The sequence below is a fragment of the Artibeus jamaicensis genome, unplaced genomic scaffold (genome assembly GCF_021234435.1).
Source record: "Artibeus jamaicensis isolate MK-2021 breed Jamaican fruit bat unplaced genomic scaffold, CSHL_Jam_final contig_452, whole genome shotgun sequence".
NCBI classification, from domain to species: domain Eukaryota; kingdom Metazoa; phylum Chordata; class Mammalia; order Chiroptera; family Phyllostomidae; genus Artibeus; species Artibeus jamaicensis.
In genome coordinates, this window is record NW_026521837.1 from 18,660,573 (window position 1) to 18,772,367 (window position 111,795).

General features: G+C 39.2%; 1 protein-coding gene and 1 long non-coding RNA gene across 4 annotated transcripts; one reads left to right on the top strand and one right to left on the bottom strand.

Moving 5' to 3' along the window:
• Positions 1–16,900: 16,900 nt before the first annotated feature.
• SLC39A8 (solute carrier family 39 member 8) lies at positions 16,901–86,812 on the bottom strand. 2 transcript variants are annotated; one of them, XM_037156884.2, is made up of 9 exons: positions 86,590–86,812; positions 85,913–86,387; positions 62,523–62,685; positions 54,833–55,002; positions 51,498–51,620; positions 50,864–51,031; positions 21,433–21,640; positions 21,089–21,273; positions 16,901–19,095 (listed from the first exon to the last, which is right to left on the bottom strand). In XM_037156884.2, exons 2-9 carry the CDS (start codon positions 86,129–86,131, stop codon positions 18,946–18,948), a joined length of 1,386 nt encoding a protein of 461 aa, XP_037012779.1. In that variant the 5' UTR covers positions 86,132–86,387; positions 86,590–86,812; the 3' UTR covers positions 16,901–18,945. The 2 variants fall into 2 exon arrangements, with proteins under 2 accessions (XP_037012779.1, XP_037012778.1); XM_037156883.2 differs by having other exon boundaries at positions 86,545–86,812.
• On the top strand, positions 86,691–97,183 carry LOC119057926 (uncharacterized). 2 transcript variants are annotated; one of them, XR_008391837.1, is made up of 4 exons: positions 86,691–86,760; positions 87,197–87,342; positions 89,169–89,227; positions 95,515–97,183. It is a non-coding gene; the product is annotated as an uncharacterized LOC119057926 (long non-coding RNA). The 2 variants fall into 2 exon arrangements; XR_008391838.1 differs by lacking the exons at positions 86,691–86,760; positions 87,197–87,342 and adding an exon at positions 88,482–88,572.
• Positions 97,184–111,795: the final 14,612 nt, after the last annotated feature.

Consider the following 111,795-nt stretch of genomic DNA (forward strand, 5'->3'; position numbering starts at 1 on the left):
TTTTGGAGATTAAATCTTTGTCTGAGGTATCACTGGCAAATATGTTTTCCCATATACTTGGTTCTCTTTTTATTTTAATACTGTTTTCTTTAGTCACACAGAAGCTTTTTATTTTGATGAGATCCCATTTGTTTATTCTTTCCTTTATATTCCTTTATATCAGTAAAAATGCTGCTGCGTGAAATATCTGAGATTTTCTTGCTGATGTTCTCCTCTAGGACTTTAATGGTGTCACGGCTTATATTTAAGTCTTTTATCCACCTTGAATTTATTTTGGTGTATGGTGAAGTTGGTGCTTGAGTTTCATTTTTTTGCATGTAGCTGTCCAGTTCTCCCAACACCATTTGTTGAAGAGGCTATCTTTACTTTATTTTATGTTACTGCCCCCTTTGTCGTTTATTCTTAATTTTTTTTAAATTTTATTTACTTATCTTTAGAGGGGAAGGGAAGGAGAGAGGGAGAGAAATATCAATGTATGGTTGCCTCTCATGTGTCCCCTGCTGGGAACTGGCCTGCAACCCAGGCATGTGCCCTGACTGGGAATTGAACCACAATACTCTGGTTTGCAGGCCCACGCTCAATCCACTGAGCTACGCCAGCCAGGGCCTATTCTTAAATCTTAAAAGATATTTTCTTGCATATGTAAAAAATAACTTTGATAAGCAAATTGATAACGTGAAAAAGCAGAATACATGTACTGAGAAGTGAGAAAAATTTTTAACAAATAAAAAAAGAAATCTTTTTTTACCAGAATCAATAACATTAACTTTATAAAAACAACTTTAACGAACACTATGACTTGCCCATCCACTAGTCATTCACTCTCTTTCGTGCCAATTGAAAAAATTGTGTCCATCTTGTTTCAAGAAGCTACTGTCACAGGAGAGGCAGAATTCTCCAGACCCTTAGGATGACTCATGATTGACATAAAAGCCAATCATAGTAATTCCACCCCATTTGCAGCAGGTGGTCTAGTTTAGGTGAACGAACCTGAAAGGAAGTCAGCAAAGAGCTCCGGAAAACGGAGTATAGGAAAAGAGTACGTTTTCCTGTAGGAAAGAAAGTTATATGACAATATGATTTTTGGAAACTCTGTATCCATCTTGTCCTCCAAAATAAATTTCTTCTGTTCCCTCTGACGACAGGCACAAAATAAGACAACAAAGTCTCTGGAATCAGGCACTAATTGTTCTTAACACAAAAATCACTTTAAAAGAACTGCCAGAAGACAAACTGGATCACTTTGACACTCAGCTAGAAAAAGGTCAAGAAAAAACTACTCAGGCAAATTTATAACTCCAAACAGGGATTTTTTGAAAATTGGTAAAGAAAATGTTCATATTAGTGGGAAAGGAACAAAGATAAAAATTGGAAAGTTGTTTTTAAGTCTTAATTTTAAAAACATTGTCTTTCAAAAGCATTTCTTCTTAACACTATTTTATAATAAAATAAATGCACTGAATTTTAAAAATTCTCTGCTTAAACAAGAGAACTCAGGTAGTGAACCATGATCTACGGCAAAACCAGCAGAAGGGGTGGCCCTCTGCTGCAAATGGCACCCCGCCATGCTTAGTCCTGCTTCTTGGGAATTAAAACTTCGGCTCAAAATATTATGAAAAGGCAGAAACTATCAGAGGGGTATTACCCCGCTGGTCTGAACCAGTAACACTGTAGCCTTTTAAAATATGAATTAACCTAAATTTTATAGAGAAAGAAAATCCACTCTTTCCACGGCCCCTCTCCCTTTCATTTCCAAGGTCACTATGATTGGGTCTGTGTAGGTGACTGGTGGAAGAGTTATATTCCTTATGATTTGTGGAGGATTCTAAGTCATATAAAGTATAAAATACTTAGCATCCATCTAGGAAAATCTAGGCTCTGTGAAAACAGAGAACGGGTCTGTCCTGCTAAATTCTGTGTCTTCATTGGCTAGAGAGCTCAATAAATATTTGTTAAGTGAATGGGAACTCAAAATAAGAGTCACCACCATATACTCTACCCTCTACCCTCCACCTAAGCCCCAGTTACTATGCTTAAATATTAATTATCCTTTACTATACAACCTGCTTTTTTCCTACTCCAGAATGATTCAGTTAATAATGTCTATTAAATTCCCAATTCAATACCTAGATGTGTACTTACAATCACTTTTAATTTAATAGGGTGATTATTTAACTCCTGTTTCTCTTGTGATATCTTTACATGATGTTACCTGTGTATCTGTGACCTGGTATCATTTCACAGGTAAAACTGCATTCAGTAAACAGCATTATGCTTATTCACAATTTCTAAAAAAGGTAAATTTGCCCATCCCCTTATTTTCAAAGAGCTGGGAACAAAAGATGTGACCTAACAGGTCAGAAAAAAAAAATTGATCGTGTTCATGGAGCTCGGTAACCCAGTAATCATGCAAATCACAGACCTTTGCTGGCAGGACTCATTATCTTAAGGAACAATTTAGCAGAAAAGAAGAGTTTATCTTGCTCAGGGAATGAGACATGCCAGAGTTTATCAAACATAATTCTGTAGCAGACAGAAAAAAATCATGAAGTCTGAATCCAGGTGACATTTCTGGTAGCCACATTATTAAGTAAACACTTAAGATCTTAACCTGAATAAGTTAACACACACACACACCCTGCCTAATACTATCCCTATTCGCTGTTGAGAGAACTTGGTACCGATAAGCCGTGTAGTGAGGAAGTAAGAGGAAGTTTATCAATCACCAGTTGACAATTACATTTCTTGCACTGCTTCTAAAATGCCCTCAGAGAGGGGGGAAAGAAACTCTCAGAGTCAGATTGTCCCCTGGAACAAAGTAATTTACCTTAAAAATATGGAAGATCTTTCTTTGCCTTGGAGAAAAATATTTTTGGGCTAGGTGATAGACTTACAGTCAGCTAGAGTACCCATTCCTTGCAGTAGCCCAGGGTAAGGGCTTAGGCCTTTCTGAGTTTTCACAGAAGCTCCTTGGGCCAGTAGAAAGGACAGGCAGGTGGGAGTTCCCAGAATCAGCAGTAAAGGGACAAGAAATGGCTTCATTTTCTACATGGCAACTTAGTGTTTTTCATGTAATTATACCTAATAACCTTGTTTTCACCTTCTTAAAATCACCCACTAATACTACAGAGCAACATTAGAAATGTAAATTACCATGAAGAAAGTAAGAGAGTTGGTATGGAGTACAAATTCTAGAATCAGTCACTTCTAAGTGTAAATATCAGCACCTCCCCCCATTTCTAGCTGCATCGACCAGTGAAGCTACTGAATTTCTCCAAGCCTCAGGGTCTCCATTATATTAGAGGAGAGAAGCACGCCTATTTCACAGCATTTATTTAAAGATTGCATAAGATTATGTATGTAAAGCACTTTCCAAAGTGCCTGTGGTTGCTCAGCAGTCAAGAAATTGTACTCAGTGCCATGCTGCTGCTGTTGATAATAATGATCTACGTTCAGTCCCACATATGAGCACTGGTAACATTTCATTTTTGTATTTATTGATTTTAGGTGGGTGAGGAGAGAGAGAGAGAGACTCAGTTTGTTGTTTTACATATTCATGCGTTTGTTGGTTTTCTTTTACACCTTGCCCAGGGTCAAACCCACAACCTGGGCACACGGTGACTATACTCTGACCCACAGAGCTACCCGGCCAGGACCGAGCTCTACTGCCCGTTTAGCCTATAGTCTTTCATTTTGATTTCCATGCATTTGCTTCACATTTTTTATACAATACAGGATTATCATTCTGTGTGCATAATGTCTGTAGCTGGCTTTTTAAAGTAAATATTTCCATGTCAATAAAGTTCCACAATATAATTGCAATGGCTATATAATAATCTCTTTTCATCTCCATAATAATTTATTACACTGATCCCCTTATTGCTAAGCATTTGGGAGATGGTCCTAAATTTTCACTATAATTTAAAATGCTGTGATGAATTTCCTCGCACATAAATATTTCAATATAATCCATGTGGGGTTAAATTTCTAAAAACAAAATCCCTGGGTCAAACAAAGTGAATACGTGCTTTTCTAGGGCTTTGACGCATTTTGACAAATTCTCTTCTGTAAGAGGCACCCACTGAGAATATGTGAGATTCTCTTTTTCTGAAACTATCCACAACACTAGGACTTGTAATTCCACTTTCAAACAAAAAAACATTGCCAATATAATAGCAGTGAGAAAGTGTTAGATTTCTGTCACTGTAAAATAAAAGCATTTTAAAGCCCTGGCTGGTGTTAGCTCAGTGGATTGAGCACGGGCCTGTGAAGCAAAGGGTCACTGGTTCGATTCCCAGTCAGGGCACATGCCTGGGTTGCAGGCCAGATCCCAGTAGGGGACACGTGAGAGGCAACCACACATTGATGTTTCTCTCCCACTCTTTCTCCTTCCAGTCCCCTCTCTCTAAAAACAAACAAATAAAATATTTTTAAAAAATAAAAAATAAAAGCATTTTAAATACGAATTGAAATCTCCTAGTTGCTGTCTTACAGTTGCAGTTTATTCTAGAAAAGGAGCTGACAAACTACGGCCCCAGACCAAATCTCCCTTACTGTCTATTTTGGCACACCTTATAAACTAAAACTTATTTCTACAGATGAACATGGCAACTGATTTGTTGATAGAGTGCTAACTTCAACTCTAATTAAGCAAAATGCATTTTTTATTGTTTAATCCTTACACAAGGATATATTTATTGATTTCGGAGAGGAAGGGGGTTGAGGGGAGAGAGAGAGAGAGGAATTGATGTGAAAAACATCGATTGGTTGCCTCTCACACTCACTCCCACAGGGGACAGAACTCACAACCCAGGCATGTGCCTGACCGGGAATCGTAACCCCAACCCTTTGGTGCACAGGACGGTGCTCCAACCAACTGAGCCACACCAGCCAGGACTTCAACCATTTTTACTGCCTCTTATTTCATATCTAGGTTCAAAATGAGATTTCACATAAATAATTTCCCAGTAAGTGAAAAAAATATCTGAAAACTGCTTCCTGATAGAAAACAGGGCTTCCCTCAAGAAAGAGGCTTCTTTTGCACACCTTCTTCCAGTGACTGTTGACAGTAGGCAGCTAGTTCTTGAAAGCCCGCAGGCCCCCTGCTTTCAAATCAAACTGGCCCACTTTCTAAAAGGTTATAACTCTAATCCATGAACACGGCCAACATAAATGAAGCTAAACTGATATTTGTAGCTTTTTATTTTGGGGGGAATGAAGCTAATCTTGATGCACACAAACTAGTTCACCCTTGACACTGTCGAGCCACTATTTCCCCAGAAAGAGAAGCACGAGAGAATTTAAAAGGAACAAATAAGCATAGAACAGAAAATGTAAACCTAACTTTCCTTCACTTTTCTGAACCACTTATTTAGGTGGTGAGTAAACTTAACACTGAAGCTATTACTTCACTTTATGGCAAAATGTAAAGAAATGGCTAGGAGTGGAAAAATACACACAGGAATAAAATCTGGGTGGCTTTTCCATTATCTGTGACTTTCTTGATGACTGTGCACTTCCACGAGGTTGAACGTAAGTAACTCTTCTCTCTTCCTGAAGGTCATTTAGGTACATGCTGAGACAGTCTAATGTGTATACCTCTTCTGTCCTCGGGTTCAGTTTGGCAGAGAAATCCTTTCAAATAAGCAAGAAAGAAAATAGCCTGATTTTCACAGGATATAGGCTACTAAAAATCAACAGCAAAATAACATATCAATTCTACAACCAGAACAATGGACACTAGAATTAAAATTTCTATAAACAGATTATATCAAAGTCATTTTTATTCTGGTATCAGGTAAGCCAAGTCAAGGAGAATATAATCAATAGAATTATCAAAGAGTAGCAGTAACCATGGCAATAATATTTAATGTTTGGGTGCTTTCTGTGTAGCAGGCCATGATCAGGTCGTGAGAATCAAATTCAACTGACTTTCAATAGTACCAACAAACATTCGTGTATGTTGACCAGGCCCTGTTCTAATTCTATTATGTGTATTAACTTCTTCAAGGCAATGGCACCAATGAGGTAGTCACCGTTATTACCACCCTGCTATAGATGCGGGTCGGCAGGTTTGCCCTTCTAACAGAGCTGGTACACACTGGACCCGGAATTTGAGCCTGGGCCTCTTGGTCCCAGAGCCATCCATGACCGTGCTCATCCATGACATTCTCCTGCCTCTCAAACTCACCTGATGATGGAATATGAGAAGATTATAGTAGCATGAGCTGTAGTCCCAGCTGAGGCTAGAAATATTGAATAGACAGTTTTTTTTAAGGGGAGGATTACAAACTACAGAGAATGAAAAAGGAGGTAACTACTACAAAGGGTGCATTTAATCCCTATTGTCTTCAACACTTTAAAAACAACAACCGGTATGTTAGACTGTTTGACAGAAGAAGGCAATGGTCCTCCAATCTCGCCCAGGTGAAAGTGATACCACGAGAAGGTCAAGCACGTAGGGACCAAGCAAGCGCCAATGTGAACACAGCAGTGGCACCGGTGCAGGGATAAGTGGTCGTTGTTACAGGAATCCCAAAAATGGAATGAAAGTAGCCACCATTTCCTGGGGTGCAAAATTAAGTACAAATTGTAGTCACAAAATAGTCACAGGGATGTAAAGTAGACAGCAGGGAATAATGTCAATAATATTTAATAACTATGAATGGTGCCAGACGGGAACTGGAAATATTGGGGGGAACACTTTGCAAAGTATATGATTGTCTAACCACTATGCTCTACACCTGAAACTAATACAAAGTAATACTAAATGTAAACTGTAATGGAAAAAATAAAATTAAAAAGGATTTCCCTTTATCCCACTGTCCCCCCAAAAGTAGTTACCATTTCCAAAAGTGTATTCTAGGTGATGCTAATAAGAATTATCCAGATATGAAAAAAATGATGTATGGTTTGGTAATAGGAAGAGAAGCTGTCTCAAAAGAGTTACACAGTTTTCTTTACCCCAGGACTTCCTGAATCCTGGCACAAGGCCTGTCGAAAAAGTATTCAGCCATGTACTATGAAAAATAGACACATTTATTGAAGAAGACACACGATACAAGAAACATTGTACACAGGACAATGATGCCTCAGTCCCCTTCAAAGTAGGCACCTGGAGACCTCACACAGTTCTCCCAATCACCATCAGCTGCCCCACTGTATTTTCCTGAATCTCTCCAATGATCTGAAATCTCATCCCTTTCAAAGGTAACTTTAGTTTTGGGAAAAGCCAGAAGTCACAGGGCGGCAAATCTGGGCTGTAGGGAGGCTGAGACACCTGGGTAATTTGATGCTTTGCCAAAAAACTCTGCATGAGATTAATGCATGACCAGGCGCGATGTCCTGATGAAGCTTCCGATCACCAGCTGCCCATAGCTGCGGCCTTCTAAATCACCCAAATAGTTTCTGCTGAGGCACGCTCAAGCTTTAATGCAAACTTTAGTGCAGATTCATTTCTTTACTTGCTCAGTCATTTTGAATGCAAAGGCCACACCGTACACACATTTACTCAGTGGTGTCTACCTCCGCCACTGACTGGTACAGTGAGGTCATCATTGTTCACACATGTGCACTCCAGTCCACTCTCCTTGGCTCCCAGGTTACATTGAATTCACACAAACTGTTCTTGAAACATTAACACTGGTTGGACTTTTTCCAGACAGACCTTATATACTAAAGTGAATTTCCATGAAACAACTATCATACACAGCATTTTCTAAACTCTTTTGAACACAGCATTTTTTTCTTAGAAAAGAATCAAACATTTTGTAGATCACTCATTTTCCATGAAATGCAGTTTGATTGAACTAATCAACCTTTACTTTTTTCTCTGTGGTAAAAACTGTCAGAGTGCATTGCTGGGGAAGTATTTGTGCTGTGTGTCTCAGGTGCTTCCATCCACGTACACTTACACATAATACAGTATTATAAATCAGCAAAAGCAGGCTGCCCGATCAGGTCAAAGTTGTATCAAATGCCTACGCCTCACAATCGCTGGTGAAGGGAATGGAATTGCTCAGCTCTGGAGGCGAAATGCCCCAGAGAATGCAATTGCAACCTAGACCGACAGACAAGGGGAAGGAACACAGCAAGTTATTATGCATCGGTTAGTACACACCCCTAAATTTTTCAGTCCTCTAAGTAGGGAGTCTGTTAAGTTTTCTCCTTGTTTCTAGTTGTATTTGTTAGCTTTGGGGGGATAAATGTTCACTGAAGAAAATTGAAAGAATTTTTTTAAAAATTGAATGATTTGAATCCCACCAACCGCAATTTCTTCTTCTTAAACACTAATATAAACATGTTTATTGAAGAAAATTGAAAATAAGTTGATATTTTACACACAACCAATTCAAAACGATTCATAACCCCACAAACTGTGATGCCCTTATTAACTAATGCATTAAAAGACATATCTCCCAACCGTATATTCTAGAAGCAAAAGTTGGAATTACAGAGCGCATACTTCTGAGTAGCTTTTTCCAGTTAATATTAATTTAATGTTTTATACTTTATTTATCTTTGTCGTATTAATAGTAATCATATTGTCCAGAACACCTCCCCTCAGATATGTTTACACTCTACAGTGTAAATAATACCAGTGTTAATGATACCAAAAGAAACATTCTGGTGATGCCAATGTATCATTTGTTATTAACTGCAGAAGTGTTCCATCTCAAGTTAAGTCAGAGTGAAGTTCTTGGTTGCAGCATGGGAAGGAGAAAAGGTCTGGTCAGAAAGGTATTAAAAAATGTTCACTAAAACCAGAGTCAAATAGTCAGATGCTACCTCCTCGGTGCAGAATTGCTTGACTGGCTGTCACTTCACCCTCAGGAGCTTTCTTCCACTTGTGCCCAATAAACTACCTGTCTGTGCACCTGCCTGTCTGCCTGACTGAGTGACTGCCGGTGTCCTCTATCGTAAAAGCTTGATTAGTGGTGTCGTGGGTTTTACATGCCTGGGTCCCCTTGAGCTTCCGGAGGGCAGACGGGAGCTCTCACTGGCTTTTGTATCCTCTGGGCCAGGCTTCAGTAGACATCAAATATATGTTTTTATTGACTTAATTAATGATTTAATTCACAGGAGAACAAGATTTTTTCTCATTTGCGCAAGAATGCCCTGCAAAGGCTTATCTTATTTTTTAAAATAGGCAGAGTTCGAATTGGTAATTCTTAAAGCATCACTGGGAAGAAAGTGAAATGTGATTATTCCAACACGAACCTGAATATTATGCTTAAGCATTAGTGAGGTATGTGCCTAAAAAAGCCAGGTGTCTTTAGAAATCAAGTAACTTGACAACCAGATGATAGTTGCTAAGAGACTGCATTTTTCAGTGAACATGTGGTATATGAAGTGTGGTCTAGAGTCATGCCCCACATAAAGCATCCTCCTTGGAGTGATCTGAAAAGTCGGATTCTGTGTGGTTTGTCAAGGCAGATCAGTCTCGTCCTTCACTATCCTGCTCCTGCTGTTAAAACCATGGGTCTATACATAGAATATTAATCTCCACACCATCATCTGTGTGGGCAAGTTGTTTAAACTTCAGACTGAGGCCCCGTTAGCTCCAAAGCATTTCAGTGGTGTTCAGTGCCACCCTCTCCTTAAGTCACCACTGAGAAACAGCCACCGTTTACAATGTACTGACAGAGCTAAACAAAAAAATTAAATATCTGCAGTGTTTCTGTACTCCCAAGGGAAAGAAAAATAGAGATTATCTGCAAGTTTTGAAAGACTAGTGTTCACCACAGTGGAACATACTGGAGATTTGGCTATACTCTGCCCAAAATAGGAAATTGATCCCAAACATTGCCAATGGGAAATCCAAAAAAATGCTAACTTCAAAAGCTACAAATTTTGTTTCAGATACATACGTCAGTATTTACCTGCTGTATTGGTGAGAAAGTTTGTTGCAAGTAACAGAAACTCAAATCAAATGCTCTAAATTTTGATCACTGGATTTGAATTTCTAAGTTGAAAGAAGAAAGGACTTCCAGAGACATTAGAATAACTTGGATAACTCATAAAACTGAAGGGATTTCAGGAAAATCAGAAGCATCCCAAAGATGTCAGAAACTAGCACCTCTGACAACTGGATACGTCCCCCTCCACCCTAGTGTTCAACCAGACCCTCTACTGCTCCCTGAACATCAGCCCCACTTCCTGTGTTTCTACTCGTGCCTCCGGTGTGACCACCAGCAGCTCTGAGTCACCTCCGAAAGACCAAAGCCCTGGCTCCTCCCCTGCCAGGTGGGAAGTTCCGTGGGAAGATCAGGATTGGACCAGCCTGGGTGGCTCGGACAAGCCGTGGTTACGGGCCCTCGTGAACCACTGGAGGTGGGAGCAGCCCGTTTCTAAGAGGAAGACTGAAGCTGTTACAAAAAGAAGGCAGACGTCAAGATGAGCAGGAAAAACCAGTGGAAGTCCATCCTCCAACCCCACTGGCAATTATTTTAATATCACTTTCGTCAGTTTGTCACTGCAAAGCGGCAGGGCCACCTAATCCCATTTTACACAACATCACCTCTATTATTCGCTATTCTAAAATGTTTTAACTTTTTTCACCTTAAAACACCAAGGGACTGCTATGACAGTGCCATCGATTTTTCTCACACGTGTTCTATAAAATGTTTACACAAAATTCCGAGGTTGAGTTTTTACGAATTAAAAGAATGCATTGTGTTGAAAGACAGGAAGCAAAGGTGGAGGAAAGAGAAAGATGCCTATGATGCACCTTCCCAACAGTTGCTAAGATGTCTAACATCACTGCTTCCCAGCTTATAACAATGCCTGGTTCAATCAAGAACAACATTAAGACTAATGAATATTAAAATTTTTTTAAAAACATAGGAAAAGCATTGTTTGTTCACAGGTGTCTACTGCAAATAGGTAGAGGTTCACACTCTGTGGTTACAAGCGGCAGTCCCTGCTTTCGTCCCTCAGATATGCCTCATAAGAATTCATAGTGCAGCCCTGGCTGGTGTAGCTCAGTGGATTGAGCGTGAGCCTGCGAACCAGAGGATCTCAGTTCGATTCCCAGTCAGGGCACATGCCTGGGTTGCAGGCAAATTCCCAGCAGGAGACAAATGAGAGGCAACCATACACTGATATCTCTCTCCCTCTCTCCTTCCCTTCCCCTCTAAAGATAAATAAATAAAATCTTAAAAAAATAAAAAAGAACTCATAGTACATTTTAAATAAAGGAATATGATGCAACTACATGGAAAATTTTTCATAAGGCACAACTGTTTATTCAGCATCATTTGCAGAAGTAAATTCACTCTTCTCCATCCAGAAATGTGTCTTTATTTTTAAAGTGTGACATTTAAGGAAGTGTTGCCTCACAGATACTTGAAATTTTTTATCTGTTCATAAGATCATTATCAGCCAGAAGTATAATAAGGACACTTCATGGCTAGTCTCTCCAAACTTTCTAGATAATCTTCTTTGTTTGAATTGTTACTCATATGAATCAGTCTAACTCAGATTTTGAACTTTTTTCATCTCATTTCACACATACACTAATTACTAAAATTCTGTGGAATATCAAGAATATATTTTTGTTTTTCTGACAAAAAATAGGTATAATTTTGATTCATTCACACTGGATGGCTATTGTTGTGTTGGCTGTTGTCATTTCTTTATTTGACAATCTAAGGGAAAAGAGGTCCATGCCCCTGACTACGTAGTCAGGTATTGTATGTTTTAAAAATTCTTGCTCCATACCAGTTGAAAAATTCCTGTTCTAACTCAATTGCATCCTTTGAGATTGCAATTGAGATTGCACCACCCATTGTCGTGTTTCTCAGACACACCCCCACATCAAGTGGCCCAGGACTGTAATGACAAACATGCAAGTGAGACTTAGGGAAAACAAGGGCTAGCAGCAGCAGAACTGTCACCACCCCTAGACCAAGGGGTCAGAGAGAGTGACTGCCGAAAGCAGAGGGAGAATCCACAGACCCATGCTAGGCTAGTCTTGTTAGATGAGCTGGTTAGTTAAAGAAATTGAGAGGAAGCGTTAACAAAAATCAGCAGAAACTAGACAGCATCATTGTGGGTCTTTATCTAATAATAAAATGATTAGGATTAGCTGTGTCTTTATTTTCACTTTCTACTTCATTTTTCTAATAATTCCTCTGCCTTCTATTTACTAAAGTTCCAACACATGACAGATTGGAAATGCCCTTTCCCACAGGTAACAAAAGATGCTCTGCCTGGAAGAGGCTTCCTGGAGAGGAGCTGCCCATTGCTTGTGCAACAGAGGCCGCGCGGGCCCCCAGTGGGGAGACAGCCCAGTCCAGGACACTGACACCCCAACCTCACTCTCCTACCTCCTCCAGTCTCCTGGTGAAGTTTTCCACTGGCTAAATCCTTTGCTGTCCATATGGGTCAGTCCCTGGGATAAAAAGCAGGAAACAGATGGGGGGACAGTGGGTCCCCTTTCTGTACAATTGAAAAACTCGCGTCCCCAACGTAGCAAGGGCACAAAGTCCCATCATCGCAAGTCATTTTGGTCATACTCCCTGTGCCACGAATCACAGCATTGCCTCTGAGCTCCAGATTTGCCCTTCGGCACATGCTCTGCCCTGACGAGCAGAACGCTTTTAAGCATCTCTCTTGCACCGAGAGCTGCTTGCTGAGCTTTCTCAGCAGAGGGCCCGGAGGGACCCTGCGGAAGGAAGGGGCCCTCCACCTGCTGTTGGCCCTGGGTCAGCAGTGTTGGGGGAGGGACTACGGTCACACGTGGCCCCAACCATACACACACAGCATGTGGCCCCTTGGCAAGCTCTTAGCTTCTCAGCTGCAGCCTGGCCTGGTGGTAAAAATAGAACCCATTTCACAGGGTTGTCGTGAGTCCCGATTTTAAAGTGCATATGGACTCAGCACATTGCCGTGCAGTTCTTACATGGTGAACCCAAGACGACTTGGGTTTTCTTGCTCACACACTTGGGGCATGGAGCTGGGGGAAACTTGGGCTGGCACAATGACTGTCTGGCACAGACTCTGAGGGGACGTAAAGTCCTACAATCACCTTAAGACATAGTCACAGGTCAATTATTGCAAGTATCCAGTCCAATATATTGATCAGTACTTCAGTCTTTATACAAACATGAGACTTCTCTCTTACTGCCCCTGCTTGTTAGCTGTGGCTTCAGGCCCCACCAGGGTTAAGGACTTGGATGTAGGAAGTAGAAGGAGGCAGAGAAAAGCTCTCACTTGACTGGTAGAGTCAAAATATGGCTTCAAAACCTTTCTCTTCATCAGGGAATATAAATGTTTAATCATTCGATGTTGTACACCGAAAACTAATATAGTATTGTATGTAATCACTCTATGTTGCACAGCTGAAACTAGTATAATATTGTATGTCAACTGTAATGGGAAATAAATTAATTTTTTAAAACCTAATCCTTTTTCTTATCAACACTGTTAGGATTCTCCAGAGGGGTTCCTCTCCAATGGTGTATTCCAGTTCTCCCGCCCGGCTCCATCCTTAGTTCCAGAAGTCCACTCAGTACTGACCTTCTCTGTCCTCAAAATGGCACCCCTCTTACATAAGATTTGAAAATGTTCCAGACCAGATCTCTCACACCCCAAGTGGCTCCCACTAGGCCAAAAGAATATTGATGTACCCTTTGTCCCAACAAACTCTAGGACTGAAGGTCAAGCCAAACACAGCAACAGGTTTCTTCACTTGACCTCCAAAGCCACTTGCCAGTGCCTTCTCAGCCTGTTCTCTGGGAGGCGGCCAGACCCCAGCCCACCACATCCGCCCCGACAGTGAGGTCCTGCTGCACACTCTTGGACCCGCAGGTGGAGCTCACCACAAAATGGAAATGAGACGGGTTTTAAAAACTCCCTCAGCTTTTTGAGGGAGGGAAGCAGTTCTGATTTGAATTCTTCCTGAGAGACTATCAGCTATAATTTATCATGTTATGTCTTTATTTTTCTTCCCCACGACCCTTAATTGGACCATCCCTTAGGTGACCTCATGCATGGTGATAAATTAGCCTCATGTTGCCTTGCTGGGGTTTTCCCACAGACTGGGCCTTGCCATTGTGAGGGTAACTCACAGTCACTGAAGTAGAAACGCAACTGTTACATGCAGGTCACAAACCCCACCCATTACAACCTGTCTTTTCAATCTCGCTGTGTCTGGCCAATCTAAATGATGTTGAGATATGATGTCACCAGTGGTCACCATTTTATTATATACAAAAATCAGATAATAACATTTCTGATCCAACTATGCTTATGCCAAATAGCTATAATGACCCATTTTGGGAGGGGGGAATAAATAATTTTTTAATTTATTTTTGCCAATTTCTGCTGACAGTTTCATAGTCCTGGACATGAGCCTGGTAATCAGAAGAGTTTTAAACAGAAAGATAAAAGTCCATAGAAAAGGAGGTTTGGGTTTGAATGTTTTTTTTGTTTTGTTCTGTTTTTCAGTTTTCTTAAAATTTGGGTTTGGATTTTTTTGTTGTTCTGTTTTTTGGTTTTCTTAAAATTCAGACAGAGAAAGTACAAGGATAAGTATAACCTGTATGCACTATTCTGTTGGTAAGACTGATCACGTACATCAATATAAAATGGTCAAGGTGATACACAATTAGTTTGAAAACGAGTTATGAGAATCCCTGGAAGCAGCAGCTCCCCAAACCGGCTGAGTCCGAGCTGTCAGTGAGCGGGACCTGTCATACATGAGATGGCCACCAGGCTACACAAGGTCCATTCTTTGCTTCTTGGTACCAGAACCCTGATATTACTGGAGCACTGTAGCCAAATAAAAGCATTTCCTGGCTTCTCGTGCAAGTTAGTATGGCCATGTAGCTAATTCTGGCTGGTGAATATAACTAGAATACTGTCTATTACTTCTGAGAAAGCTTCTGTAGGAGTGATGAAGAGGTGGTTGTGAATTTTGGGGTTCTCTATCCCATCCCCCTTCCTGCCATATATAATTTGGACTGTAAGGCCAGATGCCTTCAGCAAACATCTTAGAACACGAAATAATCTTAAAGTCAGAAGCCCTAGATGACAGTTCACAGGAGCCTGGGTCCCACTGACCATTAAACTGCCAGGCCAGCCCTGCACAGCTTCTACCACTCCCCTTCCATGGGAAGGAAAGTAAACCTGACACGCTTAAGCGCCTGTTATTACGCACCGTCACATCCTAAACACAGCGATGCTGGCATTTTCTGGGCCTGCCCAGACTCCAACAGGTTATTTTAATTTTCACACAACTCTAACAACCTCAACAACGCCCCCTGGTTGCCAGTGACTGTGCGTGTCATTGGGAAATGTTAACACTGGGGGAAATGCCTATTGTAGAATGAACAGAACAGGTATTTAGAGTTTGGGGTTTATCGCGCCACTTCAGCTTCCCTGAAGTTTTACTAGTAAGATCACTGATTATGAGACACAGAGAAGTTGGGAATTCCCGGTAGAGAAAGTTAAAGGGCCAGGAGAGGAAGCTTTGTGCATACTTGGCACAGAGAGGAAGCCAAGGGCAGTGCAATCTAATACAGGTGTTGCCACCCACAGCAGGGGGAAGACAAAGTGTCAGGTGAGTGTCTGTGAGACGGTAGCTATAGCAACATCAGTGTGAGGGAACCTATTTATTATAGAGTTAAGAACCTCTTGTAGTGTAATGGACCTTAACTGAACAAAGCACCTAGAAATCATGGAAGCCTACTAATAAAAAAATCAAAAGCCCCAAAGGAAGACACCTATGTTAATTACCTGGTAAACTCATAGTGCTGTTTTGGTTGTCTCAATTAATTACTTTTTTAAAAAATTAAGCTCCTAGTTAAAGAAATCTCCTTAGATATCGTAGATTGGAAACACCCAATTCAGTAAGGCTTTACTAAGCATCTACAGGTCAGGATAAAGACTGTTCGGGAACCGTCGTGCCAGTGAACTCTCCTGCTGGCCACACTGAGCAACTGCTGTAGAAACGAACACAGCAGCGTTAGACTCACAAACTGAGCGAACACAAACTGTCCTGACTTAACTAGCAATGAACTAGTGTTGCAGCCACACATCCACACTTGAATAAATTATACTGGTAAAGGAAAGAAAAGAGTATTCTTATAAAAGGAACCAGAATAAATATTCGAGTTACAATAAGGATGTGGTTCTGGAAGCTTCTGATGAGTTATTATCAATATTAGATATTTCTATCAAATAAAACGAAATACTAGATAGCCTATAGACATCACTTAAGGTAGACTGAATCTTTTGTACTTCTGCATTCTCCCCCTGTATTAGAATGACACACCATGCCTTGGCCACATGGCTTTGCACACCTCCCATTGCAGCATCCCAGTGTGGAAGCACCCCAGTCTGAAGACGAGCCACCCAGCAAAAGCCTGGGTTCGATCAGCTGAAGTCCAATCAACAGACGTATGAATGTGAGAATAACCTGGTGTGAGCCTCTGATTCTTCAGGTAGGAATAAGGGTCTTCTAAGTTCTGAACGCTTATATTCCCCCTAATTCATATGTTGAAATCCTAACCCCAAAGATGATGGAACTAGGTAGAGGCTTTGGGAAGTACAAAGGTCATGAGTATGGAGCCCTCGTGAATAGGATCAGTGCCCTTACAAAAGAGGCTCCAGAGACCTCCCTTCCCCTCCCACCATGTGAGGACAAAGCAAAAAGGCGCCGTCTATGAACCAGAAAACAGGCTCTCACGGGACACCAACTCTGCTGGAGCCTTGGTCTTGAACACCCACCCTCCAGAGCTGTGTGAAGTGAATGTCTACTGTTTATAAGCTCCTCAGCTTAAACTATTTTGTTATAGCAGCCTGAACAGACTCAGACAGAATCCAATACACCACTCAAAAAGTGCAAGCTATTATTAGGCATTTTTAAAAGTTTAATAATGATGAAATAAAAGTATATAACCCAATATATAATGCCTTAGAATCATTTTGGGGTTTTGTCATAGCATATTTAAAGTCTAAAAGATAGAGAATGTTCAATTGGTACAATAAAGGCTTCAGTATAAGACATGTTGACTGGTAGAGTTATACTTTGCCAAATAGTTATCTAGGATAATATAAGTGTAATCATGGCTTGCCACGTCCATTTCCATTTCCAATCACGCAACCATAGTCTCCAATATGCAGCAATTTTCTCTTTCGTTTCTGAGCCTTGGTGCCGTATTGCCTGTGTTCAACTCACAGCTGAAGAGGGCGGCCGGAAGGCGGCCGGGGCGGGAGAAAGCGACCCGGAGCCCAAACACTGCATGTGCGCGGCGATCTGTGCCAATGAGAGTTTGTCCGAATGTCGTGTTGTGAGCAGTTTCCTAACCCAGGTATACCGTCTGTGCTTCAAAAAGGCGGAGGTTATTTCTTAAAATTGTATAAACAGATGACATGATACAAATAGATCATGTGCTTACTGGTTTGAATGAACAATTATTAGTCTTTATAGTTTTTATTTGCTGAATATCCTTGAAAGAAACACATCACCAATTTCTTATTTATCTCTCTCTCCCATAATAGCAAGTATATGGAAGTCACTCAAGACACATACTTAAAATCAATAATGAATGACACAATCTGTGGTTTCAAAGGTATTTACTATTTGGTCAAACAATAATTTTTTAATTGTCAGTCATAAAATGAAATGCACATTCATATACATGTTAAATATTCATCAGATCTGCATTATGGCTACATGACACCATTTTATACTCTGTGGAAAATGTAATTCCTGAGATCATTATTGGCTTTTACAAATCCTTTTATTCACTGTCAAATCATCTTTCCTTAAGTGATTTGGGAGTGTGAATTGAGGTTCGGATGCTCAATCTCAGACCAACTTTCTATATCAGTTAAATGAGAAAATAGGCTCTATCTTTTATAAAAGGTAGAAAAATAACCATGGGGTGCAGATTTTTTCCCTAAAGTGTACTGCACAGAGAAAGTGCAGACCGAACACCAAAGAAGTCTTTTCTTAATGACTCTCAATTCCCTAAGGAATGGATGTTTTCCAGGCAACGGGTCCTTGATATGTGGCAGTCCAGCTGTTGTTCTGCATTTATTTAAAATATCCCTTGCCTAATAACTGTGTTCATCTTTAAAAGAAGATTATGTAAAATTACATTCAATTTCTTTCTACAAACCAACAGAGTGTTCAGCTTTGCCAAGCAAACGCGGTGTACACGGAACCTGAGTTCTCAGTCACCGGCCATGCATCCCGACCTGCCCTTTGCCTGATGTGCCCACAGCCTGCATCCTGAAAAGCAAGTCCCGCCTTTTGTGAAATCTGTAGAGTTTACACTTAGAGATAGAGTATCAAATAAAGAATAACCATACGAGGCCTAGTAAAGCTTGAATGATTTCATACTTTGTATTGAATGGTTTTCAAAACAATCCTATAAACACCTAAATAAAATATAAAAGGACAAAAGCTGTCAGCACTTTCTTTCTTGGGTTCAGTAAGGCCTTGGAATCATTTGTATCTGTGTTGGATACATTTGGATTCTCTTCTGCATCTTGATGTCCTTGCTCATGAAAGGACTGGAACAAATTAATTAAAAGAAAACCACTCTGAAACCACTTGAACTTCTGATCCTACCATAGAGGTTTGAAAGCTTATGAAACCTAGCTTGTATTTTTTTCTGGGTTTTGAGGTCTAAGTGATTACAGACTGCATGCTTCTTGCTTTGTGGTGATTTTCTAATATGTACAATATATGAAAAAGTGGATATTTACCGAAGATCTTGTATACAAGTCTTTTCAGACTGGAACTGATAACCTTTTGAAACATTTTTAATAACAAATATTGGACAGTTTCACAGATCTGAAAGTAATAACAAGTCTCCTCAACTTACAGTCAAAAAAATTATCTTTTACCTAAACAGGATCAGCTTAAAATCCTTTTGGAGATGTTTTTATTTATTAAATGCCTTCACTAACAACCCCTTCCATTTCCTGTTAATCCAATTCAATTTCTCCTGCATACAAAGTGATGAGCAGAATGGCTGTAAATCCAGTTAACATGCCGACATTCTGAATCATGAAGAAGGTGAAATCGATTTTTCTTCCAGTTACCTTTTCTCTCAGCATATCGTTCATCTCTGGAAACTAGAAGGAAGACACATTGTCAGATAACTGTTGCCACCTTGTGGTAAAGCATAAAATAGTCATCTGCAGATTTCTGTGGGGGTGGAGGATGGTCCTTTATGTCAGATGTTTAAATGTTTTAGCACAGAAAGCACAATAGTAATAAGCCTTGTTAAACATCAACAAGAATGAAAGTATTGAAATAATGTTCCCCAAGTGAGCTAATCAACCAGTGGAATGGAATTTGCTTCATTTTATTCTCTCGTTTCCTCTCTCCTCTCTCTCTGTCCCCCTCCCACACCATTCTTTCAGGGTCTCAAATGCATCCCAGCCTCTTTCCTTCCTCAAATCTTCAAACTCACCAAAATTTCCATCTGAACTCTTCTGCCTCCAATGTTTCAATGAGCTAAATCCTTCAGGTCTCAACTTAAATCATATTTTCTTAGAGAGGCTTCTCTGAGTCCCTTCTAACTTACATTAGATTCCCTTACTTTCATCTCTCATCATATACATTGCTTTACTTTTATTTCACATATTTTTATTTGTAATTACTAATCATGTGTGTGACTTTGCTTGTGTGTTGAATGTTAAGTTCCCCTTTTTGTAAACAGGAGGCCTCCCCAGAACGAGGAGCCTGTACCTCTTCTGTCACTGTGTTTCCCCCAGTTTCCTGACCATGTCCAGGCCTGGTACAGAAATGTCTATTCACGGTATGTGAATAAATAATTTTTTAGCAATCACTATACATGTAATTTCTGTTCTTTTCAATGCGCGTCCTTTTGCTTGCTCTACCCCTCACCAAATTACAAGGTTTTTAAATAAATTATGCACTGCTCTAGGATTGAACACTATAACAATCTCATTATAGTGAAAGCAATTAAAACCCCAAGTTCTGTATGGAAGATCTACCCTTTCTCAGCAGGTAATTTCTACTGAATGGGCTCCATGCGGAGATCTGTAAATGACATTTCAAAAAGCATAATCCAAAACACCAGCTACGGCTGCAATGGTGCATTGTACAACGCCAACCTCCAAATGCCTCCACAGTCAGCCATGTGCCCGATGTAAGAAAATTGTTACAAGGATAAAATGGGTGAAACCACCCCGAGAAGAGTGGAACTGCTGCAAGTATACACAGCGTCATTTATCAGTATTATTTCTGCAAACTAAACACTCTAATAGATTCTGTTCTCATGTCAGAGAAAGAAGGGGTGACCGAGCACAGAGTAGGAGGCATTAATTCTGTGAAGAAAAATACAAATGCAGTGGTGGTTCTAAGCGTCAGCACCACACAATGAACACAGAGAGTCATCATCTGTCGCTAAGAATGCAGATGGAGGAAATTAAAGTATTAAAATATGTCTCTAATACATATTCAGTGCCAAATGCGAAGGAAATATTCTTTGATTTGTATACACTTAGCACTTCCTCATGTTCTAAAAAGCTGTGAATGACTCATTTGAAAATGCACAGAATCAATTGTATTCTGCCTCTCACACACACACGCGTATAAATACATAGACATAAATCGAGATGCAAATATAAACTGACCCAAGTACATATTATCCAATTTTAATCTGCCAGTTTTAGTTTAACCCCAAAATGTTATCACTGTTTAGAACTTTGGAACAACAAAATTCTACTTGCAAAACAAGTTATTCCTCTCCCAACGCAATGTCCTCTCAAAAAAAAGCAGGAAAAACTCCCGAGGGATTTACTGTAATAGAATACAAGTTTCATCCACCACAGGACAAAAAAATCTTGGGACAATATCTCTACTTCAGCAAAAATAATTTACTTCCTCTTCTATCAATAAGATCATAGATTACAGAATCAACAAGAATCCCTCTCAAACTGCTATTAGTACAGAGTACTCGAAAAGAGTTATCTGTTAAACCAGAAATGTTTTAAATGACAACAAAAACAACCTCCATTTGCCCTTAGTCAAATTGTAACCAAGATGTTTATTTAAAAGTTTTAAACTAAAACAAGATAAAATTTTTAAATTTCTTACCATATCTGCCAGAGAAATATAGAGAAACATGCCTCCAGCAAGTGCAAATATAATATTTGGAGCAAAATTGTTGCCCACCAAAATGCCGAAAGCTAGCCCAACGTAGCAGGAACACGCGGACAGGAAGTTGAATAACAAGGCTTGTCGAGTGCTCATTCCTGCATTGAGTAGGATCACGAAGTCCCCTAGAAGAAGGAGAAAATATCAGATAAAGAGGCTTTTCCATTTTTGGCTAGGGTGAAAGAAAATCAATGTCTGACAAGGGTTTCTTTGCTCCAATGCCATCAGCAGAACCCCACCGGAAGCAAGAAAGTTGACTTTGCAACGTGAGCAGAGCCCCTTACCCAGCTCGTGCGGAAACTCCTCGCACAGGATTGCTATGGAAGTGCTGAGTCCCTGGAGAAGAGACAAGGTGCAGGAAGCCCCAATCGCCAGGCCGTCGATGAAATTGTGGAGGGCGTCACTGAGCGTTATCATCCAGGCAATTGTCCCTATTTCTGACAGCTTGGGCCCCTTCAGACAAGTACATGAGCTTGACTCCGTTTTTTCATGCTGCAAAATGGCAGAAAATGAATCAGCAGAATAACCAACATTTCTTGAAAGTCTAAGATACACAGAGAAGCGAATATGTAATGTATATGCCTTGAGGAAGACAGACAACTGGTTGTAACAGAAAGTCACAATGGATGGGAACCCCTAGCCCTGTGTAATGGAGAAAAGAAAATTTATGGTAGGAAAAAAGGAAATGAATAGACGGACAGGCCTTGAACAAGCTACTCAAAAGACATTTTATTTCACTTTCCCCTTAAAACAATCCTTTGATTTGTATGAACAAATTCCTACTACTGCCTTACTGAAATGTAGCAGATATTACCCTATGAATTTGATTTATTCACATACATTAAAATAAAAAACCTTTTTCAAAGACTAGGTTTAAAGTCTTTTCCACATTACAATTTAAATGTGAAACGTGCATTCAAAGCACAGGGACATCAAAGAGCATTTCTCTAGTCCTTCCTGTGCCACCATGTGACTGTGAGCAAGGGAGTGGCCCTCAGTTGCTTCTGCAATAAAATGAGGAGAATGTATTAAATGATTCATTTATTTTTCCATGACTTACTAAGTTTCCACAGTCTTCCAGGTGCCACGCTGGGTGTGTCGACTATAACAACATACTCCCTACCCCCTATAATTTCAATATTTCATGAAGCATGATCGAAACAGACTTGCCTTTACCATAACACGTCTTTCTGTTTTGAAACAATAATAAAAATATAAAATCTTACAGGGACCCTTTGTAAGAATGTAAATTTTCATGAAGTTTACACAATCGTATAAAAAATCAAATGTCAAATATTAACTAAAGTGTTTTCCAGAAACTGAAAAAAAAAGATAATAAAATGCAAATACGTTTTTAAGTAGGGAAGCAATTTGCTATTAAGGAGAAAATATTTTATTCCTAAGTCCCCTCCCCTCAATGCTGCCTCAGCAGCTAATCAACGTGTTTATTGAGCATCGGCAATTTGCGTAACAGTGTGCTCAACGCTGCAGGAAATGCACGGAAGCAGAAAACACGGCCTCTATCTTCAAGAAGTATATTTACCTTGGAGAAGCAAGATGTAAAGTACATGACTGACTTTTTTTAAGTGCACATGAGATATCCGGCTGAGAGGGACTTCCTTCCGAGCAATCATCTGAGAGATTTTACATTTACTCCAACATCACTTCATTAGTGAAAACACTTTGGGGGCTGTTCTGTCAGAATTGACTTTAGAGCTTGCAATACATCCTTTCACTGTTTCATTAGTGGAACATCTTCATCTTGGGTGATTTTTGTTTGTAGGCATAGCCAAAGTCATTTGGAGCCAATAAATTCTGAAACTTTTATGGAAGGAGGGAGAACTGTTCGTGCTAGTGATAGTAGAGGTAGTGGTAGTCGTCATAATAGCAGGAGAAATAGTCACAGCAAAGCCATATGGCTTTATTCCGTGCCTGGCACTGTTCTGAGCACTTAGATATTTAATGCCTTTAGAAAGACTCCATGGGTGAAGCATAACCGTTATCACCATTGTATAGTTGGGGAACTAAAGCACAGAAGTGGTAGTCAACTTCTCCAGGGATACAAAGGGAGGAGTGGGGTGGGTGTTGCTGTCGTTGTTGTAACTATTTCACTCCTCCAAAGGTATAGCAGACAGTGGACAGGCGCTTCTCATTTGTAACAAGGTCTGGACGCAGTTCACAAGGAGAACACCCCCTTCTCTCCAAAAATTGTTCTTAAACACTTGAAGCAATGTGGGACTGTGTTTTAATCTTGTTTTATTCTAAAAGACAAATCTCACCAGCATAAAAAAATTCCATCTGGTCTTAAAATGTGGTCTTTTTACTTTATAATGTTAAAGGGTGAATTAAACTTAATTTCTTAAGGCAAATTAAAAATGTTTTAAGTTTACTTGAGCAAAAATTAATTCAAATATGGTGGTGTCAAACAGGAAGTGGTTACAGCACTTCTCCAACAGGGGTTCAGGGAAAGAATTTTATAGTGAAGAGGCAAAGCAAAGTGATCATTGACGGGGTATCACCTACAGCCTAGCTGGCTGTTTGTGACTGTTGGCCCCTGGGTTTTAATTTTGTACCCTTCAGGCATTTACAGGCTTAGATTTGGTTTTGCTTCCACAGACCACCATAGCATTAGAGACACCTCAGTCTACTGACTTTCTTGTTTAATTAATTTAACCATTAATATATCTTGAATACACCAAAATATGAAAGATTATGGTTGAGCACATAGCTTGGAATAAATGCTCCAGAGCAGGAAGCAATTACTGCCAAAGGAGAAACAGAGACAGTCATGAGAAAAACCATAGACAAAGAGATCTTGGCTTTGCAAAATCTTACTGCCAAGATACACTTAATAAGACCAGTCATTTTCATCTTCCAAACTTAGTTTACCTGATCACATATTTTGCAATTTTTTATTTTATTATTTATTTTATTTTTCAATTACAATTTATAATTTCTTTATTTACTTGTGATGGTTTAGCCTTGATAACCTTAATGATATTTTATAGTATATACAAATTCTGTATCCAAATTCCTTTAATTCTGAAAAAGAAATCAACATATCAGGCATGATCACCTTACCTCTAAGACCAGATACTATTGACTGGATTTACTATGCTTCCTTTTAGCTCTATAAGCCTAGGTCTCAAATATATAGAACTGTTGGGTTGGGTTGGCTAACAGTTATACATTTTTAATAGCTTTGAAAGAAACAAAATATGCAAATGTTCACAGAAAGTTATTTTTTAAATTTGCTTGAAAGTAAGTTACTGAGCAGAGAGAACACTAAATTCAATTCCTTCTAGTTAAGTTAGTATTTTTCTCTTCCCCCTGCGGCTATTTTGTTTGTTTGTTTGCTGTTGTTATTGTTTGCTTGCTTGCTTCTCTGTTTAATATGCACATTAAATGTAAGCCTATGCATAACCTCAGCCATGACGAGGCAATTCAATTTAGCAAAAAGACCAAGGGCCCAATACCCAGAGCTGAATTCTAGCTTGGCTCTGGCAAGGATTATTGTGTAATCATCAACAAAGCTGTGAACATCTCTCATCTTAGTTATTAATGAAAATGAAAATCTAAGAGATCTACAGAATAATCAGGATGGGGAAAGAGAGAATACATCATGGACCATAGTTATAAGAGTAGAGCAGAGACTAAGCAGACTAGTAACATAAGAATGGAAGAAGCAAAAAGTAAAAGAAAATGTACTAAGAAATCAAAATGAGGAAAGCAAGCGGGCTTATTGCAAAACAGTTTACATTTAAGTAAGGAAGGGGAAGATCAAAAAAAAGAAGAGGGCATGGGGGGAAGGGGAGGAAGAGGAGCACATGGAGAAAGAGGAGTGGCGTGAGGTGGGAAGAGGAGAAAGAGAAAGGAAAGGGGGAGAACGATTAAAAGGATAAAGAAAGGAGAATAAGAAGAAGGAAGAGAAGAATGAGAGGAGGCAATGAGGAGGGGGAGGGAGATAAGGAAAGAATAAAAAGATGTGGCTATCCTTCGGTAAAATCTGGATCATATAAATATGGCTTCCGCCTACACTAAAATAGCATGCAGAGTAGTAGAGATGATGAGTATCTACATATTTCCACATGTAAAGATGTCCCAAACATAGCGGTGAGGTAAAAAAATTATAAAACAGCATGTCTGTTGGGCACTTTTGGTAAAAACAATTATTATAACTCCACAATGGTCTAAGTGAAAATATATTTAGGATGATAATATAAAAATACTAAGTACAGTTATCCCTGGGAGATAGAACTAGATAATCCCTATTTGTATGTTGTTTTTTAAATCTGGAATGGGTTTTCTGGATTTTTTTGCATGTACATAATATTTTAACACTCAGAAAACAAAACATTAAAGCCACGGGATGAGAATCAGCAAGAGGGAAAAATGAATTTGTGACGACTCAGCAGTTATCATTGCCAACCAACGAGGTAAAGCTACAGAGGCAGACTGCCTGTAGGTTTGATCTGGATTGAGAAGATGGTATATTGTCCCACTAAAATGAAACTATTTGTTGGGTTAATGGCTGCAAAGATCAGCATGAGGACAGTCAGGCTTCATTCTGCACTGGAGGAGGCAAGATGAACCACGATTCATAAAAATACTTTTATGGTTTGTTTAATGTTTGTTATATGTTCTATCAGTAAGAAGGTAAAATCAAACAACCAGTGCAGGGAAATATTAAATTCCATATTTCGTGCTGAAAGAATTTTACAAATAAAGAGGCTGCAAATAAAGATGGGTGGGTTTTAAGGGAAGGAACACTGAATGCAAGATAGCTTAATGATTAAAGGGTACGTATGTGCTTTGGTATCAAATGAGTATAAGTTTGAGTATTGGCTCTGCTACTTAAGATCTCTGTTTTTCAGAAAGTTGCTTGGGTCCTAGCGAATACACTTAGACAAGAAAAGGAAACAAAAGGTATATACACATTGGGAAGAAAGAAACATAACTGCCCATGTTGGCAGATGAGAATCTATACAGAAAATCCAAAAGAATTGACCAAAAAGAGATCCTGGAACAAATAAGCAATTATAGAAAGGTGGTAGCATACAAAATATACAAAAGTCCATTGCTTTCTTACATACCAGCAAAAAACAAGTGGATTTGAAAATACCATTTGTATTAGCTCCCCCAAAGAAAAAATACTTAAGTATAAATTTTTTTAAATATGTACAAGATCTATATATAGCAAAACACAAAACTATGAAGAAAGACATTAAAGAAAAACTAAGTAATGGAGAGAGATTCTATACATAAGGATCAGAAGACTCAATATCATCAACATGTCTGGTCTTCCCAATATGATCTATAATTCAATACAATCCAAATCAAAATTCTATCAAGTTATTTTATGGATGTTTTGTGATTCCGAAGTGTATACAGAAAGGCAAATAAATCTAGAGTAACCAACACAACATTAAGGAAAAGGAACAAAGTTGGAGAACTGACTCTACGGGGTGTCGACCTATCCACCTACAGTAATCAAGACAACGTGGTATTGATGAAAAAATAGACAATAGATCAATGGAACAATAGAGAGCCCAGAAATAGACATATAAATATGCTTAACTGATCTTTGATGAAGTAACAAAGGTAATACACTGGAGAAAAGATAGTCTTTTCAAGAATCGGTGCAGGAACAAGTGGACATCTGTTCACTTGCACACATACACATGCATGATCTAGATGCAGATGGCATAGCCTTCACAAATATGAACTCAGAATGGGTCATAACCTAAATGTGACACAAAACTATGCAACTCCTGGAATATAGCACAGGAGAAATCCTAGATGACCTTGGGCAGGGAGATAACTTTTTAAATACAACACCAAAGGCACAATCCATGAAAGAAATCATTGATAACATGGACTTAATTAAAATTAAAAACTTCTGCTTTCTAAAATACAATGGCAACAGAATAAGAAGACAAGCCACAGACTGGGAAAATATATTTGTGAACAGCACATATGGTAAAGGACTGTTAAAATATACTGAGAACTCATAAGCTAAACAATAAGAAAACAAACAACATGATTAAAAAGTGGGCCAAAGACATTAACAGACATCCCACCAAAGAAGATATACAGATAGCAAATAAGCATATGAAAATAAGCTCCACATTATATGTCATCAGGAAAATTCAAACTAAAACCACAGTGCGATAACAGTGTATACCTACTAGGATGGCCAAAATCGGGCACAATGTCATCATCAAGTAGTGGAGAGGATGTGGAGCAACAGGAACACTCATTCATTGATGGTGGGAATGCAAAATGATACAGCCACTTTGGAAGACAGTTTGGCAGTTTCTTACAAATCTAAATGTATTCTGACCATATGATTTAGTAATTTCTCTCTTTGGTACTTAGCCAAAGAAGCTGAAAACGTTTATGCAAACATGTTTACAGCAGCTTTATTCCTAATTTCCAAAACTTGGAAGCAACCAAGCTTCAGTAGGTGAATGGCTAAATAAATTATGGTATATCCACAAAATGGAATGTTATTAACACACCTCCCTCCAAAAAAAGAGCTATCAAGCCATGAAAACACATGAAGGAACTTTAAATGCATATTACTAAGTGAAAAAAAAGCCAATCTGAAAGGTTACATACTGTGTGACTCCAACTATAGGACATTCTCAAAAAAGGCAACACTTTGGAGACAGTAAAAAGACCAGTGGTTGCCAGGGATGGGGAGAGAGAGGAATAAACAGGTGGCACAAGAGAATTGTTAGGGTAGTGAATTTACTCCATATCAGCGATTTTTTAGCCTTTTTCATCTCACAGCGCACATAAACTAATTACTAAAACTCTGAGGCTCACCAAAAAATACATTTTTTGCTGAGCCAACAAAAAATAGGTATAATTTTGATTCGTTCACACCAAACAACTACCATTGTATTTACTGTTAGCATTCTTTAATTGGACAGTCCAAGGGAAAAGGAGGTCAGTGTCCCTGACTAAATATCAGGTATTGCATGTGTCAAAAATTCCTGTGGCAAGCCAGTTGAAAATCGCCTCTCTGTATGGCATGACAATGACTTATACATATTGTTACAAATTTGTCCAAACCATAGACTTTATCACACCAAGAGTAGACTCCAAACTATGGACTTGGGTCAGTCGTGATGTGCCATTGTAGGTTTATCTATTGTATCAGATTCACTGACCTGCTGGAAGATGTGGATAACAGAGGAGTCTATACATGTGTGAGGGCAGGAGTTACATGGGGAATCTTTCTTCTCCATTATGTTGTGAACTTAAAACTGCTCTTTAAAAAAATAAAGCTCTCTTAAAAAAAAAAGTTACATGGAAGCTGATTTCAGATTTCTTATGTGTAGAATGGTGAAAATAATACTACCAACTTCATAGAATTGTTATGATGATTAAATGGAATGTTTATAAACCACTAAGTGCTTCATGAATGATAATTACTGTATTGCACAGAACATTTTACCTAGTAAAGATGAATACAGCATTAGCATAAGAAAAACAAAACTGCCTGAGAGAAAAGTGTGCAAAACAAAATATTTCTCATGTATAATCCTTGAATATATTCAGGAGCATACTGATTAAGTCTATTGGTGGGGAAAAAAGAGAAAATTAAATCTACAGCAAAAAAGAAGAGCTTTAGGAAAGCAAGAGGGTACAAACACTTGTTATAAAGAAAAAGAAGAAATTTTTTAACAAGGATTCTTGAGATTGGGCATAAATGTAATCTTAAAGATGCTATTGACTTTCAACTACTGAAGTTCAAGGTATGTGAAAGAGTCATGAGATTAATTAGTCAGAAAGTAAAAGTATGAAATCTGAGTTAATAAGTTGATATGAATCAGATAGTTGACTGGGTATAGGAGGAAAGAAACTTAAAGATGTAAAGTAATATCCTCAGTACTTCAGAATTTACAAAGCACTTTGAAATGTTAGTGTCTTCATTTTTTTTGACCTTTACAACACCCTCATGAGTAAAACAGAACAAGATACTGATATTCTAATTTGAAAGATGAGGAAGACAACAATCCAAGAATATAAATGACTTGCTCAAAGTCACAAAGAAGGTGTTGAGATTAGGCTACTCAATTATTAACTGAGCACCTATTATATAACAGTCAGGAACTGTGCAAAGAACTGATGATAGAAATACAAATAAAAGAATCTCTATCTTGTTGAAATTCACAGTCCGGAAAGGAACATCCAGGATTCACACCTCAGGTTTATGAGAAATAGCTTTCATCTGCCCTTCCAGCATGACTCCCCACCCTCTCGCCCTGTCCTCTGTCCTGAGTCGGTCCTGAATGGGCCACCACTATAAGCTTTTTGGTTTCCATTTGAGATTGACCACTGAGGAGCCCTACAGGAAGTTCAGGGATGCAAAGGAGGGAGAAATCATGGTATGTATTTTTCTGAAATCCCTTTGTGGTGTCTCCTCAGGCTGTCCATGACATTCAATTGCAGTCCACGGCTCTCCTCAAGAAAAGTCCCTTCCCACGTTCCAGCTCCCTCCCTTCCAGCCTTTGGATCAAGGGGTGCTCACCACTCTACCATTACCGGTCCCTGGTATATGCACCATCCCTGTGCTTCTCTCACACCCCACTCACACCTATAAATAAACCTTCCTGACATTATTCTAATTTGAGTGTCCCATCTGTTTCCTATTAAGATGCTAACAGATATAATCATTGGTGCTGGAAATAGCCATAAGAAACAGATCCCCAAAAAATGATGTTTAATTGGGCTTTTCATATATTTTAAGTATAGGGAAACAAGAAATGAGATTACTCCTAGGTGGGCTGCATTTTTCAGTGAAATCCCGAATAGAAAAGGGATCTGCCGGGTCTAGGCTACATTGGGAGCTTTCCTGTGTCTTGGTCTTTATGACCCAGCAGACCCATGGGGACCGGAAGCATCTATGGCAGAGAGAGATGCTGAAAGGAGCCTTCTGGCAAGCCCCATCAGAGAACCACAGTATAGATCTCTAGGCTGTCAGGATAAAATCATGTTCTCATTTGCCATTAACTTATTTTTCTTAAAAGCAGTTCCTCACTTGTTTCTGGAAACTAGTACAGACTTATCCTGTGTCCATGTGGCAGTAGTGGCTATGAGATCATGCTCAGCATGGATTGGACGTTACCTGACTGAGCTATGTTACCATAGATCAGTTATTCACATCAGCATTCCATTATTCAACTGTATGTTCGGGATGAGGCCCACTCCGGTCTTGAAGACACAAACAGCAACGGCAGGTGTTTTCAGGCCCTCATGGTATCTAAACCTAATGCTTTATCTCCTTTCCCACAAAACAGCAAGGCTTCCTGGATGGACCCATGGAACTGAAATAACTGCCTTTCATTTTTGGTTTGGGAGCACATCATTTTACTGTCTTGAAAAAATAATTTAGGAGAAATCTGAGGGGTTTTCAAAAATATGCTATGATTTTGTCCATGGAATTTAAAGCATATACTGTTCAGTATTTACAGTTATCTCAGTGGCCTATTTACATCGCTCGAAAAGCCTGCCTACTCTCGCTCCAGATGAGGACAGCATTAATGTTCTTATACCTTTGAGAAGCGAGGTGTCATTTCTTATGAAAAGCCTTTATAATGTACTTTCCAGCCCACACAACTCTCATTGTTACAGAGCAGTCTTAAAGGGAGTCAGGAGGCACCAGAAAAGCGGTTATTTTTTTAAGGTTTGTAGGCATTTTTTGCTGGGCTCCTGGGAAGTAGTGTTCCACAAACAGAAGGACGCCCACATTGCTCGGCATGCAGGCTCCCAGGATGGTTCGGATGAGGAAGCAGGGGTAGGGTGGGTGCGGCAGAGGGACGGCGGACCCCATGCAATGCCTGCCTGTTGCGTACTCACCATTTGACATGAATTATGTCAAAAGAACTGCAATATAGAAGATCCCACCCAATGTACGACAGATAATGGGGTAACTCACGCTGCCAGGGTTCAGAGAGTGCTCTCTGATTGGCAGAGAAAACCTATAAATGCAAGCCTCCTGGGACAAGAAGCTTAGAAAAAATGGTCAAAGGCAGGAATGACAGAGAGATGGCAAGGGGGATGAGAGAAAGTGCTAACTGCAGCCACAGTGACAGAACAAGCAGTTAGGACCATGGCACCATGTTAAGGAATAGGCAACCTGTCTGTAGAGAAGAAAATGAACAACAGAGAGTTAGAAATAAAAAAGTCTTCTCTGTGAGAGGGCAACCAGAACCCTCATCTATATTTCAATAACTGAGAAAAGGAGAGGGCATCTCTACTCTGTATGTGAAGCATGAGGGGTGGAAACTATAGGGTATAAGGGCACCAGGACCTCATTGCCTCCTAAAGATGTCACTGTGACACTCTGGCAATTTGATGACCAGTTTAAGAAAAGTTCTATAGTAGGGAACTGGGTATCAGAGATACAGGATACTCTTGTCAACCACAGAATAGAAATAATGATACCAGGAGTATAACTCCTTAGCTGTACAAATCATTTAATCTTCACAACAACCCTATGTGGTTATTATCCTCATTTTACAGATGATAAACTGAGGTAGAAAGAGGTTTCAGTAACTTGTACACCCTCTAGAAAGGAGCAGAAACAGGGTTGAAACCTCTCTGCCAAACGAACTACACCTGTGACCCCTGGAGGACATGGGATTTAATCTTCCTTCTTCACTCCTCTTCGCCCAATATCTAGCACGTTCAGAGTACTTTATATAATCCATTGTTTACAGACCACATCATGGATAGAACAATACTATTGTGTTCTTGACTACCCCTTTCTGAGTTTGTTACATCAAAAAAAATGTAATTTTAGAACGAGAGACTTGAGATTATTGATACTACTTAAATATTAGAACACAATTAATACTAACTTTGAAGAATGACTTCCATCTAGAATTTTCTCCAGTGTCATTTAATACCGGCATCCATTGTGCCTGTGCCCAACCTATGTGACCTTCTTTCCTAAAACCCAGCGAACTCTCTCCCATCCTACAGACTTTGCACAGGCTCTTTCCTCAGCCCTGACCTTCTTCTCCCTGATCTGTGCATGGATACCTGCTTCTCACAGTTCAGATTTTAAGCTTAAATGTGTCCCTGACCTCCCAAATTAAAGTAACCACCCAGACATCATCCCATCCTATTTTAATTCCCTGCATAGCATTTGTAACCCTATGATGTTGAACTGTGTGTCCCACTGGAATGAAAAAAGTGCCAGAGAGCAGAATTGTCTTTTGTCTAATTCACCACAACATCCCCAGGTTATAGAACAGGATACCTGACAAGTGAATGAATGATAAAATGAATAACTGAATGCCATCCTCCTGCCTATTAATATAGCTTCACCGATTTGACCTACAGACCCAGATGTCATTCAGAACATGAAATGTTACCCCAGAAAGAAGGCACAATTTAAGATTGTCATTACTGTCATTTAGCTATACAAGTTGCATGGCTCTGAAATTTTTATCAATGTCACAAAAATTACAAAGAATTCAGAGATAATATGAACTATTTTTGCAAAAGTGACACTTTCCCAGTAAAGAATTTTTGTGATTTTACTTTCCAAATACAAAACAACCTTTAGATTTGGGTGTTTGTCTTGCAGCCTAAAATACTATTAATGATGAGCTCTCACTTCAGTTTTTCCAATATGTATTTTATAACCTAGTAATAAAATAAAAGTAGATGAACTAGAAAGCATCAGACCAGAGATCTGCATGGTTTATTGAACCTTCAAAGGTAATCTGTATTGGTGCCTTCTCAGCTATTGATTTTTTTCTTTAATCTGCCTTCACTGTGTTGCTATAAAGGCTTAATATAGTTATGTTCAATAAGCAACTTGATATCCCTGAGTAGAAATTCAATAAAATGAAGTTTGTTCTTTTTTTTACTTTTAATGCTTTTACACCTGATAACATAAATAAAAAGCAATAATATCCCATCACTTTAGAAATAATTGGGCTCACATATTGGGCTCTTGCCATTCTGGTAAGAATTCAAAACTGACAATACACCCAAATAAATTGGGCCACTGATAAGCAGGATAAACAAAGTTAAAGACAGGAGAAAGTCACCACCTTATTAAAATAAGTGAGGAATCATTAACTTAATTACACTGAGACTCTTAGAAAGAAGCTGAAATCTCTACCTAATAAGCAGGCATAGAGTAAAATGAAATTTCACCAGCCAATCAATGATAGGACTCGAACCTGATGGTACAATTGTCAACAGTGAGCACTTAATTTGGCTTTCAAATCCTCCTTTGACTACTTTTTTATTCACTAAGATTATCAGTGAAGTGTGACTAGCTATAAAAGTGATATATGTGGTCTGGACATTTGCCTCAGACATGAAACTAAATAGATATGAATATAAAGACAGGTGCATAGCTGTAGGTAAGTGTGTTTGTGTTACGATCTGCTAAAACTCTACTATACAGTACAGCAGTGTCAAACTCAAAAGGCATTTTGGCAAGACCACGCTTCACTCACAAGGTGTTTTAACTTTGTGATCTTTCTAATTTAGGATCCTTATTCTGAAATATATAAAATAAACAGAACATGTAATAATAGAATATAGTATAAATTCTTTCTGCCTTTGCAAGGGCTTCTTCTGGGGACATAAAATTCATTTTAGAATAAAATACCTCATGCTTTGGCCAATTCTCCATCATGCAATACACTGAGTAAAAATCACTCACCAGCTCTTGAACCCGTATTCCCAAACTGCAGGATGTAGCATGTAAAAAAATATAGCACCACATAAATATTTCCAAATGAGAAAATGACATCAATTTTTTAAAGTATATTTTGGCAAGTCAATATTTATGGCATGGACATCCTTTATAGTGCAACCTTTAAAAAACTTTGAAAAAACTGACGTGAAACACACACCAACCATAGAACATGTATTTAAATTCCTCCATTGCTCATGCTGTTTGCAACTGAGCTTTCTACGCAACAAAATTAAGCAACTCCTTCTGATATCCAGAAACAATTTGCTTGAACCTCTCAATTTTTTTCCTCATTCATCAAAGAAAAATGTGTTGGCATTTATTCTCAGTCTTTTTTTAAACCGACCAGCATGCACAGCACAGTAGCTTAGCAATTCTTCATTATACTAATGGGGGGAGGGGGAGTTAACTTGACATCAAACCTAATTGACTAAAAATCTCACTAATTCTTCTAAATAGGGATAAGTCCTGCTTGATTAGTGACAGTAATTTAGTACAGAACATGTTTGAGAAATATACTTCTATTGCTTTTCAGAACTCACACTAACAAAGGGCTCCCACAGACAGCTCAAGGAACAGTGGAGATCCTTAAGAAAACCTGCCACATTCCATAGATTAGATTAATGTAGCATATCACTTTATAATAGCAACTCGGTGTTTCTTTAGATAACTTCAAAACTTTAGGTGCATCTTGCCTATAATTTGCTTCAAAAGCAAATTTTATAGATGCTGCCCAGATACTCTGCAGCCCAGCCTATAAGCAAAATATAATAAATTGTCATTTATCAGCTATGATTGATTAGTCGAGTCAAAATTAACAAAGTTCCACTATGCAAGCAATCCTCAACTCAGTACAAATTATATTTCAGAAGTTCATTTGTAAGATAATTGCTAGAAATCAGAACTGATTAGAGCAATGTTGCCATTAGGAAGTGAGCATCATGTCTGCGAAAGGAAAGTGGGTTTGGGACTCAAGACCCCAGGAGGGGATCTCATCGTAGCTTTGCCATTTACTCTCTGTGTGAACTTGAGTGAGTTACTTGACTTAATGGAGTCTTAATTTACTTACTGTGAATAGATTTAATACCTATCTCTTAGGGTTTTGTGGGAATTAACCATAATAACAGCTGTAAGGCACCTACTACAGTGCTCCATACTCTTACCCAGGGCATTTCTTTTCTTTTTTTTTTTCTCAAGTATCTCTCTATATCAGAGAACATTAGCTGGGGGATTATAGAGGTGCTTCAGTGGGTTCATGAATCCCCTTAAATTGTATGCACTAATTGTTTTTTTGTCTATTCTGTTGCAAAATCCAATGAGCTTCATCAAACAGCCTCCTAAGGGAAGTGATGAAGAACCAGTTTTCTGTAGAGAAATGTTCCAACATTTTTCAAAACTGTAAAAGGACAAGTGTTTAAAAATAAATAATAATTGGAGGATCCAGAGACACATGAAAAGATTCTCAGTATCTCTAGCTATCAGAGAGATGCAAATTAAAACCACAGTGAGTTACCATTTTACACCGGTCAGAATGGCCATCATAAATAAAGCAACAAACAACAAATGTTGGAGAGGTTGTGGGGAAAAGGAGACCCTAGTTCACTATTAGTGGGATTGCAGACTGGTAAAACCATTATGGAAAACAGCATGGAATTTTCTCAGAAAAATAAAAATCGACCTGCCTTTTGACCCAGCAATTCCACTGCTAGGAGTATATCCTAAGAACCCCGAAACACCAATCCAAAAGAACTTATGCACCCCAATGTTCATAGCAGCACAATTTACAATAGCTAAGAGTTGGAAGCAACCTAGGTGCCCATCAGTAAATGAATGGATCAAAAAACTATGGTACATTTACGCAATGGAATTCTATGCAGCAGAGAGAAAGAAGGAGATCCTACCCTTTGCAACAACATGGATGAAACTGGAAAGCATTATGCTGAATGAAATAAGCCAGGCAATGAAAGACAAATACCATATGATCTCACCTTTAACAGGAACCTAAACAACAAAACAAACAAGCAAGCAAAATATAACCAAAGACACTGAAATAGAGAACAGGCTAACAGTGACCACAGGGGAGAGGGGAGGGAATTTCAGGGGGAAAAAAGGAAGGATTCACAGGAAAAGTATAAAGGACACATGGACAAAAACTAAGGTGGGGAGGATGAGAGGGAAGTGGGGAGCACTGGGGGGATGGGCTGAGATGGGAGTAAAAGACAAAAAAACTGTACTTGAACAATAATTAAATAAAAATATATAGAACAATTTAAAAAATAAAATAAAAAATAATTGGCCTACATGCAGCCACCTGGTGGACTCCTTCAGTAAGCCCCCACAGGTGTGCATGTGGTCCCTTCAGGGTCACAGGGTCACAGAATGAGAAGTTGTTCCATCTATAAGCCACGCACTGTGGAGGCTTTCTGTCCCCTTTGCCAGCCAGAATCTAACTGTATGTTCACACCCCTGTTTGCTACTTGCCATCCTCCTTACCTAAACTCTGGAAGGTGGTCTATTGTTCGCAACTCCAGCAGGCCACTCCAGGCCTTGCTGAGGGGGTCAGGCAGAAGGCTGGCTATTGGGGGCTCTGGCTTCCAGGATGAGATGGCAGTCAAGCTGAGGCTGCAAGGTCACCATGCATTCTGGGCTGCCTGTGACCCAGGGTGGAAAATGCAAAATACCTCATTTGTCCTGCAATGGTCCTCCAGGCCCTCTGAGAAAGCTTAACATCGTGTTCTCTTTGGAGGAGAAATACTCACGGTGATAGCATTGTTTATTACAGAGCCTGGACTAAATGCTGTATTTAGAACTGAAGTGATGAATGAATAACTGGTACATCTGTTGGCTACTGAGCTTCCACACGTATCCCTCTATGAACATTCAAACTCCCTTACAACAAACAAAACAACTCTGTATTTCTAACTGTTAAGACACGTCTCTCCTTATAAGTGAGGATCATACAGCGTATTAATTACTCCTCGAATTCAGCCACAATCTCACTGAATATTCCGTGACCTAATGACATTATAATGTTAACTTCCAGTAACATGTATGTTAAATAATTTGAAAATGGTGGTAGGAAATAAGAAAATGATGGTTCTGTACAAATAAACATATGTATATTACAAAAAATAAATAAATAAAAATAATAATTGGAAGTATCCTCTGCACCCAGGTTACTGTTCATCCAATCTCCCTCACTAGCAATCTTTCAAGGTGGCTACAAGCATCACCTTCTCAGAAGAGCATCTGTGTCCACTTCGCCCGCATCTCTTCCAATCCCAGCACCTGCCACATCTTTCTCAACCCAGGAAAGTGTGTACAACTCTGCTACAACTGCTCTTCAACTACGCTGGGTTTACATGCCTGCAAGTATCTCTAAGGAATACCAAGTACATGGTAGAAGCCTGTCAAATAGATAAGAATTCTTTTCCTTCACAAAAATGTATTTATGTTTGGATTTCATTCAAAGTGGCCATGTGAGTTAATGAGAAGCATACAAATCAGGAAGCAACTTAGCTTTGCTTTTTAAAAAAAACTTTGAGTGGGTTGATCTAAGTTCAATAAATCCCCACCTCCCACTTTTCTCATCTGTGAAACGGAGATAATCACACTTCCAATCAAGGTTGTACATTAATAATATCAAAGAGTAATGAGTATATTCCCTGCACATGATAGGTCTACCACCATCACTATTGTTGCTATTAACTATTCAGAAGTGATAGTTAATAAAAATCTGACATACTTAGTAATGGGTTCCCACACTGGGCACTGGTTCAGAGACCAGAGAAAAGAAAATCTGCGCAGAGACAGCCTTCCAGGACATATAGCACAAAATGATGTTTCTGGAGCTTCTTACACAGGAGCAGGCTACTTTCACATGTGACTGCCTGGGCCGCTGAACCCTCGGAGGTTTGCAGGCAGGCCATTCTCTCTGTCTGCAGCAGTGTGGGACTCTGCCCAGATGGACTGCCGCTCTCTGGGCTTCACAGCTGTGCACAGCAGTCCCCAAACTCAGGGGCTCCAGGCTGCACAGGGCAGCATCTCCACCCCTCAGAGGATGGGCACAGTCTCGGGGCTGAGAACGGCTCCTTTCTAGGAAGCTGATCTTTTATTCTCATTTGTCTTACCAAGGAGGGTCCACCTTGATAAGGACTACGCACTGGAAGTCCATGGGGTTTCTTCTATTCAAAACAGAGCACCACCCCATTTCACCCCATCCCCTGACCATTTTCTTCTGCTTTTCCTTTCTAATGCTCCTAAAAATGGCATCGCCTAGTGCATGGGATGTTGTCCCCTCAAATCTCTTCTAATGACCCTTGACACCAGTTCATTTGTTCTGAAGGGAAAGCAAATCATTATCTAAATTCAATCCAACTGCCTTCCTAACCTTTATTCAAACTTGCCATTTGGTTGGTTCTCCTCAGACTGCCATGAAAGCCCTTGTTCTCCTCCTCTATTTTCTGCCAGCCTTTCATTGATATAACTCTTGGCTATAAATTGCTTCTGTGCTGAAATAAGAATCTATTGACTGAATAGTCAAAATATCTCCCACCATATCCTCATAGAAACCACACTGCACAAGATGCCTTCCTCCTTCCAGTCGATACGTGCTTATAAACCTGACACATAGTCCCACAGCTTGGTAGTGAGTACTCTACTTTTTCATGAGGTGCTCAATATGCTGCCATTGAAATAAAGACTTTGTGGCTTTGCCTCCAAAGACAGTGTTGTACTATGACTTTCACTCAATCCCCATTACTCCTCAGAAATGCAGTGATGTTTGGTAGCGTGGTAAGGGTAATATTAATATTCAATACCTTTTGTATACCTATGCTTATTCATTACTTTTGAAAGATTTTACTTAATCCTAGTAATAATTCTAACTGCTAGAGAGTTTTGCCTATTTACAAATACAGAAAATGAGTTTTGGAAACTGAAGTAACCTGATCAGTTGTCACTGTCAGAATTTAAGTAAGACCTATGACTAATTAGTAAGACCTATGACTCAAGTTCTTCTAACAAAGCAAGTTGCTCTAATTTTCCTGTTACTAATCTATTAACACACCTAATGAATAACACTACGGTTCAGAAATGATGCAATATTTGTGAGAAAATATACTTACACGTGTATTTAGTTTTTTTCCCTGCTTTAAGATTCCCAATTCCAAAAATAGAAAAATTGTGTATAGATTATCCATACTTGGTAATAGTACAGAAAAAGAACAAATTCTAATAAAATTTAACATTGTGAAAAACAGTAAGTTCTGAATAATGAAAGAGCTTTCTAAATGATGCCTAATTAAGGCATCATTTTTTAAAAAATGAAAATGGAAGCAAGCAACCTATTGAACTTAGTAGCATTCCCATCAAAGTCAGAAATAAGACAAAACCTCAGCTGTCACTACTTCTAGTCAACATTATCTTCTAAGTCCTTGTCAATGTAATGAGACAAGCAAAATAAGAATTACAACAACTGGAAAAGAATTAAAAATGTGCTTATTTGCTCTTTGATATCTGTATAGAAAATCAAAAAGACTAAGAAAAAAATAGAAGGAATAATAGGAGAAAGCATCAATACTGCAGGAAACAAAATCAATATTCTAAAATCTGTATACTCTTATAATATCAGTAATAACTATTTAGAAAATATTGTATGAAAGATAAATACCATTTGGGATACCTGCAAAGCTACAAACTAATTAGGAGTAAACCCCACAGAACAGTTTAAAGATAGTTATATGGAAAATTACAAAACAAAGGAAATCTGAAATATTATAAGGATGTCAGCTGTCCCTCAAATGATCTGCAAGTTTGATTCAATGTCAATAAAAAATCTAAATGATACTGATAGGGAAGAATAAAGATAATTTTCAATTTATAAAAGTGAGAATCCTTGTCTTAGAAGCTCAGTGCTTAGTAAAAATGAGAATAATGAATATAGTATTGTTCAGAGCAACACTTTTTGTGGTGCAGGGCAAGAGGAAAACAGAAAGCCCAGTTCAGACACTCGGATGCATAGAAACTTGATATACGGCAGACAGACAATGATCTACCTAATAAGAGAAGCTAGGGTAACTGATTATCTACACACACACACACATGAAAAGCCTTGATCTTTTCCTTATACACAAAAATAATTCCAGGTGGGAAATTAAACTTTAAATTTTATTTAAGAAAAGGAAGAATATCTACTTTAGGAAAGTTTTCTTTTCTTAACCGTGAGAGAGTAGGAAGCCTGAAGAAACATATTCATATATTGACTACATTAAAAGTAAAGCTTTAAAAAACCATCATAAATTAAGTGAAAAGAGAAGTCACCAACTCCAAAAATATATTTTACTCCACTTAATAATTAAATATTAGGATCTAGAATATAGGAGAAACTCCTGAAAATGACAATCACTCTCCTTGACCAAACTCCATTCAGGCTCCTCTGAGCTTTCTTCTCAACCACATCTCAGCCTCGTGTGTCTGCTTCTGCCCTTTCCTGGTCCACTATAGCAAGAATCCCGCTAAGGCGATTTAGTGAGAATCTCCTCACCCTTGATATCTGATCAACCTGGCCTGCCTTCAGCAATCATCTTATTAAGTTAATTTAGCAAGAATCCCTCCTACCCTTGATGTATCCCTCCTCTTAGTAATTTTCTACCAGCTGACCTCCTCATTCTGTTTATTAGCTATAAATCCTCAAAAGTCCTTGCCGTGTTCTGAGTTGAGTCCCATCTATGTTCCCCATCAAGTCAATCCATGCTGTAATAGCCTTGACAAATCTTGTCTTCCTCGTCATGTTAATAAGTGTCAAAACAATAGTTCCTTAATACAAATCAATTTTTAAAGACAAACAATTAAAACATGTGAAATAGATGAACAGGAAACACAAAAGTAAACTCCTGACAATTAAGTATATAAAGAGATGCTAAAGAATGCTAGTATTCAGTAACATACAGAGTCAAATCACAAGAAGACACTATTTCAAACATTAAATTGACAATACACTGTGGAAAGTCTGAAGTTTTCAAGTATTGTCAAATAGGTAGGGGGAAATGTGAATTCTCTCCTGCTGGTGAGGAAGGTGCGAGTAAACATAACAGGTGGATCGAATTTTGTTGTTACTCAGTAAAACTGCATATGTGCAGGCTCTATGACTTTTCTCGATATACAACCCAGTTTCTCACAGAGATTCAGGAAGACAGTTAAGTCTGAATGCCTTAAGGTGTCCATTCTACACCGTAAATTAATTTATCTTTTGTGCATGTGGAATGTGCTATGTATTTGTACCATCCTTAAAAGATAAGAGAAAATAGCCGCTTAAATTGGTTTTCTGTGGGGCTTACTTGTCTAGTTGAGAAAAGATCAATGGTTCTGAATGTGAAACTACCTAACTGCCCCCCAAGGGCATTTAAGAAATGTGAGGGTAATGGGGGCTAGTTTTTGGTTGTCATTCATGACTCGAGTGCTGCTGTTGACAGATAGCACCCCGGGAGCCAGAAATGCTTCATAGGCCACAATGCACAGGAAACCTTCCCACAAAGAATTGTTCTGCTAGAAATGCCACTAGGGCCCACCTCAGCCCTGAACTCTCATGCACAGGCCTGCGGAGACATGGAGAAGGGTGTACACTGTAGCGTCGTCAGAACAACAGCTGGAAAGAAAAAGAATTATCATTGTCAGAGAAAATAGATAGACAAGTAGTAGTAAGACTGCACAGTTAATATGAATCAGATAGAAATACAAGTATTCAAATCAAGATGGAAATGGAGAAGTTTCTGGTATTTTATCCTGATAATTGACAAAAGGTTGCAGTCCACTGTGAGGAGGACTCTTTGCATGGACATTGACAAGCAGTATGTGGGGCCAGAAATGGGCAAGATTTCTCTCCAGTTTCTAGGGAGGTTGAAAGGATGTCTCTTAGAATGTCTTGTCTTTAAATCTTACTTGTATGTTTTATTTCAAGACATTCATTTATTCAACAGAAATTAGATTAAAGGAGAGGGCTATATACAGAGGGAAAATAAAACCCTGACAATCTAGAAGTTATACCCGGAAACCAAATTTAGTAACATTTTGATCATGTTTGCATGGACCAAAAGCACATATCAATGAATTAAAATGGCAAACTACACACACACACAAATTAACCATTTAAATGTCTACCAGACAATTAATGAAAATCTTCCCTTTTTATTAGGATATTATAGCAGTCCATAACTGACTCTTAAGCAGCCCTTACTAGATTAAATAGTACTAATTTGGGTACCTTTCAAAGCACTTTTATAAACATCTTACCTGATTCTCCCAGCTAGCCTGGTAGTTGGTAGTAAAGATGTTCTTTCTTTATCAAGTTTCCTTGTCAGTGGTGATGCTCCCAGCCTCGCTGTGTGAGGTCAGGAATGTCCCAGCTGGCCCACTGATTGGCTAATTTAAAGAGTTACAACAGATAACCCTGAATCCCTCCTCACCTAGGTACCAACTAAAATACTTTCACCAAATTTGCAAGCCTGGTCCATGGTCTGTCTGGGAAAGCAAAAGCAGTTCTTAGTGGAGAATTTCCCTTCTGTGCCGAGTTACTCTGACTACTTCAAATCACTCCATTTTAATACTAATTTAATTTAGATTGCATGTACTCTCTCTAATGGTAGGGCTTTATTCACTGGTGTTCTATCTTGTCTTTCAAATTAAGATTTTTACATTTGCAACACTAAATTTTTCATCTTTATAATTAATCTCTATAAATTTCTATATCCATATTTAAAAATTAACAGCACTAACTACAAACCTTAATTCAATTTAAGAGATTTTATGTACCCCAATTATTTCAATAATATGACAATCAAAGGTCTTTCATCCATTAATTAAAGTGTCATTCCTCTAACGCCCTTGTCTAATGAACCGGATGTGTCGCAGTGTGACAGACACGACCGGACTCGTGACTGCCTCGCTGGACCACTGTGGCAGAGACTATGTGCAGCAAAACTGATGATGTCGTTCAAATGGCAAATTAAATCGGACTCCAAAGTTCCATTCCATTGAATTAGAGTAAATGTTTAGAGTTCTCTGAGTCTATCGGACAGAGATCATTGGCAGGTTTATAAGTATTTACATTCTGAAGTTGTCTTTATTACCAAATGGCCTTCAAGTTTTCAAAATCAAATGTAGGTAAAGTACTCAAATTGTAAAATGAATAAATAGTGGAGATGAGAATGCATGGAATTGTATATGCTTTATCCTTTCATGATGTTTTTCTGTTCCAAAAGAAAAATACAAGTAGAGTCAAAAGCCTTTACAATTTGGTAGAAGAAGCCCTCTTCCAAGTGATGACCTGTAAGTAATTAAGCATGTCGATTTAGAAGTTACTTGGAGTACTGAAAGTAAAAGTGACAGGATATGATGGATTACTACAATTAAAAACCAGAAAAGAGAAAAATTGGTGAATGGAAAAGGGAGAGAAATATAAAGTTATCACATACATGCAATGTGTCAGACACATTGTTACATAGTTCACCCACAGTAAATCATTTAATTTTCACAAAAAGTCATTAAACAGATGAGCAAACAAAGGTGCTGAGATGTTGATTAATTTTCCCCAAGTCACACAACAAACATTTTATTACTAAACTGTGAACTCTAAAGCCCTTGCTACCTCCTCTACACCCACCGGCCCTGCAAAAGAAAAGAAAAGTAAAGAAACGGAGATTCAAAGAAAGCACCAAGAAAGCCAAAATGGCAGCCGAAGAAGGATCATACTGCATCACGGATACCACCTAGTGCGCAATTCCGAGAGCAAGAGAGGGAGGCAATGGGTTTCAGTGAAAAATCTGCCTTTATGTTTTTGGTATTGAATCTACAATAGACCATCAAGTATGTTCTATACTACAGGAATGCCTCAGAAAAAAACAATGATGTGTTGAGACTACAGCATGCTGCCTAGAAAAATCACTTGTATCACTCTAGAAAATAGGTAGATTATTGAAAGTTATACCCAATTTAATATTGGAGGACATGATGAAGAGGAGAGAGCATGTAAAGACTCGTCATTGAGTGGAAATAATAGGCAGTGGGTTGCTGGGTAATGTTTAACCACATGGGCCTTGGAACCAGGATGACTAGGTTTAAATCTTCACTCGGTACCTGTGCGAATGTGGCTAAGTTGCTTAACTTCTCCACACATCAGCTTCCATCCCGTTCAGATGGAAATAATGCTTGTATTTACCCGCTAGGGTTGTTATGACAGGAGTAAATGAGTTAATATATGTAGAGCACTTCAGACAATGTCTGAGATGTAGTCTCATTTCAGGATTCATTAGCCTTTGGAAAGTTGGAAAATGCATAGTATAGGGAAGGAGAAAATTTAAGAAATCTTGGAGAGCACAGAGTCAAGAGAAAAGAATAAGGTAGTAAAGACCAGCAGGAGTGTTTAACTTTTGCATGTTTCTGAGCCATGCTGGAAGAAGAAGAGTTTTCCTAGACCTGGACATTAAATACACAAACAGTAACAAAATGGAAAAGCAAACAAAGAGGTTTTAAGTAAATTTATGATTTTGTGTTGGGCTGCACTGATAGCCATCCCGGGCCGCATGCAGCCTGAGCACCATGGGTTGGACACTCCCGGCATGAGAGCATGTTTGTAGACACGGGCAGAAGGAGAGATTCAGGAAAGGTAAATGAAAACAGAAAGCAGCCATGGGAAAGATGAGCACATTTGGAAGAACAGGCCTTAAAAAAGAGGAAGGATGCAAGTTCTGACACAAAAGGAAATGGAGAGCAGATGGGGACAGAGAGCAGATTTTCAGGAAGTAACAGATGAGACCACAATGGTCCAATTCCAAATAATGAGCTCGGTGTCTTCATTAGAGAATGAAAAGGTAGAAGTGAGAATTTAGGGGGAGAATAAAAAATGTTAGGAAAATAATTCTTGGGAGTATGAAAAGATAGTCACTAATGATGAATAAATGTACAGCTAATACCTGTGGGGTGCGGGCTAATTCGAGTGGACTCAAGTACCACTTTTTAAAGACTTTCACACACAGAGACCAGAGCCTCTAAAACGGCTTGTAGCAAGCAAGGAAACACAAAGAGCACATTTCTGGTGCTCTCTGGTGAGAGCACATTTCACCGCCAGCCAAGCTGAACCCAGAAGTCCTCCTCCCAGTTGCCTAAGGACATCATTTGCCTCTAATCAAACTAGCTTTTCCATGAGCAGTGGTCAATCAAAACCAACAAAAAACACTTCTGACATAATTTTATTACCTGTGTAGTTTTCAATTTTAACTGATTGTTAATACAACTGCATGCCGGAAAAATAGCTGATTTTTGTTCTTAAATCTTGTGATGTTAACAATCTATGTGATTTTAAATAATATACAGGTTTTGGGTGAAATATGGCAAACTAGACATACACATTTTTCTCTAGTCCTTTCTGAAAATCCCTGACATAAAAGAACAAGAAAGCCATAAAGGCATGAGGACAGAAGGAATGGAAGATGAAATGAAAGCACTGAGAAATTTATTTTGAAAGAGGAAAAGAGGAGAGTGAGTTCCAGCCGACTTCACAGAGGAAAAAAATTCAAGAAGCAAAGTGAGGCTGCGCCCAGAACCTCAGAAACATTGAGGGATTGAAGGTGCCCCGTCCCTCTGAAGGCAGCAGGTAAAGAGTGACCCTAAAACTAAGGCAATTACTTGTAAGTTTATTTAGGAAGGAATTAGAACCCCAGATCTTGTTCCCAAGGCAATGCAGCAAGGCAACCATCCCATGTGGTAACTAGAGATTTACCCTTTGGGGAAACTGAACCTGAGAGACCCCAGCCCGTGGACAGAAAGCACAAACGAAGGTTGGAGTGCAGTATGGTGCCGCAGTCAGATGTTGACACTGCTCCAGCCCCGCTCCCGCCCCTACAACCCCATAGGCGCCGCCAGGAATACCCGCCACCCTTCCCACCTCTAGGCAAGAACTGACAAAACCAACCACCCAAGAGAAAAGACTGATAGACAAGCCCCACGTACATGCACAGGGCTTCTGAACAGATTTTTGTGTTTCCACTTTTCAGTATAATATTACATAATATTTCATTTATATTATGGAAGGGTAGAAGGTTTGTCTGTTCTATCCCACTAATGCATTCCCAGTACTTAGAATAGTGCCAAGTATACATTAGATACTCTGTAAATATCTGATGAATGAATTAAGTATATTTAAAATCTGTGGACTCTCATGAAGACTGAAGAACAACAAAAATGTAATCTTAGCCCTGCTGTAGCTCAGTGGATTGAGCACGGGCCTGCAAACCAAAAGATTCCGGTTCGGTTCCCCATCAGGGCACATGCCTGGGTTGTAGGCCAGTTCCCAGCAGGGGATGCACCAGAAACAACCATACATTGATATTTCTCTCCTTCTCTCCTTCCCTTCACTTCTAAAAATAAATAAATAAATAAATAATTTAAACGTAATCTTTATATTTGTAGAGTGTCACTTCCAGTCAGTTATTGACAAAGTATGTCTCCTTAACATCACACTTTGCAGCTAAATTCCACTTCATTGCACCTCAATTTTAAACATAAAATTTACAATAGTCAATTTCTTTAAATGGCTGATATTAATTTTTGTTCTGTTAGGGGAAATAGGGGGGTTATATCACTTTATATTAATTTGCATCTATTCTTAAATGAAAGCACAAGAGGTCTTCATTTAGAAAATGAGCCAGACTACAGAAGCCAGGAGAAACAAGCTAGATGGGCCCTCTAGTGGCCTTGAAGAGCTAGTAACACTCCCGAAATAGCTGACATTCCTAAGGAAACAAGTAATACATCCTTATCTGTGGAATACAAAGAACAAAATAAATGAACAAATGAAATAGAAACAGACTCATAGATACAGCTGGGCCAAGTGAAAATGGTGAAGGGATTAAGAAGTAATTACAAAATAACCACAAGGACGTAAAATACAGCAGAAAATTCAGTGAATAATAGTGTAATGACTATGTATGGTGCCAGGTGGGTACTGAAAATATCAGGGGAACACTTTATAAAGTATATGATTATCTAGCCACTATGTTGTACCCCTGGGACTAATATAAAATAATATTGAATGTAAACAGCAATTGAAAAAAAACGTTAAAAAAGCAAACCACCAATAAGCACAGTCCTTCCAAAGCTATAGACTGGGGAAAAGACACACCTGGCTGCAGATACTGAAGTAACCTCTCCACATGACTACACAGTAATCAGGGGGAGAAAAGAAAATAGCAGCAAGTATCACAGGTTGAGATGTGAAACATCACTTGATGGCAATAACCGAGGAACTACGTTTCCACCCTCCCTCCTAACCGCCTCTGCTCATCCCCCATCTCCTCAACTGGGCCTGCACATGCGCAGAGGGTCCCACATGCATGCTATGCGCCGCAGGGGCTGCTGTGCCCAACACCCGCTCAGTCTGGGGCAAGAGTGCTAAGGTTTCACGTCATCTGTATAAATATTTAGAAGTTATAGTCAAGTTCACAAACTGTTCAATAAAATGTTTTTATCTTCCTACTATGCTTCCATGGTAACAAATTTTTTTAAAAGTTTGGGTAAAGCTATAATTTTTTTATGACTGGATATAAACAAAATACCACAGGCAACTAAATGTAAATATTATCATATATCTGCGCATTCTGTGATGAACCAGAATTGTCTGGAGTCATATTCACAGTGCCATCCCTAAGTCACGCATTGTGATCATTCTGTAACAATTGTTTTTTCCTACATTTTTAGTAAAATGAAGAATCATGCCATTGCAATCTAAATTAATCACACAATTTGTGTTTTATTGACAGAAATTTCAAATCAGATTGCTTTTTGTAAGTCACTCTTAGACAGTTTCTTATTATTTTCAGTTTGGAAAACTTCATTGTGTGGAAGCAGTAGCAACAGGAATTATCAAAGAAAACCTTAAGGCAATACTTGGAGTGAGAAATGGACCACAAATTTTACGTCATGCTCAGTCATTGTAATGGGTCACCTGGATTATCTCTGTCATGGACAGTATTTTAATTTTATTACTAAAATCACTATCATTTATATTATAATACCTACTATCTCTTAAAGTGATATCTAGGCCCATATGATATTTCTTAAGTTCTATTTCTTTCCCTTTTTAGTGCAATACAAAGAGAAAACTGAAAATAACAGTATTTTGCTCAATTTGTTTAAATCTCTCTTCATTCAAAATTATACCTTCAACCAAAATAGCCAGAAGATAGCCCCCATAAAGAACTAGGGTCAGGGCTCAGTCTTCAGGCCCAGCAGGAGGTGATCATTCTGGCAGCCACCCCTCTGCCTTCCGCTGGGCTTCTTATTCCTGGAGGTATGTTTCCAGAATCCAAGCTCCCTTCCACCTCTCATTACTAGTGGTTTACCTACTACTATCTGTACGATTCCACAGTTGCTTCTGTTCAGATTAAGGAAGTCGTGCCGCTGGCCTCCAGCCCTGATGTCAGAAATCACAGTGCCATTTGGTTTCCCGTTCCCTTGTACATGACCGCTTGATTATTCTCAGAGCTTTTAGAACATTCTTCTCTCAGATATTTACATGCCTGGCTCTTCTTCTTCATTATCCAGTTCCCCACCTGTCTCTTAAGGGAACTGTCCTGATCAGTCCATCAAAGAAGATCCTACGTGTCACTCCCATGTCATCAAGTTTTATTGTCATCAGAGTATTGATTGCCGCCTGATATTTTCTTGTGTTAGTCTTTTCTATACTGTCTCTTTCTGCTGAATAAACTAGAAACTCCACAAGAATGTGTTTGCTTCTGAGGCCCCAGTGCCTAGGACAGTGAGCAGCTATCAATAAATGTTTATGGACTCAGAGAACAAAAGCCTGCCAATTAGCACTTACTACTACTACAGCAAGAACGGCCTTTTGATTGATCTTCCTAAACTATGTAAAACAGATTCATGTCTGGGACACCAATGTTGTCACAGTGCTTATATTTACTTCAGACGTGTCTTCTGGCCACAGTGAATCATAAAGCTTTAAAAATAAAATCATACTGGAAATATTGAGGGGAATAGTATGTAAAGTATATGATTGTCTACCAACTAGGCTGGACACCTGAAACCAATACAAAATAAAATTGAAAGACAAATAAAGAATTTTTTTAAATGAGACAAAAACCTAAAATCAAACTTCTCGGCAGTCCAAATTATTTGTCCTCAGATAGCAATGCCCTTGGGCCAGTTAGTCTTCTTCCCTATAAAAAATTAAAGTGTATTAAGTTAAGAGTTAATGTCGTCATCTTGATTCTAGCAGAGCAATGATATGAAGAATGAAATTCGGCAAGGTGTGTGTAAGAGCACAGCCTTCGGCAGCAGGGGGCCTCGGTCCTAATCTAGACTTTCCCATTTAGGGTCCGAGTGTCCTTGGGTTTGTTATTTAACCCTCTCTGAACCACAGCCCCCTAATTATAGCACTACTTGTCTCTTTGGCTATTATTAGGATCAAATGAGATCATTCATCTAAATTTTAGGTGTAGTCCTTGAGCATTTAATAAATATTAGCTCTAATTATTAGAAGAAATTATCTATTTGAACATTTTTATATTCTTTGCAAAATCTTAGCTGAAAGTATCATTCATTACAGTGCATGGAATAATTTTCTGTCTCAACTTAGTGCAAACACAAATTGCCTCTTCAAAAGCACTTGGATTTTTTTCCTTAATCAATGGAAGAAGTAGATGTCAATCATGTTTTCTTTCCAGAAGGAAATTCACATCATCTTCCATAATGATCTTTTCCAGATACCTTTTTTCCTACCATTTTTTCCCCTTGGCTGGTTTTCCTTTTGGTTTTACTTTTAAATGTCCTCTTTTATATTGCTTTTAACATTGTAGCTTGTGACTCTGTCATTTATGAGCTGAGTGACCCTGGTGAGGTTAATTATCATCTAGAGCTCTACTTTCTTAATCTGTCAAATGGGAATTGTTGTGGACACCATTGACACTGTTATCCTAGCATCCTTTTTAATACTCACTGTTCTGCATCCATATTCCCTTGGGGCCATATAAGGGATCCAAACCTCTAAGGGCTTAGATCAGTCTAGAAGTAGACATCTAATTCAATCTGGACCAAGAAGACCCTTGCCCAGAATTCTGGATCTAAGACTGAAAGAGTCAGGTCAATTTACTAGCTGAAATTATAAGACATAAACCTCAGTAGTTGCTAGTGTCCACATTACCCACTTATGTTGCAGTTGGTCCGAGGTGACGAAAAGAATGCTGGGAGGAGAAGAAGAAAGGGTCCTACTGGTTCTGATGGTCCCTAGACTGTTGCTCTTCCTGTAGCTTGGCTGTTCTCTTAGATATCCAACTACCTTTCCAATAAATTCTTCTTTTTGCACACATAATATGAATTTGATTTCCATCACTAGAAACTGAAATATTTCTAACACTAAGAAAACAGACCCTACTTTGAATAGTTGATGTAAAAAGTAAATGAGATAAGATATTTAAGTGCCTAGCATGTAATCTGGCATATAATACTTGTTCAAGTAATGAGGCCTATGAACATTATTTAGAAGACAGGAATACGAATTCTAAGTTAATTAATTAATAAACATAACTTTGACAGCTTACAGATCTTCTTTCTTCTTACAGTTTAAAAATCGCACAAAGGGATTATTTGGTTTCTGATTGTGAAAGAGTTGCAAAATAAGAGAAATTCGCTGATTAATTTTGCTACAGGTTATCGTATAAATCTAAGTGACTCTTACATGGTTAAACAATCTCAGAGGATAGTAAAGCCTCAGATACAATAAACCACAATTTCTTGCTTAATTCACTAGGTTAGCATAAACATAGAAAGAGAAAGTAGGAAAAATGCATACTTACATTTTCCTTATCCACATACACAGGAGTAAGTCCGACCCATTTAAGGGTACAAAATACTGACTCGGCGATCTTCAGATAAAGGATCCAGTTAGTAAAAAGAAAATGGAATTACCATACCTGCAGAGACACCACACTGACATTGTCAAAATGGATGTGTCCATTAGGCTCCGTGACGGCTGGATTTGCATAGCATGTCACGCCGTTGATGGCCGGCAACGTTTTAGGTTGATGAGTTTTTTCTTGAGAAGGACCAAAGTCATCATTACTAAAGTGGGTATGATCATTCTACATGGGAACATTAAAAAGGCAAAAAGAAGTTATAAGAAGGAAAAGCTATGGCTCATACAGACAAGTAAAACAGAGTTTAGTGTTTATAAGAAAAAAACCTTATGCCTATTCTGTGTGTACTGTAATCTTTTTAGATTTACAATTTTTTTCTTCCTTTAATTGTATCCTTATTTGTCAGAGTCTATTGTAACTCTTTGTTTTTGTTAGGGTACATGTAACTTCTTATTTTGTTGAATAGGAATGGAATACATCTGTTATTCAATGTTAAATTGTTAGTACTTACTCCAAATTCTACAGTATAAATGTAGTGTTTCTCTTGATCAAATATACTTAATGTATTGACTTTTCTTTGCACTTACATTCACAAATCTAACATATTAACAATCCATGGAATCTTTTATTTGCTTTTATAAAGTAGCTTTGTTGAGTAAAATATCAAAAGGTTTCAATAAAGTCTATTTACCTCACCATATGTCTTTAATAACATCTTAAGTACTCTTTCAAAAAAGAAAAGTAGATAAAAGCCACCAAACACAGCAACTGCCTTTTCAACATAGTTGTCAACTTTGGGATTAAATCCAAATGCCTGGAGAGGGGAAAAAAAGGAAATTCAGTTAGAACCAAGTAATATAACATCATTTCTAGAAAATAATGCCAAAATTCCTCAGTATCCAATTTTCACTGAAGTTCTACATCCATCTTTACATCCAGATAATACTGGGAACTTAGCTGCCAAAATTACAAAACAAAAACTCTGAAAGTCGAGTAAGCCAGCCCTAAGAGATGTCTTAGAAACCTCCTAACTAGACAGTATCTAGTAAACAAAACTGTGAATATCTTATATTGTTTCTTAGTTCTAACATCTGCAGCAATAAATGCCTTGAGAGAGGAAATTTTAGTAGCAAAGAAGCAACAATAAATGCCTCATTTGCAAGATAATATTAGATCTAGGTAATGAAGATAAATGAGACTATTTACTTTCTCCAAAAGTAATATATGTGTCTACTGTACCCAGAGTCAAATTTTTAAAGCAAATATGGCAAGCCACCTGGATTTCTCTTTTCCCAAGAGGAATCCTCTGGAACCCAGTGAATCCTGATAAGTCCTAACGAGATTAAATAAATGAAAAACTGGCCTGAGAATTAAAAGGAGAAGACTTCAGATACCAGGTGTGTGCACACACACACAAATCGGTGAGAACGACAGTTCACTGCTCAGAGGACAGAGGACAAGATCTGGAGTTTGAAATTATAAAGAGTAAAGAAGTCCCTAACAGGCAAGAAACACAAACTTAAAATAAGTAAAATAAGAGGAGAAAGCTTTACACCATTCCAGATGTGGTGAATCTTCCCTCTGAACAGCAACCTAGGATAGAGAATGCCCGGTTCTGGTTCTACGCCTGCCCCTGTGTTGTAGACCGCTCTGCCTAGTTTTAAGAATTGTATCTCGACCCCTTGTGGCTAAGGGCGAGGGACGACCTCTGGAATGGGAGCCGCAGGAGACAAAGCCTGTCTCTGGTAGCAAACGCTGCCTCAGTTTCCTCTCCCAGCCCCCAAAGCTTGGTCAGAAGTCAGTGACGAGTAAGACACCTCACAGCCAGGGGCAACTTAAGCCAGACTCGATCACTTGGGAGGCCTTCATGGAAGGACTCGAGGGGCTGCAACAAAGAGCAATGAACTCTCACCCCCCAGCTTTGACAAAGCCCAAGTCCCCGTGTCTCCTGGGAGAAGCGCTTCCTGGCTCTAATCCCCTTAAGCCTGAATACCTGTCGGGGAGAGGTGCAACTCCTCACCTTGCTAGAGCATGTCCCGGGGGAAAATCTGGCATCACATAGACTTGCTGATAAACCTGTGACATCTGCTTTGCTAAGAGTGCTTTCACTCATATGATAAGGGTCTGAGAGGAAATGATTATGTCTCCCAAAGTTTCCGCAACTCTCTTCCTGACAGACACTGACTCAGACTCTGAAGCCCTCAGATCTCTTTGAAATGTTATATACTGTTTGATCCTTGCTGCCCTGTATTTCTGTGTCTTACAACCCAATAAAAGGCTATGGAGGAAGGCACTTGGGACCTTTTTCTTCCCGGAGAAACTGGCTGCAGCTGGCCTTTGTCTCCCCTGAGAAACTGGCCACAGCCCACTCCTCCTCCCCTAAGCAGAGCTCAGCAGGTCTCAGCCATATTCATTCTCGTGTCCACGGCACTGGGGGGGGTGAGGGAGGAGAACTTGAAACTACTCTCTCGAGTCCCCCCCACACCCCTGGGCGGAGCTCAGGGCCCATCTTCATTAGAGTGACTTTTGTATGCTTTTTCATTCAGTGCAAAAAAGGGAACAAATTTATACTTTATGTATGTAACACAGAGGCTATGAAAAATGAATTTTACCGAAAAAAGAAATAACTATGTATGGAAATTTATCTATCTATGGTAATACTACAAAGACAAATTCTTCAGTGCTTATATAATTCTCTGATCACATCTATAACCCCTTAATTATCACAGACAGGCAAAAGAAAATCCACAAATGCTGTTGAGGAAGTTTCTTATTTTCCTAAGAAATGTCTTATGTACTACTAAAAATGGAAAACCTCAAAATCATAAATGTGAATCTCCAGTCTACACACAGCATTAGTTTTTTAAATTTTATTTCACCCAAATGAGTTGATCAGATGAGTTAATACATACACATATAATATTATAGTAATGTTACATGCATAACATATAAAAATTTCTAATCAGAAAATCTGTAATGCCATTCTAGTTTTATTCCTAGCTCATTGTGTGGCTAATGTAATCCCCCGGATTTTTTTTTTCAGCTCTACAGTTGAGATGGCCTTTCTAGTTCCTTTCTAGATACAAAGATAACAACAACAATAATAAATCTATGACTCTAAAAAGTTATACCCTCAATTTCATATTTAGTTTTCTTTTAGAAAACTAAAAGAAGCTTTAGATATAATTTTCTCAAAGTTATAAGATGAGGGTAATACCCTGAACTGCTATTTTTCTCTTTGCTCAAGGCTCACTGCCTGCCTTTTGTGTACACACTGATGGTGAGGGGGCACGGAGCCCATGTGCGTGTTCTCCCAGATCCCCTTTGTGGGGGCCTCCCCTTTATTCTCCCTCTCTCCCCTCTCTTTCCTCTCAATTATTCTCCTTCCTCTTTCTCTCTCCCTTACATGGCCATAACATAGATTTAAAACAAAAGATATATTGTGTTTGTTGATCAACTGAATAGTACACTATGGTCAATGTCAGATCAATAATACATTTTATAAAAGGAGAAAAAAACTAATGTTTTTTTCATTGGCCCTCAATTGATCTTTCTCCAGAATAAAAATTTAAAAAATGAGAAGGTTTGTCAACCACACACTTATTGATCCTCTCATCTTCAATAGCTATAATAAATATGTAAGGAATTCTGTGGTATGTACCTTCAGCAAATTTGACATTGCATGCCCTTTAGAACTAAATAAATAAACAATAAAAGTAGGTAGAGAAGTGAAACTTTTCAAACACAAGACAGAATAAACGTTTTAAGGCCCCCAGAGGTGTCCCAGCGCTGTCTGGGCACGTTCTGGTGGCCAGCCTCCCGGAATATCCATCCTGCCTCTGACACGGACACTCCCTGAAGCCTGAGACAAGCCTCTTCATTTGCTGTGATTCGGCTCTCTTCTATACAGACCACTACCCACCAGACCATACAATTCTGTGAAAATGTTAGTGGTTTAAAATATACAAGTGCTAGAACATTTGAAAGAAACAATTATTCACAGAAACAGAAAGCTAACGCCCTTACCTCTGGAATCAGTTGGAAGATTGCATTTGAAAATAGAGTCCCAATAGCCAGCCCCACAAAATAGGTCAAAATCTTGGGGAAGTAAGATTTCTTTATCAATGGAGTCAAAATCAATCCGAGGAGAGATGCCAGATTAATAATTGTCACTGACAGGAATCCATATCCCCAAACTGTGAATCAGAAGGAAAGATGAAAGATTATTCAGAGCAAAGAAGTCAAATGAAGTCTTAATTCCACTCAAAATGAATTTCTTCTTTAAAAGCTTGAAATAGGTATTTGTTCTTTTAAACAAAGCATCTCAATTAAAACTATATAGCAAATTGGGACCACATAGCACAATAAATACTAATACAAATACTGTGTATGTTTCATCAGTCCTAAGCCATCATTACAGAATGAAAGAACTGTATTGCTTGCAGAGAATTTAAATATTATGTAGAACAGAGACAATCCGAGGTCCACTGGCTCCAAGCCACCCCGTTTTATCTATTGGTTCAGAGCCTAGTTAAAACTCAGTTTTTCAGAGGAATACAGAGGCAGTGTGAGTTTCAGGGAAAAGGTACGGTAAATGGGTGGTAGTGCATTCACTTCCACGTAACCATAGTTGTTGACATTGAGCTTGTAGTAATCACTTATCTGTAAGAACCTGTGGAGAGCAGCCTTCTTGGGGAAGACAGTACCTCAGTCCAGCTCAGCTTAAGACTGAGCTGGACTCAGCCCAGTACAGGGAGCCCTCGGGAAGGGAACACACGGGGGTAGAGAGAGCATCTGCATCGCACAACTCACCCTGTGGGGCCCAAGTTATGGCAAGAATATCCTGTACAGTAGAGACCCTGGGGACAGAAGGGAGTGGTGCATCTTTCACCTCTTTATACGGAGGGCCTGGAACCCAACAGGTGTTTAATAAATGTTGCTTAGGATGAAGTGGGTGAATGTCATCCTAAGCTCTACAACTAATGGCGTGTGTGACCTATTGCCTTTGGGCCTCAATTTTCCCCAGTTATCCTAAAGGGGCTGGTTTTTTAAAGACACAGTGGGAATGTAAGTGGAATGTATTGTGAGTGCAGGACAGTCGCGATGGCAGTGCAGGCTGACGTACAAAGGGCCCTGAACTACGTGACGTGTGGCTTTGCCTGTGGCACCCACACACTGGGTACAAAGACAATGTCAAAGATTAGAAAGCTGGCTCCACATTGCCGCTTCTTTGTCCAGAAACCATTTTTAAATGGCAGGCCACTTTTGTCATGGACATGATCAGCTAAGTACCAGAGAAACGCTTAGTGAGTGTTTGCCACGCCCCAGCCACTGTGCTGAGTCAACACATATTCATTCACTTGATCCTCACGAAACCCTGTAAGGTAAGAACTACTATCACCTCCTTCATGCAGCTGAGGAAACCAAAGCATGTGGAGTTCACATGAGCTGCCCACGTCATGCAGATAGCAAGTCCTGCAGATTTCAAACCTACACAGTCTACAGGACCCCCACGCCGGGGCCCATGTGTTTTACCATATGCTTCATTACTCCTGCAGAGGTTATTTGACTTTTAAAGAGTCCATGGGGCTCACAAAACTACAGAGTTTATAATATGCTTTATGACTACAAGACTGTCCACCATTATTTTAGTTCATCTGATTCTGTCTATAAATAAACAATCTTAGCAAATGTTTATGGTGTCTAGGATGGGAACCATGATTCCTGCCAACAAGCAGCTCAGATCTTTTGCTTGGGTAGCTGAGAAATGTGAGGACACGCCCATACACAAAGTAATATAAGGCAGCCCATGCTGAGTACCAAGTGAAAAGAACAAATAATAAATGTTACTGCATTACCACATGAATCATCACCAACGAACCATTTTACCTTCTCCACTTTCTATCAGTCCAAGACTCCTGACCAGGCCCTGCAAAGTCATCTCACTGTACCTACAAACGTCCACCTCATTCCCACTTATTATCTTATCACCTAAAACAACACTACCTACTCTCCTCAGACTCTTCACATAGAGAAAGTTCTCGACCCTGCATCTTCCTCCACGATATATCTATGTGTAGCATCCCTTGACATGAATAGCCTTCTATTCCATCACTAGCCTACCTGCACGCATTCATTCAACCAATATTTATAACCTCATTGTGTAGACAAGATACATAGAAGTTGAAACTAAAATAAAAACACAAAGAAGTTTTTGAGTACCAAAGAGAGGCAAAGCCACATACACATATTCAACTTATCACCTTCCCCTAAAAAATCCTGCTTCACTACCTTTGTTCACTATCTCCATAAATAGCAGAACTATTAGGATCAATTTCAATTGCTCTTTCTCTACCAGGCAACTCCATACATGATTGGTGACCAGATGCCACCAGTTCTACCTAAGATATCTCCTTGCTGCTTCTCCATCCTCATTACCTGTGCCTTGAGTTCAGGCCCTCACTATCTCTCACTCCCTCATCTGATGCATTATGATAGTTTTCTGTCTGGCCTTCCTCCCTGCAACTTGACATGGGCTTATTTTCCTAAAACACGACTCAGACCATCTCGGAGCCCTATGTGAAATTGCCCTACCTCACCTGACTCCCAGACAGCCTCCCCAGTGTATATACCCCCCTCTCAACGTGGCCTTTACGCAGACACAATATTTTCCAAAAACGGAATTGCCTGTACTTCTGGCTCTCTGTCTGGAAATCTTCTTCATGGCTCCCAGGCCAACTCAAAGGCCTCCTCTGTGAAGCTTCCCCAGCTCCTCTAGGTGGCAGTTCCTTGCTTGTCAGGCTTTCTATAGCTCTTTGATTAAAGATAATTAGGCCACTTACCATTTCTTCTATGCTACAGTAATTTTATCACGTATATTTGTCTATATCATATAAATTATGAGATCTTCAAGGAGGGGACTATGTTACATTCATCTTCGGTGACTAGAATGTGCTTAGCAAATAGCACCTGTTCCTTGACAAATGAATTAATGAAGTTCATATTTTAGGTGCATCCCTGAACTCTATCAAAAATACTAATTAATCTGCTTATTCAATTTTTCTAACTTTCCTTAATATTGTGCACATTTATCAGAACCACTTGAAGAACTTTGGGAGTGTGAATCATTGCTCTTCTGGACACACTGCTCGGTTTCCCCCTTCTCTCACTGTTAGGACATTATTCGGGGTGGGGGGGGGATCCAACACCCACTCAACCAGGGCACCAAAGAACAGGTTAGTGTAAAAGCATTCCTTGGACCCCCTCCACACACACAGGACTTCCTCTAATGGTCTGTTTCAGACTTTCTGCTTCTTAGTGAACTCAGAAATCTTTAATAAATTTTCAAGGAATGTTGGTAACAACAGTTAACATTGAATGCCAGCTGTGTTAAAATTCTTCTAAAAACCCCACCTATTTTAAGACATTTCATTCTCCTATTTCATAGATTCTTTATAGAAATAACAAGGAATAACGTAAAATTTGTTAACCTAGTTCCCAGAATCTAGTTAATGCTTCAATAAATGTCATATCATTATTTTTTAAATAGTAAGTAGACCATGTATAAACTTTAGTTCATTGAAGTCAGCTACACAGTGAAAGAACAGCAGACTGGGAGTTGGGGGCCTGGGCTTCACTCTTCCCTCAGGTATCGTACCCAGGGAGAGCCGCTTACTCTGGAGCTAAAGGCTTATGTCATTGCTTGTACTATGTAGCTGGACTGTGTGATGCTACAAATAAAATTCTATTATTCTTATCTATGACTTGAATTAAATAGCATTGTGTGATATCATCAAAAAATAAGGGAATTTTGGACCATTAAGCTATTGCTAAAACTTAATTTAGCCCCCAGAGAATTTAATTTACCATCCTTTTATTGCATTCATCAATATGAGTTTATAAAGCACCTGAAAGGCAATCTCAAATTCATGAAATGTGATGTCTCTGATCAATGAGATTGGTATCTGACCCCTGAAACATCAGCATGAATGTTTTCATGAAATCCTTCACTCCTTTGGATTACTTTAATTTGGATTTTTTCATTCCCTTGAATGAACTCAGAATTGACTCTTTACTAAATGAGCAGTTATATCAAGAGTCCAGTGCATTTCATTATTTGAAAAATATGTTTCTTTGTGGGAAAAGAATGGGCTTCCACGGGCCACAGAATAAGGTGAACTTTGAACATGCATAAGAAGAGTGAAGACACACTCTTCCCACCCTGTGCCAGGCACCGTCCTGGGCACCGGCATGTGTTAACTCATTTGATACCCTAAGAACTCTGTAAGGAAGGTACCATTTTTTGTAGATGAAGTAAGTGAAGCACAGAAACAATAAATTAGTTGCTCAACTTCACACAGCCTCAATGAAATACAATAATTAATATATTACACCAAAAAAGGCAATATATTGTCAAATTAAACATCCTATATTGGTAATAACAAGTACTCTACTGGTTTTGCTAATTCTCCAGAAATGTTTATATGTTTCCTCCACCCCATCCCACCCACTGTAGCCCCATTTCAATTCATAAGATAATGTGTACCCTAGGAGGTATCTTTCTCTTTGGGGGGGTCCCCTGTCCAAATATTTGGGGTCTCATCTTGTAAGATGGAACTGTTGATGTTTCCATTTCATGACTTTATAGTGTTGACCCTAGAATTCTCGAACTTTCTGTTTCCACTTCCCTGTTTTTACCTACTGGTTCCTGAGATAGAGTAAACCTGAGAATTGCAGTTAAGAACATGTTTGAATATTAGTAATTGACCTGCACAGAGAAGAGGATTGGCTTCTTCTGAAGTCTCACTTCCTGTACTCAGAATTATATGTGTTATATATGTTTTATGGAACAGACATATATATAGTGCTTACCAGATAGTACACATAGTACATGCCAGACAGCATTTTAAATGCTTTGTGAATATTAAGTTATTTAACCCTCACAGCAACCCTAGAAAAAAGGTACTATTTTAGATGAGAAGACTAAGGCAGAAAGACACAAGTAAAATCACGTGCCCGCCACAGCTAGAAAATTACAGAGCTGGGAGTGGAGTCCAGTGAGAAGATTTCAGAATCCATGCCTTTACTATGGACTCTGAATAGCATGGACACGTGCTTGGGGATGTGTAAGGCACAGCTAAATGCCTGTGTGCCTGGAGCTTAGTGAGCAAGAGGGAGGCCAGAAGGAGTGACATCCTGGGAGAGCCAGGGACCTTGTGGTGGACAGTACATTGATTAGATTTTAATTTGAATGTGGTATGAAGACATTGTAGGGTTCTAAAGAGGCGAACCCTACTGTCGGTCAATGTTAGTGTAAAAAGCATTTACTGAATGTACTTTTGAATGTAAAATGCAAACTGCATTCAAGTTAAACAGACTTGTAGAAATATAAACATACCCTCGGTTACTACATATTCTATTAAAAATATGTGCTTGAACAATTAGCTCTAAAATGATTGTTATTCACTAAATGGATAATTATACTGATAAAGTATACAGGGTGGTTTCCATTCCTTGTACATGCAAATACAGAAAATGAAAGAGAACATAGGTTCTGAAGCCAAGACAGCCTGGGTTCGAATCAGGCTCTATTTTGTACAAGTTGTGTACTCCTGAGCAAAGGACTTTAAGTCTGTGTGCCTCAGTTTCCTTAGCTATAAAGTAGGAACAACAGATCCTAAATTATATAGTTGTATGAAGATTATATTAGTCGACAGGCATAAAGCACTTAGAACAGTACCTGCAACATAGTCAGTGCTACCTAAGAGTTGAGTGTTATCATTACTTCTGTCATTGTTATTGTTATTCCTGTTATTCACATGAAGAGGTTGAAGTATATACAAAAGGAATCATATATATATGTATATCATATATACAAAAGGATCCAAAAGTATGTAAAACAAGGCTTTGTCAAGGCTTCCCTTCTATTCTTCTCTATTATGCTTATGTTAGGTATGCTCACTCAGACCAGAGGCTTCAACTGCCATCTTTAAAATCAATGACATATCTCCAACCTGTTCTCTGAGCTCCAAATGCATGCATGCATGTCACTGCCTACCTGACATCCCCTGCTGGTCCATATCAATATCTCAGGCTGACCAAGTCAAAAACTCATTGTCTTGCTCCTCGCCACTGGCTTCCTCTAACAACAATGGCCCCTCCCCAGTCATCTCCACCCCAGGAAATGGCACAGCTATCTATCCTCCTCCAAGGACTCAAACCTTGATTCATCTTTCCCTCCCCCACATCCAAACTAGAGGCAAACCATGTTAGCATGGCTTCTGAAATCCATCCTGAATCTCATCACTTCTCCTCACTCCCACTTCCCCCACCTGAGCCTGAGTCCCATCATCCTGAATGCCAAGAGCCTCCTGACCCACCAATCTCCTAATCTCCATGCTTCTACTCTTCCTCCATTACTATTTATCGTTCATACTGCGAGTAGAATCATCTTCTATGCATCTAGATAAAACTATGTCACTCTCCTCTTTAGAACCCTACAATGTCTTCATACCACTTTCAAAATAAAATCCAATCAATGTACTGTCTACCACAAGGCCCCTGACTCTCCCAAGACGTCACTCCTTCTGGTCTTTCTCTTGCTCACTATGCTCCAGGCACACAGGCATTTAGCTGTGCCTTACACATCCCCAACCAAGCACGTGTCCACACTAATGCTGATAGTTCCCCCAAGCTCGAGCGCTCTTCCCCCAGAGACAATCTTGCTGTGGTCCTTTCCCCCATCCTTAGTCAGGTCTCTGTTCAAGTGTAATCTCATCAGAAAGGCCTCCCTGTCTTCATCTGAATACACACTCACCCACCTTCTCCTTCTATTGTAACCTACTTCATTTTCTTCAAAACATTTATCCCTCTGAAGTCCTATTACTTATTTGCTTGTGTGTATAAATGTTTATTACATTACTTCTCCACTACATCCCAAACCCTAATAGGGCAGGAAATTTTCCTTCTTGCTCACAACTGAATCTTCAGTACATATGAACAAATATATAATTACAATATCCACATGGTGACAATTTGAGAATAGCAAGAAATGGCACATAGGCAGCAAAAAGACCTCCTGAACAATTCATTGGTTTATCTCATTTGTGGGAAAAACTCTTCTTGTTTAAGTATGTGTACTATTTTATATAGTAAATGGGTACTTCTTTCCTTATATTTAAAAAAATTTTTGCAGCATCTATGGCAATGCATTATGGGCACTTAAAACAGTCACTGGTGTTTTCTTTCATTTATGAAAATTACAGTGATAATAATTCAGTGCCTTAAGATTTAATCTAGAGACACACTACTTTTATTAACAACCCTTTACCGACACTTATAGATAAACTAATAGGTTTTTGAATAATATTATAAGCACAATGTAATGGAAATTAACTGATCGATTTTAAACCAGATAGTTAATATGTAATCCCATGTGCACAGCATAAAACATGTGTTTAAAATTAGGAATTGGGTTCTATAAAGTTATTAAGTGGTACCAAGTGTAATTTTGACTCCACATATAGGGAGCACAACTTAAGAAGCTTAAATGAGTTCTAATTATTCTTATTTTGAATACTTCCAGAATATCAGTCCTTTACCCACGAATCCTACATAGATTAATAAAAGCAGTAAAGCAGAAAAAGAAGTATGTTAACTCCATTTCAAACTAGCCCATAATCTTTTCGAATAAACAGAAGAACCAGCTCTGACATACCTTCGGAAAGAGTTGGTTTGCTTTGGTGCTTGGACCGCTGGCCACAAGGGTGAAAGTTCAGTTGCTGCAGGACCGCAGGGCAGATGACAGAGAGGTTTGAGCTGGTTATCTGGGTAACATTTGAAAAGCCATGAAGGGAAAAGATCTCTTCAGCTGACAAACACTGAAATAAAAGAAACAAAGTAGACATACATGTGTTGATATAGTAAAGAGCTGAAGCAAGAGATGCTACAGAGACACCGAATGTTCCATCTAGACACCAGGCACTAATTCTTTATGTAATAACCCTCAACAGAAATGAACAGACCCCTAAAACTGTACAATAGCCCATACTCCCTTAAACCTAGAAACGAGAAAAATAGAAAAAAACTTTCTTGATCAACAGTCTACCTATACATTGCCAGCCTAAAAGTAAGAACTGGTCTGGGGATTTCCAAGGACTTTAGAACAACAGGCTTCTGATGATTCAATATTCTTAATTTTCCCTCCCTGCTTTCCTTTAGTTTGAATGCATATCTTGTGTGAGCTATTGGAGTGGCTCTCTGTAACATTTCTTGGAGACACACACCAGGCTCCCTCACAGTTTCACAGTTCAGGGATTCATCCATTCTCCTTGACAGCGATAATACAGCATAATCCCAACACATAAATGTTGTTTTCAAATATATCTTTGGTACAAGTGGTTGTTTGTCAAAACATGTATTATACTCAATGATAACAGGTAACTTTCTTATATTACACAAAGTTTTGAAAAGCGATGTGTGGTTTAGAAATTCACTAACTATTAATGAGAAATAAAATCGTCAGAAAAAATTCTCTGCAAAAAACAATAACTATTTAAAGGTATCATTTTACTTTGGGGCAAAATTTAGCTATAAACTACTTTGCACATACATTATTAAGAAGAGTATAAAAAATTAAATGTGTTACTATTGCTAATGAATGTTATAAGAATTATAGAGTATGAAAAATATCCATTCAGTCAAATAGACGAGTCTGTCTTTAATAAGTACAATTGAGAGCACTGCTTTGCATACTTCGGCCCATATTTAAACCCTGCTAAGACCTTAGCTTTGTATAATTCAGTGGACTTGATGGTGTCTTCCTAATGTTCATATATTGATGCCTTAAGCCCCAATGTGATGACTTTTGGGTATGGAGCCTTTATAAGGCACTGAGGGTTAGACAAAATCATGAGGGTGGGACCCTGCTCCAGTCAGATTCATGGGCTTATCTGAAGAGACACCAGAGAGCTTGCTTGCTCCCTCCCTCTCTCCACCATGTGAGAACAAAGCAAGAAAGCAGCCATCTGCAACCCCAGGAGAGAGCTCTGACCAGACACCAACCCTCTGCCACCTCCGCCAGTCTCTAGAACTGTGAGAAAATAAACTTCTGTTGTTTAAGCCACCCAGTCTATAGTATTTGTTATGGCAGCCCATGCTCGCTAATACACTATGAATGATACTAAAATCTCAAAAGTTTTTGTTAATTGTTTGACCATAAGTGCTGTCATTTTCTTCGCAACAAAAACAATGAAACTAAAAATGTAATATTTTGACAACTGGAGGTCACTGCTGATTTTGAAGGGGAGATGAAAACACATCAAATACACCCTGATGTTTGGAGTTGTCAAAAGCTAGCAGTACAATTACCATGAAGAAAATATACATTTAGACTTCTTTTAAATGTCTAAGTATGTGCCCACATTGTTTCTTATTCAACGGATGCATTCCTTTGGGTCCATGACAATGGCTGCTGTGTGCCATTCCTGGAAGAGGAGACAGTACACTCAATGCTTTGTTAACTGTCTTCCCTTCGGTGAGAATAGGGGATAATAAACTAATGAGGGAAGACAATAGCTTGATAGCCAACTGGGGGAGGGAGAGTGGGTATAGTTTATTCATTATCATGTAACCACACTGCAGCATAATTGCTAGGTTCAAAAATTACAGAGTCCATGTGGTCCAACTACCCACTGCATGATTCCAGGAATAAGTGGGTGTAGTAGTACAAACACAAAGCAGCACTGTGTGCCTACAAGAAGTCTTAAAGTACTTGGACTTCAAGTTCCTCCAACTATAAAATGAGAGGAACGGGGAGGCTGCTGATACGTAATTTACAAAGCCTTCTCAGAATTAATATTCTAACATGTCCTAAAATTTGATGTCGGTTAAACAGTTCTTTTCAGACTCCAGTTGTGACCTGTTAGTGGGTCAGGAAGTCCACTTACTGTCAGCATTTTGTAAGGAAGTAAAGAACAATGTAATAGAAACTCCAGAGTGTATCACACATAACTGGGATAACTACTGCTTAATCAAATTTTACAATAGCTATGCATTATACATACCATGTACATGTACATGGGATCACAATGCAAAGTTTATTTCATCTATTATTAATGTTTTAAAGATGTTATTTATTTATTTATTTATTTTTAGAGAAGGGAAGGGAGGAAGAGAGGAAGAGAAACATCAGTGTGTGGTTGCCTCTTGTGTGGCCCCTACTGGGGCCCTGGCCCGCAACCCAGGCATGTACCCTGACTGGGAATCAAACCAATGACCCTTAGGTTCACAAGCCAGCACTCAATCCACTGAGCCACACCAGCCAGGGCGCAAAGTTTATTTTTTACGAGCTGGGTGAAAAGGGTGAAGGGATTAGGAAGTAAAAATTGGCAGCTACAAAATAGTCATGGGGATGTAAAGTGCAGCATAAGGAATATAGTCAATAATTTTGTCATAACTATGTATGGTTCTGGGAGGTACTAGATTTATTAGAGGGATCACTTTGTAAGTTATGTAAATGTCTAACCACTATGCTGTACACGTGAAACTAACGTACTATTGAATATCAAGTGTAAGTGAAATTTTTAATTTTTTTAAATTTAAAAAAAGATTTACTGTAAATGCCATCAAATGTTTGAAAGCTACTACCCTAAGGATGCCAAAATTGTCTATTGTATATCTTAAAAGACACTCTCCTACATACAGTTAGGAAAAGAAAGATAACCAAGGGAATAAATCATCAATATTGCAAGGCAGCTTAGAGTCTCGCTGAGCTGTGCAGCGTGTGTGTGGACATTCCGCTTGGGCAGGTACTCATGGGTAATAACACTCTTACAGCGGCAGCAGCTCAATCTCAAGAAAGAGCAAGTAAGGTGGAGAAGAGACAAAACTCTAGACCTCGCCTCATGGCATGAGAATGGGGATAGAACATTAAGAGAATACTAACAATGTGGTAAAACAAACACTAATGGCAGGCCTGATTTATTTAACATAGCTATCTACCAGCAAGTAGAAGAAAAATTATACAGCAGCCACATTTTGCTTTTGAATAACCTTGGTTTTATTTTATTTTTTTTATTATCTTTTGCCTTCCTTCACCTGTTTCTCTGACTCTCTTACCCCCCACCTCGGGCAACCACCAATCTGCTCTACACATATATAAACTTGGTTTTGTTTTATACTCCACATATCAGCAAGATGCGGTATTTGTCTTTTTCTGTGATATTTCACTTATCATAACATGTGTTAAATCTTACCATGTTATTGCACATGGTGAGATTTCAGTCTTCACTGTGGCTGAGTACTATTCCATTGTGCATGTGTACCACATCTTCTTTATCCATTCATCCATCAGTAGACACTTAGGTCACTTCCATGTCTTGGTTGAAATGAACATGGGGTGCAGATACACTTCTGAGTGAGTGCTTTTGTTTTCTTCAGATAAATATCCAGAAGTAGAATTGCTGGATAATATTGTAGTTGTGTTTTTAACTCCTTGAGGAACCTCCACACTGTTTTCATAGTGGTTGCACCAGTCTGCATTCCTACCAACAGTTCACAAGTGTTCCTTTTTCTCTACAACCTCAACAGCACTTGTTGTTTCGTGCCTTTCTGATAATAGCCACTATGTGAGGTGATAGCTCATTGTGGCTTTGATTTGCATTTCCTGATGATTAACAATTTGAACACCCATTCATGTACCTGTTAGTCATCTGTATGTCTTCTTTGGAAAATGTCTACTCAGATCTTCTGCTCAGTTTTTAAGTAGATTGTTTGGTTCTTTTTGTTGCTGACTTGTATGAGTTTTTCTCCTGTGGAATAGGTTGCTTTTTTATTTTGGTGATGGAGTCCTTTGCTATGCATAAGCTCTTTGGTTTGATGTAGCTTCTTTCTTTTTTTAATTTTACTTATTATCTATTTATTTATTTATTTATTGCTGTCATTATATTTGCTTTTGGTCTCAGATTCAAAAAATTATTGCCAAGACCTATGTCAAAGGAACTTACTATCTAAGTTTTCTGATTTCAACTCTTAACATTAAAATATGTGACCCATTTTGAGTTAATTTTTGTATATGGTATAAGATAGTGGTCAAGCTTCACACTTTCGCATGTGGCTGTCCAGTTTTCCCAACACCATTCATTACAGAGAGTGTCCTTTCCCCATTGTATATTCTTGGCTCCTTTATCCTAAATTAATTCACTATATGCTCATGGTTTTATTGCTGGTGGAAGTGGGGTCATTGTGGTGTCACAAGGAAAGCTTTCCAGGAGACTCACAAGGGAGGATAAGGTCTGTTGATAAGATTTACTTGTGGCGCCAGGTACAAGATCAAAAGAGTTCTGCTGGGTTTCCATTGTCCCATCTCCATCTGTCCAGCCATGGACAAAGTTCCAATCTTGCCTTCATCAGGACAGAAATAGGACCAGTGTCCACAGCTTCTATGCCATGCCAAGGCTAGTCCATGTTAAAACTTTGTCCAGTCCAGCCTTTATCACCATCCAGCTAGCTTAGCTTGTTTTCTGGACTGCACCTTGGCTGGGGCCCATGTTTCCTGTCCACATGGCCACCAGAGCCCCAGGTGTCTGCTAGTCCCATTGGGCCACTATGTAGAGAATGCATGAACAATGAGGCAAGCAAGAAGGCTCTTTGTTAGCTGGGATTATGTTATATCACGCTTGGGAAAGACCAGACACTTTTTCAAAATAACCAATCAACTTTCTGAGTTTTTGCAGGCTTCTAATAGGTCCAACCCCTAACCAATCTATTCCTTACATCCTCTGAGGTTTTGTCTCTTATACAATCCAATCCCTGTTCCAGGCTAGACTGGCAGGCCTCTACGGTTGCCATTTTGGCTCCTACTGCATATGTGCTTACCTCCCCCTTTACTGTTCTTTCTTTCCCCACATTGCTCCGAGGGGAAGGACAATTGTTCCCTGGAAAGTGTGTGAAGCTGCAACTTCTTAAGGAAGGAAGCAGGCCTATGCTCCTTATTTTATTGTGCTTAAGAATGTCTGATTCCCTTTGTTCCCTTCCTTAAATAATATTTAGCTATCTATGCTCACAGTTTTATTTGTGGGCTCTCTATTTTTTCCATTGACATGTATCTGTTTTTACGCCAGTATTATACTGTTTTAATTACTACAGCTTTGTAAGATAGTCTGAAGTCAGTGACTGTGATGCCTCCAGCTTTGTTCTCCTTTTTCAAAATTCTTTTGGCTACTCAGGGATTTTTGTGGTTCCATGAAAATGTTAAGATTATTTTTGATAGTTCTTTGAAAAAAGCTATTGGAATTTTAATAGGGCCTTGAATCAGTAGATTGCATTAGGTAGTATGAACATTTTAACAATACTGATTCTTCCAATCCACAAGCATGGACTATCTTTACATTTATTTCTGTATTCTTCAATTTCTTTCATTAATATCTTATAGTTTTCAATACATGGGTATTTTACCTCCTTGGTTAAATTTATTCCTAAGTATTTTATTCATTTATATGCAATTGTAAATGGAATGGTTATTTTAACTTCTCTTTCTGATAGCTTGTTATTAGTGCATAGAAATGCAATAGATTTTTGGGTACTGATTTATTATGCTTTGATTTCACAAAGTTGAACCTGAAACAAAGAAAGCAGTTGTCTAAAAAAGGGCAGTGTTTCCCAGAGCGGGGACAAACAGGATGAGGGCCTCAGTTGGAAGGGCAACAACAAAACCAGTAGAACCACTAAGGAAGTTCAAACATTCTCCCAAACATAGCACTTCACCTCCAAAAAAAACATGAATAAATGTTAAAGCTACTAGGGTCCACTAAACTCCTCAGAAAACACCTCAGAGTGATTGATTAGCCGGAATAGTATGTGCCTTGAAAAAACACTTCATGAGTTTTCGACATCTCCTTCCAATTTACCTACTGAGCTTTTCTCCTATTTGTTTTCACAATACTGCTATTCTCAAGAGTGTCTCTTGATGTGTGCTGTGGCATTGAGCTTTGTGCTATCAGGGACAAACTCCAGCCATCAGCTGCCCTAATGTTCAGTGGGTTGACTTTTTCCTAAAGACATTTTCTTAAATTTAATGAAATTACTATTTGTTAGTCTCTTGCCACATTAATGTAATCTCAAATGAGCCTTACACACACAACGACCAAAGCAAAGTAGTAAAAGAGGTAAGGGGGTTTAAACACATACCATTAAAAAAGACTTCAAATTATATTCAAAATCATTTTAGCAAATAGTTCCACATTTTTTCTTTCCCTCCTCCTTCTTCCTCACCTGTTCTGACTAGTCAAAAGTTGGGTTTGGGTTGTTTTTTTTTTTGGCAGGGGGGGAGTGAGTTGCTTCTTTTCCAGACATATTTTTGTGGGAATGAAGGAGACTGGTACAAGGAGGGCTGGGAGGAGTGAAATTTGACAGATTAGGGCAAGTTCCTCACTCAACATTTTGTACAGTTGAAATCTGCCTATAATAAATGCCAAGGAGTTAAGCAAGATTTAGAATTACATACCTGAGATAATGACACACACTCTCTACCTGACTAAACTTTAGTCAGCTCTCTAAGTACTCTAAGCCTCAGCCTTGTATCTGTTCCTGGGACGGTGGTGGGGGAATACATTGCCCAGGTTTAGCAAGAATCTTGTTATGTCAGTTTAGATAGATGCCTTGTCCTTGATATCTGATCAGCCTGGCCGACCTTCAGCAAAAATCCTGTTAGGTCTGTTTAATGAAATTCCTTCTTAGAAAATTTCCATGCATTGCCCCAACCCTGCTTCTTGGCTATAAATCTTCACTTGTCCTGTTGCATTGAGAATTTAGCCTCATTCTATACTGAGGCCCCTTTCCCCTATTGCAATACATAGTTCTTAAATAGAATTTGTTTTTATTGCTTTAATTACTGCTCAGCTCTGGTTTTCTTTAACAATACCAAGTACAATAATCATGTAGTTATACTTCATATCACATAAATTCTTTCAATAAACATTCATCATTGAATCATAAAAGTCAGGGTGTATCACTGATGGGAGAAGTGGAAAGTGGGGGAAGCAGGAGGATGACACTCAGAAAGAACAAGTGGCCCTCCCCCATCCACTGGGCACAGGTCCCAAGACGCCCAGCAGATACCCGAAACCTTGGATAATACCATATCTTATAGATACTATGTTTTTTCCATACATACACAACTATCATAAAGTTTGCTTTACAAATTAGGCACAGTAAGAGATTAAGAACAACTAATGATAAAATAGAACAATTTATAACTGCATATTGCAATAAAAATTATGTGAATGTAGACTCATCCAGCAAACTAACAAGAATTTCTTTTTCCTTCCTCACAGTAAGCTAGAAGATTCATCTTACCATGGATCTTAGCAACGTCAGCATACAATGTTTTTCTTCCCTTATTAAGTCAAAACCCCTTACCTTTTTATTTAAAGGAAGCACTCTACGGCCCTCGACCACATCTGAACTGCCAGCATCACTACGCTTGCACTTTGAAGCCATTATTAAGTAAAATAGAAGTTCCTTGAACAGGGGCACTCTGATGACAGTTGATCTGATACCCAGGAAAGCTACTAAGTGAATAATGGACAGGGAGTGTGCAGATATGCCAGACAAAATGAAGCGAACCGAAGTTTTGCCACCCTCAAAACAGTGCCTTTTGGGATATTGATTTTAAGCTGCTTATTAAGAAATAAAAGACTCAGAAAGAACCTTTGACCCTCCCCTTTCCCTGCCAAAGAAGTTCAGATAGAAAGGCCTGCTTCAGGAAGGGAAGGGTCAAAGGGACTCAGGATGTTCTCCTTCACCTCATTTGAACTGCGGACAGTGCCAGGGAGAGCTTCAGGTAAGGCCTGACACTGCATCAGCCCCTGGGTTGCCTGGCAGGAATTTGCCTACCATGTATGTTCCATTCTTCCTCAGTTACCTGTGAATTGACCATTCTCACTTGTAAAATCTAAGACCCCGTTCCCTCCTTTTCTCATCCAAAATGACATATAGCCCGGTTTTCCCCACTGTCTTTTGACTTTTATGCTTATGTGAATTCCCTATGTGTACATATTAAAATTTTATTTTATCCTGCTAATCTGCTACATGTTATTTGAATTGTTAGCCTGGCCAGACAAATTTAAAAGGTGGGAGTAAAAGTATATTTTCTGCCCCCACAAAAGGGAGGGTTCACGTCCCAAGCAGGATGGAGTGGAATGGCAGGAGACTTCCCTAATGCTACTCAGAATGGTGCACAAGCTAAAATTTATAAATTGTTTATTTCTGGAACTTTCCCCTTAATATTTCTGGACCCCAGATGACTATCATAGCTGACACTGTGGATAAGGTGGGGACTACTGGAATACAAAGATAAACAAGTCATGCTACTTTCCATCAAGAAACCTAAATAACTGTGGCAGAAATAAATCAGATATACCAGTAGCTATAAAACCGGAGAGTAAGTGGTAAATTCACAAGAGGCATAATGGTAAAGAACTATCGAGAGCTCATATAAGGGGAAAATAGCATGCAGAGGAAACCATCAAAAACTACTCTGAGGCTAGAAGTCTGGGAAAGTGGGAAGAGGATGTTGTTACTGGCAGGATTAAGGAACCCAGGAAGAGAAACACATGGAGGATGGCGGTCAGTTTGGTTTTAGACATTTTAGGTTGCAACAGCTGTGGGACACCAAATGGAAATGATAAGTGAGCTTTCACTGAGAAAGACAGAGGCCAGGCACAGGGACGTGGCTCCCTTCTGCAAGGAGGTGACAGCTGAGTGCGGGTTGGGGACACCCTCAGGAAAGAGTGTAGAAGGGAGGGAGAAGTTTCGGGAATACAGGGTGGGGGAAAAGGAGGTTTACAGTTGCGAGTCCATGAAACAGACTTTATGCTTTTATCATTACTTATTAATTATTTTATTTTTTTATATAAATAGGTGTAAACCCACTTTTTCTCCACTCTGTATAAAATTATAGGAAAATTAAAGGAAAGGGAGCCAGAGAATGAGACAGTGAGATAAGCCCAAAACAGAAGAAATAACCTAGGCCAGTAAAATGTAGGCAATGTCCATAGTTTTTTGCCTGCCCAAGACCAATGCCCACCATCCAGTAGCAGACCTCTTAGTGCATAGGAGCCTCGTATGAGGTTTAAGTGGGGCTGCCCAAACGACAAATGACCTAGACCTGTCCACTGTCTGGCAGAGCTATTGAAGAAGTCTTTTTCTATTAGGATTGCTCTAAGTATGGGGTCTCCTTTGTCCATTTTTTCTACCACACAAAAGAAGGTAAAGTCTAAGTAGAGGAAGACAGGTTTCCAATTCCATCACTAGTCCCCTGGGCACAGCTGTGCCTAAAGCTGGCTTTGCCCTTGAGTCTTCTGTGAGTTACTTGAGTCAATGAATTCTTTTTTTTGACTTAAGCAATTTAGAGTTATTTCTGCCACATTCAAACAAAAGAGTCCTGATTGATACATATGTACTAAAAAACATTTTAAAGCTAACAAATGAATGAAATATTTAGAACCAATGAAAAATCAAAAAGATGTTTTTCTAATGTTAAAACCTTCTTCATTCTTCTTCTTTTTCTCAACACCTGGGTTGTTTTCTGTACTTGGCTGTCTTCTCAAAGGTCACCCATTAAATAATACAAAACAATAGGGCCATCTGATCCTGTGCCCATTATGCCAACGCCTTCACACCACACCAGAAATGAAACATCATCCCACTCAAAAGTCACCCCAGAAGTGGTTTCAAATTCTGTTTTGTGATATAACCGCACTTCTGTGGAAGCTGAGCAGTTCACATTCCCAATAAGGACACGCTGGGTGTGGCTGTGTCCTCTCATGTGCGGGTGCAGGGAAGGAGAAAATGCACCTCGTAACGCATTTAGACTTGGTGACAATCAAAACTGGGATAAAACCTTTTTATTACTTTTCATATAAATAGATGTAAACCCACTTTTGCTCCACCCTGTGTAATTGGTACAAAAGCAAGCAAAGGAAGCCAGAGAATGAGATCTAGCCAGTTCTCTAGGTTGTCAAGTAACTGAGCCACATACTTTACATTATATTATAAAGCCTGTAGCCAGAGGAGGAAACAGGGTTGAAATCCAAGTCTGAAAGTGCCCATCTACCCTCTCTCCCTTAGAGACTTCTCTACCCTGCTCTGTCATATCTGTTGTTTGTCAGCAAGAACTACAACTACAACTACCTTCTGGAATTTGCTATCCTTCCCCCAGTAAATGAGGGGCCTCCTGTACTTTGAAGAAGAATCCACCCGAAGTTTTTTTTTTCTAATTTGCTATCAGAGAAGCCAGTTCCACTTTACCCTCTCTCTCATTCATTTATTCACTCCACAGGTTGCTCTCATCTTCTTTGTCCTAGGTAGACTGATAAGTACCGAAACTGAGACATAGTTCCATCTTCAATACACTCATCATTCAGTAGACAAAACATAAAGATACAACACAGATGATTATAATACAATGGGGTAAGGAAAATAATAAAGATAAGGACAAGGCATTGTGCAGGAAGAGGGGAGAGGTCAGGGAAGGCTTCCTGAAGGAGGAGGTATGTGTGCTGAGTCTAAAGTGTTGGTTCAGTACTTCTCATGGCTAAAGAGGTAAGATATAAGCCACCCAAACTAAGGCTGAAATCAGTAATGCAAGTAAGTATGTGATTAGTTGACAAATATTATAAACAATAGTTATTATAAGAGTTCTAGGAAGCACAGAAAAGCTATATGCTTAACATCTATAATCTCTTTTAATCCCCACATCAACTACTAAAGTAGATTTTAGAAAAAGTCTGGGACAAAGAAATCATACCTTAGGAAAAAGTAAATTGTTCAAGAGTAAACAATTTGTAAGTATTAAAGACAAAATTCAAACCAGGGTCATCTTATGTCATCTGACTTCTAACCAATACTCTTGCTGCTATACCCCCATGTTTTGGTGGGTTGAACAATGAAAAGAATACAAATAGTGAAAGAGAGAACCATTTAGACCCTGGCAAGGCACGTGGTTGTCGCCCCTGTTAATGACTTGAATCATACAGTTAAATTACTCTTAGGCCATATTTAGCATCCCACTGAAAGAGAAACCTTAAAAACAATCAAACAGTGGCCAATGCTGACATCAGTCGAGTCTTCTCACCATGGTGAGAATTAAGGAATACCAGGTGGTTGTGGTTCTTTGCTCCCCAATAAGCCCTTCTGTCCATCACCACAGCAGAAATGTCAGGCAGACACAACCACCACATTCAAGCAGCGGACAGCTGGACAGGACACCCTACGCCACGGGCCCACGGCTGCTGACATTGCTGTGAAGAACCTTGTAAAGGGATTATCCGAGAATATCTGGGGGGGTGCCATCTTAAATATTTTGCTTCCCTGTTACTGTTGTTTTAAATCCAGTATTTTTGAAGGTCAAGTGGAAAAGCCAACTTGTTGATGGATCCACCTGAACTACCATCACATGAGACCTGTACAAATGTCCATAAACTGTTAGGACTGTATTAAGAGGAGGGAAAGATAAAAATCCAAAATAATTATTTAATGGGAAAGAAACCTCTGGAATGCTGGAGAGCATACCTACCTTAGAATTTACTAATGCTAGCACTAATAATATAATGCCATGTGCCTGGCACACAGTAAGACTCGGTAAATACATATTAAATGAATGGATGAGTACTTTCAACTTGTTTTGAAAGTATCTTTCAAAACCAATTGTAAAAACCAGTTTAAGAGCATAGTAGCAATCTAAACAAAACTGTGAAGAAACAAAAGAATCGCAAAAAGTGAAGTTCGTTCATACAAGGGTGTTTCAAATGTGGGACTAGCCAAAGATCACAAGAGAACAATTTAATTATTTAAATTTAAGAAGTTTAAAAATTGAGAGGCCACTTCTGATCCTGAAAAGGCGAGTCGTCCCATACATTTACCCCTTTGGGGTGAGTGTACAATGTCTCGAAACTGGTGACTTACATGCTTCACACCGGCAAAAGGAGCATCTGAAGCAGGTCTGAGTATGGGCATCACTCTGAGGCTTGTTACAGACACAAAATGGAACGACCTAATGTCCGTGAAGAGGAGCTAGAGCGCCACTTCCAAGTCTCTCTGATATTGTGCGACATATCTACCCACTAAATCACCTTCTGTTTTACCAAACTTCTCTAGAATGTTTCCAGTCTTAATTGTCTCTTCAAAGTTTGTATTATTATTTCACCAAGATAAATCATAATTTTCTAAGGTTTGAGCAAAAAACATTCTTGAAAAACAATCTCTACATTTAACAGGTGGCTAATCAAGTGATCCCAACAGTTTCCTAAGATTCATTTTTCCAGTTTTTATTTTTTTTTTCGAATTCCTAGCACTGCTTACAGAAGCCACTCTGGAACTAGTGCATTCTCACCCACAATGCACACACACACATGTGTGCACACACATACACATGCACACTCACATTCACCCCCAAAACTCTTCCTTGAGAGGAGACAAAAAGTGCCTTTCCAATATATGCTTTAAGGAGAAAGAGGCCGTGTCTTATGATACATTGTTACGGGAAGAGGGATTGTTATGAAACAATATGGATAGAATAACACCACGACTATAAGTGAGGTTAGATAAAATCTAGAGGATGTGCTTCAAAATGTTAGCGGTATTTATCTCAGCACGATCAAATCATGGGTGACTGTTATTTTTTTGTTCTGCTCCTCTATATTTACCAAAGTTTTAGACAGTATACACCTATTGTTGTTTCAATTAGAAAAATAAAGTTAAATCATGGAGAGGGAGCATTAAATCTCTTACCTTGGTTCCTCCAAACACAATGAAGACAAGTTGGAATTAGTGTCTACTTTTACTAGAGAAAACAGAAATTTTAAAGCTATGACACACTTTTAAAAAGAGGTTTACAAAGTTTTCTAACGTCACCATAGCTCCTGACAAGTTTCTCAGCCTTATTTCATTCCATGTTCAGTTTCTCAAGGCTCTCTTGCCCTCGCCCCTAACAGCTTGACATGGTGACAGAGCAGAAACTCAGTCTGGATTCTTGACTTCCCAACCCTGACCTGCCCCCAGGTGACAAGGGCCACCCCACTTTCTCCCACAGGCCTTCTCCTGTTAGCAGCCAAGACCAGAGGGCCCATAAAGCCCTGCCACTCACCAGGGGCCTTCCGCTCAGTGCCTCTGGGGACAAGGTGTGGAAGGCACACCTCCTCACTTCAGGGCTGGGCCGGATGCCACACGGATTGGGCTCATCCTTCAAAGCCACCTCATCACTGCATACAAGGAACAGCCTTGTCCATCACAGGCCCAACTATGTAACGATCCCTCAGCACACTGGCTCTCAAAGTGTGGTCACGGGACCCCTGCGGGGTACCAGGACCCTACAAGAGAATGAGAGGTCAGGATTGTTTTCAAAACAGTACTGAGACTGCATTTTCCTTTCTCACTCTTATTCTTTTATGAGTAAACAATGGATTTCTTCAGAGGCTGTATGGCATATGTCACAATGGAGTGAATGCAGAAGCATAAATGAGACTCTAATAAACCAGACATTAAAGAGATTTGCAAAAATGTAAAACAATGCCATTCTTTTCACTAATTATTTTGTCATGGAAAGAGTTATTTTTCATTTTTAAAATGTGAACATGGTATGGGTTTATTAATGTTATTTTTAATAAATATTTTTAATGTTCTCAACATTCATTTCTGTAATTATAAATATCAATAGATATGAACCATATATACTAAAGGTGTTTGGTGTCCTCAGTAATTTTCAAGAGTGAGTACAAAAGGGTCCTGACTCCCAAAGGTTTGGTCTAACTCCTAAGAACGACACACAAACAGACCCTTATAGACCACCTAACTGACAAGTCGGGAGCTTCAATCAATCCTATCTGAGACACATCTCATCCAGTTCAACCTACACACCCATTGGATTGTTCCTGCAGAAGCACCCCCACTGTCACCCCTCTGCTCAGACTGCCCCCAACACACATGCATACACGCAAACTTTCTTCCTGTCAAGAGTGTAAAGTCCTAACACTGAAGAACCTCAGTTATCTGTCTTCAATCTTCCACTCCCTTCACCCTCCTCCAGAGCACACTTGAACTCTCTATCTTAACCACACAGTTCCAATGAGTCTTGTGTTTCACGGTCATTGTGACTTTGCACAGTCCCTGACCCCCACCTAGAGTCCGGATACGCCTCCACTCAAGGTTTCCGGCTCCTATCTGTCCTACACGGGCCCACACCTCCTCTGTACCCCGCTTCCGTGCCAGACTCGTACACACAGAGCATTTGTTTGTTTAGCACTTACTGCATCCTTTAACATATTTATCACCTGTTTGTAAGAATGCATACCTCTTTAGTAAGATCATGAACATCTAAAGAGAAGAGACATATTTCTTTTAATATGTTTCTGAACTCTAAACAAAGCATCAGACAAGATTAGCAGAAGGTTTTGATGGACAAAGGATGGAGTTGATGAGTTCCATTTGGGGCAGGCTTAGACGGATCGAGTCAGGGAAGGGAGAGAGACATCAGTAGGCGATAGGGTGTACAAAGCTGAACCTCAGGACAAATACCTGAAGCAGGCCAACCTATTTAGAAAACGTCCAAAGAGAGGTACTAACTACAGCCCAGGAGTGACTGGAGCTGTGCAGAGAGAGTGTGTAAAATTAAAAGGAAGGGGACTTGAGATGGAACCCTAAAAGCACCGATATTTGAAGGATGAGCAAAGGATGTTGACATTGAAAAGTGGCCACCCGAGAGATAACAAAAAGGAGGTAGCACAGTTACAGGCAAGAAAATGGTGCGTTTCAAGCAGATGTGTCCAATGCCATCAGAATTAACAGCGAGGTAAGGCCTGAAAAAGGCCCATTGTATTTATCAATAAAAAGGACTGGGGTGACATTCTATAGAGTAATTTCAAGAGAGTGCTGGGGTCCAAGCCACACCATAATATGTTCAGGAGTGACTAGAAGGTGAGGAAATAGGGTAGGAATTCATAAACTTCCATTGCCCAGTTATTTGCAGAAAGGAAGGCATGTAGACTATGAGATACTCAGTAGATTCACAGCATGGGGGACCCCCCAACACAGCCTCTGTCTAAAACCAGCACAAAGGGAAAGAACCAAGGATTCAAAATTGGAACCCCTGCTCTCCCAGAAAAGTTGGGGCACTTGGTGACTTTTGCCAAATGACTTCTTTGGGCCTCAGTTTCTGGAGATACTGACATGTCCTATTTCTCTCACAACACAGTTTCTAGTGTCAAGTGTCAAAAATCAGAAAATAACATTGTAAGGCTGAGAAATCAATCAGGTTTTCGAGATAGCCCTGACTATTGCAGAGAGAGCTTCATCGGGGAAAATTACAGTAATATTTTTTGTTGTTTTATTGAAACAAGAGAAATTTCAGCAGAAAACACCTTCCTGCTTTCAAATGACTGTACAATTCTCAGTGACTTCAAGAAACTGGCATGAGTTCTCCCTTGAGATGCAGGAACTTGCACAACATGAGAGGCGTGCGGTTTTTTGGAAAATAAACCAGCCCCCCCCCCCCCGTGGGATCATGGACTTAGCTTGAGAAACGATAGAAGAAAGAGCATAGGTTTTGTTTTGTTCTGTTTTTTTTTTATTTTTCAATGTTTACATTCAATATTATTTTGAATTAGCATAGTGTTTAGACAATCACACACTTTACAAGACGATTCCCTACCCCAGGTATTTCCAGCACCCACTTGGCACCATATGTCGTTGTAACAATATTACTGACTATATTCCCTGTGCTGCGCTTTACATCATCGTGACTAACTACCAATCTGTGCTTCTCAATCCCTTCACCTTTTTTGTCAGATCCCCAAAACCCCCTCCCCTCTGGCAACCATTAGTCTGTTCTCTGGACCTATGAGTTTGTTTCTATTTTGCTTTTTTTTTTTCACTTATTTTGGGTCTAAGGCTCTAGATTCAAGTCCCACCTTCTCAGAAAGAGCACAGGTTCTGAAGTCCTGTCACCCTGGGGTGGAATCCTCACTCTGCAGCTTCCGGGCTATGACTTTGCACGAAGTACGTAACCTCGCTGAGACTGGGTGGCCCTGTGGGAGTTCGTGTACTTACCCTGGGAGGTCAGAAGGGTGAGTGGGGTGGTGTATGAGAAAGCACAGAGCACAATGTCTGGCTCATGATCAGTGCGCCGTGAACGTTAGCTATCATTCCTGTTAGGCCAGGACCTGCTTCCTCTGCAAATGGGAAGGCCCTTCCCAGAATATTTGCTTACAAGGCATTCATCCCAAGATCAGAGCCAGAGCCAGTGTCTAGCTTTTCTCATTAGTATGTGTAGGTGTAGAATATACCTAGACTCTGAGGAGCCTACTCCTAAAGAAAACTATAGTGCAGTGTGATTTGATAAATAAACTCAATTACCCGGTGTCAAGAATATGCATCCATTAACAAACAAGTCTGTGCTTTTTGTAGCATGTATATGTGTATATGCACATATATGTATGCATGTGTGTATGTGAATATATACATATACATATATCATGCACAGACCACTTTCTCCGGTGTTACAAAGCCAGCAATGCAGCTCTTCACAGGCATGATAAAGACAGATTTACAGTCTACACTGCCAGAAGAAAGAGCAAATTCATTGGCAGAGAGTCCTTCTAGAACAATAGTAAGAACAGGGCTGAATGTTTTAACACTAGACGTGGTGTTTCTCTCATATCTGAAGGCTATCCATAGAAGAAAGAAGTTGATTAATACATGTTTCTCCAGGAAAATTTTAAGAACTCAGAATTAGGAAAGCTATTGTTGCCAAAACATTTTCTCTGAAAAAAATTCATCATATAAGAAAGAATAAAAGAAAACTTCATTCTCTAAGAGACAATTCAGGTAAGTCACCTGAAAATCCATTTTGTGATTAGTAGCAGAAACACATTTGAAACGGGCAGATGTTCAATCAATAAAATCTTTGAAAACTGAACCAGAGAGGCAGAACTCCCCAAGAGGAGAATTGAGTGATTTGTAACTCTTCCATGAACCCTTGGCCAAGAAATCCCTCACCATTCTAAACTAGTAGCGCCTGCTATGAATAGTATTCAGTGAAGAATGAATCACAGATAGCCTTGTAAGACATTTTATAATATTTTTTTACTTAACTACAGCAGTTTGGCCTTGCATACTTTTCTCAGGTTGCCATTTTCTTTCCTAATTGAAGTGTAAGCTCTCTGAGCACAGGGACCCATCATCATCAGTGTAGTTCCTACAGGCAGCACTGTTCTCCTGATGCAGCTACACAATGGAACTAGATAAGCAGCAGATCATTAGTGTCTTCTACGCATATTTCAAAATCTGAGGTAATAGTTGGTCTGGCTACAAAGGGTGTAATTTTCTAGCCCATAGTGCAAAACATCCACCATAGTACACGTTTAGGATTACCTGAGGTTCTACCACTTGTTGTGTGACATTAGTCAAGTTACTTAACCTCTTTGTATCTCATTTTTCTCATGTGCAAAATGAAGATGCAAACAGTACATTTATCGTAAAATTGTGTTCGGTATCAAATACGATAATACAAATAAACTGGTTAAAAGTAATATTGCACAGAAAAGACCAACAATCTCTTGCTATAATTGTTATGTTATGCAAGAAGAGTCCCGGTGACTCCTAGGTAGTGGGTAAAGGTGCAGACCTGGGAGTTCAATGTGGAAAGAATGGAGGCCGTTTTCCTGCACAGATCCCAGTCGTGCCTGACGCGGAGGCAAACTGAGCTCCTGACAGCTGTATAGATAGAGATCAGAACAAAACCAACTCCATCTCTAGATCCAGACTTTATTTCATTTTTAAGTGCCATACTGTGGCCTTTGACCAACTGAGCTATCTTTAGCAAGTGTATCAAAGCGTCTGAGTGATGATGTTCTATGTTCCACAAAATGTAGCCATAAATATTTTTGTTAGTAACAGCTGAAATGGCATAACAACTAAGATAAATATCAAACTGGTAATAGCATCAATTACAAGCAATCATCTATCATAATATCACCAGGAGGTATTATCGGCCCTGACACTATGGCATCTCTGTCCCTTTGTCTTGCCAATTATTAGTACCTGAATTATACTACATTTTTAAAAAGCACTGTGGCAGCGGTCTGTTAGTGAAGAATAATTTGCGCAGACTGCAGGGTCATCTTTTCTTCTCCAATCTTCCCTAAGCAAATTGCCGTTTAATAAGTTCTGTTATAGTCCATGGGGTAGCCTGCTTTGTTTTATGGTCTGAAGGTACCTTTCCCTGTGGTGGCCATTACACTTTTTCCCCACCTTTGGGCATCATTATAGTGAAATGATTTACAAGTATCCCTCATATCCCCAAAACGTCTTGGAAACAATAATTGCACTATACACAGTCAACCTAAATGAGAATGATATAACAGATCAGAGCAGGTCCAATGTCTTGAAGAAACAGTGACCGAAGACCTAAGTGCAGCCTCAGCTTTCTGTCCCACCTTTCTGACCCACTCCCCCAGTTTCTCACCTGAACAAGCAGACTAGAAGGCATTCCTAGAAGGTGTACCTGCCATTTTCCAGAGCATAAAATCTAAAAGAGACCAGATGCTCTTTCTCTGCTCTGTTCATGGTCAGTACTTCCCTGAACCTCCCTCATCTAATCCATTATCAACTCACCAGGAAAAATACAGTAGATAACAACAAGCTATACACACAATGTATGTGTAATGACCCCAACACACACACACACACACCCCTTCTGTTTGCTACATAGCATTAGCCTGGTCATAATAAACTGAAATAAGCTGAGAGTTACCTCACTGCCTCTCCCTCTGGTGTCATGGGGCCAGAAGCTAGTAAAGAAGATCTAACAACAGTTAAAGGAAAACAGCAGGCAAAAGACTGAAGCAAAAACATTTACTTGGGGCTCTTCTGCCTGCTTTTCAGCCATGCCTGCTCTTCCTGGAGAAGGCAGAGCCTTTACGCCAACTCCTGACTACCTAAGGGTTCAAGCAATCATTACATCTCACTCATGCAAACCACTGCAATCTCCTCCTTAGTCTGCACCCTCTCCAACACTTTCCATATTCTCATGAAGATAAATTTTCTGAAAACTCAGGTCTGATCCCATTCCACTTTTGTTTGTAATTCTTTGATTAGATATATCATTCTATCATGCATTATAGTTGTATGTGCCTATGTTATACCTCCTCCAATAAACTGTAAAGTCATGTGAGGGCCAAATTATCTTACTCATATTAAGCAATTTTCACTCATTCATTCAGAATATATATAGTGAATACACGTTAGTACCAGGCAATACACCAGCCCCTAGAGAGAAAAGTTAGGTCATTCCCTTTAATTTGTTTAAAATCATAGAGGTAAGGAAGTAGGGAGGTTTCAGCCATATAAACAAAAAGTTGTAATGCATGCTAAATTATTTATATACTGTAATATAATTACAACATATAATATGTTAGAACTGCAAAGGCACTAATTCATATAGGATCACATAGAAGGGGTTCTTACTAAACCCTTGAGCAGACCAAGAAAAGCTTCTCAGAAAAAGTAATGTCTAAACTAATACCTGAAGCATAAGCAGTGTATATGGAAAACCAAAAACTATAGGCAGTCCATTAAGACTGGAGTAGTGGCAAAGGAGAAGTCTTGAGAAATATTTAGGGACCAGATCATGAAAGGGCTAAGCCACATTAAAGCACTTGAAATTTATCTTGAGAGAATTTAATTGTTTTACTAAGATGAGTGATATGATCAGATTTGTACCTTAAAATGACCACTCTAACCAGAGTACAGTAGTCATTCAAAATATTTGTTCAACACAAGAATAATTAAGTGTCATTAGCATAATAAAAAAACACATCAGTTATTCAAAAACAGAGAGAAAACAGGCTACCGGTGCTGGCTCTGATGCCCTGGAAAGGTTTTGTGCAGAAGTTGGGGCAAAGGATAGGTGGGCAATTAAAAGCATAGGATTTCAATAGGGCAATTCAAGGAAAAGAAGGACATCCCAGTTGGAAACATGAAGCATGCAAGGAAGGTAACAAGCTAAGAAGTAGTTGAACAAAATATAGAGTGAATTCACAGAAGAGCAAACAGTTCCGTTTAGTGAGTGCTAGGTCTGGGTGGGTAGACTGCTCAGTGTCATCCTTTAGGTGCAAGGCCTTGAATGCCAGGCTCAGGATCTAGACTTCACCAGCAGAGCAGCTTTGAAAGAAGAGAGACATATTCCAAGTACTGCTTTAGGAAGATTGAGTATGAATTAAAAGAAGTGTACAAACAAGGTGTAGACAAGCAAGTGAAGAAGAACAAAAGATGCAGGAAATATGCTGCAAGATATGTATTGAAAGAAAAAAGAGCATTAAGATAGAGAAGCAAAGTGTGAGGATAAGAGATGGTGTGAAACAAAGGTTGCCTCACAGGCCAACCTACCACAGCCAGGCCCACTTCTCCAACACCCCAATAACACTCCTTGGCCTTCTGATTTATTCTAATTAGTTTAGTATGATAATTTGGAGAATGAGGATATGCTTTTTATTGAGCTATTTAATCGGCATCTACAGTAGGAACTTAAGAGTGAGGTGTTTTGAAGAGGACATGAAGAGAAAATCTGAAGAGAAAGGAACTTCTGAATAAACAAGCACTGGAGCCATTTAAATGGCCCAAATTAATCACCCAGCGTATGCATTTAGTTGGGGCTTCCCTGTGCATTCTGTGGAACTAACTCCCTGACACAGATCAGACTGACACCCCAGCGCCTCCCAGACCCACTGAACTAAAAGGGCTCTCTCTTCTCACTGCTTCAGTCACTGCTTCTACCTGCTCTTTGCACCCACATAGCCCTGAAGCAAAACAATAAGCTCAATGGTTCTATTGTCATCAGTTTGACCTTAGGTCACTTTGGTCTCCCAAAGCAATGAGTTAATTTAATAGGACTTAGGAATACTTTAAGAATATTAGAAGACCTTCCAAATTCTTTAACAAACACCCAGAGTACAGTAGTTTATGACCTGAGAAAAGCTGACCTCAGAAATATCACAGCCCTCATCCAAAGGAACAATGTCATTTGTAAAATAGATCTCAGAGAAAATTCAATAAATCCCTGAGTCATAGAAATAAGTTCCATTTTCTGGGCCTTTTTCAAAGTCGAAAAATCAAGCTTCTCACAACAGGCCCATACATTATTTATTCTACTTTGTCACAGGTGAGGGAATTCCAGTTGCATTCTTTAAAGTATGCAGGCAATAATGGCCCTAAATTCTGCTCCAACTTGGGTGGTTTCCTGCTAGCAAATTAATAGATTCTTCCAGAATCTATTTCATTTGTTGACATCTTGTTGGATGATTGTTGTTTTCATCAGGACTTTTTAGAACATCACATTGTTGTTTGTTAGGCCTGGTTAAATGATAAGTTGTCCCTGGCTTCCCTTTATTTCCAAAGTCATTATAGGCTTCTTCCTGTCTCTTTCTGATGCCCACAGAGGCCACAACAAATGTAGTTAAATATCCAAATTTGAGAATGAGAAACAAGGTGTCAACATATATATAATTTATCAACTGAGAAATCCTACTTACAAAAGGGGAAACATATTGCTAATAAACTTAACCAATTTTTCAAAGTAATTCACACATATTTTACAGTGTCTTTACCAAGAAGTGGCTCAGGGATCTTTTGTCTATAATTGGTCAACTCCTCCAGACACTGCAAGGTAAAAAAAGATAAGTAAGTGCAAACAATGTGTGGGGTACGGATTTGCAGCTGCAAGTCAAGCCTCCAGCTTCTTTCCAAACACATGACCACTCCTACTCCTACCTAGAAATATCTTAGCTCAGCTGTTTCCTCTACTTGGAGAGATTGCAACTAGACAGAAAATACTTAGGAAGTTGTTTGCTTTGCTTTCTTTTCCAAAATATCAATATATAATACGTGGGGATTTCAGTTTTGCCAACATATTTCTTAGACATTAAATCAAATGTTTTATTAAATCATGCCAGAGCTAAAACTGCTCTTTTATTAAAGAGCCTGAAAAGGTGAAACACAAAACCCTCCCTTCTAGTTAAAGGGAGGTCACCCTCTGATACCCCGCAGCATCAGAATTTCTCCGTGAGTATAATATGTTTGAACTGAGGTGAGATATTTCTGACAAAAAGAATATCCATCTATCTATAGTATTCTTAGCAAGGAGTCCATCCCATTCAAGTTTCCCTAACAGTAATCTAAGGTCAGATACATTAGGAGGCGCTAAATTTCCAAGAGTGGAGTGCACGCAACATTCCCCAAACATCTCGGACCACAAAAACTTTTTGTAACACACACTAACATGGGCCAGAAATGAAGAACAATGTGGACAATGTCGCTTACTGCTCTTCATCACCAGTTCTCTCTGGAACAAGAACAGAAGGGAAAACATCAAGCACCGAGTTAGCAGTTTCAAACAGTGGGGGCGGGGGCAGTTTGGGAAGGATGCAGAAAGCACACTTTGCCTCCTCCAGAATTCTAAGAAATAAAATATGTCCTATGTAAATAACAACCTAGACTATCCGTTTCGAAATTTACTAACAGTTGTAATCTTCATTGTTCTGTGTACAATAAGTCCCTTCGGGTCTAAATGCCTCGTGTAACGTACACAGGAAAGGCAGAACCACGTTACATCTCCTTGGCAGTTGTTACCCACAGAGCAACTGTTAACAAGGATGGCATGTGAGCGGTTCGTTATTTTTGCTGGGAAGATTTAAGTACACCATTCCTACCTTTTAAAACAAACACACACACACACACACACACACGCCAAAAAAAAAAAACTGCATTTCCTAAGGTGCTTCCCGCCTTAACTACTTCATGAACTTTTCTGCAAAACCTTATATTCCCAAGCGTCTTATCTCTCAGCTCAGCAAGCACAAAGCTGCAATTTCTGTCTTCCTGAACCCCCTCCAGCCCTTTAACCTCGGCTAAGGAGCCCGGTCCGGTGAAAATCAAGTGCCACCAATCACCGTTCATACTCGAAAAACGCACAGAAATCCTTTCCCCCGCACTTTGCCCACGTAAATAGCGTTCAGGCACAGACCAGCGCCTAAGGACAGCCGGGGACGCGCGCCGTACCTGGTTGAAGTGCAGCTGCGCGAGCTGCGGGGCGCCCTCCGCGGTGGCGGCTCCCAGCTGCTGAAGCAGGTGCCCGAGCTGCGCCGCCGACAGGCTCCGATTCGCACCGAACACGCTCACCACGTCTTCGCTGAAGGCAAGCCCGGGCCCCTCCGCAGCCCCTCCGAGGCCCGCCGCCGCCAGCAGCAAGATCCCAGCCACCAGCTGTCCGGGGGCCATCCTGGCCCAAGCTGTCCTTTGTGGGCCCAAAGCTGGCTGAAGCGCACAGGGACGCGCTGGGCGCACCAGCGTTGGTGCCCAAGGGCGCGCGGTTCAGGCTTCTGCGCGCGGCCGAGTCAGCGGTGCCACGAGGCGCCCCTGGTCCTCCGGCGCCTTTGAAAGAGCAGCAGCCCGCGATCTGCGGAGCATTGAAGTAGCCGTGCAGCTGCGGGTGAGAAGCGATAGGCAGAGCGGGCGCCCAGTCCTCCTGCAGAGCCTGAGATAAAGAGGACAAAGGGGGAAAGATAAAGGCCACTGGGTCACCCGCCGGCCGGACCCCTGAGCACTGCTTGGCCGGAGCCCTCCAACTCCCAGCCGGGCATGGGGCCAACTGCCCCGTAGCCGGGTTTGCGAGCGTCCCAGGATTTGCTTACAGTGTGGTGACACAGGCTCCTCCCGGATATAAAGCTCTAAACTACCTCCAGTTCTTAAGAATGAAAACTGCACTCGCTGTGGAACCCCGTCTCCTCTTCCTGTCCTTCTGCCGAATTCCCGCAGAGCAAACTAAGAGGGATGAAATGTGCCAGCGCCTAAATGGGACCTTCCCTATCCCAGATCTCAGCTCTAAGCCAGCTAGCAGGAAGGACTCGGTTAGACTGCTAACCTCTCACCTCGCCTGCCTGCCTGTTTGTTTCTGTCCAGCCCTGCACCCTTTCAGATAAGAGGAGGATGACCCTGTCCCCGCCTCTGCAGCACGTGGTGACACTCTCCCCCTCCCGCCTGAACTCCCATGCGTCCACGCCGGGGCGCCGGGCCGCCTGCCTTCCCTCCTCTCCTGCGCTTTCCCAGCGCCGCTCTGCCGGCTCTCCATCCCTTCCCTTCCCCCACTCCAGGGGGTTACCTTAATGACACCTCCATGTCGGTGACTCCTAGCCTTCTTTCTGCTCTCTGCGGTCTCTTTGTTACCTTGATGAAACCAGCTTCCTGGAATAGAGTCTGGAACCCCTTGCATTGTCTAAGCTATTAGCAAGAATTTTTTGTTTGTTTATTTATTTATTTATTTATTTTGGTCTTCTTAAACTCAAGGGAGAAAAAGGAAACCAAATCTGTAGCGCGGTGGTAGACTCACTGAGCCAGCACTGCCCAAACCGGCCCTTCCTGACGCCGCACGGGATATCCGCAGATTAAAATGAATGTTTGTTCAGATGAGGATTCAAGAAAAGCTGATTTAGGTATGAAGTCAACAAGTGTGTGTCAAGTGAGTGCGGTGTTTGGGATCAAAGGTTGTGTCTGGTGGAAATAATTGTCCAGAAATAAAGTGAAACCACGATCCACTGTTGCATGCCAGAGAACAGTAAGAATCCAAAGTGGTGTAGATGAAATGTTCAAATAGCTGTCCATCTTGTTTGAGACATTCACACACACACACACACACACACACACACACACAGTGTTCTTCCTTTCATAGGTTAAGTTCAAAGCCTCCTAAAACACATTTCAAAAAACAAACAAACAAACAAAGACTAAATCCAGATGAGGGCAAGGAGATGGAGAAGGAGAAAGAATCTCATCTCGCACAAGAACTCAAATAAACCCAGGAAGAAAGAGATGAGAGAAAATTCGAGAAGAATGAGGATCCAGGTGGACATAACTGAAGGGCTGTTATATGTAGAGGGTTTAATTGCCTTCTGACTACAGAGGGCAGAAGGCAGCAGCAACAGGGCAAACTTACCAAGTGGAAGGTTTCTGCAGAATATCAGAACAACTGCTTTGAGGACCAGTGGTCCCCATTTTTTAAAGTGATTCAAACCCAAGGGTATGTGGTAGAAGGATTCCTGCCTTGGAGGGAGAAGAGCAAAATGATCTTGATGATGCGTCCCTTCCAATTATAAACCTATATACTTGTTAATCTACAGAATTACATTGGTGCAAAAAGGGCAATTATTTTACCCAAGGGCCAGAAGTAAGTGCCTGTCACCATTAAGCTCTTAAATTACACAATTAATAGGACTCTTCAAGACATTTATTGAAAATATTGTAATAACTATGTATTCGTGGGTACTAGAAATAGTAAGGGGGACACTTTGTAAAGTATATGATTGTGCAACCACTACGCTGTACACCTGAATCTAATACAAAATCATGCTGTGACTGTAAACTGTAATTGAAAAGTAAAAATAATGAAAGGTTAATTTCCAACTTAGTTGTAAAACAGTGTCTGGAAGGCGGGCTGCTCCACGGCTCACTTGGCGGTGCACAAAGCCCGGGCAGCGTGCTGAGGGCCCCGACCAGCCCCACAACTGCAAAGACTCCTTAGCTTCCTGTAATCCAGAATTTCACATTTCTGTTTTCAGGAATCAAGCCAAGAAAGTCAGATGTTCACTGAGCAAACGGGTGAGGGCAGAACTTCTTCAGCAACATGGTTCTGGAGATGGAGCCCTCGGAAAATGTTCAGTGTCATTGTGAGCAAAGAAAAGTAACTTTCTCGAAACAGTAACACGGGTAGCGAGGGGTTTGTCAGGAGAGCATTCGCCCCCCTTGTGCCTGTTGGGTGGAACCCAGAAGTGTGCAAAAGAGGATTATGGAGCATATAAAAATTAGATTACGACATAACATATTCTTTAAGTTTCTCAGTGAGGAGGGTTTGATATTTATTTATGTAATTATAGTTTGTTTACAAAACTTGAGTTTATATAACTACATAGTAAACTTACTGGTTTCCAAAAAATTACTGATTCTCAAGCATAGTTTGTTGTTTGTTTTTTGTTTTGATGTCAGTGACTGAAGGTGATTCTTGGAAATTAATGAAAACTCTAGATCAGTGATTTTCAACCTTTTTCATCTCATGGTGCACATAAACTAATTACTAAAATTCTGTGGCACACCAGTGTATCATTTTTTGCCAATGTGACAAAAAAATAGGTATCATTTTGATTCATTCACACCCAACAGCCATTGTTGTGTTGGCTGTTGTCATTTAGTGTGTGTGGTGGGGGTGGGGAGAGTATTGTTCTTTTTTTTAAATCCTCACCCCAAAACATGTTTTTATTTATTTTAGTGAGAGAGGAAGAGAGAGTGAGAGACATCGATCAGCTGGACCAAACCCACACAACCTAGGTATGTGTCCTGACCAGGGATCAAACCTGCAACATTCTGGTGCACTAGGTGATGCTCCAACAGACAAGCCACTGGGCCAGGGCCTTTTTTTAAATTGAATTCATTGGGGTGACACTGGTTGCTAAAATTAGACAGGTTTCAGGTATACTATTCTATAACATATCATCCGTGTATGGTGTTGTGTGTTTACCACCCCAGGTCAAGTCTCTTTTCATCGCTGTTTATCCTTGTTTCACCTTCTACATTTTCCCATCCCCCCACCCTCTGGCAATCACCAGACTACCGTGTGTGTTGCCAGTTTTTTATTTGACAGTCTAAGGGGAAAGAGGTCAGTGTGTGCATGACTAAATAGTAAAGTATTGCCTGTTTTAAAAATTGTTGAGGCACACCAGTGCACCTTGGGCACATCTGTTAGAAATTGCTGCTCTGGATGGTTCATCTACACCCAACAAGTTGTCCCTTCCCAGCTCAAACAGCAACACTGATAACATGGTGGATTTTTCACAAACATAAATGGGTTTAAATTAATACAAATTTTGTATCATGGATATTTTTAAACAATATTTTATTTATTAACCATTCATGTCTATGTATGCACATTTTGCCAACCCATCAACCCCCCAAGACAATAAACAGAAAAATAAGTAATAATCAACCTACTTTGAAACCCTACCAAATAGTTAACATAATATAGAAATGCAACTTAGAGGAAGTATTCAAAATTCTAACTACTAATGTTGACATAAGAAAATTTCAAACCAATAAATAATTTTTACAACAGTTTATTTAAGCCAAAACTTATGGCAATTCCTGGGAAACAAGATCTCCATTGCTCTGGAAAGTAATAGTTTTGCAACTTCTTTTATGCATTTGAAATCAAGGAGGAAATGTTTGGAGGGGGAGAAAGCAAGGTGGGGATGGAGTTACAGAATAACTGAGGTTGTGCACACTCTTGAAGGTGGCCATGTTTTAAAAGCAGGAATCTAAAAAGAGGCATCTCAAAGATGTGTTAACCTGGATGCACAGAAACAGTAGACAGGGCCTCATTAAGGTAAATAAGCATCTTACTAAAGCAGTCACAGGCCTGGCCCTGACCAGTTGTTCCATTGGTAGAGCAAGGCCATGACTATCCACCATGACCTGCCCAGTCAAGAATTTGTGGTCTTCCGTAGAATCTTTTCTTTCATCCACACTAAGTATTAAATTACTGTTATTACTAAATACCAAGTTGGCAAGGTAAATTTCCAGATACTCCACTCTCATAAAATTTGATCACCAAAGTACTATTCAGATAATGTTTTAGGGCCCAAAACATGGCATTCTGTTAGCAGTCCCCTTCCTGAAGAAAAGAACTTCCGATATAAAAGATAAGGTGTGTATATATATAAGCTATTCTTTTTCTCAGAAATCTTTCTTTAAAGTCAAATAATTTTGAATGATAACAAGGAAGAGATCACTGGCTAGGATGTTGAAAAATACCCTTTTTCTAGGTCTCCAGCAAAACTAGGGAAAGTCGTGTGACCTAACCAGAATGCAATTCCATCATCAATAAAAGCAGAAAATTGGATGAGAAGAACAAATATCCATTTCAGCCTCATTATTTCTAAATGACTAATTTCATAGTAATTTATCAAATCAAAACATGAAATACCCAGAAAAGAAAGTTCAATTCTCCAATGCAAAGGGCATTTAATGACAAACACTACTTTTTCTAATGGCTTCAAATATTTCCCACTGCCAATCTTTTGTTACTATTGCAAACAAGGAGCAAATTGGCCTCTTTTAAACTTTCTCTTGCATTCATTTCCTGTGGAAGGAATAATAAGCAAATCTAAGAGATGGTATATCCCTTCGCTTCTTCTCCTTTTTTCCCTTTATTCTACCTTCCAGTACTAAAGCCATGAGGTGGAGCACATCCCAGTAAAGGTATATGTGCAGAGGGCAGTCATCATCTCCACACAAGGAATGTCGGAGACTGAACCCGGAAAGAAGGGTATCCCCAGAGGGAGGAAAACTTAGTCTGGACAGTTAGAGCCCAGGCAGGGTGACAAAGGTGTCCAGAGTGCAAGGGGAACACGGAAAATCACCCTTAAATCTCTAGTGGGCTAAGAGTGTGTGTCAGCACAAAATGTCAGCACCCAAGGGTGACAAGGGGTGCATACTTCCCCGCACGCTTTGTTACAGTCCAAGCTGCAGGAGGAGGGAGTACGCACAAAGCAATGGCCTTGTTATGGAGCAAGGACTGGAGGGCATCCATGAGTCGGGAGTGAAGAGAGACGGTCTGGTGTGAACAGTCAGAGCCTGGCTGGGTGAGGAAGGCATCCCTGCTTGGTGGTGGCCCTGAGCAGCATGTCAGAGCTGAACAAGGATGTGGAGGGAGACCTGCAGAGGTGCCAGAGCCTGTGCAGTGAGGAGGGCATCTGGTGGGGGGTGGGGGGGGTAGTGTGATTTAAATAGGAAGTATACATTTGGTCTTCATTGAGTTTCTGGCACACAGCTAAAACCCTTGGAATTTCCTAAGTGAAAAAAGGGTTATTGCGGTGACTTTGGGGCAGATTAGAGGATGGGAGATGGTTACCAGGCAAAACAACCATGTAATTAGAGGGTTGAAAATTTCAGTCACTCTCCCAGCACCCCCCAACTCTCCACCCCTGACCTCTGGAAGGAAGGAGAGGTTGCAGATTAAGTTATTCACCAATGGCAAATGATTTAATCAACAATGCCTAACCCAAAAGGACTGGATTCAGAGAGCTTCCACATGGAGATGTGTGGGGAATAATCAGAGAAGGCGTGAAAGCTTCATGCTCTTTTCCCATACCTTGCCCTGGGCATCTCTTCCATCAGGGTGGTCCTCAGACCTTTTATAATAAACCAGGGATCTAAGTAAAGGTTTCTCCTGAGTTCTCTGAGTGATTGGAATCTCTAATCTATACCCAGTGAGTCAGAAAGATAAGTGACAAGCTGGACTTTGTGACTGGCGTTTGAAGGAAGAAGCAGTCTTTCTTGTGGGACTGAGCCCTTAAACTGGAATCTGACGTCACCTCCGGACAGGTAGTGTCAGAACTGAGTTCAGTTGTAGGACACCCAGCTGGTGTGTGATACGTGCTTTACGGGTGCAGAACTCTCCCCACATATTGAAATTTGGGTGCAGAATAATAGAGTATCTGAAGCCAAGAGGAAAAGTGAGGGATGGAGAGATGACATCAAAAATAGAAGATGAGCTATACATAGGAGATTCATTAAGTAAGTACACATATAATAGACCATCGTGATCCGTTCTCACACTGTTGGGGAAGAATGTTGAAAACATGGGGAAAGAAAAAAATGAGAAACGAACTAGAAAACTAGAATGAACTCATGGTGTTAGGTTGGAACTGGAGATATCAGAGTAAAATCACGGTTTTCTGTATACAAACAGATGAAAATAGATAGCAGTTGTAAATAATCCCCAACACTGTCTGTCCCCTGGGATGTCCTGGGAACAGCGGCACCCTAACAGCAGAGAGCATGCATAGGGCCCGGAGCTTGGCTTCTAAAAAGTATTCTGCACTAGTAAGAATAAGGGCTCCTTACAGAAAGGTCGATCACAGGACTGGGCAGAAAAAGAAACAAGATGAACCCAGAAACTCTTAGGCCTGAAAGCAAGGAAGCAGTCAGAGAATGAGGAAATACATGTTCAAGTACACTAAAGTAAGGAATGGGGCGTTGGAGCAGCTACTTACCCTCAAATGGCTCAGAGGAAAGGTCTTTGTACGAGGCATCTTTTCTGTAAGTTTGTAAATTACTTCAAATTTTGAAAATAAAACAGTGAGTAGAGTAAGGAGAAACTCCTGCCAATGAATTACATAGAAATTAAAAATAAAATTTTGCTAAAATCCTGATTTGATAATATTCAGTAAAATTACCTTAACTCGCTACATATTTTACCCTCTGGATCACATTCCATGTGGTGTGGGAATACTAGTGGGAAGAGGAATTTTATTTTCTATGAAATGCTTGTAGTTGAGGTTAAGCAGAAGTGAGATGGTTGCTAGAATAGGGATTTTAAAGGTTGTGGCAGAGAGAGACAGGGACAACTATGTCTGCAGAAGACACTGAGCAAATAATTGATGGAGCAGTTAACCCATGAGCTTGAATGATAAGTAGAAGTTTGACAGAAAGACAGAGAGTAAAAGCACATTCCAGGACAAAGAAATGCAAAATAAAAATTCCTGGGGTACCTGAAAGAGCAAGAACTACAAGAAGGTATTTGCAGCTGGAAAGTCTGGAGCAGAAACATGGAATCTGACAAAATCAGGAAAAATCTCAAAGTTCCACCGGGTCAAAGGTGTCTTTTATCTAATGATGTTCCAGAAGATTCTTTATGGTCATCTGTGGTAAACATCTCCTTGGTAAATTTAAACCTCCTTTTTTCTGTATTACAAATTACCAGATAATATTTACTCTTTATTATCACAAACATTCCACATACAATATTCTCAAATAAGAGCAAGATGGTGATGACTGGATCCAAATCACACATGTGTATTCAGCTACCAATACCGCAGACAATGTAGGTAGGAATTAGATTCGTGTAACTCTACACTGCACTTAATTCCTAATATACAAAATGGGATTAAAGTAATATTTGCTCAGTCTACATCAGTAAATAACTGAAAATCAGATATGATAAGGCATGTGAAAACTCTTTATAGCCTAAAAAACAGAGTGACGGTATTATAAGCTAAAATGGCAGGGTAATGTGATCCATGTAATCGGCCTACTGAACTGCCATTCAAGACGGACGAGAACAACCAACACTAGCCTGGAACAAAGTCTACTTTGTACCTCACAACGCTCTTGAGGTTGTTTTCCAGGAAATCAAAGCACTAATCAGAAATGGAAAGAACCACAGATATCATCGAGTCTAATCTAGTCATTTTTGAGTAAGGAAAGGGAAGCTCAGAGGAGTTAAGTGTCATTGTCAAGTATACATTCAGATGCAAACATAGGCCCAAACCTCTTCCCATTATGTTTTGAGAATAATAGCAGCCTGTGACTTTTATTGGGTTGAGAAAATGAAACTGGGAACTATTAGTGCACGTTCTTCTTAGGCTTCTTTCCTTCTTTCTCTCTCGTTCTTTTCCGATAGGCCCATATCCCAAGTCTCGTGTTCCCATTCAGCTCAGCTCACCCAGCACGGCCTCACTATCGTTTCTGGGTTTTATAATTCCACATATTTTTCAACCTATTCTTAGAATTTTGGGAAAACGTATGTGTCTGACATGGAAAGATGTTAAATAAATTAATGAAGAGGGGAACAGCAGAATATGTTGCAAAACTATATATACAACGTGCATGCACACACAGGAGCCCAGGCACTGCAAACTTAGCCAAGGTCTGCGGCAACATGCGCCAAGCTATTCACACTGCTTCCGTCCGGAGAAGTAGGTTTGGGGAGCAGGAAATTCAAAGCGAGGAAGAACACCTTTCTCTGGAGAGAAGAATTAGACAAACGTATATTTTTCTTTATACATTTGGCATATTCTTTGGCATTTGAATATTTCAAAAGATATGTCTTTTACAACTAAACAAATTAAAAAAAATGATCAAACCGTAGATGGTCCTGGAAGTCCGGGTGGCTGTAAAGTGGGGAGTTAGATCAGTCAGCCTCTTCGTGAGCCCAGTGAGGACAACCCCGAACGAGAGATGAGAAGTTCCCATGCTGTGTGCCTGGCATGATTCTGTATCACGGAAAGCTAAGAAAAGCAGCACAGATTTGTCAAAGTAGCCCTGGAAGGCATCTAGCCCCTCTTACTCTGTGAATCTTGAACAGCCAGAGTCTTTGATGGTGAATGGGGTTAAGTGGGGCAACAAGCAAGAAGAATTCTCCTTAAGAGGGTACTTACGGTATCTCAACTCTCCCAACACTTGAGGGTCAGAATCCCAAAGCTTGAGTGAAATTGACCTGCTGGGAAATACAATCATATGAGAACAATTAGGAATTTTGGTTTCAGGATAAGCGCTTAATACAAAGCCTAGTCTTAGGCAAATTTACGGAATGAAATTATGACAGGGAGCTCTTCTCGGGTTCTCAGCCCCTTAGCACCTGAGGTCCACATCTCGCCCCTTGCCTGCTCTTCCTGCAGTTACTTCTTTCACTATTGAAAGTTAAAAAGCAAACAGAGCAAGTGTTTTCTCTTCAGCTCATGCGGGATTAGGAGTTTAAATCTTCATAAGGATTTCTTGACCAGCTTTGCCTCTAGGTTTTTTTCCAGAAACTCATTCACACCATATTCTTGCTGCAGGGATACTCTCGCAGTTACCAAACACTGGTCCCTGACTCCTGGTAAAGTCGTGAAGCCCTGCTTGAAAGCGCTGCCACATCCCTAAGGAACACAGCACAGACCACTCCAACCCGCAGTCTTCTGGTGGCACAGTGGTGAGGGTGGAACAATGGACCAAGGATGAGAAGACCTGAGTTCCCATTCTGACTGACACCATGTGAACAGTTTGTCATCGTTTCAGTCGCTTAGCTCTCCCATGAATCTCGCAGGCTTGTGCTGAGAATTCAATGTCATGACAGGAATTAACACATCTCACAAATGGCCAAGCCAAGGAGAACTAAAATGTCAAACTAGTCAAACCAGACTGAAATGTCATTTTGGGCACAGTTTACAGCTTCGTGACACTACTTGTCTGTCGGACACACATAACATCCGATGGTGCTGTAGCCACTCCTCCCTGGACTGGAAAACGACTCCTCCCTTGGCCCCATCGTGGTTCAGAAAGCCCACTTAAAAAAAACGCTTTATTCTTTCTTTTTAAAATTTGGATGGAATTTGTAATTTAGGAGAAACGAGCATTTTCTAGTTGTATTTCTTGTTTGTATGCCTTTGCTTGGTCTATTTCAGAAGGAGGAAAATTATTCTTGGCACACATACATGAAAAACCAACCTTTGGCACCCATGCCTTTACACATAAATGTGATCTCTCCCAATGTGACAGTCCTAATGGAGATAAATGTACTTGGAGCAAAGTATGACTTACACAAAAATAATATGAAAACAAGATAGATATTATAGTGAAAGAAAATGATTTGAATACACAGGAAACTTACTTCCCCAAATGATATACCCTAATGCCTTAAGAACTGTAGGGAGGAGCTCAGCTTGAGTTTGTGAGAGAAGAAAGATTCCTTAGACATAAAGTCTGATGCCACTGAGAAAATAACAGGGTTACAAATGCCCAGAGTTTTTTATGTCCCAAGCACAATCTCTAGAAATGCCTCACTTGTTGGGTGTGTATTTCAAACAGTTCATGGATGACTGGTGGTTCTTGGGTGTCTTCTAGTTCTCAATCCAACTTACCCAAAACACGTTTGTTCTTTTTTGTAAGTGAAAAATATATTTTCCACTGCAGTTTGGGAACCAAATTAGATATGAAAAAAATCCTATCCAAAGAAACCCAAATATCTACTCAGACAAAAGCACCATGGGTCTTTTCAAGGTTAATACAAGCAGGAAAAAGTGAGTGCTTTATTCTCAAGTTCCATAACTATCATCTAGATTTCTCTTATAAATCTAGAGAAATTCTAGATTTTCTCTTAGAAATTCTTCCTTCTACAGAAGAAGAAAGAATCACTATAATGAAATTAATTCCAAGAAAATACTGAACACAGATGGATTGCTTTTTAATCTTTTACTATTTATCATTTGAGAATTTGAGGGGAGCAGAGAAGAAGAAGGAGGATGGAAGGAATTGGTCTATAACGGTATGAGTTTGATAATATGAGTTTCATATATTAAGTTCTTATTTCCTTTGACATTTTTCAGTTAGTTTTATTATTTAAAATGGAACTGATTCTCCAAACTGTAATTTCCAAATTGTTTTACTTTCGAACTAACTGTAGTTTTTCTTTAAATACATTTCACATTATCTTAATGTCATTGGAATATGTTGCTGATATAATCTTAATTTTTGAATGAGTTTGAATTTGTTTTTGTAAGAAACATGCTTGGAACAAAGAATTGCATGCACAAAAACATCAACTGTGATCCCATATAAATGGTGGAAATGCGACATTTTTTCTTATTTTTTAAAATATTTTCTAAGTCTGGGGAAAAATGACTTCACAATTAAGTTTTTCCTACTAATTTTAAATAACAACAACAACATAAAACATTACAGAGTTAGGTAGGATTATAAAATAAACACTTTTTGATTGAAAAACCAGTGTTAAGAGTGTGCTGAAACTTTCCCCTTGTGGATTTCATGCCTGTGTGACTTCCTTTAATTTGAATAGTCTACAGGGTTAATTATAGATTCACATTAAGAACAAGAACTGCATCTGCAAATTCAATATTTAGCAGGAAAAATGCCCCAAGGCCAGAATTTTTATGTTTCCTAAAACTTTCCAGCTGCAATTATACCCTCCCACATGTAAAGGAAAAAAGCAGACTAAAACCTTAAAATCCAAAATATTGGATAGGAATAATAATGACTTCAGAGAGTTTTAATGTAAAATATGGCTACCTAAATACCAAATCATCCAAATAAAACCAAAAATTGACCTAAAATATTTTATTTAAAATAACTTTTCCAAGTTGTTTTTTCCTTCTTAATCTACCAACAATCAACACAGATTTTTTACCAATATTATGTTTAAGTTTTCAACTTTCATAACGTAAACTATATGTTAGATCACTGACTATTTTATTATTTTATTCTTCATTGTTTTTTTTAATTCTAGAACTTGAATTTTAAAGAATTCAGAAAAATCTCGAAATAAACCTGGAGCCAAAATAAATTTGTCATTCACATAATTTAGACAGAAAGTTGAAGCTGATAAGCCTTAGTTTCCTTTCTGTTCCTTTATCTTGAAAAAGGTTCTTCATGCTCCATCTTGGCTAAGGCTGGAGAGTGAGATTAGCAGAATGACTGGGATGAGAAAAGGAAGAGGTACACAGAGCGATATTGTGTCTCCTGCACTGTGTCTGGTCCCTGCTGTAGATATGGCACCAAGGCTGGAGTGGGATGCTGTCAGAGACCAGATCGCATGAAAACCTTTTCTAGAACAGGTTCAGAGGTGCCTGGTTTTTAAAAGAGAGAGTATTTAGATTACTGTCATTTTTTAATGCATCTATGCTACTGCTTACACTATAGAATTCAACGTTTATGACATTTATGACTATAGCTCCAATTCCATCAACAAAATTATCTGCAATTAATCCCTCTAATCTACAGTTAGAATGAAGACATAATCACTCTGGGGCAGGTTGGTCTCTAGGGTAGGTCTGGCTGAAGCCCATAATAAGATAACAGTCTTTTCACTAAATCATCCAGATGAATGTGTAGTTGGTTAAATGCCATCATCTCCTTACAGATGTTATTTTCTTCATATAATCTTTGCTTCAATTATTATTTGACATTTTGATTCTAGTATATGAACATTTGGAAAATTAACTCATTGCTTTCACCAGAAAAATAATGCCTTGCATATAATTTATATTCTTAAATATTAGGAGTGAATTTAAATCAAAGATAAACTAAATACAGAAAAGCAAATTCATTTTATATGGTGAGTCATTTATACCAAACACCAACATTAAAAAGCAGTATACATTTCAAATTCGTAATCTTCTTTTGACATACATATTGATAAGGATGGTGAAGACCTCTGTCGGCTAATAAATTGATGTTCGTTTGAGAGACAAAAACAAAAGGAGACAATGCCTTCCGGCTGAACTAATGCCAAGAAGCCAGATTAAAATACAAAGAGGCATCAGTGTTTGATCAACCGGTGAAGTTGGTCATAGCAAACCCAAGAGTGCTATATACAGTGTCTTTTACGTGCAACTCCTTTACAACTGTTCAAGTGGGTTTTGTTTAGGGTGTTTGGGGAGACATTTGTTTTCTTTGCCTGGATTCTTCTAATGGCTGATTATTATCCAAAACACATAATCTAAAAAAATGATACAAAGGTCCCTAGCATTGACTCTGTCTCCCTCCCTCTCTCTCTAAACAAGCAATGAGGAAAATGTCCTCAGGGGAGGATTTCAAAGAAGGAAATACCTTTGCCAAATGTTGTAAGGACTCTACTAAATAGCACAGTGAAAGTACCTATCATAAAGGGGTGTGAGTGTATGCGTTTCAAGCACTGCAGGGTACTTTTGTATATTTCTTTCTTTTTTTCAATATGTACTGCAATTCCCTGAACAATGCTAACTGTGCTGATGACATTTATCTGAATTTCAAATGAGAAACATTTGTTTCTTTTTCACTGGTGAAATATAAACACTCAGAAGAAAAATTTCTCTTTCCATCATCAACTCCGCAGCCCACCCTTATTTGAACTCTTAAACTCTGCCATCTCTCCTATTATTGCAAATAAACTTTTCAAGCTTTTTTTCTAAGACCAGCTCTTTACTGGGACAATGTATCTCTCGTGTTCATTCAAGGTCTTTGTTCCCATAATTATACCTTCTCTCTCTTACTCTATGTAAGAGAGAGAAGGTATAATCAGTTTTTCCCTCTGCACTAGATCATTCCCATGAACAGAAAACATTATCTATTAGTACTTAAAAGTTGTTTTCACCACACATTTCTCTCAAGCTATCACTCCATTTATTATGGGTGGAATTGTGTCCTTCAAAAGAAGGTGTGTTAGAGTCCTAATCTCAGTAACTCAGAATGTGACCTGGTTTGGAAATCACGTCACTGAAGATAGACTCTGAGGATGAGATCATAGGGTGTGCCTCTGATCCGAGGTGACTATTGTCCTTACAAGAAAATGGACTTGTGGAGACAGAGATGCACAGGGAGAAGGGCCACGGGATAGAACTTGGAGTTGTGCAGCTCTAAGACAGGGAACGCCAAAGATTGATGGTAAGCACCAGAAATCAGGAACCTGCAAGGCAGGACCCCCCAAAAAGTTGCAGAGGAAGTGTGGCCCTGCCAACAACTTGACTTCAGATGTCTAGCCCCCACATCTGTGTAGGAGACAGTGCACATTTGTTGTTCGAAACCCCAAGTACATGGCACTTACATCCTAGTGAGGAAGACAGACAATAAAGACATTAAGAAATAAACATATAATATTATTTGTTTTTAAGAATTTAACAGCAACTGATAGAAAGAGGTTTTGGGCTTTGCAAGCATACATTATCACTAATATTTCACCCTAAGGTGACCTGTGATATCTTCATCTTATACTATGCCTTCCAACACTGTTAGCAGATGGGATTCTTCATATTCATCCTATGTATTGGGGAAAGGAGGTTTTAACTTTTATCCTACAGATTTAGAAATTGAGTTGAGAACCAAAAGGCCTTCTTATAATACCTAAGTTGGTAAATAATTAAATGCAATCTGGGATAAAAATTTTCACCATCAAATTAGTTTAATTTTTACTAAAATCATTCATCACTATCCCTATCTTATAATTCCATTGACATTTCAGATTATTATCATAATTATATTAAATGAGAAAAATAACTTCCTCCTGGCTAATAAGGTAATTTACAGATGAGGAATATGAACTCAAAGGTATTATGCAAATAAGTACAATAAATGAAGATTTCTTGTGCAGTTTAATACTCTGAAGACCAGCAGAAATTTAGCACAATGACCTGATAAAACAAAAAACTAAAAAGAACTGTTAAACATATCATAAATGGATTATCTAAAGTGCAAATGGGACTATGACCCTGTTAGTCTGTGATGTGATAGTTGACGGTAATCAGCCATCTATGTCCACATAAAACTTGACTTTCCATTTCCCCATTACCCTGTTTATTAGTAGTAAACAGTAGCTCAACAGTAACATAAAGCAGAAAATTAAAGATAGGAAATTTTGCTAACTGCAGATATCAGGGATACATTGTTATACTTCCTAAAGAGGTCTCCGTAGTGAAAGAACACTGTACATTTTATTCAAGCCATTTTCTGGAAACAGAATAACATGACAATAACATGTTAATCATATATGTATATATACAATAACAATAATTTTGTGAATGCTGTTTCATATTTCCATTAAGCTCTTTTTAAAGTGTCAATGTGCTGATTTTATGAAGAAAATCTATTCAAGAAATTTCAAAGACAAAGGTGATATTGAATTTAGCAACACAAAAGTTAATAAAAATGTATTTGCGTGCTATTTTACAAAATCTTACTTTAACCCTTAGTTTAATTCAAACTATCTTCTCTGTCCCCCAAAACTCTGCCTTCACAACCACTCCTTCCTTTCCCATCATTTCCTCCTTCCATCCTAGTCAAATGGAAAAGGTTATCTCAACACCAACCCAAGGCTAGTCCTGTACCTGAACTATACACCCTTTCTCTTTTTCCACCTCAGGCGTGCTCACCAGCTGTCCCCTCTCTCTCCTGCACTGCGCCCGCCCCCACCGCTTCTTCCCAACAACACTCACGCTCATCCACCCACTCCACATTCACCTAGAGCCACTACACTGTTCCATTCTCCTTTTCTCAGCCAAAGTTCACACCTTCTTTACAATGATCAACCTGCAGGCTCAACAGTTTCATGGTTGCCCTTTCTACTAGGTCTCTCTCCAGCATTTGGTTTCTGCTGACAGCTGTTTCCTTCTTGGAACAATCCTGCCTTTGTATTCTGTGAAACCACACACTCCTGCTTTTCCAGAGTTTTTTCTGTGTTCCTTTTCTATCACTCTGTTTTTGTGATTTTAGATGTTCGTCCTGTTAAATGTTGGTGGCTCTCCAAACCCTGTTCTAGGCTCCCTTTTCCTCATTTTACATGTATTCCCTGAAAGCTTATTCCCTTTGTTTCAATTACTACCTGTTACGGGCTGACTGTGTCTTCTCAGAAGTCATATTTAAAAAATCCTTACCTCTAGTACCTCAGAATGTGACTGTCTTTGGAGATAAAGTCTTTTTAAAAATATATTTTATTAATTATGCCATTACAGTTGTTCTATTTTCTACCTTCATTCCCCTCCACCCTGCAAACCCCCTCCCCCACCATTCCCTCCCCTTTAGTTTATGACCACATGTCTCAAGTTCTTTAGATTCTATATTTCCCATACTATTCTTACCCTCCCTCTATTTTCTACCTACCATCTATGCTACTTATTTTCTGTACATTCTCCCCTCTTCTCCTTCTTCCACTCCCCTGTTGCTAACCCTCCATGTGATCTTCATTTCTATGTTTCCACTCCTGATCTAGCTGTCCTTTTAGTTTGCTTTTGTGTTAGGTGTGGTTCTTAATAACTGAGTTTGCTGTCCTTTCACTGTTCATCTTTTTTATCCTCTTTTTCTTAGGTAAGTCCCTTTAACATTTCATATAATAAGGGCTTGGTGATGATGAACTCCTTGAACTTGATCTTATCTGAGAAGCACTTTATCTGTCCTTCCATTCTAAATGAAAGCTTTGCTGGATAGATCAGTCTTGGATGTAGGTCTTTGGATTTCATTCTTTCCAGCCCCTTCTCGCCTGTAAGGTCTCTTTTGAGAAATCCACTGATAGTCTGATGGGAACTCCTTTGTAGGTGACTGTCCCGGTGAAGGAGCTAGCAGTGAGATGGACCGCACAGGCCCCAGCGGCAGGAAGCTGCAGAGGAAAATGCCATTGTCCCTCTCTGACCCCACCCCCACATACAGCATCACAAACCAGTGACCTGGGTGGCCCCACCCTGGTGAACAACTAAGGCTCTGCTCCTCATACATAACAGGCATGAACAGATCAAGACATGGCTCAAGAACAACTCAGAGTCCCAGAGCCAATAAATCTAAGCGATGAAGAAATAGCCAAACTTTCAGATGCACAGTTCAAAACACTGGTGATCAGGATGCTCACAGAACTGGTTGATTTTAGCCACAAATTAGAGGAACATATGAAGGCTAAACTAATTGAAATGAATGGAAATACACAGGAAACCAATAGTAATGGAAAGGAAACTGGGACTCAAATCAAAGGAATGGACCAGAAGGAGGAAAAAAATGACCAAACAGAAAAGGATGAAGAAACAAGAATTCAAAAAATTGAGGAGAGGCTTAGGAACCTTCAGGACATCTTTAAACGTTCCAACATCCGAATTGTAGGGGTACCAGAAGTGGAAGAGGAACAGTCACCAGCGGAAAACTTATTTGAACAAATAATAAAGGAGAATTTCCCCAATCTGGCAAAGGAAATAGTCTTCCAGGAAATCCAGGAAGCTCAGAGAGTCCCAAAGAAGTTGGACCCAAGAAGGAACACACTAAGGCACATCATCAATACATTAGCCAAGATTCAAATGAAGGAGAGAATCCTAGAAGCAGCAGGAGATAAAGTCTTTAAAAAGGTACTAAAATTAAAATGAGTTTATGTGGGTTGGTCCAATCCAATATCACTGATGTCCTTATAAGAAGAGGAGATTGGGCCCTGGCTGGTGTAGCTCAGTGGTTTGAGCATGGACTGAGAACCAAAGGGTCACCAGTTCAATTCCCACTCAGGGCACATGCCTGGGTTGCAGGCCAGGTCCCTAGTGGAGGCCATGTGAGAGGCAACCACACAGTGATGTTTCTCTTCTTCTTTCTCCTTCCCTTCTCCTCGCTCTAAAAACAAATAAATAAAATATTTTTTTAAATCTTAAAAAAGAAGAGATTGGGGCACAGATAGACACAGATGAAAGACCACGTGAAGACACAGGGAGAAAATGGACAAGGAGAGGAGCCTCTCAAGAACTCATTCCTGTCAATACCTTGATCTCAGGTCTCTGGCCTCCAGATCTGTGAGAAATAAATGTCTGTTGTTTCAGGCATCAATCTGTGGAATTTTGTCACTCGCAGACTAATACACAAACTTTAATTAGGCTATGACCCCTAAACTCATGACTGGAGAGTCAGCTCTAACCACCAGATCATATCTCACTATCTGGCAGATCTCACCACATGAGTGTCTCCAAAATATTTCAAGAATTCAACATGGGCCTTACATCCAGTTGCCTGAGCCAAAAACATGGTCCCTGCTGTGGACCTTACTTGTGCCCTACATCAAATTCCCTCAGCCCATCTCCAACTTGTTTCACCTCAAGTAATTCTCTCAGGTTTTCTGCCTCAGAGTTTTCTCCAAAATTCTCTAAGAACTCGTTCAGCAGCTCTCAAAAGCAGAGGAGTAAAAATTCCTGAGGCAATCACAAACCAAAGACGGACAAGTCTGGGAATGAAGGCCCAGGCTCCAGTCTTCCAGAAGGACACTTCTGAGGAGCATTCAACATGATTCCTTCAGAGTGTTCCCCACAAAATTGTTCCCCAATTTTTCACAGCAATAAACAGCAATGCACACTGATTGGCTTTTCTCCTACCTTAAATGCTATCCTCATTTTCTGACTCACTGTCTCATTCCCTCATTCATATTTCCTGGGGCCACTTCTAAAACAAACCTCTTGAACACCAGTCCTTACTCAGATTTGCTTTTAGGGGGAACCCATACTTAAATGGTCAACGTCATTGTCTTTATCTTTTACCCATTTTATCTGGCAATCAAGTATGATTCTACTACAACTTTCAAATTAGTCAACTCTTTCCAAGCCCACTGCCTCTCTCCTGAATTCAGGCCACCATCAACTATTTCCTGGATAATCCTACAATCTTCTAACTGATCCCCTTGCCTGTGAATTGCCCCTCATCAAATTGCTCTCCACAGGAAGTGAGTGTGTGCTTTCTAAATAAGCTACCTGACCCCACTCGCTCGCTCATTAAAACCTTCTAGTATTCCTCATTGTTTTAGATATACTGTCCTTAACATGATTTGCAATGTCTTTCAGACATAGTTTTCCTTCCCAACCTCATCTTTTACTTCTCACTTGATAATCGAATCATAAACTATTTTCTTTTCTCTGATTAGTCACACAATCTCTCACCTCAGAGACTTTGCACAAATTAAAAAATGAAGTAAAAATTGTTAATAATGTTACTAAAGATTATAACAACAAAATAACTGGTAAATAAGTTCCCAAATCATATACAAATGGTTGAAGAAGAACAGAAGAAAGATTAATAAATAGAAACTCTATAAAAAACTAGGACAAAAATTCTATCTTCAAAAATTTTTGATATCATTATGAAGTACATGCCTACTCAGATTTTTTTAAAAACTCATTACTTAGAAAGCAATTTTTAAAGTTTATAATACAAGACATTTTCAAGTGGAAAAACTAAGTCAATTAGTGAAATTTTCTTTTTTCTTTTTTTAATTGTTGTTCAAGTATAATTGTATCCATTTCCTCCCCACCACTCTCCCCGACCCCAGCCATGCTTATCCCCCACCTTCAGTCCTACCCCTCTTTGGCTTTGTTTTGTTGATTAGGTTCCACTTATAGGTGAGATCATATGGTATTTGCTTTTACTGTCTGGCTTATTTCACTTAGCCTAATGCTTTCCAGACCTGTCCAAGTTGTTGCAAAGGGTAGGAGCTTCTTCTTTCTTTCTGCTGTGTAGTATTCCATTCTGTAAATGAACCACAGTTTTTTTATCCACTCATTTATTGATGGGCACTTAGGTTGTTTCCAACACTTGGCTATTGTAAATTGTGCTGCTATGAAGATTGGGGTGCATAGGTTCTTTTGGATTGGTGTTTCAGGGTTCTTAGGATATAACCCTAGCAATGGAATTGCTGGGTCAAATGGCTGGAGTTTTTCTAGTTTTCTGAGGAAATTCCATACTATTTTCCACAGTGGTTGCACCAGTTTGCAGTCCCACCAACAGTGCACTAGGATTCTTTTTTCTTCACATCCTCTCCAACACTTGTTCATTCATTTGTTTATGATGGTCATTCTGACTGGTATAAATTGGCATCTCATTGTAATTTTAATTAGCATCTCTCTGATGGTTAGTTAGGCTCAGCATCCTTTCATATGTCTCTGGGCCCTCTCTATATCTTCCCTGGAAAAGTGTCTGTTCAGGTCCTTTGCCCATTTTTTAAATGGATTGTTTGTCTTCCTGGAGTGAAGTCATGTGAGTTCTTCATATATTTTGGAGATCAAACCTTTATCCAAGGTATCATTTGCAAGTATATTTTCCCATATGGTTGGTTCCCTTTTCATTTCACTGATGTTCTCTTTAGCCATGTAGAAGCTTTTTATTTTGATGAAGTCCCATTTGTTTATTCTTTCCTTTATGTCCCTTGCTCTAGGGGGGCATAATAGTGAAAATATTGTTGCATGAAATATCTGAGATTTTCCTGCCTGTGTTCTCCCCTAGGATTTTTATGGTGTCACGACTTTTAAGTCTGACACCATAAGTCTTTTACCCATCTTGAGTTCATTTTTGTGTGTGGTGTAAGTTGGTGATCAAGTTTCAATATTTTGCATGTAGCTGTCAAGATCTCCCAACACCATTCATTGAAGAGGCTATTATTACTCCATTTTATGCTTCTGCAGCCTTCATCGGATATTAATTGGCCATAGACAATTGGGTTTATTTCTGGCCTCTCTGTTCCACTGATCTATGTGTCTGTTCTTATGCCAGTACCAGACTGTTTTGATTACATTGGTCTTGTAGTGTAATTTGATGTCAGGTATTGTGATCCCTCCTACTTTGTTCTTCATTCTCAAAATTGCTGACTAACCCCAAAAAACTTGACTAACTTCCATATAAATTTTTGAAATGTTTGTTCTATGCCTGTGAAATGTGCCATTGACATTTGAACAGGAATTGCACTGAATCTATAAATTGCTTTGGGTAGTTTGGACATTTTGATGATGTTAATTCTTCCAATCCATGAACACAATACATGATTCCATTTGTTTGTGTCTTCCTTAATTCCTTTCTTCAGTGTCGTATAGTTTTCTGGGTACAGGTCTTTTACCTCCTTGGTTAGGTTTATTCCTACATATTTTTTTGTTACTATATCAAATGAAATTTTTTTCCTGATTTCTGTTTCTGATGTTTCATTGTTGCTGTACAAAAATGTCTTTGATTTCTGCATATTGACTTTGTTTCCTGCTGTTTTGCCAAATTCACTTATTAGGTCAAGTAGTTTTTGGGTGACATCTATGGGATTTTCTATGTACACTATCATGTCATCTGCAAACAGTGACAGTTTTGCTTCCTCCTTCCCAATTTGGATGCCTTTAATTTCTTTTTCTTCTCTGATTGCTGTGGCTAGGACTTCCAATACTATGATGAATAGGAGTGGTGAATGTGGACATCCTTGTCATTTTCCTGATCTTAGTAGGAAAGATTTTAGTTTTCACCCATTGAGTATGATGTCAGTTGTAGGTTTCTCATATATAGCTTTTATTATTGAAGAATGCTCCCTCTACTCACACTTTGCTGAGTGTTTTTATTATAAATGGGTGCTGTACCTTAGCAAATGCTTTTTCTGCATCTATTGATATGATCATGTGATTTTTGTCTTTACTTTTGTTTATATGATGTACTACATTTTTTGATTTGCAAATATTGTACCACACTTGCATCCCTGGGATGAATCCCACTTGATTGTGATGTATGACCTTTTTAATGCATTGCTGTATGTGGTTTGCCAATATTTTGTTGAGGATTTTAGCATCTATGTTCATCAGCAATATTGACCTGTAGTTTTCTTTCTTTGTTGTTTCTTTATCTGGTTTGGGCATTTGGATGATACTGGCCTCATACAAAGAGTTTGGGAGTCTTCCATCATTTTGAATTTTTTGGAATAGTCTGTGAAGGATATGGGGTTAGCTCTTCTTCAAATGCTTTGTAGAATTCTCCTGTGAAATAGTATGGGCCAAGGCTTTTGTGTGCCAGTAGTTTTTTTTATTACTGCTTCAATTTTATCAGCTGTTATTAGTCTGTTCAGGCTTTCTGCTTCTTCTTCATTGAGTTTTGGAAGATTACATCTTTCTAGAAATTTATGCATTTTACCTAGGTTTTCACATTTCTTGGCATATAGTTCTTCATATATTTCTTAAAATTTCTTAAAATCCTTTGTATTTCTGTGGTATCTCTTACAATCTCTCCTCTTCCATTTCTGATTTTGTTTTTGGGTCCTCTCTCTTTTTTTCTTGATGAGTCTCCTTAAAGGTTTCTAGGTTTGTCTTTTCAAAGTACCAGCTCCTGGATTTACTGACCCTTTGGATTGTTCTTTTAGTCTCTATGTCATTTAATTCTGCTCTCACCTTAGTTATTTCCTTCCTTCTACTCACTCTGGGCTATCTTTGTCATTGTTCCTCAAGTTCTTGTACATGTAGGGCTAGGTTGTGTATTTGAAATGTTTCTATTTTTTTAGGTAGGCCTGTATTGCTATGAACTTCCCTTTCAGGGCTGCCTACCCTGTGTCCCATAAGTTTTGGATTGCTGTGAGTTTATTTTCATTTGTTTCTAAAAACTTGTTGATTTCTTCCTTGATCTCATTATTAACCCATTCATTGTTTAATAGCATACTATTCAATCTCCACAAATTTGACTGTTTTTGAGTTTTTCTTTGAGGTTGGTGTCTAGTTTTAGGCCCTTGTGGTCTGAGAAGATACTTGATATAATTTCAGTTTTCTTGAATTTATTGAGGCTTGTTTTGTGTCATATCATGTGGTCTATCTTTGAAAATGTTTCATGTTCATTTGAAAGAATGTGTATTTTGCTTCTTTGGAATTACAGGATATGTATATATCCAGTCAAATACTAATAGTCAAATATTAATTGACTATAAAGGTGTCAGTTTTCTCTTCCATTGATCTATGTGTCTGTTTTTATGCCAGTAGCATGTTGTTTGATGACTATGGTCTAGTAGTATAGTATAGTTTGATATTGAGTAGCATGGTTCCTCCAACTTTGTTCTTCTTTTTCAAGATTGCTGTAGGCCTTTTGTGGTTCAATACAAATTTTTGAAATATTTGTTCTAGTTCTGTGAAATATGTAATTGGAATATTGATAAGAATTGCATCAAATTTATACATTTCTTTGGGTAGTATGGACATTTTAATGATGTTAACTCTTTCTATCCATGAACACGGTATGTGCTTCCACTTATTTGTATCTTCTTCAGTGTCTTATAGTTTTCTGGATACAGGTCTTTTACACCCTTGATTATGTTTATTTCTAGGCATTTTATTCTTTTTGTAGTAATTGTGGATGGGATTGTTTTCTTAATTTCTCTTTCGGTTAGTCTGTTATTGGCACATAAAAATGCAACTGATTTGTGAATATTAATTTTGCACCTTGCTACTTTGCTGAACTCATTTATCACTCCTAGTAGTTTCTTGATAGAAACTTTTGGATTCTGTATGTACAGTGCCATGCCATCTGCAAATAAAGACAGTTCAAAAGAACATAAGCACCTCCATGTTCATTCCAGCATTATTTACAATTGCCAAGATATAGAAGCAGCCCAAGTGTCCATCAGTAGATGAGTGGATAAAACAACTACGGAACATTTACACCATGGAGTACTACTTGGTCATAAAAAAGGAGAGTTTTACCCTTTGCTGCAGTATAGATGGACCTGGAGAATATTATGCTAAGTGAAATAAGCCAGTCAGAGAAAGACAAATACCATATAACTTCACTAATATGTAGAATCTAAAACAAACTAAACCAAAAAGCAAAACAAAGACAGACTCATAGACAGCAGGATAATAGCTAAGGTTGTGGGGATTGTGCAAAAAGGAAAAGAACTCATGGACATGGACAACAGCATCATGATTGCAGGGAGAAAGGGGTATAAGGGGGCTAAATGGTAATTTAAAAATACCATAAAATTACTAAATTAAAGAAATTAAAAGACCACTCTGCAATAACAAAAAAACACTGTGTTTAAGACTTCACAATACCCTTGGTCCTCAATTTAGCAGGCAATAACTTTCACCATAAGTAAGCTCTGTATGGATTCTAAGGGGCAGCTGATGAAATCATACAAATATCAAAAATACAATTTAGGCATTTATTCACCAAATGTTTTTGGAGTGCTTGTTACGCACCTGCCAGGTAGTCCTCTATGTGCTAAAGGATCATCGGTGGACAGACTAACATCTTTGCCTTCTTAGAGCTCATATTTAGTAGGAATAGAATGAAATAACACTATAGTGCATTTTAAAATCACTTATACAATAAGTCACTCATCGTCTAATTATTAAATATAATCTTCCCCCAAAATTAATTTAAATACTTGAAAATATGTATACATAATGAGAAGTAGAAAAAACTAGGATCAAAGCTGTTATGCATTATACACAAGATATATATGTATGATATAACTATACATATATGATTTCCAAATTCATAAATATAAATTAATTGAGGAATATGTAGACATAGATATAGCTTCCAGATAGATAGATACAAAGTTATAACTAAATAGAGATTTAGGAAAATAAGATATATAGATACACATTAACAGTCATCAGTGTTATCTTTGAAGTGAGATCACTAATAATATTTCTTTTCTTTTTTATGTTTTTTGTACTTTCTAAAATGTTATAATGAATATCCTTTCAAGACTAGCAAAGGATACTGTATTTTTAAGTGTAAAAAAAAGACTAAGATGAGGCTTTGTTCATAATCGCCGGCAGTTGGAGACATCCAAGAGGTCCTTCCAAAGGTGAGTGGGTAAGCAAACTGACAATGAAATATTATTTAGTGGTTTAAAAGAAATGGGCTGCCAAGCCACAAAAGACATGGAAGAAACTTAATACATATGGATAAATAAAGAAGCCAACCTGAAAAGGCTACATACTATTTGACTCCAACTATATGACATTCTGCTAGGGATAAAACTATGGCAACAGTAATAAGGTCGGTAGTTGTCAGGGGTTCGAGTAGAGGAAAGGATAAATAGGCAGAGCAAGGAGGATTTTTAGTGCAATCACATTATTCTGGATGATACCAGATTGGCGAGTACATGTCATTATATGCTCGTCAAAATCCATAGATTGTGCAACACAAAGAGTGAACCCTAATGTAAACTCTGGACTTTATTTTATAATAATATATTAATGTTGGCTCATCAGCTGCACCACACACTAAGGCAAGATGTTAATAACAGGGAAAAGAGAGGGAGTTTATGGAAATTTTCTGTACTTTCCACTCATTTTTATGTAAACCTCAAATTGCTCTAAAACAAATTTATTAATTTTTTTAAGAAAGGGGCTTAGATTAACTCTGTCTTTTTGAACTTCTGGTGGTATAGAATTCAAACCACTAAATGAAACAGTGGTTCCCAGATCCTGGAACTTCAGAGTCCAGTAAAATTTCCCAAAAAGTCAGAGAGACAAATTGTCTTTCACTTTTCCTTTGTGGAGTAAATGTATGTGTATGTACATGTAAATACACATATATACCCACTCATTCTCTCCACAGTGTTCTCTAAAAAAGGAACAGCATTTTATCACTAAAAACATTTTTAAAAATCTTAAAAATTCCAGTAAAGGCAATAAACTTGGCCTTGTAACAAACCTACTCCATTTGGTGGCTTTTCTCATCTCATTGTGTCCTACCTCATGGGGTGGGAATCACTGATGTGTGGCCCAGCGCTTTACCCAGCTGCAATCCCGGAATGGAGGAGGATGCATTACAAAAGTCAAGACTCTCCAGCCTTATCTTCCAGGCATGGCAGAGTCAACCTCCCGAAGTCAGCCTTTCTTGAGCAGTTAGCT

Bases quoted from the DNA above. Each gene is read 5' to 3' on its own strand.
- SLC39A8 (XM_037156884.2), bottom strand. From the start codon at position 86,131: ATGGCCCCCGGACAGCTGGTGGCTGGGATCTTGCTGCTGGCGGCGGCG. The intron at 51,621-54,832 runs GTAAGGGCGTTA...TCCCCTCTCCAG, and splicing joins TCTTCCAACTGATTCCAGAG to GCATTTGGATTTAATCCCAA. The intron at 21,641-50,863 runs GTATGGTAATTC...GCCATTTTGCAG, and splicing joins TCAGTGTGGTGTCTCTGCAG to CATGAAAAAACGGAGTCAAG.